At 37.1% G+C, this 142,227-nt stretch overlaps 15 protein-coding genes across 67 annotated transcripts; 6 read left to right on the top strand and 9 right to left on the bottom strand.

The window, feature by feature from the left end:
* The first annotated feature begins 28,669 nt into the window (after positions 1-28,669).
* Positions 28,670-29,778, top strand: LOC4578338 (brachyurin). The gene is made up of 2 exons (XM_061654381.1): positions 28,670-28,824; positions 28,891-29,778. The coding sequence occupies exons 1-2, from the start codon at positions 28,777-28,779 to the stop codon at positions 29,647-29,649; spliced, it is 807 nt and encodes a 268-aa protein (XP_061510365.1). The 5' UTR covers positions 28,670-28,776; the 3' UTR covers positions 29,650-29,778.
* A 2,696-nt stretch (positions 29,779-32,474) lies between these two features.
* Positions 32,475-46,090, bottom strand: LOC1279661 (dnaJ protein homolog 1). 2 transcript variants are annotated; one of them, XM_061654380.1, is made up of 6 exons: positions 45,813-45,987; positions 45,027-45,250; positions 34,368-34,740; positions 34,071-34,293; positions 33,614-33,971; positions 32,475-33,382 (listed from the first exon to the last, which is right to left on the bottom strand). In XM_061654380.1, the coding sequence occupies exons 3-6, from the start codon at positions 34,588-34,590 to the stop codon at positions 33,146-33,148; spliced, it is 1,041 nt and encodes a 346-aa protein (XP_061510364.1). In that variant the 5' UTR covers positions 34,591-34,740; positions 45,027-45,250; positions 45,813-45,987; the 3' UTR covers positions 32,475-33,145. The 2 variants fall into 2 exon arrangements, with proteins under 2 accessions (XP_061510364.1, XP_061510363.1); XM_061654379.1 differs by lacking the exon at positions 45,027-45,250 and having other exon boundaries at positions 45,813-46,090.
* Positions 46,091-53,489: 7,399 nt separating this feature from the next.
* On the top strand, positions 53,490-60,855 carry LOC1279660 (uncharacterized). Of its 10 annotated transcripts, none has more exons than XM_061654375.1 (6): positions 53,490-53,639; positions 56,611-56,990; positions 57,954-58,302; positions 58,375-58,769; positions 58,840-58,961; positions 59,082-60,855. In XM_061654375.1, the coding sequence occupies exons 2-6, from the start codon at positions 56,705-56,707 to the stop codon at positions 59,853-59,855; spliced, it is 1,926 nt and encodes a 641-aa protein (XP_061510359.1). In that variant the 5' UTR covers positions 53,490-53,639; positions 56,611-56,704; the 3' UTR covers positions 59,856-60,855. The 10 variants fall into 10 exon arrangements, with proteins under 10 accessions (XP_061510359.1, XP_061510360.1, XP_061510356.1 ...); XM_061654376.1 differs by lacking the exon at positions 53,490-53,639 and adding an exon at positions 53,869-53,891; XM_061654372.1 differs by lacking the exon at positions 53,490-53,639 and adding an exon at positions 54,218-54,321.
* A 2,032-nt stretch (positions 60,856-62,887) lies between these two features.
* Positions 62,888-64,353, bottom strand: LOC3292145 (PITH domain-containing protein GA19395). Of its 2 annotated transcripts, none has more exons than XM_061654377.1 (4): positions 64,041-64,353; positions 63,742-63,968; positions 63,416-63,634; positions 62,888-63,364 (listed from the first exon to the last, which is right to left on the bottom strand). In XM_061654377.1, the coding sequence occupies exons 1-3, from the start codon at positions 64,233-64,235 to the stop codon at positions 63,424-63,426; spliced, it is 633 nt and encodes a 210-aa protein (XP_061510361.1). In that variant the 5' UTR covers positions 64,236-64,353; the 3' UTR covers positions 62,888-63,364; positions 63,416-63,423. The 2 variants fall into 2 exon arrangements, with proteins under 2 accessions (XP_061510361.1, XP_319425.3); XM_319425.3 differs by having other exon boundaries at positions 62,888-63,350.
* Positions 64,354-66,025: 1,672 nt separating this feature from the next.
* Positions 66,026-85,391, bottom strand: LOC1279658 (GTPase-activating protein skywalker). 24 transcript variants are annotated; one of them, XM_061655034.1, is made up of 12 exons: positions 85,169-85,391; positions 83,993-84,530; positions 80,448-81,494; positions 73,782-73,984; positions 73,472-73,676; positions 71,706-71,830; positions 71,308-71,639; positions 71,072-71,240; positions 70,614-70,649; positions 69,114-69,272; positions 68,822-69,042; positions 66,026-68,762 (listed from the first exon to the last, which is right to left on the bottom strand). In XM_061655034.1, the coding sequence occupies exons 3-12, from the start codon at positions 80,569-80,571 to the stop codon at positions 68,621-68,623; spliced, it is 1,716 nt and encodes a 571-aa protein (XP_061511018.1). In that variant the 5' UTR covers positions 80,572-81,494; positions 83,993-84,530; positions 85,169-85,391; the 3' UTR covers positions 66,026-68,620. The 24 variants fall into 24 exon arrangements, with proteins under 24 accessions (XP_061511018.1, XP_061511012.1, XP_061511008.1 ...); XM_061655028.1 differs by lacking the exon at positions 70,614-70,649 and adding an exon at positions 69,929-70,015; XM_061655024.1 differs by lacking the exon at positions 70,614-70,649 and adding an exon at positions 69,929-70,015 and having other exon boundaries at positions 84,699-85,344.
* Positions 85,392-85,995: 604 nt separating this feature from the next.
* LOC1279657 (microsomal triacylglycerol transfer protein) lies at positions 85,996-89,951 on the bottom strand. Its single transcript, XM_061658861.1, has 5 exons — positions 89,625-89,951; positions 89,088-89,108; positions 88,797-88,966; positions 86,630-88,707; positions 85,996-86,535 (listed from the first exon to the last, which is right to left on the bottom strand). Exons 1-5 carry the CDS (start codon positions 89,677-89,679, stop codon positions 86,223-86,225), a joined length of 2,637 nt encoding a protein of 878 aa, XP_061514845.1. The 5' UTR covers positions 89,680-89,951; the 3' UTR covers positions 85,996-86,222.
* LOC4578430 (uncharacterized) lies at positions 89,877-136,464 on the top strand. 3 transcript variants are annotated; one of them, XM_061658886.1, is made up of 3 exons: positions 89,877-89,889; positions 134,474-134,599; positions 135,275-136,464. In XM_061658886.1, exons 2-3 carry the CDS (start codon positions 134,549-134,551, stop codon positions 135,407-135,409), a joined length of 186 nt encoding a protein of 61 aa, XP_061514870.1. In that variant the 5' UTR covers positions 89,877-89,889; positions 134,474-134,548; the 3' UTR covers positions 135,410-136,464. The 3 variants fall into 3 exon arrangements, with proteins under 3 accessions (XP_061514870.1, XP_061514869.1, XP_001238835.1); XM_061658885.1 differs by lacking the exon at positions 89,877-89,889 and adding an exon at positions 133,687-133,775; XM_001238834.3 differs by lacking the exon at positions 89,877-89,889 and adding an exon at positions 133,934-134,030.
* LOC1279656 (integrin beta-nu) lies at positions 94,073-97,947 on the bottom strand. Of its 2 annotated transcripts, none has more exons than XM_061658862.1 (8): positions 97,854-97,947; positions 97,165-97,259; positions 96,827-97,025; positions 95,798-96,753; positions 95,561-95,733; positions 95,050-95,247; positions 94,569-94,939; positions 94,073-94,489 (listed from the first exon to the last, which is right to left on the bottom strand). In XM_061658862.1, exons 1-8 carry the CDS (start codon positions 97,930-97,932, stop codon positions 94,140-94,142), a joined length of 2,421 nt encoding a protein of 806 aa, XP_061514846.1. In that variant the 5' UTR covers positions 97,933-97,947; the 3' UTR covers positions 94,073-94,139. The 2 variants fall into 2 exon arrangements, with proteins under 2 accessions (XP_061514846.1, XP_319420.2); XM_319420.3 differs by having other exon boundaries at positions 97,388-97,901.
* Positions 100,177-110,931, bottom strand: LOC1279655 (estradiol 17-beta-dehydrogenase 11). Of its 6 annotated transcripts, none has more exons than XM_061658877.1 (9): positions 110,707-110,931; positions 107,612-108,042; positions 105,493-105,646; positions 103,146-103,270; positions 102,500-102,610; positions 102,040-102,165; positions 101,824-101,945; positions 100,976-101,092; positions 100,177-100,910 (listed from the first exon to the last, which is right to left on the bottom strand). In XM_061658877.1, the coding sequence occupies exons 2-9, from the start codon at positions 107,744-107,746 to the stop codon at positions 100,706-100,708; spliced, it is 1,095 nt and encodes a 364-aa protein (XP_061514861.1). In that variant the 5' UTR covers positions 107,747-108,042; positions 110,707-110,931; the 3' UTR covers positions 100,177-100,705. The 6 variants fall into 6 exon arrangements, with proteins under 6 accessions (XP_061514861.1, XP_061514863.1, XP_061514859.1 ...); XM_061658879.1 differs by having other exon boundaries at positions 107,612-108,017; XM_061658875.1 differs by lacking the exon at positions 110,707-110,931 and adding an exon at positions 108,997-109,287.
* LOC1279654 (MAGUK p55 subfamily member 7) lies at positions 114,867-126,511 on the top strand. Of its 11 annotated transcripts, none has more exons than XM_061658868.1 (12): positions 114,899-114,915; positions 117,692-117,870; positions 118,472-118,653; positions 118,734-118,829; positions 119,550-119,681; positions 121,175-121,207; positions 121,715-121,882; positions 121,986-122,168; positions 122,259-122,394; positions 122,623-122,901; positions 122,990-123,333; positions 123,412-126,511. In XM_061658868.1, the coding sequence occupies exons 2-12, from the start codon at positions 117,828-117,830 to the stop codon at positions 123,586-123,588; spliced, it is 1,773 nt and encodes a 590-aa protein (XP_061514852.1). In that variant the 5' UTR covers positions 114,899-114,915; positions 117,692-117,827; the 3' UTR covers positions 123,589-126,511. The 11 variants fall into 11 exon arrangements, with proteins under 11 accessions (XP_061514857.1, XP_061514852.1, XP_061514848.1 ...); XM_061658864.1 differs by lacking the exon at positions 114,899-114,915 and adding an exon at positions 114,929-115,054; XM_061658865.1 differs by lacking the exon at positions 114,899-114,915 and adding an exon at positions 114,939-114,957.
* On the bottom strand, positions 126,078-129,110 carry LOC1279653 (beta-ureidopropionase). The gene is made up of 4 exons (XM_319417.5): positions 128,537-129,110; positions 127,623-127,885; positions 127,126-127,538; positions 126,078-127,060 (listed from the first exon to the last, which is right to left on the bottom strand). Exons 1-4 carry the CDS (start codon positions 128,638-128,640, stop codon positions 126,680-126,682), a joined length of 1,161 nt encoding a protein of 386 aa, XP_319417.2. The 5' UTR covers positions 128,641-129,110; the 3' UTR covers positions 126,078-126,679.
* On the bottom strand, positions 129,539-132,629 carry LOC1279652 (methylcrotonoyl-CoA carboxylase subunit alpha, mitochondrial). The gene is made up of 3 exons (XM_319416.5): positions 132,432-132,629; positions 130,468-132,247; positions 129,539-130,396 (listed from the first exon to the last, which is right to left on the bottom strand). Exons 1-3 carry the CDS (start codon positions 132,461-132,463, stop codon positions 130,112-130,114), a joined length of 2,097 nt encoding a protein of 698 aa, XP_319416.5. The 5' UTR covers positions 132,464-132,629; the 3' UTR covers positions 129,539-130,111.
* Positions 133,240-133,713, bottom strand: LOC4578431 (mitochondrial import receptor subunit TOM7 homolog). Its single transcript, XM_001238151.3, has 2 exons — positions 133,488-133,713; positions 133,240-133,391 (listed from the first exon to the last, which is right to left on the bottom strand). The coding sequence occupies exons 1-2, from the start codon at positions 133,582-133,584 to the stop codon at positions 133,330-133,332; spliced, it is 159 nt and encodes a 52-aa protein (XP_001238152.1). The 5' UTR covers positions 133,585-133,713; the 3' UTR covers positions 133,240-133,329.
* Positions 136,465-136,852: 388 nt separating the features above from the next.
* Positions 136,853-138,190, top strand: LOC3292144 (ER lumen protein-retaining receptor). Its single transcript, XM_061658882.1, has 2 exons — positions 136,853-137,331; positions 137,410-138,190. Exons 1-2 carry the CDS (start codon positions 137,329-137,331, stop codon positions 138,058-138,060), a joined length of 654 nt encoding a protein of 217 aa, XP_061514866.1. The 5' UTR covers positions 136,853-137,328; the 3' UTR covers positions 138,061-138,190.
* A 375-nt stretch (positions 138,191-138,565) lies between these two features.
* On the top strand, positions 138,566-140,240 carry LOC1268540 (ER lumen protein-retaining receptor). The gene is made up of 2 exons (XM_061658883.1): positions 138,566-138,816; positions 138,892-140,240. The coding sequence occupies exon 2, from the start codon at positions 139,044-139,046 to the stop codon at positions 139,680-139,682; it is 639 nt and encodes a 212-aa protein (XP_061514867.1). The 5' UTR covers positions 138,566-138,816; positions 138,892-139,043; the 3' UTR covers positions 139,683-140,240.
* The last annotated feature ends 1,987 nt before the right edge of the window (positions 140,241-142,227 follow it).

The raw sequence follows: 142,227 nt of genomic DNA, 5'->3' as shown, positions 1-142,227 counted from the left end.
AAATCTTATCATAGTTTTAACGATGTTGCTACGGTTATTCCATTAAATCTTCCTTTTTTATCTAAATGTCGTGTATGACCTAATAAGACTATGACAAAACTCACTTAAGACTGAAAGGGCCCATCTACAGAACTCTGTTAAGACTAATTTAAACCATTTCTATACCTTTAAGATGTAAGGCGCAAATAAACTATCAAAATGACAGCATATTGCCATGGATATGTTCTTGAGACGGCAATGAAGCATTAAATATGAAGTCGTAATAATGATTGAGAATTATTTGAGAATTATTTTGTTGTCTTGACATTTTTTCTAATTAAATTGCTCGCGTATGAGCAGAAATCCATGCCAAGAAAATTTCACTGTTGAAATCTATATATATATATATATAAAACTCTCGTGTAACGGTGTTTGTTGCGAGCTAACTCCGAAACGGCTGGATCATTTTCAACGAAACTTTGCACACACCTTCTGGTGGTATGAGAATAGGTTTTAAGACTTAAAAATCGTTCAGATGTTACACTAAACTTAATTTAATAATGATTTTCTAACTCCCATACAAAGAGCAGGATTGTTGTTGTTACAGCACTTTGACAATTGGTGTATGGTGCCTGGCGGTTTACACTCGATGATCGGATCCTGAGGGGATACGGGCACGATATAACTATCCCAAGTAAAAAAGCAATAATGGAATATTTTAGTTTTTTTCGTAATAACTCAGTTTCTCGGGCCAGCTAGTACATTATAATAATTTGATAAACATCAAATCGCTTTTATAAAATGCATCTTTTTAGTTAAAAATACATTATTTTAAAAATACAAATTTGTTTTGAGCACCCCTAATTTGCACCAAAAGCTGTGTCATAATAAACATGACGTGAAAAGTGTTTTAGAAATTGCCAAAATATCAACATAACCGACACATATTGGACACACAAATCAACAATCATATCAATAAAAATGGATTCCATTGGCTTAAGATCAGAAGGACTTTCCTGATCACAAGTTTAGTTGATTTGTAGTGCAATATGTGAGGCTAATATCGTTTTAAACAGCACATAGCTTTAGGCAGCGCTTGTGCAGACTAACAAGTTTTAAGACTCTCCACGTACAGTGTCAGAGATACGCAGGTTCCGCATATTTACAGAATCGCGATTTTCTCAGTTTTATTCCGTGCATCATTTGAATTAGACAAATATCTAAAAATCTTTGCAGGGAATAAAATCACCCACTGCAAGCAAAAGGAAAATAAAATTAAATATTGTTTGGCTGAAAATCTCAAAATACAGTTTACGAAGAAGATAGAAATACTCGGCTTATCCACGTTTTGCGTTTATAGCGTATTTCATGTACAACCTGTATAGTATGTTTCAAGCTTCCTTTATCCAAGACTTTACATGCATTTAATAAGATCAATTGAGCCTGATGCCTTAGTCTCAAATAACAAGTCTTTAAATGTGCTTAAGATACGTTTACAGGATGATTAAAGCCAGCCATCAACACTCCAATTTCAGTTTTAACATATAGTCTTATAAGCGTCTTCAGAACGTTTTAAAGGTTTAACAATTTTAAAGACTGTTTAGCATTTTCAAAAGATATGTTAAAACTATGTGGCTTAGTACCCTCATAACAAAAAATTCTTTAAGAAATATTTAAGTGTAAAAAGTATGGGAAATGTTTCTTGGGATCTCACCCATAAATGGAGCGGGCACCTCGTCGTTTGCGCCAATGCTGTCGCTGTTGTTACTGCTGTACTGCTGCTGTGGTGGATGCCTTGCTCTGCCACTTGCGTCAGCCCCTTCTGCCTTTGCTTTATTCAGGTGTCCTTCGAAGTAGTACTCCCACCTTTCGATCACCTCCCGCTCGTCTGTCAGGAGATTTCCTTCCGCATCCCGGCACATTGCGATTTTAGGAGCAAACCCGTTTCAATCTCTTGTAGAATAAGCGGGTGTCCTTAGAAAGCTGCTCCAGCAGCTGTTCATCTGACTCTTCAAAACGGCACTGTTTGGCCTGGAAGAGCAGGGTTTGCCGTTTCCTTACTCGTCTGTCAGGTTTCATGCCATAGCATGCGGGCGCACGCTGCATTCTTCCCGGATAGAGTTCGTCTGCACTATTCGTCGAACCATTCTCTCTACGTAGCGTAGAAAGTGTTACACTGCTTCTAGACGACCCAAAAAGTCTTCCGCGACAATTTTTGGCGACACTTTCTATTTGTCAAACCGTCCTTGTTTTAGCACGAATATATGGCTTACTTCGATCGTAATGTCGCGAAACGCGAACGTTGCCTTTCTGAAAGCGCGCGTTAATTTTCGCGAAATTAACAAATGAACTCAATGCATTCGCGATGCCAAATTCTAGCAATTTTCAACGACTCTGGTTTATTTTAAAACGACTGATCATTTTAAACCATTTCTTTCGCGATACCAGCTAGTGTTATATGACTGTCCCATCGCCTCTCAAATAAGAAAGAGTTGACTGAACGTCAAAAAAGGTGTGATTCATACATTTCCCTTAAAAGTCCTTACCAAAATGGCCACGCAATACGCCAAAATTAATCAATATATTTCTGAAATTTAAAATTATAGTCAATATTTATAAGTGTAAGCTAAAAGGCAGTATTCATACGTTATGTACGTATTAAAACCAAATTAAAAAAATGTTCTACGAAAAAAACGGCAGGTATTGGATTATTACGATTATTTTAGATATAGACCTGATTTTTTTTTGCATCAGGATAGTCCAAGAGTAGCCTCATCGATGTGTAAAGACAGTATTCCGATAGACGGTAAAGAATTGTCCACGAAAGCTCAAAGTTACCACGTTTATGGTATAATGCATAACAAATCCGAGTACGTATCCGAATTTGTCTGGAATTAATGATGATAATGATGATGATATAGTTTAAGAACATCTCGAAGATGACGGGTACCTTTGAATTCGCGGGTACCCTTTATGTCCCATAACCAAGTGACATATAAAGCCCAGAATACAGTTCCAGTGATATTTTACGTAAATTTGTTGGGATTTTCAACTATATTTCATGGAATATGAATCAGAATATGGCTTATAATACTCCAAAAGAAATGATATTCAGTTCCCAAATATTTAGACTATAAAACATATTGAATTAAAAAATTAAATGCATTTCTTTGTGATTTGCCGTTTTGTTCCAGGTTAAATTAGGTCGACTGAGTATGACAAGGAAATGTGTTTTGATCATTATTTCAATATATTTTATAAACTAAATAGTTGAGGAATTGAATATCATTTCTTTTGGTGTATGATAAGCCATATTCTGATACATATTCAATGAAATATAGCAGAAAACAATAATTTCACGTTCACTTTCACGCAAGGTCTAAAGTGGACTTAAAATGTCAAAATCCTCGCAATGTAATTGCGAATCGTTGTAACTCCAGTGAGTTGTAGGTCAATGGTCTCCAGTAATTTAAATAAAGATGGATTTCTTCAAGCACAACTACAACTAACCAAGAAAACATTTCTTCTGCTACCCACAATAATCTATCTCGAATGAAGGATTTCTAAAGCTATTTTTCATGCAAAGCTGAATTCAATTCGATGAGTTAAGTGCACACTTTCATTGAAAAAACGATGAATGATTGCCCATTCATCAGACGGAATCAATCTTATGCACTTCCTAAGCACAAGTTCTTACCAAATGGTTGCTTTCAGCTATGTTGCTTTTACTTTTTTTCAGTTCAGAGCCAGTAAAGCTATAAATTTTTATGATTTACGTGGCCATCGTCCGTAATTTTTTCAGGCTCTTTCATTATTCTGTCTCGCTTTTTACCTCGGTCATTCTAGAACCGCTAGATATCACACCTGCTGCCATTGCTCATTTTTCATGCCTTCCATCGAAAAAAGGACACGATATTTTTGCTGTTTACGTTTGCTGCGTTAAATCGTGCACTGATATCCGCTCTAGCAACCACTTAAAAATTATTGATTCAATCCACTAAATTTCAAAGAAAACTTTCGTTTCTCATGTAGAATTGTAGAATTTAATGATGATATTCAGTAAGCAATCCCCCACATTAGATTCCATAACAATACACAACATTTCATTACAAATATAATATATGTCCATGCTAAAAACTGTTTTTAAAATGATTTCTCAAATGCTTTGCATAAGATAGCTTTATTAACTCTATATAAAATTTTATAAAAACATATCACATGTTTTATTATTATTATTATTATTATTATTTATTTATTTATTTATTATTTATATCAAAGCCTTCTTGCGTTCCTTTGTAAGTTACCACTTAATTTTATAATATTTTTTAAAGGCTTTACTCTCAATAAAACGTAGGTAAAAATTTTGCCTAGTAATTTTACAATCACTGGTGTCTTTTATATAATTCTATTAATTTTCAATGCTCGATAACAGCACATGCTTTAAAATCATTCTCACTAAAACCATTCTCTTGTTTTTTTTTATCAAAACTGTAACAACTTTAGAATTTATCCCATGTGTGGTATGAATGGCAGTCACTTTTTTACATAACGAGAATGCATACCTTTTAGCATTATCTAGCTTCCCTTTTTTTGAAATTGCCACCCTACATAAACAGTCAGCTGGTACCACTAAGATGCTTCGTTCCCTTTTAACAGAACAGTTCGCTGAAGGAACAGCATTGCACACCGCTAGTCGGATGAGATGATATAAAAACCGATGCAAAGTTTACAACTTCCGCGAAAGAATCATATAAAAAGAACAAGCTGTTTCCCGGAACTTTTCGTGGATAGCTGGTGCACTTTAAAAAGTTGTCATTTTTCTTACCATTTTATGATTATGGAATTTTCTCTTCCGTTCGCTTCTGCGATGTTGCTGAAAGCAAATAAAACGAAACTTTCCAAATTGCAAATAGACACCTGAAAACAAGATTTGTGGTTACAGCAAGTTTTGGCTGGTGTTTAACACTCGATGGAACATAATATCATCAAATAACACCAAAAATAAGATAGAAAAATGGATAATAATATGAAATATATTTAAAGAAATGTAATTTTTTCAAATGCTTTAGCAAATTTTCAAAAATATGATTTTAAATATCAATAAATTAACCTACGCAGCGTCATATGTTGGCAACATCATTTGTATTATTTTTTAGCCAACAAGCTGAAATGTCAATGGAGCAATATTCATCATTCAGGTTATATTCATTTGACAATTACGCGCCGCCTTATTGAATTTCAGCAGGAAAGGTGCATTTTAAAAATGGTTTGTATTTTTTTTTGTTCAAAATAAATTATAATACTTTAATGCATTTCAATATACCGATTCAAACATAATGCTCCAGCATAAAAATTTATTCCTTCATGACCTTTTTGATCGTGCCTGTAACGAATCGACGTTTGTTTACATATTTTTCAGGCTGAAAAATTCTAGGCTGAAAATCTGAGGCAGATTTGGCGCGTGATTTTGTATGTTGACATGATTTTAGCCGCCAAGTATCAAACTCTATATAAAACAGCTGGATAGTATCGTAAAATCCATCAATACTCATTTTAAATGTTTATGAACTGACCTTTATACAAATTTGTTTAGCTTAATTTCAACAAAAATAGACTGCATACGTAAAATTGTCTATTTTATTTATAACATGATGATATTTTTATTTACAACCTTTTTTTTTAATCAACCATCAGTACCATGAATTTACCATCTCTAACCAAGGCTCTTCAAAGATCAAAACAGAAATGAAACTTTTGATTCCATGCGTCTAGTATTGGCATAAGGTATGCTGAACCAGTAAAGCTATTCTAATTCTGCTAACGTTAAAGTTTTCTGTTTCTCACGAACGTCTGGTAAAAACGAAGATGTAGACCGACTAAAGCCATACTTTTTGCAAAAAGGTTCTATGAAAGATAACAAAATCAACCCTGAAAAATCATTCCCTACGAAAAATCACTCTATCGAGGAGAACTCTCTCAAACCATCCACAGCGTTCGGTAACTTAGGATGACGTTTACAACAAACAGGTCGGAAAAGTTACAGATGGCCGAATTGAATATAAATAAAACGAACTTAGTTCGTTAAATAAACTGTGAGAGCTTTCATAAGTTTTAAAATATTTTTGCTGTAACATCTTATGTTAGGATAACCTTACATTCATTTTTCTTTAAATGGGATAAATGTACCAATAGTGGGGTAATTTGTAATATTACATATATGTTTAAATAGATTTAACCGTAGAGTTGGCAACCAGATTTACACACGTAAGTTGGCAACCGGCATACCCGGGTATTCCACACGTTTTGATGCAAAAAATTAACGATTTTCATAGGTAAACAATGCTTTCTATATTTTGATGCTGTAAGAAAGTAATGCCGACTATATATTCTCTTCTATTTCATTTATTCATTAAGTTTTTTTCATTTTATTATAAAAATAACGGTCAAATTGAAATTTGGAATCACTTGAATTTGACTCGAAAATAAGCACAATACGAAAAAAGGAAGAAGAGAAACGTCATTCTCCATACAAAATGTATGGAATACCCGGGTATGCTGGTTGCCAACTTACGTGGTAAAGTTAAAAAAAATTAAAAAAAAAATACTTACAGGCTATTTAAAATTACAACTCATGGACCAAAAAATCATAAATTAAAAATTGGGAGGCTACGGCAAATTTCAGGTCAATAAAAGCAATGAATCAAAAGTTATTGCAGTTCGAAGTTGAAAAAAATACCCGAGTATCCGGTTGCCAACTTAAAGGTTGAAGTGTCAAGAAGGTAAACATGTAAATATTTCAACACATAGTAATTGAAACAAGTTCCTAACCGCAAACATATTTGCCATCACCAAACACTACAAATTTACAAAAAAATGTGACTTCGTAATTATACCTACAATAGTGGTATGGCTCCTACTGCCATCGTACTATGTTCCTATAGTGATAGTCAAATAAGTATGAAAAACTGTATGCAACTCAAATGGAACATAGTTTTGAAGACATAGTTATAAGATATTATTGCCATAATATCAAATTCTTGTTAATTTTAATTTTAATTTTGATACCATCTTAACTATAATTAAAGTACTATGAAATGACGGATTGTTCGGTATGTTAGAACTCGAGATCAATATTCCCGTAAAGTTTTCATGAAAAAAACGCCTCTTTTCGGCTGGCTGTAGAACAAAACTAAGAGATACTTTTTTTACATGTACATCATTTGAAAGGTAATTATTTAAGATTACTTGCACAAATTAATCTAAGACTTTGCGAGTTGCCTTTCGTCAGTTATCCGGAATTTTCACCATGATGGACGAAGACATGCCTGTAGGCATCGTAAGTTTTCTCGACAAAATTGTTAGAGAAAAGCTTTTCCATCATAATGGTCCAGAAAAATTCGTTGGATCATGTGACGGATGTTGCACCAGTTTGCGGACTAGGGTGCTGTGTCGAAATTCTACCGAAATTAGCCTAAAATGAACGCATTGAGTTTTGGCGTTATTGTTTGCCGCTGCGAAGCCATTGGACGTGATTTCTGCTTCCTGATATATGTGTTCATGTTTCCCAAGAACTATTTCACTGTTTGGCTGGTTGTATCGATCTCCTGATGATCCCAGATAACGTAGTAATGTAGCCACTTGTTTCTCTGTTTTAATGTTTTAAATCTTTTGGAACCTCAAAAATGAACCTGGGTTTTCTTTCGATGCTTTGATTGTTGCCTAATAATGCCAAGTTGTTGGCGACCAAAACGCCGAAACGTTCCTATACGACGACAAACTTCTGTACAGACTCCATTAACCGTAGAGTTGGCAACCAGATTTACACACGTAAGTTGGCAACCGGCATACCCGGGTATTCCACACGTTTTGATGCAAAAATTAACGATTTTCATAGGTAAACAATGCTTTCTATATTTTAATGCTGTAAGCAAGTAATGCCGACCATATATTCTCTTCTATTTCATTTATTCATTAAGTTTTTTTCATTTTAATATAAAAATAACGGTCATATTGAAATTTGGAATCGCTTGAATTTGACTCGAAAATAAGCACAATACGAAAAGAGGAAGAAGAGAAACGTCATTCTCCATACAAAAATGTATGGAATACCCGGGTATGCTGGTTGCCAACTTACGTGGTAAAGTTAAAAAAAATTAAAAAAAAAATACTTACAGGCTGTTTAAAATTACAACTTATGCACCAACAAATCATAAATTAAAAGTTGGGAGGCTACGGCAAATTTCAGGTCAATAAAAGCAATGAATCAAAAGTTATGGCAGTTTAAAGTTGAAAAAAATACCCGGGTATCCGGTTGCCAACTTAAAGGTTAAAGACGCTACGGGGTGTCATTCGATGATCGCGCACGCTTCTAAGTTGGTTGGTTCACCTTTTTGGCCATCATGGTTAGAGTTTGACTGATAGAGGTGTCAAGGTGACGCGACTGTTGTCTGTTGTCTCATGGGATACTTCAAAGTGCAATTAACATTTTGTTAGTGCGGGTGAAGATAACCTCATGATAAACTCATGAATTTATCAATTTTGTCAATACAACAGTTATGTAATTTTAACATTGTTTCAACACGACAATAAGACTTTCGGAACGAAGGAAATCGCATACGAAATTTTATATTGACGAGATACACTAAAACCTGGTTATAATAATTTTATTTAAAGTTTTGCATGCGACTTTGCGATGGGATAGCATTTAACTTTCGCGAATGCAATACATGCAATACAAAATCTTAAATATAGTGAAATAGCTTTATACATTTCCACAATATTTTTTTTTTTTTTTATTCGTTCTTCTTTATTTCACACCTGTTCTTTTTCACATCTGTTTCTTTTTAATCTATTTTAAGAATATTTTCGATCGTATTTGAAAGCAAAAACGAACATTTAAAAACCCCTGTTGTTTTAACGAGAACGACCATTCAATACTGTTGCTTTTGTATCATCCCGTCATTTTTTTTTGCGGCGTGGGAAGATGAGTTTATCAAGAAGCGATATTGATTCTTTTTTGCTATTTTTAGACTGATCACATTTTTGGCCTTCTATTGCTGATTCTCAAATTATTAATCATTACAATTAGTTTTTAAAGTAGGTATCGTCAATTTTGAACCATGCTGGGATGATATAATTACAGGAAAACAGCAATAATTCCTAAAAAGTTTATAAAATTTTAAAATTTAAAATTTAATTTAAGCACAATGATAAAAAAACGCATTCTCCTTGCCCTCGATCATTTACTAAATATGGCCCTTTGACTCAAAAGTTTCCCGACCGCTGGTCTACTTGATTGTATGCCGATTTTTCACACAGCTAGATATGCGAACTTTGACCTTTGTTTGGTAATTTATTTAGTATTTTATACTTGGATTTTTTCTTGTTGCGTAACATTGTAGTGAAAACAATACAAGCAGTCAAACATATCCTGAAATTCTTTTTAGAATGTTCAATTTTTTTCGTTAGATTACTATAAACACTATAGGAACAGGTACCTGTAACATATAATGATTAGGTGGGTTTTTGAAGAGAAAACAAATGAGAAAATATAGCCAAAGAATAATGAATTTTAGTAGAATAAATGTAATGTTAAAAAACTTAAAAATTTCCAAGATGTGTGGTCGTTTCTAGCGTTGGTAAAAAATGAGTTTCCTTATAAAAACCAAGCGGTTTTGGGAAATTTTTGACACATTTCACTTTTTTGTCGCTATGTAACGGAATGGAACCATTTATCCATAAAACACTTTGTAAACGTCCAGAAAACATTTACATACATTCATTCTAACATACATAACTTAGTTACTCCTAAAATTTTGCATAGAACACATTTTAGTGCAATACCACCACTATAGATACTAGCACCACTACCAGTATGATTACCCTTGTTCTTCTTCTTTTGTTACAGAATCCCTTGTTACAGAGGGATTGTCTATATGAGAATTAAACCGATGACGGGCATGTTAGTAAGTCGTACAAGTTGCCAACTTTACTACAGTTGATAACTTTACTTTATTTTATATAAAACAATTAGTTTAGTGATAAGGTCAACTAGGCCGTTCGTAGAGAAATAATAGCTTTTCTTATTTAAGAGCGTTTTATTACATTGTTCGTATAAATAGTAACTATTTCATTTATAAACGTTATCAAAAACAACTGGTTGAACTGCTGTTTATATAACTGCGTATAAATTCTACTTTTAAATATACATCTCAAAAATTCATTCAATAGTTGTCTATTCGGGCCCGGTCTCGTGGTACAGTCGTCAGCTCGTACGACTTAACAATATGCCCGTCATATGGGTTCAATCTCCAAATGATTCATCTCCTCCTACACATAACATAGATATCGAAGAAACCCTCCGGTATATTTCGGCACACTTCGTCGACGTTCCTCTGCCGTTTTACTCGGTCGAAGATGTTCTTCTAGCTTACGACGTAGTTTTGGTAGTGTCAGAACCTTCAATGTTATTATATGCTGACGATTTAAAAATGTACTCTGCGATCAGAAATGGTAGTGATTGTTTAAAACTGCAGTACTCTGTCTCCCTGTTGCAATCTTGGTGTTCTGCGAATATGTTTACTATTAACGCCAGTAAATGCATTGTTATATCCTTTTCTCACAGTAAGAACCCTTTTAAAACACAACTACAAACGTATGGACGTCACACTTCCCCGTTCCGAGTTAGTATTAGATTTAGGTGTTCTTTTAGACTCTAATCAACTCTCTTACTCTTCAACTCTACTCTAATCAACCTAGATCAACATTTTTACTCTATTATTACCGAAGCAAACAGGACTTTATGTTTTATACTTAGGTCTAGCCGTATGTTTCACGATCTTTTGTGTCTAAAAGCGTTGTAGTGTTGTTTTGTTCGTTCGATCATTGAATATGCGTCGGTTGCGCGGATTCCGATTCACATTACTAAAATCAACAGGATAGAAAAAAAATCAATCGAATTGCCATTAGTAGACTGCCATGGAGAAGAAATCGATCTGAGTTTCCATTGTACAGGTCGCGCTGTTTATTATTAGGGCTTGATACTTTGGAGAATCGTAGGAAAGTGGCCCAGGGGTTATTAATGTTTAAATTGTTGACTGGACTCATCGATGCTCCTTACTTGTTGTCCTCGCTATTTTTTTAAGTTCCAAGCAGAGTTTTAAGACCCCGACAAATTTTGCGTGATTTTTGGTGCTCTACACAAGTATAGGTGTAGGTCTAGGCTTACAGGGTTTTCAATGATATTATTGACATGTTCAGCGAGTTGTTGATTCGTTCGGGCATATAATTGACACTTTCAGCGAGATATTGAATTGTTCGTAAGCAGGCGTTGACAAGTTCAGCAATTCTGTAGTGTTGTCATTTGTTTTGTTTACACACTGTGCCGCAGGGTTCAATGTTTCATTCTGAAAAGTCCTAAAAGTAGCTAATAATCATTCCCCAAGCTGTTTAATTCATGAATTAGTTAAAACAAACATATTTTTAAACCGTTTGTTTACCTTCTGATGAGAATGATCCAAGCTGCAGTCCAAGGGGTACGAAAGTGACAGCTCTATAGTATCGCCGAACTTGTCAACGCCTGCTTTCGAACAATTCAATATCTCGCTGAAAGTGTCAATTATATGCCCGAACGAATCAACAACTCGCTTAACACGTCAATAATATCATTGAAAACTCTGTAAGTATTGTATGTAGGCTACAGTAGCCAGATGCAATTAATGGAGTTAATTAATAAATGTACCGTGCATTCATATGTAGGACTGACTATCCTGCTATGGTTAAAAAATGAGCCACTGAAAACCAAGCCCTCTATTGTGTGACACAGTTGGAGATTGACTCACTTTGGTAGTTGTGCCATAGAAGAAGAAATAGATCGATGATTCAAAGCAATTAATAGTCGCAAAATTTATAGTTGGTAGGCAAATGAATATCTATTAGTGACCTTGAACTGTATGTGATCGATCTGCACCAAAAGAGGAATATAAACACTATAATCCCTTTTTTAAGCTTTAGAGTAGATTTATCTTCCAGATTCTCGAATATTATTTTATCTTTATTGTTAAATATATCTTTATAATATTCCTATCGAAAATAATTGTTTTTTCAAGCAGAAAACTAGTAGGGTAACTGAACCAGTATTCGGCAAAGTACTTCTTTTCGACAGGGTAACTAAAAACGTGTAATTATGCAAAAACGCGTAAAAATTGTCTCATCACATATTTTTTAATAGAGATATGCTCATTTGTTATTTAGATACGATGTATCACATCATTTCCTTGCATATTTTTCAAAATATCAAACAAAATGTGCAGAGTTCACAATTTTTCGGCGGATTTCCTGTCAGCCAATTTCCTGTCAGGTAGGTTTCATTATTGAGAGAACCAGAACAGTAAACTAAAGAAAGTGTGGTTTTGTGAAAGATTCTATGGTTGTAGAATTTATTCTAGCCCATTTAGATTTTTAAAAACAAGAAAAACAAGTTATTATTTACTTTAAATACTGCCGTAAATAGGTACACTGTGGGCTCCTGCCGAAACTTGAAACAATAACACACTTTTGATTTTGCTGAATAATCATTTAAAACTTGACCAGAACACTACAATGCGTATGTCGACTCATAAAGCGACATTTCTTGTATCAAATATTACCAATTTCAGTATAAATAATCCAATAACTTGAGAGAAAAATAATAATTTGTGAGCCAGTACTCTACAGCCGTCAGACTGCCTCTTTTCTTGAATGCCTACTTTGTTTGTAACTCACCTCAAACATACTGTAAAAACTGCCAGCAAAATGACCAAAATGAGTAACATAAAATTAATAATTTAAGTGTTTTTTAACACCAATTTTAGGACAGTGAGAGTGAGAAACTGCTTTAAACATTGTGTCTGCCTATTTGGATTAATTAAAACATTTTTTGACCTGTATTCGCGTTGTCAAAAATAGGAACACAGACTGCCGAAAATTGGAGCAAAAACAGTGTTTTCATTTTTACGAAAATCACTAAAAAACACATTTCAATCGGCAAATAAAAAATACTTACTTTACTTATCCGGCGCTACAACCGCTTTGCGGTCTTGGCCTGCCTCAGGAGTGTCCGAAACCGCTCACGGTCTCGCGCCTTCGTCTGCCAGTCCGTTATCCCGGGCTTAATGGCGGACGCCTCCACGCCATCTTGCCACCTCAATTTGGGCCTACCACGCCTCCTCTGTCCTTGTGGACGGCCTAAAAAGACTAAATAAAAAATAGCACAACATAATACGACAGTTTATCGTCCATAATAATGTCACTTTCAAGAAAAATAATAAACATTGCAAGTGTACGAGCAGTTTTAGTGAAACTGCTGCACTAACCTGCCCAATACTGGTACATTTACCCTAATTAGACATTTTGCAATTTTGCATTAATATATCTGATCGATCAAAACAATCATGTTAGACAGTGTCCTACTTACTTTTCCGGCGCTACAACCAATTGGCTCTGCCGACCATGTCTTCGTCCAGCATTCCGTTATCCTGACCCTAATGATGGACGCCTCCTCGCTATCATGCCATTTCAAATTGGGCCTACCACGTCTCCTCTGCCCTCGTGAACGGCATAAAAAAGACTGCAGTATCGAAAAATCCAAATTTCATCTACATATAGTTGCTCAAAGCAAAAATTTGGATTTTCTTTTTCTTATTTCTGCAATTTGCTTACCACTATGTTACCAATATGTTTTCTTTAAAAAGCATTGAAACTATTATTGGTTGATTCAAACCGGCAAATTTGGTACTGGACGAATAATTAAGACAAAGCTGTAGTAATCTTTTAGGTATTCCTTTTAATCAAAGCCTTGATCATCATTTGCAATCTTCCCTAACTCTACAGGCGCTTTTTGTTTCCTTCTACAACTGCTTGGGTTCTTCGACATCAATCTTAATCGAACATGTCTTAATCTGGCCTTTAATTACAAATTTCCTTACTACGCTTTATTGTGATGTTGTGCTCTAAGCGCAAACCTAGTTATGTAGAGCTACTGCAGCACTAATGTTGCTGAACGAACTCATTTCACCGTCCAAGTGAGCTCGTTATCGACTATATACCTTCCCTGTTCTCAGTTGGCCCTTCAGAACATCATGAAACCATTACAGCAGCGAACCTTTGATTTTCATACATTACACACGTAAGAGTGGTGCAATTTTTTGGCAGAACACAATAGGGTGCACAACTTTTGTTCTCTTATTATCAGCCCCAAGCTAGAATCAGCTATAAATGTTTGCTAGCATTTCGGATGTAGAGGTATCCCAACACGGAAAAGTTGTAACTTTAAGAGCACCCTCAGTAGGCGTGCTTCCTTCCACTAACGCCAATTCTTTACCTCATGCCGGAGAACAGGGGGATTAGTGCACACTTACACCTTCGTTCCTCCTCGTTGATTCGCACCAGGGCGTACTTGAATGGCCTATTTACAACCTCTCTGAGGTGCCCAAATGGCACACCTTTTCCGACCCCGGCAAAAATGAGAGATTCCGTAAAAGCATAAATTTTCTTATGAACGAGCATGGCAAGCGGGGACCATGAATTGATCAAGGAACGGTTTTATTCTTCGCTAAGGACAACCGAGCTGAACAGCGCTTGCAAAAACCAACCAGCAACTCCAATACGATTTGCTATTTTCGGACAATGATTTACGGTTATGAGCTTAAGGCTTCGCTCTGCCTTCATAAATACTGTTGAACCGTTTTCAGGCGAGCAGTACGTTCTTTGGGGTTTGGTGAAACTGTCTAACATACCTTACTCCTGCAGTGAACGTCATGCAACGCGAAACTGTAACAAAAGCACGGACAAACACCTTGGATCATAAGTAGCACTAGTAATTGTTGCGTTGGACGATGATAGTGTAGTGGTTCCAGTGGGAACCGAAGGGTAGAGCAAACAGAGAAACACCAGGTGCAAACTGGCGGACAGTAGGAACTGTAATAGTAGCGTTATGTACTATCAACATGAATTACTCCTTGATCGTCTCTTCAACATTTTAGCGCGACCATAGTTTTCCGAGCACACGTTACATCCTTCGAAATACATCGCGTGGCTTGAAAAAAGAAGCTGCACACCATGCTAGTTGGATGATTTTTGTTTCCTTGTAAGATTGCGAATGGACAAAACATGAACATGAACATTCTACCACAAAAAGGATTATTGAACTGGTTACTTTTCAAAAAATTTAGTTATTTTGTACTCAAATAAGCTTTAAGTAATTTATCCGTCAGCTTCATAAAAAATAAGAGTATTGTCGTCATAGTAAACAAATCCTTCAAGCGGCTACAACCATGTTTGCTAGCCTATGTGCGGCAACATTTAGTTAGATATAACGTAGTTGCTCGACAAGTTAAGAAGTTGTTCTATGATTGGTTGATCAAAAAGGTCATCTTGGTGTAAAGGAGATTAAATGAAATGTTCCAATTTCAAGCATCCATTCCCTTGCCAAAGCGTAAGCGATGAATGCGCCATTTGGTATCATCGTAAATGGCCCTTTTTATAAAATCCCATCCCTTTACAAATACTAACGTTCAAAAGACTCACAAAAAGGCAGCAAACATAACTAAGACGCTCCACAAAAAGGGGAATGGTCCCATGGAGTCGCCATATAAAACTTGCTCCAACAGACAGTTTCCTGCTACCGCCATTCTTTTGTCCTTCACTTATCTGAAAATGCTTCCATGTTATCTGCCGAAACCAACACATTGAAGGTTATAATGCGCTGAGAAGGAGTGCTTTAACAGGAACGAATCAAGAAAAACATTAAAAACATCTGCTCTTTATTATTTTAAAATTTTCCGCTGAGAAAACGAGATGAAGTGTTCTTAACAACCGTTCGTCTGAAATGGGTACAGCAGAAAGGGATTTGTCTAGCCAGACCTTCTTCCCCCGCGCACTCTACCAGATTCTCTGCAATTTACAAGGAAACAGGATGCTCTTATCAGATAGCACTGGCAAAAGAAGAATATGCTCCGGTGCAGCTAGAAGAGAAATTTTCCAACGATGCAGGCATGTGGTGGAAAAATTCGCCAGAAATTACAATGACCGTCACATGGCTGCTTCCATTCTTGACTACCTACCCAATCGTTTGGGCTATCTAATTTCTCATTTACTCTTGTTCTTGCCCGTTTTCGTATCTATAGGGATTTCTCTTCTTAATGTTGACCAAATATATGTCTTCAATTGCTTCTTCGGATGTAGCCGCTATCTACAGCACTTTATTTGGGGAAGACACAATTATTTATTATAACACAATTTTCCACCAGTGCATATAAAGCCAAACTTCAGTACCATAACTGTACCCTTAGTCTTCACGCTTTTATCGCAACCTTTTTTAAATGCTTCAAGCAAACTAACATGATACTTCCTATGATAAATGAATCTATAAGTCGCAAATAATAGCAAAAGAAAGCTGAAAACCAAAGGAAGTATGATTCCGACGACATGATAATCCTCAAAGATTACGTCAATGAAGCTGTTTTTCTAGTGCTACATCGACGAAGAAGTAGGTAGTACATTCAAACTGCAAGAGTCAAGTGAAGATGATTTAATTAAAATTTTCCACCACGTAAAACCGAGTGGAAAATTTAATAATTTCCTACAATCACGAAACTATTATGACATTAACGCTTAGCAGGATGGCACGGCCAACGTACGTAGCGCAAGTCTCTGAGCGTGGGGTTGGTTGTCTTATGTAGTCAGTTGAACAACTTTTATCACATAAAAACGTTTCATTCTACGTACAATCCCGTGCAACCGTAAGGAAGAATGAAGAGATACCATCACATGTCTTTAATCATAGTACCACAATAAATTAAGAATTGCTGTAGATCTGTTGAAACGCAGAAAAACTTTTCCTTCTGACTGTGAGAGCAAGGCAAATTGTGGTAACAGGAAGGATGGTCGTGTGTTATTTCAGCGCCTCCTCGAACATAATTTTGAGTATAATTATTGCAGACATGTACAGTGCATCTCCGAAATAAGACTTTAACAAAGTAAACTTGTGATTGTGATAAATGTGTAAATAAAATATCAAGATCTATTAAGGAGAACAGGTCGATGCAAAGCCCGTTGCTAGGTTGCCATTTTCAGCTCGCTTTTGACAGTTTCATGAAAAAGTGTTTACAAAAAAACGGCTAAAAGTTAACGTGGAAAAGTGGACGAATTTACTATTAGGAAGATTATATTGGTTAAATTTCTTGCGGTCAATCACTTCTGGAGAATAAAGGAGAAGTAATTGCAGTCTACTCTGTATACAGTTAACCTCATTGCTTGCCATTCAGTGGCCACGAATCACTACCGTTTGCAACGGTCATGCTGGAAGAACGAAAAGTTTAACAGGCATAAAACAGCACTTTAGATGTTCCAACTGGGTAACAGAAGTCCTATTTACATTCATTTTCACAAAGAGAGTAAAATGAAACATCGAATCGGCACACAAAAGTACAATATGCATACCGTCTTCTGCTTATAACCCGACGTCGAATGATAAAAGAGATCCTCGGATTGTATCAGCCATGTAATATTCTAACTGGATTTTAGTTCTTGTAATATTCTAATGGAAATGAGTGCCAAATGTTGAACAAAATTCTTATTCACTCCATAGCAACGTCCATCGCTAAACATAAACAATGTTCAATTTAACTGTCAAAATTTTCCCATGGCTTTCTGTCAATTTACTCTAAACGCTTCGACCTGTTCTCTTTCAAAGACTTTGTAAAATATGCTCAGTTCCTTCAGTATTATGACAAGTTTTGTATTAAACATCATCATACACCGGTTTTGTTTACAAACTCTAGTTACAATCTACTTTTACTACACTACTTCTACTAGCAATGTTTATGTTGTTCAACTGGAAGCATGCCCTAAGTAAGTATGAAACAAGCTAACATTCCCCGCGGTGTGGTTTATGCGGTATACTTTCAGCTCTACAGGCGTAACGAAATCCTTCCATAGCTGCCCTACTCTTCACATACTGCTGCAGGAATGTTCTGCTTCTACCCATACTTACACAAGAGTTCTACATTCAGTATGCTTCCGTTCGAGATAATCTATGTCTTGTATATGCCGACATGTAATGTTCATCGGGTACAGAAAACCACTGCCACACGCACATTTCAGTCATCCTTTACACCAGCGGAGATCTACACAATAGGTTCACTAATTAAAGCTGACTTTGTTTATTGTTAGTCTAATGGTGGGTGTTCGCTTTCCCATAGTGCTATACAGAAAGGGCTCAACATGGTATAACATGCGTTTGAAATGAAATCAGCCACTCTCCGGCTCACACTACCATGGAGTCTATTCCTGCTAGCTGTGGTTTTGACATACAATTGGTGTTAAATCCTTCAACGCCAGCGATGGTTTGCTTGGCGAGATAGAACAAGAACGGTCCACTGGGTGTCAATAAATTGTTCGTGCACGGCATCATATCAAAAATAGGTGCAAGAGAATTAGAAGCAAAAATTGATTAATGGCTTCCAACATCCCATCGAGAGATGGTTGAAATCAAGAGGGCACCGTACTCCCACATGTGCCAACATTGGCAAGTACGCTCGTATTGTTAAGTTCATTTTGTTCTCGTTTTCATGTCGTAAGCCCTACGTAAAATTGATGATGATGTTGAAACTCGCCGAAACCTAACGAACGGTGCACTATGAGTCCATCACAGTTGTCCGTTGTTGATTGGGCTTCGTATTAGCTCTAACACTGGGCTGCACTTGATCCTGCATTGTCTTCATGCTGGGTGGGGATGTACATTGGTGATGTTTTGTAGGGAACGGATAATTCAACATACACGGTCAACACGGGAACGGGAATACCATTTGGCGTTTTTTAGAATAAGGCAAATGTACCCAACAAATGAGGTTGCTCGAAGTATTTTTTGCAGATTAGGTTGCCATTTTTTATCAAAATTCTTTTACCTCAAAGAGAGGTTAGACGACCTCTGATTTCAATTATTTTTATTTTTTAGTACAAATTTCTCCGTTTTTTTTCAAACTATTCTCAATACAAACGCAACCTGTGAAAATATCGATCCCAGGAACAAATGCCTGAATCTACTAACTACCTCCTTTTACATGGCAAATGCGGGGAAAACCACCATAACATGAAAATTAACTTATTAACAAAATCTCATTAAAAGCAACCACAACCAAAAAGTTTCTATTCTCTATTCATATACCGCAAATTCCTTCGACTTCCAACATCCAGACTTGTGCGGGCTGAAACCATTTTTAATTTCATGCTTCACATCAAATCATTTCGTTTGCGTGTACTATGAGGCTCATTTGATTCTCAGACAGTTTGTATGCGACGACGATGTTTCGACCAGATTCATTTGCTTGGCAATCTTTATCGTTGTGGTGTACGAAATTCTTTCCACTGCCACAGCTGCTTGCCAAGTTTTCCGTTATTGTTGTTGACTTTGGCAATGCTCTTTTTCGGCTAATCGACTTTGCACCGTCCCTTCGACAATTGTAACACCAACCAAGCGTGTCTTGCTCCATCGCAGTTGATGTTTTATTTCATTCGATATACTTCACAAATGTTTTGGGCACAAGTGAACAAGAACCATTTAAAGCTGCCTAAATACAACTTCGCTAGCACAAAAACACGATAATGTAATCAGAGCCTCTCGATAATGAAACCACTGCCAAACGACCTAGCAAAAGCAGAAACTTTTTTTTGTCAGCCAATTCCAATATTGTTTCATACTTCCTTCCTTAGAATGATCCTTTTTATGATATTCTATCCACTAATATTATCGATTTATCGATCTATTGTTTGAAAAGTAAAATTTAGCTTCTTATTTACTACACGAACAAGATACAAACCCATTGAATTGAATCGTCAATCGCATTGAATTTTATGAATAGTCACTTTTGATTTGATTATGGTCATCTCTGGTACACACATAGTTTCTTTGGATTGGATAATAAATTAATTATCATTTAATCAAGGCTCAACTGAGGTGTTATCACCCCAGATTGCCGAAAGTGATCGGAACAAAAGTGTAATGTGTGAAGCATCCTACAATGATCGAGCCGAATATTCCCGATTGCCAAGTCCCACTTTTTCGCGGAAACCCGTGTCAAACAATTAATTTTGTAACGTCAAAGCACTAACTGAGACTGCTTAAAAACGTTTGATGTGGTGAAGTTAGCAACAGTGTCTTGAAGTATTTATTGTTTACCTTCTGTTATCTTATTATGACATGATTTAAATGATTTCGTTAGCGTTGTGCATATTTGTGAAACCAATTTCAGAGTGAAACTATTTATACGCATTTTGTTAAGAAGATATACAATTAATCATATTTTAACAAATCACAACTGATACCTCTTGCTATTGTTTTATGGAGCTATTTAAGACGGCAAGTTTAAGTCAATAAAATAAGTAAACATGTTTGAAGCAGCATTGGAGCAGTAAGTATCCTGATTCATTTTTAGGCACATTTAGAGATGAATGTGATTATAATTCAACTCTCGCTGACAATCATCGTGAGAGTGTTTGCAAAGCGAAATAAATGTTAGTTAAAATGAATATTCTATTTCAATTTCGAATAAATAGTTTACATTGCAGTTTTCTTTCTGTCGGTATGCAAAATGCTACAGTTTGATAAAAAATATGTGATTTAGTAATTAAGAAAACTAAATAATTCACTACCGCTCACTGTTTCACAAAACGAACCTGAATGATTGAAGTTGAGACTATAACCTCAAAAAACCGTCACTAGTACAAAAACAGCACGATTAACAACAACGTCCCAAAATCCTTTATGTTTGTGGGATCAGGAACACCCGTTCCAAACAAAACAATCTCCTGTTGCCAGCATTTACGCTACAGCGATGCTGCAAGCCCCTCTTTGTTGTTTACGCATCAACTTGGTAAGGGAGGCTCATCTGCATATTTTACCTATCTCTACCATAACAGTACGGATGAGTAAGGCGTGCTGAATTCAGCAGTCATGCCGAATACTTTAGGGGACGTTGGGTTAGCCAGGACAATATCAAATAGAAGCTGGATAACTGGCTCAAAATAAGTAATGCAAACGGTAAAACCATATGGTAAGGCGAATGGATGAAAAGGAATTTAAATACAACTGCCCATTTAGTTAGCTTCAACTTGCACACAACCGTGCGGGTAAAACGATTGGGAGGAGTTTTCCGCAATCAAAATAATCGTAAAAAACATACGCCCAAATTCTGTGCTGATTAGATCTTTATTGATTCTATGTTTCATGAAACATGAATAAATTATTTTATTAGTCATTTTACCAATTCACAGTCCATCTGGATTTAAAGCATCTTAAGCATATGGATAGCTCATGGGAGACTTAAAGGAAGCTTTTGCGTGTTTCGTATCTTTAACATATCATTCAAGTAACAAACATTACACAATGACATCATGTCCAAAGTTTTTTGGTAGAAAAATTATAGAACTACATCAATATTCAATTTCTCATTTTAAACACATTGTCCATCATACTTGTAAAATACAAATGTTTTACAATCCTGTTTACAATCCTTCAATACTTATATACTTCTTCTTCTTCTTTGACACAACAACTGCTGTCAGTCAAGGCCTGCATGTACCCACAAGTGAAGTGAGCTTGGCTTTTAGTGACTTATTGTTACCATAGCAGGATATTCAGTCCTGCGTATGGGGCACGGTCTATTCGGGGCTTGAACCCATGACGTGCATTTATATACTTACTGTTGAAAAAAAAAAACAACCATTAAACAAAAAACAACAATATTGTTATACAACTGTTGTAGACATTTATTTTACTTTCGTGGGAAAACTTCATTATACATATTTTTAAATCGGTTTGTCATGAAATATCAATTTTTAAATCAAACAATCTCATGACAGTTTTTCATTACGTCATAGTAATACCTCATTTTTACAAAAAAAAATTATAGAAAGAAAAGATGCATAAAACTCATACATATACAAAAACCTTAAATGATATAGCAAAATGTAAACATTAGATAAAAAGCTCCATAGGGAACATACTAAATAACTTCCCTGAAAAGTTTACCTGTTTTGTAGCTGCTATCAAATGTTAATCTGTGTATGAGGCTTATTTTTTACAATGTTATGTAAAAAATCTCCAAAATCTCCGAATTTTTCATCGCTTCTTTCAGATTGTTACCGTGAAAGTCTCTCCCATAGGTAACATCACTAACATGGGCATAGAATTGGCGTCATTAAAAACCGAAGCCTAATTACTGACACCGGTTGTGTGCATGTTTAGGGGGAGAGTATCGTTTAAAAACACAATAAAATTTAAATAAAATTCAAATAAATTTTAATTTTGCATGAGCGTGCCCTGAATGCCTATTTGATTTAAATGTTTCAGGATAATTACACACAAGAAATGTTTTGTTTACTCACACAAATTAGTCACTTCAATAAGAACAGTTAATATTGGGTAGTATCGATTACTAGCACAATTTTTCTTTATATTTTTCTTTATAGTAGGGGACCGCTAACTTGATGTGTTTTGCTGGATTTTTTTAACTAAAATCTTTCTAATTCTCAGTTGAAAAACACATGAATGTTATAACATGAAACATCCGGAATCTTACGAAGAGAAATGCATAGCAAATATGGAGTTTTGTCACAAATTTAACCTCTCAGTTAGCGGACACCTGCTTTACACTTAAACAAAGTATGCCACTGCATTACAGCAAAAAAAAAATGTACTAAATTTGGGATAAGAATTCATGGGTTCATAACCTAGTGTTCCAATTTTGAAAAGGGTTAACAGGTTCGAATTGTATGTACGACAATCGCTTTGATTGTTTGCTAATAGTGTTACGATGTTAAATTAGCTTAAGAGACCATGTTCGCTGCTTGATGGTGGTGTAAAACTCCCATTTAATAATCTTAAAAATAAAATAATAAACTATCGAGAAGGAAAAATAAACAAACTAATGGTTGAAATTAGTTTCAATGTATTTATTGTGTAAATATTGTTGCTAGTGACACATAATTACAAACCTTAAATTTTCACGATCACTTTCGATTGGATGCAACATTGTGAACACAGTTTAGAACAAACAGTATACAGAGCCTACCACAACTATATGGACAGTTGTTTTTCGCGATTTGCGGAAAATCCATTAGAGATAGATTATGGTAAAGTGGGTGGTGGGAGGAAAAAAATATCGGACTAGGATTACATTCCTTAACTATATATGTAACAGCAGCAAATATTTAGATTCTGCTAAAAAATCGTTTGTCAGGTTTTTGTGTCGCTTTTGTTTGATCGGATCAGTTTTGAACCGTTGTTCACAAAATTGATAAGGTTCTCATGGCAGTTTCAAAATAATTTTTGAAAATCTTTTTACATACTCTAGTTTGCATTTTCAAAACAATAATTACAGGCGAAAAAAATTTTTTCAGTGAATTTTTTTTATATCTAAAAAAATATATTTTAATAATTACTCTTATAAAACTTATGAAACCATAAAAGAAGTTATAAAAACATTTTTGAAAATCGTTCAAAAATATATGTCTTTAAAACCTTTCTAGAATATGTTATTTATATTTTTGAACAATTTTTAAATGGGTTAGTTAGCACATAAAACCTGTTTTTCGAAGTTTCTTTATAGTTATGGTACGACCATAAATTTGTTTTTTCATCATAAGTCGTGTAAAAACGTGTTTAAAAACATTGAAAAAATATACAAAGATGTAAAGTAGTATTCTTCACAACTCATACATTCACTGTTTTTATCTATCTCTTATGGATTTTCTGCAAATCACGAAAAACGACTGTCCATATAGTAGTGGTAGGCGCTGTAGAACGAACTATAGAACACAAATATTATATTAGGATTTTTTCTCTGAATTATTTCAATCTTTGTTAGACTTTTTGTAAAATACGAAAGGTAAAAAAGGACGATTAGTTTGACTAACACGTTTTATATTACAATACCATTACCATTCATTTAATCATACACAGCAAATTTTAGATGTCTGCATAATAAATTTTTGCTTAATGAAGCAGCTTTCAGAGCTGTTCCGTAACAGATTGTTTTGCTGAATTTGAGCTTTTGCGTCATGTTTAATTTTTTTTTATTACTGAATGTATTTCAGTAATATTAGTTAGAGTGAAAATCAGGAAAATCAATGAACAATGTGTTGTTTCACATCATTCAGGGAAACCTGAATTTGAATGACATTTTTTGATACTTTTTAATCTATGACAATGGCGCATTTATGTTCAACCACAGCAAAACGAGCTCCAACAAACGATGATGTATGAAGGATGTAATGTGATGACCAGGAGCAGTTTTTCTTTACAATGAGTGGAGAACATGATATGAATCGACGGCATAATGAGAGCTAATACCTATATAAGCATCCTGCGTAAACTTACCGAGTTATCTCTGAAAAAGTACGGGGATTGCAAATAACTTATCACTCGAACAATACAATACAACGCTTAAGAAGAACTAATGCCAGATATGTACAGATAAAACAGAACAAATTATGCTAAAGATGCTGAAACAACTCTGAACGGCCTGAAAAAATGCATATAAATTATTAGATTGGTGTTATATTTGCACACACATAATTCTTTCGTTTATTAAGCAATACGGCCGAAGCCGTTCTTTCTGAATAATAATTCTTTCGTTTGTTTAACTGGGTACTTCATTTTGTCCGAGAGATGTTGACCAATTTTGGAAAAAAAAATGTTCTTAAAGCTTTTCATTTTTGGTATGGTTTAGTACGACACATACATAACCATATAGCGAACAAAGTTTCACAAAATAAAGCAGTACGAATACTTCATTTTTCACATTAAGAATGTAACAAATGCAAAATTGTTGGTAGTGGGCACTTTATTTTGCCGACCACTGTAGAAACAAAACAGTTTACATACCATGTATATAAAACAGGACCGTGTTAAAGTATAGATTTCGTATGGATCAAAAATCATTTGTCTTACTTTATAAACTGCTTTCTTCAATGTGTTTGTTTCATAAAGCAGGGGTTTCCAAACTTTTCAGTTCACGGGCATCGCAAATAACATTCTTGGCCATTTTAACGATACATTTAGCTATAAAGAACTTTAAATCTTGTTTTGATAAGAACATATTAAGTCAAAATATCAAATTTCTACAACTTTATATTATGTTTCGTCGTTGAAATTATTATTTGTTTAGATTAAAATAGTGAAAAAAATAAACTATTCATTTTAACCCAGGCAAAACCTTTACGGGTAGCATTATAGGATCTCAAGGGCCGCATACAACATAAAATATGTACGACCACTGCACAATTAAATTGAAAATCTTTTATCAAGTATTTTCCCTAGATGCATTGTTGCAGTTGATTGAAACATGTATCCCATGTTTCTACTGACATTCGATTACTCTCGTCTTAGTTGTATATAACTTGATTTTATGTGAGTAACAAAAATAATCCAGTATTTGAAATAAACTATAAAGACAAAGATAGAAAAAAATAAAGATGGGAGTGTTCAAGTGAAAGAGAATATTCCCTCTTTTTGAATACAGTTCATGCTCATATATAAACACACATATATTAATATATTTTAATATAACTATATGTTTATCAATATATGAGCATTTACGCATTCTAGAGACAACCTGGTTTCTAAATTACCCTCTATTATCTAGCATAGGCCATCACGAAGTAGCATCAACAGTGTAAGTGTGTCGTCATATTTTAACACCCGTTGTGGCTGAATGCGAACGGTAGTACACCCATCTTTAAGAAAATGCTAACGAAAGGTTGATCCCAAGTTCTCCAAAAATCTGCAGTCATTTGCATTCATCCACGTTTCAGCCATAAGTTTTATCGTTCTGTCGATGTGTCCTTCTTGCCCTTTTTTTCCAAACCTCTTGCGAAGATATTATTACCGTTGTCATCAGTGGTGCCCTTAGTACCTTTTTTACCCAACCAAGCTGAATCTTGCGCTGGGGACCGAGGGTGCAAAGGCATTCCACTTTCCTTCCTGTCTCTCAAATCAGCAGCTGGGAAAAGGCCAAACGTTACTCCACCGCTTAGCGTCTGATCGAATCCATATTTTTCTGATAGCATCCTACGACCACCCTAACCGCCCTAACCTATAGCCATTTTTATTATGCTGTTAGCGGTGGGATAGCAACGTGTTAGCATATTCTTTTGCGCCCAAACTGGAAGAAACAAGATCCTAACAAGATGCAGCACAGACAGCACTTGGTGAATTTTAAGTATCGTGCAAGATGTGGCTCGAAATCAAATTCGAATGTACTTTTACAACGGATGCGATATCGATGATCCCTTTCCGCCAAAGTCGTATTGTACCGATGTGTATGATGAGGGATCTGCTCTGGTTTTCTCTAGATTTCTAAAATGGGCGAATCTGTCGAAACCTGTATCAAATCACTACCTATTCACCAGGGAACGCAGCGGGAAACAACACACTCGGAAATCGTTTGAACATATACATATTTTTAAAGATTTATGCCTTGTTTGGGTGCTTCGTTCGTATCAATGTTACGATCGTGATATCATCAGGTGAAACTTGATTTTATTCTTATTTTTCAATATATTTTTTATCAGCGTGTATAAACTGTTCCTTTGACCATGACAGCTTACACTTCACTGCATTTCTTAAGCGCCATAATCCAATCGCGTAATAATCACTACACATTTTTTCGTGTGGCATCTTCTTACTATTCTTACATTAATTATCACTATGACCGGAATGCACATTAATGCCGTATGGCTTGCTGTATGTCATTCCATGATTGCAATAAGCCATCAAATACTGTCCAAAAGACTCGTTCTTTCTTGCATGCGTTTCGCTATTATTGAGAAGGTGGATGGATTGGAATGGAATGGAATTGTGCGTCCCCTTCAATTTTATTCATCGCAATTTTCTGCCCTTCCTCTATTGCAATAAAAAGAAACCCCACTGCGACGGGACGTCTAAATTGTCATTCAAATTAATGTGTAATGAATATATATCACAAGCCACTTATCAAATCAAAAGTAAGCAAACCGTAGCATGGTCGTGCCATTGAAGATAAGATGCCAGAAACGGACCGGATATAATTGAATAAGCTTAAATACAACGTTCCCTTGCACGATTATAAGGAAGAACAATTTGGTATATTTTTACGTATAGTCAGAGACAGGAAATAATGCTACATAATTTGTAAAATTTGTAACATTCCTTGTGAAGAGTTTATAAACAACATATTAAAAAAAAGACTTTGTTTAGAAAAATACCCAACCCACCGAAGTTGTAATAACATTACGGTTAAACATGTTTGAAATGCTCTATACTACCATCATTGTGCAGCTTCCCCTAGGACTAATGTGAAATCAAGAAAAGCCTCTCAAAAGCAATGCTCAAGCATACGGATGCATCCATCAGACATACACTGGCGGTCGCTCTTTGGTCGCGGATCAACACCGAAATTCAATAAAAATCCCGTCACCAACTCAATGTTCTTCCTCATTCTTTCTTCCACTTTTACAAATTAATGCATAATACATGAGAGCTACGACTTCGACAAGAATTCGTTTGCTCCCTTTCCTATCTTATATAGGGCGCCTGATCCAGCGTTTTCTCCATTTCTCCTTTATTTCTGCAATCTCGAGCCTGCACATACCGCGCAACAGAGCGAATAAGGGCGTTAGATCTTTATATTCCTTCGATATCGTCGATTCTCCCCCACTTCTAGTACTTTGTCCTGAAACTGAGAAGAGATTGCTTCAGCAGAAAAAAAGCATAAGATTGGCATAAATTATACATTTTTCAATGTTCTAGTCCCTGGGTACTTTGAACGTAAGATGACTTGGATGGAGAGCGACGATTCAGCAGCATATCGTAAATGGTTTTGTTTTTCGAGGGTGAAAGGTAGCGACGATGCAAAAATCAATAATTGTCCGACAAAGAATCGCATTTTCTTGAAGTCAATTGAAGATAAAAATCAATGGAAGTAAGTTGATGCTTTAAAAATACACTGTACAATTGTTCGCGAAAAACCGGATGTACGTGACGGTATGAGCTAATTTGTATCATTAATCATTTCATGCAGTCATTTTTTTCTACAAGTATTATGAATTCAGCGGTATTCTACATTTCATTCAGTACCAGGGGATTTTAACTGCTATCAAATAATGCAACTTACTGATTGAGGTTTCGAGTTATCCGTTAAACCTGATGTGTCGAAAGAAATGTATCAGCTTGTGTTGGTCAATGATAATGGTACCCAGTATTCATGCCATAAATTTTATAACAGTCTACATACCCCGCGCCCTTCCACTCCCATCGCCAAAGGTTGTGATTGGGACTACTTATGAACGATGTAATTTAACTTGTCATTCATTATAATCCAGCAATAAACTTGACCGTCGGGTGGAATGGTCCTCAATTTTCTGATTTCCTTAAAAAATGTGATAAGATTTCAAAGTCCTCTTCAGATCAATAAAGCGTGTTCATTCCACACGACACAAAAAAAACAACAACAAAACCAAAAATCTTCATTGCAATATTATTGAAAATATCTGTAGATTTACACTCAGCCTCTGCTTGGTCATCCTGCAAAGGTTGTTTACACTGGTTTAATATCTTATCTAACAAACGAAAACGTCACTACTGATATCAAATCAATATCGCAAAGTTCCCTTTCATCACGTAATACAAACACCCATTGAGTGGTTGACGCACGGTACGTATATATAAGAGAAGAAACAGTAACAGTATAACTCAACTTCCTGGAGGGGTCAGTACTAATAATGAAACTGTTCATCGTCGTCGTTTTGGCGTGCTTGGCCGCGGTCCAGGTAAGACTTCCACCCCAAAACGTTAAGGTATGACCAACTAATTTTGCACACCTCCACTATCGTTAGGCTCGCGAGATCAGCTACCAATCGATCGTTCCATTTCGTGAAGCTACTCGTAGTTCGCGTATCGTGAACGGCTTCCCAGCGTCGCTCGGTCAGTTCCCGTACCAAGTATTTCTAATCGGCGATGGCAGCCTGGCATGCGGTGGATCCCTCATCTCGGCAGAATGGGTCCTAACCGCTGCTCACTGTCAAGTGGGAATCTCCCAGTTCACAGTCCGCGCTGGATCGATCCAAAATAACTCAGGCGGTACCGTGCGTACCTCCAATTTGATCATCATCCATCCAAACTACAACCCCAGCAATCTGAACAACGACATTGGTCTGATCCGCTTGAACGAACCCATGCCACTAGGCGGCAACATTCAGGTCGTTGCTCTTCCCGAAGCAAATCTATCAGAGACATTCCTTAACCGTGAAGCTACCGTTTCCGGATTCGGACGTACCAGTGACGCGAGTGGCGCCATCTCCCCTAACCTCAACTTTGTTCACTTGAACATTATCTCGAACATCCAGTGCATGGGAACGTATGGTTCGGCAACCATCATCGACTCCACTGTCTGTGCGGTTGGTCGCGACGCTCCAAACCAGGGCACATGCAACGGAGACTCTGGTGGCCCATTGACTGTCACCGAAAACGGCCAATCGGTCCAGATTGGTGTGGTGTCCTTCGTTGCTGCCGCTGGGTGTGAAGTTGGTTTTCCTTCCGGTTATGTACGAACCACCCATTTCCGTAACTGGATTCGGGAGCAATCTGGCATTTAAGCTTAGAACGCAAAGAACTCTACTTTTGGCTCACTAGTTATGCACACTTAGTGGTTTCCGCTAAATGTGTCATATGAATACTCCCCATCCCAACTGTCTAATAAAACTGTTTTTTACATCTTCGAACAAGGTTTGTTTAATTTAAAATTTATTGTTATTTTTCTAAGATTTACAATTTGACCGAAAGTTCTCTCGCGCGCTCTTTTTGGCGTTAGTTCGAGTTGTTAGATCAATTTGACGTATCAATTTCGGGACCATTTGCAGAAATTTTATCTTGTGAAATCCAGTCTGCTCCCAAGTGTGCAATTTATTCACAATGACTATTAGAGAATTTTCGATAAAATCTAATAATTTGCAAAGAAAAAAAAAATTAAAGTACTTTTACTTACATTTGCAAACAAAATTTAACTGAAAATAAAACATGGACAATGTTTGCCTTTTTAAGTTTATTGTTGTGAAAGCACACATCTCCTATCTCATTATTCATGGCGAGTTATAACAATCCGGTAAATAAATCAATATCCATCGAATTGACAAGAAATGTGATAGATTGGACCTTTCTTTTGTAACATGAGTATAGTTCTTCATTGCAAATAGTACCATGTCGGTAATTTTAGAGCCTGCAGTTTAATAATTGAAAATTTACACATTTGCATAACTTTGAACAGCACTTTACTCTTTTCTAACTTACCTACGTAGACCAAAAAATATGTCCAGCCAATGCCGATGATGCACCAACGCACAAATACCTGATATTGCAACAAACAAAAGTGCAACAATGGACAATGAAAAGAAAATCTGTCGCATAACTCAGTTAGGTATAGTAGATTTTAGCGCATACGCATACAGCATCCTGGCAAGCAACGACTGATCGCGAAACTTGTTTTTGTTTTTGAAAGAGAACAGGTCGATGCAGAGCCCGTTGCTAGGTAGCCATTTTCGGCTCGCTTTTAACAGCTTCATGAAAAAGTGTTTACAAATAAACGTGTTAACCTACAATTTCTTGCGGCCAATCACTGGAGACATGGAGATCAAAGGACACAATAAACAAAGAACATTAAAAAACGTTTTCATTGTTTGCCATTCCATAACCACTAATCACTACCGTTTGCAACAGTCTTGCTGGAGAAACCAAATGCTTGTCAGTCATGAAATAGCTCATTATATGTTCCAACTGGATCTGAAAAGTCCTTTTAATTTTCTACTAAGCATTGTGCGGATTAGATGTTTTATTTTGTTCTCAAATACGTAGAATACGCATACGGTTCAATGCTTATAACCAGGTGCGAATGATAAATGAGATCTTTGGATTGAATCCTGTCATAAAACATTCTAATTGCTCATATTGCTAATAGAAAAGAAGTGCAAAATGCCGAATAGGTAGCTATCCACGGAACGATTGTTTGATGGCGAATCTCAAAAAAAGATTCGCAAACATGACACGTTTTGCGTTTCCATGACTCGATTCTTCTGTAGATGCGTTGACTTCAATGAACATATCAAACTTTTTTTTATTTATTTTAATATTTTGATAGTAATTCGTGTGATGACGTAAATAAATAGAAAACGTACTTAAAATACCCAAAGTTTGTGAGAAAAATGCACATTTGCGATGAATTTCCGGATGTTTCCGTTTAAGTGTTTTTTTAACTGAGAATCACCACAATTAGCAAACTTCCCGTTAAAAAGCACTCCAGTTAAAACACATCTAGTAAGCGATCACCTACTGTACGTGATTGGGATGATGAGTGGGGGAATAGTTTATTATGATTTGATAGTTATTGTTTACTACTTGATATTTGATACTTGATCTGTATTTTAAAGTTAGCAGGCCCTCTTGAAATTACAAACGGCTTAAATGCAAGGCACATACGCACAACAATGGATTACAACTAAACCATAACAACGACCTAGCAGCTAGGAGCGATCGCGGTGGAACATATGCATTAAGACCAGAGAGTAGCACCGACGGGTCGATCTGAATGTCTAAGAGTCCCTCACTCTTACAGCTTTTTTGCTTGCAATTGCAATTTCATTGCTTCAACGACTCGAGGCCTAGCAGCGCACAGCGTTCCTCATAGTCCCTCCAGTAGCACTCGGCAAACCGCGTAAGTTTGTGCAGAATGGACTGTATGCGTATCAGGAGGCGAACAGCTGAAGGACATAGCTCAATAGAAGCATATGGCAAAACCGACCGCACCAAAGTGAATTGAAACATCTTGAGGCTATGCGTGTTGCACGAGTAGACCAAACGCCTGGAGCTTGGAAAGCAGCGAGGAGTGAAGGACGCTTGCAAAGGCAGCCTTGATGTCGTGGCATAGATGATCCTGTGGTTGAACGCTGAGGCTGGAAATAGACGAACCGAGATCGTCGCGGTACCGCGAAATTCGCGCCTTGTTTATAACAGTTGTAGAACAGGTGGACTGTCAAATCTTCCGCGCCTCCGTTCGCGATTGCTGTTTCACAGAGATACCCAACTTCGGTATTCCTGAGATTTTCGCCGCAGCCCGAACCTATTTTTTTTCTGGTGTATTTGTTTGAAAAAACGTGTAGAAAAATGACTTTTGTATTTTATTTTGCATAAACTATGTGAAATAAATAATTTGATTCGCTAATTGATAAAAAATATTTCTTTTTGGCACATTCAATCGTCACCAGACCTCGGAAGGTTCCATACACGAACCGCGATTATCTCGCCTATCTGTCAGATTTCATAACAAAATTGACAGCTCAAGTCAAACGCGATACCGCGACGATCTCGGATCGTCTATTTCCTGCCGGTATCGTCGGTATCAAAGAGGACTATACAAAGAGGACATTAAACATAGACTGCTAACAAAGAATGAATCATTTATTTATTGTTTTATTCTGATAGCGCGAGTTCATTGTCATAAATTAGTGTGTTTTTTTTCTATATAACTCAGAGCTTACAGCAATTGTTACAGTACTTGTTGCAAACGAAGTTTTCGTCTTCACATTCACGTTTTTCTCAGGTACCCAATGGTATTTTAAAGTATCAACATGATTCTTTAACTATCATTGAGACACTTTCATTCAACACAATTCTAGCCGATGCACAGAAGCTGTACAATCTCCACTATGGTTGTTTGTTGAGTTTGTTGAATTTAACTTTTTGTCTCGAATTTCTGTACAATATTTCAAATTTAGTGAAAAACTCTGTCCCACTTCATAAGCTTGTAACTCACCAAATGAGCAACCACATGCAAAAGCTATTATTTCTCCCATAACAATCATTGCTAGTACTTGTTCGCATTCCAGTCAAATTTTGCTTAGTTTCGTACACATGTACGATTCGAATAGTAGTAGTAGCTTGCATTAGAATGGCACTATATACAAATGTTTCGCATGGTCTGTTGTGTCGATGGTATGATACACATGCTCTAGTACATACATCACATTCTTGATGATGTATTTAGTCTACATGTGTGAGAGAAGGCAAATCAAATGAATCAAACGTGTTGGAACGGTGTTAACACTACGAGTTGGGAAGCATATCGTTAAGCATTTCTTTTTCCGAAGTACTAAGCTTATCGGGGAATTTAATATCGAATGCTACGAGTAGATCCCCCTTCCGCGATGGTTCCTTCGGAAATGGTAGTCCATAACCTTGTATACGCTTAACCGTGTTAGGTTTGATGATTTCTTGTTTTGTACTAATTCGTAGCTTTTCTCCTGTCATAGTGGGCACTTCAAATATTACTCCACAGAGAGCCTGAAATAAAAACAAACAAATGTCACAAAAGAAATTTTAACATATCTTCTAACAATGATTATGGCAACAGCAACTAGAACGTGTCATTTGATATATCTTGATAAGTCTTAATTCAAGTATAAATATTTTAAGCAATTAACTTTTTTTATATTTAACGAAAACAGCTATTTGCCAGAAGAACAGAAAATTACGAGGTAGAGTTGTACTGGTAGAAAATTTCCATATACGTACCTGTTTCAGTGTCAAACGAGCGGTGTACCGCAGATCACTTCCTTCACGCCGGAACCAGACGTGAGGTTTGTCGCGTATGATGAAAACAATGTCAGCAGGTATTTTGCCTTTCGTTTGATCGCCCTCCTTCTGAAAGGTGACCTTTGTACCTGACTTCCACCCAGGCTTAATGGATATGCTCACGCATTTGTCCTCCTTTTTCGAAGTACCGTCCGGTTGAAGGACGCGACGTGAAATTTTCATCTTCTTCACACAGCCATGATAAATCTCTTCTAACGTAACGTACAGATCGTGCTCGATTGGTGGATCCTGTACTTTCTCCTTTTTGAGAGGTGAGTGAACGTTGAAGGAGTGTGACCTGAGGGACAAATTAACATGATTAATTAGCAGTAAGTTTTATATGTAATAATACTCTTGAAACAAACAAACAAAAACAATTTTATCAAACAAATCATACCTAAAGGCACCTCCTAGACCGTGCCGGTTTCCCAAACCACTGAACGGCGTGAAGAAATCGTCATCGTTGAAAATACTGCTATTGAATAAGCTATCGTTGTGCATATCGAAAAATGATCCAAACGGGTTGTTCGATCCAAAAAACTGTGCAAACGTGGCTCTAGGATCTCCATGGAATTCATAAGTAAAGTTTTGCGAAGAGTTTGATGTGCCATTGGAAGCTCCTGTACAAGAACGGATAAATCAACAGTTGTTGTAATGTAAGACTTCACAACATCACAAAGTAAGAATAACTTACGTCCTTTTAATCCATCTTCACCAAATTTATCATACATTTCACGTTTCTTCTTATCGGACAACACTTCGTATGCTTCAGCAACTTCTTTAAACTTTTCCTCTGCCCCAGGTGATTTGTTTTTGTCTGGGTGATATTTTAGCGCTAATTTTCGGTAAGCTTTTTTGATGTCTTCATCCGTCGACCCTCTTGGAATACCGAGAGTTTTGTAATAATCTTTCCCCATGGCACCTATTTTGAACCGACGAGCCTTTACCAAAAATTAGAATAACACTTCAGTTTGTTCACTACAATGTTTAAGTTCCAAAGAATGAAATTAACTTATAAATGTTGTTTGAATATGTGTTAGCACGACGTTGCACAAACAAGAGTGATCCTATAAAAAAAAGAATAAATAAAGGTTAGATTGTAATTACTTCAACACAACCTGCAAATGTCACATAAAGTAAAATGCTACAATTCATCAACGCATTCTCCAAATAAAGCAAAACAATAGAAACTAGCAGAATAAATTTCAGGAATGTCTATGCCATTCCATTTTTTCTATTCCATTAAAATAAATATGTTTACCTTTTTTTAACAAATATTTCAGTATTCGTGTAGATCACAAATACGATTGACAAATTCTAAAAAGATTCCCTTCAAGTTTTCCTTGTTCTACCTCACGATGAGTAACCACATTTGAGCATCCTTATTATTGAAAACAATTGTTTAAAATTTAATAAATATTATTATGCCGAGTCCCATATTTACACTCTAAAATCACTTTCACTGATCACACGAAACTGCGGCAGAAAACAGGTACACGCTTCCACCAACAGCCAAACGCTGTTTAACGATACATTTTCAATTGAAGACAATTTAAAAATACTGCGCATTGCTAGGCCTCAGGAAACAGGTCCAGTGAAATATATACTGGAAATGTAAATGTACTTGATGTATCCTTGATATGAGCAATGCCTGGTTGTATATACATACAGTACCCATCAACCTATAAACAGAATATATTTACCACCTTCTTCGCATTCGATTGAACTACCACAAACTAAGCTCTCAATACATTTGACTCGCGCATCCGAAATACTAAAGTACTAACACCAAAACGCTTCGATGTCAGGTTTTGGCGCAGCGTGTACGTCTGCGCACACCGTAAAAGTTTCGCGTTATTGCAACGTATCTCGCATTCTATCCCATGTAAAACCAATCCACCGTAAAGTGTGTGAAATAACAATATCTCAGACGGTAGCGTCTGAAAGATGAGTTGAATTCTGAATCCATTCTCTGCCGGGCATGGTCAACGGATTGAGTGTCGCAGTCCTCGAAAGTGTTCGTCCAACTCACAGTTATTTCATTCACACCTATCGCTTGGTGGTTCAGGGCTACTTGATCAGAGTCTGATCTGTCCATGACTTTGTGTCGTATTGAAGAGAAAAGCAATTTCAGTCCACTTCCTTGCAAAAATGGTGACAGTCTCAGACAGTGCATCAGGTTCAAGATCAAAACAACGTGCTCATCTCTGAACAATAATTGTACTTGTTTGTATTTATTTTTTCAGAACCCCTTGTTCGAAAGTCTCACCTTAACTTCAACTGCATGTGTCCATTCATATTGAATGTTTTTAACACAATACCATTCACCGAATAACAGAGACGAAACTTGTGATTCATGGTTTTAGCCGTATAGGTTTAGTTGCTTCCAATGTATAATTTAAGTTTGTTTGCCTTTCAGTTACCAATAAATTTTTAATTGCTCCTATTTCGGCTTTCTTACAAGCCATGAATGAATGAATGAATGAATGACTGAATTAAAATATTTGCCATACGTATTATTGGTATTGTTCATTAGTAATTATATAATGTGAATTATATTGTTATTTAAAATTATCGTATCATATTTCTTAATTATACTACATTTTAACTATTCGACACTAAAACATTATTTTTTGTGTGAAAATAATGTTAAATGTTCAATCTAATGAATACAGTTAACAAAAATGGCAATATATTATCTTTTAGACGGAAGAATTCAACCTCCCGCCTAAGAAGCAACGAATAAAGTTTCTTTATAACAAAAGCGACATCTCCATGATAGATGTGTCTCCAAACTACGGCATGTAAGTCGCATGCGAAAGCCAAAGGTTTAAACGATTAGTTGTTAGTTTTGGGTTTGATCACCCTTCCATGTCTAAAAAAGTAAATTATTTATTTAATTAATGAATTTATCTTTACTAGTATAAATCTGTACAGATTTGAATTTTTCCTTCGTATTTTCTTATCAAACGAGATTTAAACATTCACACAGTATGTCCAAGGCGTCCCTCAACGACTTTATTTGCGAAACAATGTGGCCCGCGAAGTGAAAAGTTTTAGACGCCCTAACACTTAGGCCGTTATGCCCAAGAACAAATAAGAAACAATTCAACTTATGCTGTGATAAGCTATAAACACGTTAAACTAATATTATTTATAAATAAGCAAATAAACTTTCGCAACCTACAGAGTAGGAAATTGGTACATGTAATCAGTGGTTTTCAACCTTTTTGTAACTTTTCCCCCATGTAGGATTTAATTCCCCACTCACAAGTTCATGAGCGAGGGAAGAGCGTTGCAACTCATGGTATTAAGCGAAATTTTGATAAATAAATCCCCCCTCCCTCTACAACTCAAAATTCTCCAACATTTCTTTAGGGGAATTTCTTACCAGTGAAATATATAAGTTAATACTTATTACGTTGCTTTATTATTACACGATCTTCGATCATGAATGTATGCCACCTAATATATCCCAGTATCCCCTAATATGTGAATATCTCTCTGCATGCTATTATTAAGCCTTGGAAGTCTGTATAGACCACCATGACTACATATGTCCCTGCCTAAAAAAAGTAGCATAATAATCTATACCTCTGCTGCATTTTAATATTGAAGCCTCCTATTAATGTTAAACTAAAATTCAATGAATTAGTCCACGATCATCGAAAAGTGTTGCGAAAAGTGTAAATTTGATTTTACACCATTCATGGTTCCCATCAAACCATAACAAGAAGTTGTAGTCATAGCCAGGCAAAGGCATCTGTCTTACAACGCTCAATCTCCCACTGTCCATTATTGTTTAGTCGGCAATATGTCATAAGTGATTGCCATATGGCACTGCTGCACCATTGGGTGACGAGTGGCTTTTACCATATCAGTCAATAGATATGAATGATAATCCAACACATTCTTCCATATTAGTACGGTGTCCAAAGCCGGTCAGTTGAGAAGCTGGTCCGTTTTTTTTTTTTCGTTTTTTTTTTGCTGCACTCTGTAACGTTCAGCGAACGTGTCAGCCGTCGAGTTAAATTTTGAGAAACAAGTTTCACGTCTCAGCGATATCAGCTTCCATGAAAGGATCTCCGAGCAATTCGCGAGAAAATTTTGATTACCAGTACAAGCGAGGACAATCCATAAGCAACAATATGCGGCTATACTATGAGACTCGTTAAACCAAGGCATCCAACATATCTTACAAGTTTACAAATGATTCTATTCGTACAAAGTGGCCTTATTATATTGCTAGATAACCTCATTCTCACGAACTTTTTTTATAAGATTGAACTAAATTCTTAAATTTAAATCTGTTTTCTATACTATTTTGATTCGTTCTAAATTGTATGGTACTACATTTCAAACATTCAACCAAAGGAACGCTTTCCTTCTTCATTGGCGTAACGACCTTCGCGATCACGCTGGCTTATTAAAGACTATCGAGACTTATTAATGTACCTCACAGCCGGGTGTCAATCCTTGCTACGAGGGACGGCCGATACAAGGCTTGAACCCACCACAGGCATGTTGTTAACAACAGTACCGAGGGACTGTCTCGAACACTTTTATGGTCTACTTTTATTGATCTGATCAACTTTTATGAGTAAGCTAAGTTATTATTGGGCTTTTTTTTTTCAGATATCTCATTTCACCATCATCTGATCAACATTTAATTCAGCATTCATTCTTAATTAATATAAACACTTTATACTTAAGAAACATTTGAAAGTATAAATAACTTATAAAATAATTATCTCCTTCTCAATTCATAGAAAACCAAAGTTCCAAACCATACTTTCTTTATAACCATTCTTTATAAAATCAAATATATCATATATATTTAATATGGCTTGGTCCATATAGCATTGCTTACAACTTATATATTATAAGAAAAAACATGTAATCTACCGCATAAATCTAACAATTATGCCTAGGCATATTATGCATATTTTTAGCCTATTTTCATACACTACGCGCGTGAGCTGTTATTCAAGAACTACAACATATGTAGAACTACAAACTCTTCATTTAGTATCATTATTTTATCGTCAGGCATGATAATAACTCAAAAGTGCATATCGAACCATTAAAAAGGTAATAATTGAAAATCATCTAATAAAAATGCCTTTAAAAACGCACCATCGCCAACCTAAGGCAAACAAGCTGCCATTTCGTTGATGCTGGAATCAGAGTTAGTCATGATCGTTTCGAGCAAAGCACACAGGCCGTTCCAAAGCCGCCTGGTTGAAATACTAAACTTCTTTCGATTCGCTTTTCCCCAAAAAGGAAACCAATCACACCTCCCCAAAAAGAAGCTTACTCCAAGTATCAAATGTTCCCCACGCTACCTTCATGATCGTCATATGCTAGCCATACAACGACTTGAACACAACGGAACAGAGCACAGCTCTGATCAGATCGGGTGATCGAGGAGCATTACTTCATGTCTCACCATTTCGAAGAGACTCGTTTTTATTCCCTTTCGCCTATGACTCCCAACACGTTTGGTAAAAAAGATGATATTTCAACCACCGTCCAACCGTTGGACTCGATACGATGCTAGTTGCCGCGCATGAACTGATGGCGCACGCATAAGTATGGAACATATCTACATGCAATTATCATGTGTTTGTGCATGTCTGTATGCGAATTGTGCTGTTTGACACAAAATCGATTGTGAAGATGTTGACCATAAATGGTAACGGAATTTTTAGTATTGCATCGTGTCACCCTGGCCTCTTCTGGCTCCTACCAGTGCTGCCATGGTCGTAACGCTTGCACACACCAAAACTCGTTCACCACCCTTACTCTGCGCAGCACTTCAGTCCTGTGATACCCTTGCTAAGTGACAAGCTTCACATCGCAAATACAGCATATCACTATATCCAAACCAGATGCGAATAACCAAACGAGCCATATGAACATGGTTTGATCGCTATCGCTACTCTACTACAAGTGAGAATACATATCAATTAGCAGAAGGGTTTAGGTCGCTGCATACCATCGCACCTTTTTGATGCATCGTCTAAGGACGCACATAAGGCACATGACCCGTTGCACTTTTGCTCTACTAGGCTTACAAAGGTTCCATTAACGATCAATGATATGTTGCAGCAAACAAGCATATCTCTCTGAAACTCGCCACCGCCTCTTCCAATTCATCGGCTGTGCAAACAAATCTGTTCTGTGGACAATTTGTTGCACAGTCTTGTAGCCCCTAGCCTGCACCCCACCAATTTCAAATCAGCACACTTGACCGGTCTTGGCTCACTAATAAAAAGACCGCTACTGATAGCTTACTAGTTAGTGTGGAAAATCAAGTCCGAATACTTCAAGCCTTTCTCGTAAACTGGTTTATCACTAGAGACAGTGAGGGAAATGTGATACAGTTTGATATTCATTTTCCACCTTAGAGAGTTATTATATTTCATACATTTTTCATTACTTTATTTTATCATACATATTATTTTGAAGAGCTAACAAAGAAACAATTATGAAACAAGCATAATTGGATTTGATTTCAAACACCACCACTATTGTGGAGTACTTCATGATATTTTCTAGTCTTTATGATGATTGTAAACATGTACATTATCTAACAACTACATTTCTTACAGATTAAGAAATATTAATTCAATTAAAATTTTATTTAAATGCTGTACAATGTAAGGGTTATGTTATTGTAAAATTTATTATTAATTCATATACAATTATTTATAGTTATGTTTAGAGATTGCAAAAATTATAATCGTAAAATAATTACAAAGTTTGACTAATCTTGCCAAATCTCGACTATACGACTATATGTGTTCTTTTAACACTACGCTACAAGTGGCCCAGTACACTTTGCTTGTACTACTACTACGATTGCTTGTAGTAGATTTTCAAACAAGGGATAAAAAACATGCTCACTTTTACATGCACATGATGGTTAATGTATGGCAATAGCGAACTGTTATTTAGCACCTATTTTATTAAAATTATGGATCGCTTAACATATTTTGTTTTCCATAAAATCTGCTCAATGCTAATTTATTTTAACAGTCGTTATTGTTTCACCGAACACATTAACCGATATCTTTTCGATGCCACATTTTGACAAACATCGGTCAATCGGCTAGAGTTTCGAAAAACACGAGAAATTAGATGATCAGCAATTCCGTTTGAGGCCACTTTATTTTTAATCATTTATCAATTTATGATTTTTTAATGATAATAATTGGTTTATAGTTCTCTTCCAATCCTACATTTACTTTTATTGAAAAATGTTACAGTTTCATTAAATAAACTAAATGTAATCAACCCACCCATAAATTTGACGGATTTCGTAGAGATAGGTATACCACATATGTATCTGAAAATCTATGAAAGTTATGAAAATTATACATATGCTACAAACTCATAGTACGTTATGATAAATTAACAAAAAGTAAAAATCAATATTAAACAATAGGTATTTTTTAGTACTTCACTTCAAAGTTTAAATTCCGCCAAATTGACGGGATCCGTAAACCTAGTGTTAAAATCATCCACCACAGCAAACGGAGCACATTTATCGACTCTTGTATGTTGGTTTCAAAACTATCTTTGTTATCGCCTTCAATAAAAAACAACGATGCATGTAGAACAATAAAAATTAAACAATTTTGTAAAACATTAAACATTTCAATACCTCATTTAGTTTAGTTTAGTGACACCCTTAGTGATAAAGACTAAAACGCTAAATAACAGTTCACTATTTCCCTACATTCACGTGCATTCCCATCTCTGAACGTGCATGTAAAAGTGAGATTGTTTTTTATCACTTGTTTGAAAATCTACTGCAAATAATCGTACAAAGTGTACTGGACCACTTATCCGTTCTCACTACCAAAGGTTAATCCATCCGTGACGTTACGGTACAAAAACCATGGCACGATTGCAATACTGTTCCTTTAAGCTCCGCCAGATTACCAGCGGTCTGTGCTTTATCCCTTTTTTTATTCATGCCTTTTGTCCATTCTTGCACGCTCAAGTGTCTTCCATTATGAGGAGAATCGGTCGTACTTTCAGTAAATTTTACGTACGATATTAGCTCTGTTGCATTGGTACATCGAATGCATTGCTATTTTGTCGTCAAAACTAGCTTCACAACTCAGTCATACTAAATTCCATGTTGAATGAAACAGTAGCTATTCCCTATCCATCGTCCAGTAAGTATCACACAAGAGCTTAAGCATTCATAGATGTATATCAAATGGTTATTGACGGGTAAATGTAACGGGTAGCAAAATCAATAATCCGTGCTATTAGCATTCCTGTTCACACATGACATTTTTATGAATGATTTAATTCATGAGAAACTATTATAATAAATGACTGCAAGCGATAACTAGGACTGGCAATGTAATTTGTATTTTGTAAATTTGTTACTATATCAACCATACCTTACAACAATAACCAAATATAATGGTTCTTTAAATTTCGCTGATATATGATGATCACATTTTACTGATTACCTTCGAACAACCTTACTTTACGTGCGTCCAGCTAGTGGTTACAGGCCTGTTGCGCTGATTTAAAATGTTATTGTTACTTTATTTTTTGCTGTAAATGCAATGTCGGTTTAAAAACTCAATTTTCAAGTCAAGTCGTTAACAATATTCAGCTGATATAAGTGTGTGAACTAGCAGGATAAACAATAAATAAGTAAATATCGAAAAATACTCGTAAACATATCAGAACAGGTAAATAATGTTTTCATAAATATGTTTAAAACGCTCATACGTACAAAATGGTCCTACAAACAACTCTTTACAAAATGCAATAATGTAGCTACTAAAACATTCACTATAAAATGCTGTACAGGCGTCCCCCGAGTTACGACCTCCTCGAGTTACGACGATTCGCAGATACGACGATTTTGATTTTGACAGTTAAAAGTTGTCATTGAGAAGAAATTGATGTATTTTTTGAATTTCTAGGCTGATAACCGTTATACACACATTTACAAAGATTCCACAACTCCCCGGTCTTGAATATCTATATTATGTAAACGGTTTTTTAAGAAAATTAATACATTATAGTACATTACTTTAAATAAAGTACACAATTTCATAGATTATGACTCTTCAATTTCAGTTATAAACTTTATATTCACAGATATTCGACATACGACTATTTCGACTTACGCCTTCCTTTCGGACATATTTTCGGTCCCAAATACAGTCGTATCTCGGGGGACACCTGTACATAATTCAACTCGATTATGAAATCTTTTTTTTATATTTGAATATAACTAGCTGAGACACACACAAAAGTTTAAATTCTAAAGGACATAAATTTTATAACTTAAATATGGATACAATTGTACGAGAGTATGAGTTTTGCTTGTAAAAAAGTATAAGATAAAAGAGGGCTTATACTTTCCAACCTCAGATGTTGAGCTGTGCAACGCATGGATAATTGAGGCTGGGGTGACAAGAAGCAAAGCACATTCGGGTCAAGGTTATCAAGAATGCATATTTTCTCACAATGTCCTACAGACACAATGCCGTCCCTCCGCGCACGAGGAGCGTGTACCAATTGCAACAGCAGACATTACTGAAGAGAATACATACAAATATCTACTTTTTCACAAAAATATGCACCATCTCAAAATTCATAAAAATACCTATATGATTACTAAATTATGTTTTATCATTTATTTATTTATTTATTATTTATTTATTATTTTTAATGTATTTGAATGTTTATGATGAAAACTGTGTGCTTGTATCTGTTTAATTTTAAGAGTATAATTTCAAATAAGCACCTGCATTATTTTTTTAAGTATTTAAAATAGTATAATTACATCCATCATACAATCACAAACATTATCAAGGTAGATTACGTGTGATCCAACAGGCTCTTAACAAATTACATCGAAATTCGCATGCAACGAAAACTGGAAGCATGCGCTAACACACACTGAGAACAACCATTTCACAGTATAGCAATCTTTGATTCTTTCCTCGGCTTACGCATATGTCGTTACTATTACTATGACCGACACAGCCAACCAAGTAATATTGCTAGCGTTACAGATGCTTGTTCCACAAATACCATCACCGGCATTTGTGCCTCTTGTAGATTTGTGTGAGAGAAAATGTACGATTTCCAAAAATAAAACTCGCCCTGAATTGTAAGGTTACCTTTGGTCTGGTCATAATTTTTAAACTTTTTTTTTTTGTTCATATTTTCTCCCATGTTGTTTCTTTCAATTTTCAAAATTTGCTTGGAAACAGCATTTAGCCGTATCTTTAGGAAGCTGTGTGCTTCAGTTCTCCGAGTGGGTGTATGCTCACACCGCGCACACCCGCCAAATGACAAAGAAGGTTGAAATCACCAGCTTGTTTGGCGGTCAGTCCGATGGCTAGAATGCTAAGCAGCCAATAAGCCGCAAAACACACATCCCATGCCAGCCAGCGTGCGTGGTTGGCTTTCCACGCATGCTGAATCGCTTTCAAATTTGCTCCCATGGTCGCAAATCAATAACCATCATCCCAAAATTGGCAGAAAACAAGAAACGCGTGCACTACACCCAGAATCAGACCGACCATTAATCGTGAAGCGTACAGTCACGCTTTTATTACTGGATTCAAACCACCTGGCTATTTAGCTTAAAGAAATAATCTTCGTCGCGAACCTCAACACTACACACATGTTATCAAATTCAACGACTAGACTAAAGATCCATATAAACAACCACGTTCCCTAGAGTTCATGGGATAAAGATGGGAATGATTCTAAAATTAGAGTCATCTCTTCGTTTCACTATACCTAAAAATAAAACTATGCCTAACTTTAGCGTGAATCACATCGATTAGGGTCAACACGCCATGACCTGAGAACGCCCCTGAAAAATTCTGTCAAAATTAATAGTAATCTAACGATAACTGAGCAAAAAACTCTCGATGTACCAGAACTGTCTAGTTTATTTGCAACATATTAGCAGTATTTTTAGATGCCTCTTGATACCATCCTTATATATTAAAATTGTTTTGATAACGTAAGAAAATTTAGATAGGTAGTCCCGAGCACAAATGCTTAATAACTAACCAAAATTTGCATCAAACAAGTCTGCACCATGACATCATCGCTTCAAATTTCACTTTGTTCTGTAAAACCTTTTATTCAAAGTGTACCTACCAACTACTGGCCTATAGCAAACCGATGATTGTTGCTTCACGCCCTATTAACCAACCAATATAAAGTAACCGACAAAATTGAAACACTGGATGGTAATGTAAAACATAGCACATCCTTGGGACGAAAAAACCCTCACTGTGACAAACTTGACTATGGTGAAACGATCTGTCTGGGCGTAGTATGTTACCTTTTTTGAAGCCGAAAGTGACGTAGGCTTTTTGACTCGCGTCACGGAAGAGCGTACCGCTGCTTGCCCCTCAGCAGCAACGTCGAAGCAGGTTTTGGCAAGGCCAAACGATCACGTCACACTGCAAACCAGCCGACCAGATCGATTGTGCCTTGGCGCGTATGCTCTTTCAGTTGCCGAGTCGTGTGGTTGAGTTAGAAGCAAACTGCTTATTCGGATGAGCTCTACAGGGAAAGAGTCCCAGTTAATTATTTTTGTTGCAATAATTTCTATTAGCGAGGCAAAACGTAAAATATCTTTGGCGCCACCGTTTAGAATCACTTAAAACTAGCGGCTAAAACTGACATACACATCGCACACCTGTCCATCGCCTCTAACTGACACTGGACTATTCCCAATAACAACACTTAAAACACCTCTACCCGGCCTCACTGTATCTCACTATCCGTTACACTCGTACAGTAGCTGATTGTTTTTGCGACCAAGGTCCCAAAACTCAGCTATATGTTTACAACAGCGCAAGAGCGAAACCCCGCGCGTTACGCACTCGCGGCCTTTTTCATATTCTCTGGAGATGCTACAATCTTCGTCGTTTCGTACGTGATCACGTTCGCCTGCGTCGCACAAAAACTGCGACGGTCACTGTGTTTGTGAGCGTACGGAGAATGCGATAACTGACTATTTTGTTACACAATTGCAAAATACTGAGTATTATTTGCGTTAGAAAACCACAACACTGTTTTTGAAAAATCGTCTACATGCTAAACATAACCAAAACAAACCCACCGTCAACCGATAACTCTCTCCGTGTTGCGGTAGAAGGCACTCTTGACACTGAGGATGATGATCGCCACTGATGGACGCTGGAGGATGAAGCATTCGTATTGTCGCACACCGCACCCGCACACGAAGAGAGTGAGTGAAACACTAAACGTGAAACACGCACTTTGACTAAGCCAGTTTTTGAGCATCAGACTTCAACCTTTACTCGTACGTAGCCAATGTGGTGAACAGATGAGGGCATCGCATAAAACCGCATCGATCGTAGTCGGAATCGTTCGTTACGAATGTTGTTGGTGTGCTGTACAGTGTTCATTACCGATCCACAGCAACACACATCGTGTTTTGTATGCATATAATCAGTCAGAGAAATGCCTATGCTAAAAGCGTAAATAAACTATTACATTTGATTTTTATGTTCATTTTTTCATTTTGAAGAAACGAGAAGGTTTTGTGTGTATATTTTTTACATACTTGACTTTACAGTTTACATACCAACTTTATTTTTTTTCACTTTTTGTGATAGCAAAATGCGTGTGTAATTGTATTGTTAAAAACATTCGTTAAAATGGTTGCCAGATCCATCTCAAAACGATGTCATTATTTCTCGAGTCTTTTAACACGATAACATAAAATGTCCTACCTAATAAAACCTACCATGAAGATACGTCAATATGTCACAGCATTTCGAGAAACGGTGCTATCATCCTTGTGACAAAATCACAAACCCTGTATTCTTGAAATCGAATCAAATGAACACTCGAATGAATATTTTTAAAGCTATATCATCTCTAGTTAGCTAATCAGCGTGAATGCCGTCATTCAACAACAGCTTGTGTGTGCGTGCATTGGGAGAGTGTTTCGAAAAAGTAGCAAACCAGTCAGAAAAAGAGAGTCAATTACAGTTTCTAATCCGTCAATCCGACCAGTCAATTACAGTTTCTAATCCCAAGGTATTAAATAATGTTAACATTAAACATTAAACATTAAACATTAAACATTAAACATTAAACATTAAACATTAAACATTAAACATTAAACATTAAACATTAAACATTAAACATTAAACATTAAACATTAAACATTAAACATTAAACATTAAACATTAAACATTAAACATTAAACATTAAACATTAAACATTAAACATTAAACATTAAACATTAAACATTAAACATTAAACATTAAACATTAAACATTAAACATTAAACATTAAACATTAAACATTAAACATTAAACATTAAACATTAAACATTAAACATTAAACATTAAACATTAAACATTAAACATTAAACATAAAACATAAAACATTAAACATTAAACATTAAACATTAAACATTAAACATTAAACATTAAACATTAAACATTAAACATTAAACATTAAACATTAAACATTAAACATTAAACATTAAACATTAAACATTAAACATTAAACATTAAACATTAAACATTAAACATTAAACATTAAACATTAAACATTAAACATTAAACATTAAACATTAAACATTAAACATTAAACATTAAACATTAAACATTAAACATTAAACATTAAACATTAAACATTAAACATTAAACATTAAACATTAAACATTAAACATTAAACATTAAACATTAAACATTAAACATTATCTTTTCCTTTAATTATTTTAAAATGATACCCGAGTTTTTACTGCAAGGAAACCCACAAAAAATATTTGTATACACGGCGATACATGTCAATAAATTCCAGACATAAGTGCATTAAATTAATCTTAAATCCCCTGCATTCGTTAAAAAAATATTTTGATCTGCTTGCATCTAGTCAAACATTATTTCTACATAATCTAATGTAATGTAAGGGTATTTCCCGATTTATGCTATACGCCAAATACGCTATTTCGCCATATTCTAGACTTGACTGTTATTTGAGCAATTTTTATTGATTTGACACATCGATTGCCAAATGCAGAAAAAGTTTCCTTTTGGTTAAATTTTAAAAACCATTTTAATTTGATCAAAATTGTAATCTTCAGTTGAAATTAGGTCATAACTAATTTAGCGGCTAAAACCTACCACTTCAAGCAAAATTATACGAAAATTAGCATTAATTTGGATAAAAACCTCGAGATTTGACTCTCGCTAATATTCGAGATACGCTATTATCCGGTCGATTTAAAAGGATTCACAGTTCAATAAACAAAAGTCAACATGCTTAAAACAATTCCTGATATGAAAAACAGTATTCTCAAACTCTTGAAAAAAGCAATGCTTGATTTGAAAAATATAATTGTCCAGCACTTTAAATACGTCAGCCTGCATTTTGAACACTGTCCACATGATTTAAATAATTGTCAACCTCGATTGAATAGGTGTCAAATCCGGTACGGTTTATTTTGATTCATTAAACTTTGCAATAAATCGTATTCAAAAATCATCTCATTAATAAAAAAAAATGTAGCTTATATCATTTTTGTTTTAGTGAAAACCACAAAACTGTTTACATTTATTCTTATTTTATGTCAGCATTTTATCAACCAAAACAACCGGTGCCAAATCTAACTTCATTCGAAGTAGACAATTATTTAAATAAAGTTGCCAGTGTAAAAAATGTGCGTTGACGTACAGTATACGTTCAGTAGTCCGCACTTGATTGAGTGTGCATTATAGAATGACGTTTTGACGTCAATAATTTTTTTTTTAAATCATATTTCACCACTTTTGATCGAACACTGTTCACCTTATGAATTTAGTTGTGAAAAGTGTGGACTATCGAGGTGCGGATTATCAAGCGTACGGATTAAAAAGGTGCGGATTAAAAAGGTGCGGATTACTGTATTTACATGTGGTAGCCAATTAGGTTTTTTAAAACAGGCATTGTTTTAGGCATGTGGAAAATTGTTTTTTGGACACAAACCCTGTAATAGTGTATATCGGGAAATACCTGTACTAAAACTTCAGAGATATTCTTTTTTAGCGACATCTAGCGGATTATTTCAAACTCAATTTCCTCGCCCACGACTTGCTCAACAGAGAGCGCTATACTAATATTAATTCAGTCGACAAAATTGACGGGCTCGTCCCAACCCGTTGAACAATCACAACTTAGGCAGCGGTCTAATTTCGCTTTGACATTGTTTAGCGTAAAAAATTAGCCAATTAACAGCTCAGAGTTTATTTTTTATCATTCACTTGTTGAATAAAGAATTGAAAAAATAATTTTTATTAGACCACTGCCTTACAAGGTTGTAGATGATATTATTGACATTCAGCCGTACCGGCGAACTCGTTCGTTCCTGGGAACGTTCGCCGCGACGCTCATTTTCACTCATTTCATAGCCCTCTAGATCAAAAATTAGAAAACTGTATAGATTTTGTTCTGGCCAACCTAGTGGTACAACCCTGTCCACTCATGAGCGACGAATGTTTCTCGTCTAACGAGTTCGCCGGTACGGCTGATTTTCAGCGAGTTGTTGATTCGTTCGAGCATACAATAGACTCTTTCAGCGAGATATAGAATTGTTAGGAAGTAGGCAATATAATTCTCGAAAACCCTGTAAAAAAATCACTCTTCAAAATGAAAATATCCAAAAATTCGGCAGTGATGTTTGGTTTTCAATCATTTATAAACTTTAAAAACAAGTTTTTACAAAATTTCAGACCTAACATCAAACATCAATGTCAAAAAAACCCTTCCAACGACACATTAATTATCAAAATGTAACCATCATACACTAAAATATGATGGTTTATTTTCGATCGAAAAACAGCTCAAATTTGGGACAAAAAACGAAAGGTTTATACTTTGATGGCCTATATATCAGTAAGTTTAAGATAAAAACGTGAAATATTTTGGTTTCAACTAAGTTTAAGTATCTATTTTAAGGAAATGTTTATGGTGTTAACCTGTGATGAAGTTGGTTTTTCAATTTTTATAAAGGCGTTTGCCCAATGTGCATGGGTACGATTCCAAAAACGTATATATAGGATATTCGCTTCTGTCACCAAACATTTTGCAAAGTTAAGACTATCCCACTACTTTTCTAGAATGTTTGTTCCTGCAAGTTAATTACCATCGTAGAGCTTTACTACAATTACTAAGTTTATCCGCATAATAATATCAGATATTATTGTGCAATATATTATATACTATATTATATACATACGGATTTTTACATAAATAGATAAGATGTAAAAAATGAAAACATGTACATGCGATTTACTACAATCACATTATGACGAAATATAGCAGCGCCATCTATTGGAGTTTAGCTTGGACAATTTGTTAAAAGAAGGTTGCATACTTTTCCTCAACAACAAGCATGTTCAACACTGGCATAAAGCAGTGCTACAAAAAGAATACCTGCTCTGCGGCGACCTTTGCGGAGCGATCGAGTTTGGCAGACAGAGTATTACCTTTAACGAATGAGTAAACGTTTAAATCTTGTTTTAAAAAGAAAATTCAAACTGGGTGTATAAATTTTTTACAGATTTTTATTATTGAAGCTTAGTTTTGTCTTTAAAAATTAAAACATGAATTAATGAATCAAAATAATAAAATATTTGCTTTTCTAAAGTCATCCCGGGCCGTAGTTTGAAGGCTGCTGGGCTAGTTTAGCAGTGACTTGTTTGGTTACCCACAACAGGATAGTCAATCCAAAGTATGGGGGGGGGGGCGATCCCAACGGGCCTTGAACCCACGACGGGCATGTTGTTAAATTGAGCAAGTTTACTTTGTCTAAACTAGCGATTTCAAAAAATAGAGTGAAAGCTGTAAAATTTTGAATATTGACTTTCCAACGCGATGTTTATTTATTTTTGTTTCCTACCGTTATGGTTAGAATTTCACAGAAAGGCCCAAATAAATATGTTAGTTAAAAGTAAAAATGTATTGTTTAGTTTTTTTGTGCTTATAGGATAAAGATTCACACACGGATAGACAAACGACGGAAATTAATTCTATGCTAGTGTCACTTCAATTATTCACACTCAATTATTTACCCAGCACGTGTCAACGTCTCGTCCCAGTCCCTTTTTAGACATACTTGATGCTTTCTAACACAGACTATCCTCTGAATAGAAGAGTTAGATTTGGGAAAATCTTGCATGTTTTAAGAACTTGAACCACCCAGTTCGTTCGTTTGAAAAAAAAACTGAACTGCAATAGCAGCTTTTTCGTAATTTCATTCGTTCTTCATTCATTCATTCTTACGTTCATACATTCACACGTTCATGCGGTCGTTCGTCTGTTCGTTCATTCATTCAACCGACGAGTAGGTTGTAAGTAGCTTGTGTATGACTGGCAATTTCACTAGTTATAGTAAAACGAACAAACTGCAAAATGGTGAACGCAATTCGTACTTAAAGGAACTGATCAAACTGATTCCATCTCCCATCTGCACTCCTCTGCGCATCGTGCCACACCAGTATCTGAACAAAACGGCTTCCGGATGACACGAAAGATTGCCATGTGTGTTTCCAGGTTTCCGATTTTTGATAGCGGTATAATAAGAAGGCGACAGTCTGGAACAGTGGTCGGCAAACTGTACAGCCAAAAGAGCCAAATACTACAATAAAGATTGTAATGTTTCTCGTGAAAACTACATTTATACTTAAAATGTGAAAGTTCTTCTTCTTCTATTTGAAGTAAGACATCCTACGCGGGCATCCGAGCGGCCTTTACAGGCTTTCAAGACTTTATTCAGTACCCTGAAGCCGAATAGTCACAGTCCATGCTACGGAGGGACGGTCCATTCCGGACTTGAACCCATGACGAGCATGTTATTGAGCCGTTCGAGTTGACGACTGTATCACGGGACCACCCCTTGTTAAAGTTCTACGAAATATACAAAGGGACAAAAGCCGCCATCTACGTACCCACGCTGCAGGCGGCTCACGAGACGTACTTTACGAGCATTAATTTTGAAGGATTAGCAGTATAATTTTGCTTTGTTGCTGGCTAAGTGAAAATAGTGTAACAAAAAAAATATAAATTCTCACTAGTTAATTTGTTTTCGTTTATTTTTGATGTACAAAGGTCGAGAAAATGTCATATTTATTTTTCTCATTTATTTCCTCTTTTTGAGCGATCGCCACAGTCCGGCCCGCTGGCCAAATGCGGATCTGGCCCGCAAAAGGATTTGCTTGATTTTTGAAGATAGGAAGAAACTATTCGTATAACAAGTTACTGGACAACTTTTAGCATGAAATTTCATTGCGTCGTACTTGTCCTCCCTCGATTATCGTAATATGGTTTGATGGACTAAACTTTATGTATCGAGAAGTGGACTTTACGGCACATTTTTTGGACAGGTTCATTCAAAATACAATAAAATCTCGATTCATTTTTTTATAATAACTTTACATGCGTTCGTTCCCCAGCAAAATGTTGTGGGTCAATGTATACAGTGACAATGTAAAAATGATACTCTATTGTGAGTCATAAAATTCAAACCAGATTCTATTTATCTGCGAAATCGATGTCTGCATTATCTTTAAGTAGTAAAATTTAATGTATCCTAGTTGAGTTAAAATCTTGGTTCCTTGTTTATAACCGCACGTAAACGCTTTTCAAAGTCATTGCAAGCCGCACGCACAACTTCGAAGCCTTATACTTAGGGGGTTTGTAAGCCCATGTGAGTCCTGTTGGAAGCAAAAACTATCTTATTCCAAAAGTATTTTAGTGCAAGGCTTTAGATGGCTTTTGATAATGAAAAACAATGGCAATTCCTCTTTGGTCCATGTAGCTCCTCAAATCAACTCAGGTGATGTATTTTAATATCGTTTGACTGCTTGTATATCACCAAGATGTTAAATATTGGTATATCAAGACATGCTCCATAAATACGATCATTTTGCTTGTTCCAAACTACCGCCATAGCAATCAATTTTATCCAAAAATAATAATATTGTGACCAGCATGCACTTTAAGCAGCAACTGAGATCTGACTACCATACTATTTTTACAATTAGTTTTAATAATAGAAATTACCAATCTTTAATTTTGCTTGGATGACATTATTACATTCAAACGACAATATCACCATTCGTATTGCTTGATATCATTATCCAATTATTTGATTTGAAATCTTTTATAATGTAATAATTTGAATGCAAAATTAACTGGCCCGCAGCTTTTGATCATTTACACAATTAGGCCCTTTACCTCAATAGTGGCTAACACATGAATCTATACTTATATTCTAATATAATTATGTCCCATGTAAAAAAAGGATGATAACCTTTGTTAATGGTTATTCAATTAAAATTTTTGTTATTAATTTTAATTCAATATTCACCAATGGGTTTTTTTCTTCTTGTACTTGACCGACGACCAACTCAGTAATGCCGGCATGTGAAAGCTTTCTAGACTTATTAGTAATTATCACCTAACCTAAGACGGTCATGTTAAAAAATTGTGTGAGATGACAACTGTATCACAGGAACGACCTACATGTTAAATGATAATTAATTTAAATTAAAATAGTTTAATAACAGGTATTATTAGATTAAGTGCTTGTTTTTAATTCAGGATGTTTATTAAATCATGTTGTTTTACACTGCATTGTTAACATTAACACACAATTGATAGGACTGAACCTTTCGTTGCTATACTTTTATTCTTGAATACAGGTAAAAAAGTGTGCAAACCATCCACAAAAAATGAGTTCTCTCACAGTTTTACGCTCACCATGAAAGCTGCAAAGTTGCACACCTAAGGACTTTGTTTTCAGTTTCCATCCACTAGACAACTTTAGATCATGCGCACGTTTGACAACGCTCAGAATCTCAACCGGGTATCCGTAAAGATGATAGCTATGAGTAGTGCCAACTTGCATAGTTCCCAACGTATCCACGAGGTAATTGATTGCTTAAAGTTACATTGAAACATTGCTAAATCGTTGGTGTATCTAATGCATCTTACATCATTATTCTACGTTAAAAATAGTGCCAGTGTACGGTTTTGCACAGGATTTTGTACGCATTAATAAAGCGTGTACAGTTGTGTGTTATGTGTATCATCGCATGAATGTATTGTGCTAAACTGAAAACCTATGTTCCTAGAGCTGACAGATGTTTAATAACATAATATTAGGTGACCTAGCTGTGATGTAAGCAAGTAAAACAGGCATTCGAACAATAAAATAGGCAACTGTTCACAATATTACCAGTGAAACCATTAATGCTTAGTTTTTTTTATAAGTTTATCAAAACCTACAATTAATTATTTGTCAAAAAATGAACCAAAAAAGTTTTATTTAACGGGAAAGCTTACTTCATCAAATAACTTACGATATGCAGTAACGATGCTGCTATTGCCTCAATTGGGGGACTACCGCATACATTATTCGCCGGTAAGGTGCAAACAAAAGCGTTGGGTGCACAGGGGAACCGGCGGATGAGCAGATACAATGAATGAAACTTCACCCGACAGTTCACTCTGATGCAGCTAGCAGAGCGAAGGGACTCTCTCTCTCTCTCTCTCTCTCTCAACCAGCATTATATCAAAAACTGCGAAGAGAGACACTTCTCTCAACAGTCGTAAGTGTCTCCCGAGGTGCACTCTAATAGCAATCAAAACACAGCGTCTTCACAATTGCATCTAACGCAGATTCAGTGTTACAAGAGAAATAAGTGAAACAAAGTAACAAACTCTCCTCACATTTCAGATAACTTTAATAAACGTTTGATAGTTTAGTTGACAAACTCCAGTTACAAACTAGAACTGTATTCCAAACAACAAATTCGCAGCAAATAATTTCTTATTCTTTGTGCGTTTTTATTCCTGCTGTGCTAAGCTGTTTCTTTTATGCAATATTGTGTGTTACTACAAAGAAAACGAAATCTTCTTCAGAAATTCTCAAATTATCAGCTAAGATCCGGTTTTGATGGATCCGGTTTGTCTCTCGAATCTGTATAGTTAGATCATCGTCACCGTTTCATCTACTTCAGTTTATCAGCCCATTATGATGCTGCTGGTATGACGTTCGCTTATTGTGACTAATATGTTCGAAATGGTCGATCGACCAGTCCGTTCCTAGTATCACTCACAATCATGTGTTGGAAATACAGAACCGATTAAATGTTGCAATTTGCTACATGTGAACGATAATCACGCACGAGACTTTTACATTCACCTGCACTTTTAGTTCCTCCTGTACACAAATTCAAAGCGTTTCATTTCTATTTTACAAAGAAACATTCCAAAACTTCCCACCACAACCACTAAACATCGTATAGTGTGAGCGTTTGTATGATCAATACTAATTAACAATGGGTTAGTACAAACTTATGTACGTTCAATCTCAAATTCAATTTCGAAGCTATCAATGATAAAATCAATCCAATGCAAAAGAAGGTGGATTGAAGTGAAATGGAAAGTGCAGGTTGATTATAGCAGCATGCCCTTTGCTGTTGTAAGCCGTGTAATGCCGACAGTGAATTCTAGGAAGAACTTTTATAAACTTTAGATTGTGCAGTAATGTAGTTAACAAACGCGCTAGTGCAAATGTTTGTGAAAAAATGTAAACTATTTTGACCATTACATCGCATTATTTCTGCCAATGTACCACAGTCACGATGCGGTCGGTGACGACACACTTCGACACATACCACCGAGTGCTAGTCGTCCACGCGAGAATCCACACAACGCGTATAAAATCAAGCGTTCACTTGTAACAACTTTTCAGTCTAATTTCCTACGTGATCGCGAGTAGACACACGTATCTTTCTTCGGAGTGTACAGTTTAGTATAGACAGGATGGTTTAAAGTAGGAGGTACTCATAACTTCAACCCATTGCCCAAAATGCAACTGTTATTAGTGTGAAATTTCGATCCTCACGATATAAATAAGTGATCTTTTTTCATACCCACATTTCTACTTGTCACTACACAAGAAGGACGTGTAGCACGTGTCTGGTGTCAATATGTATGTTTAAGTTAACTTGCATAGGTGCTGTTTCCTTGAGGTTTTATAGTGATGACTGTTCCTAACTGATCTATTTCTGTGAAAATGGACTCAGTGGGCTAGTAATGAAGATAAACGATAAACCAATGCAGTGGAATATATACTTGAAATTCTATGATTATATTCTGTTAGTGCACACAGCATAAGATCAACGGTACGGCGAACTACTTCGTCAATTATTTTCTTTTTGCAAACAGTGTAGAGATAAATAATCCCAGACTACTTTCACAACTTCACCGGCGCTCCAGGGCATATTGGCTAGGCGACAATCATTGCGATGCAGGGACGGTAGGGATCGTACATTCTGCTTAAACCGGGCGTTCATCGTTCGCTATTATTCAATTGACGTTCATAATCAGGCCCCTGTACTGCCACCAGAGCACTGCCCATCGAGGATCACTGATCATCGCACCAGACTCGACAGTGTCTTGTGAAGCACACCGCAATGCCTTTAACATAAGAACGTGGAATGGAATTCACACTACGCACTTCCTCGCGTCTTGAGTGGGGAGCTACAAAAAAAAGTTGCATCACCAACATATCATGATCACCAGTAACACGCTCGGTTATGCTAATAGTTAATGTGGTTGAGGTCGGCCTAAAAGAAAAACTCGTAGCGAAAAAGCGTAACCTGTTTGATCTGATGTTGCTAACGTTTGCCGGTTTACAGTAGCTTCTGTTCTGGCAATTTTTGGTGTCCATATACTATACTGAAACAGTATCAACCCAATCTTAACAGCTAACTATAGCTCTTTTTCATGATACATATTGAAATAACACAGAGGTTGCTGCTGTTTACTCTTCTACCTTTACGTTTCAAACACATGTATTACACGTTACAAGTTTTAATTCTATTTACTAGTGCTGTTGTAGTGTGTTGATTAAATAATACCAGACGGATACGTAAAAAGTGACATTTCAATACAAGTAAAACATCGACCAAGAAACTAAAAAACATGGCCAGCAGTGCTAGACGGAAAGTCAAGGCTAAGTTACAGGTTAGCGTGGTTGTCATTCTTTTCCTTGGAACTTTGCTTGGAGAAAGTGTGAAAGGAAGTGAAGATGAGCAGCCGGTCATCAGTTACATCAATCGTGAGGCAGCGGGAAAGAAAATTTTACCCGATTTTGCATCGGTTCAACTAGGCGACAGTGTTCCCGAGCAGTATCGCGAAGCGGCAAACAGATTCGCACAACTGTGGAAGGAACACGTGACCGGAATCAAAGGATACGATACAGTTAAAGGTGAGCATTTTACGATACAATCAATGATATGCAATGGGAGTTAAATTTGTTTGATTCTTTTTACGTGAAAGCATAAACGCTCAAACTGTTGATCATCGTGGCTAAAAATAAATTCATACTTTTTGTTTTATACCTTCCTGTTGATACGTATCGCGACCAGCTAAACTGAAACACAACAAATTCTTTTACCACTATTCATGATTAATTATTCCCTTCACGAATTCACCCGCGTAAGGGAGGCACCATGATGTACGTGCTATAGAGCTTGGGTCACCTTTAAGACTAGATAACGTGATCGGACCTCAATGTAGGCCAGTAGTTACATTCCCTTGAATAAATGATATAGAATATTTGATTTGGGTTTCAAATTAATTAGCAATAGTAAGTGTGATAGTTAATTTAAATCACGTACAGTAGCTAATTGTTTCATTTGTTTATTCATTTTATTTTTTTCAAACCAAAAAAAAATGCAATCAATTTGTCCCTGCTCCATATAATTATGCGAAGAACATGTGTTCGGAGAAACAATGTTATTTAGTACTTCATTTTTTGAAGCATGAAATCTCGTGATGTAGCTCGAATCAGAGCTACTCCATTACAATTTATAGACCCTTCAAGCAATAATTCATTCATCAAGGAAAGCAAGTCTTAGAAAGGACAACGACTTTTGCATGTGCGGGTCGCACGATGCAAATACTGTTTAGAATGCATTGGATAGCATGTGCATTTATTCATTGAGACAAGCCGTTTATATTATAGATTTTTTTTCACAGTGAAATGTAACGATTCTCTGAGTATTGCTAGCCTTTTAATGACATTGAATTAAATATCTTGTGTGTACACGATAAATATAACAGAATATGTTGACTTAGTTCCGATTTACTTGACGCTACTTAAATACATATTATGCAGTTCACACATTGTAATACTAATTCATTTCATTGTATTTACCTTTTACCGCAGACATACCTTTTACGCTCATAGTACCGGACAAAATTAACGAAAGCCTATTCGACGGCAATGAACCCAAAATACGAGAATTCTTGCTCGAGCACGTAGTTCCCGGGGCGCTGGTGGAGGTGAAAGATCAAAATACTTACCTTAATTTAAACCAGCATCCTGTTCATGTGAATCTGTCCTGCTTTGACATGCTCATGGCGTACGAGATAAACCAAAGCGCTAAAGTACTCACCAAGCGCAATATTACCGAGAATCTTAGTCTGGTGTTTATTGTCGGCAATTTGACAGAGTCGGATGTTCACAGCTCCTCCATAAATAAGTTTAATAAACGAAACATCCAGGAAACAAACCGGTAAGCATGATGTGCTTTACACCTCTAGCATGCACATAAAACCTACCCAATAACGTTTCTTCATTCACACAGCTATAACGAACCGCAACGATTGGAAATGAAAAATTTTACCAAGGAGCTTGCGTCAGGCAAAGAGAATCGAATTGGACAACATTTGATGAACTTCCTAGCCGGCATGAAGTCGGGAACCAAAGTCTTCCAGCACTTTCTCTCTAGCTCCAACCTTAGCCATCTAATGGACGACAGCTCCTATATGGTTTTCATCCCATCCGATACGGCCTTCCAGCGATGGCACCCGATAGACTGGGGCTTTTATCCCTTCAGCGTTCAAGAGTTTACTGAAACTGTCTTGCGAAATCACTTTGTACGTACAAAGCAACCCCTGCGCATGGCGGATCTACGGACAATCCAGGGAGAACAGAGGTTCAAAACTCTTGGCGGAGAGTACATTGTACTTAAGAATAAACGTAAGTAGACATGACTACACACATACATATGCAGCTTATTGTTATAATTTTATCACTCCGTCGTTTTTAGCATCACCAAATGTGAATAATGTTTCCGTAATATCGGACTACACGCTTTCGAATGGCATCGAAATTTTTGTAATATCCGAAGTTCTCTTCGTTTCCGAGGCTGTGGTATCACGATTACATCAGGTATTTAATGATATTGAAATGCGTCTCAACGCATAATGTTGCACGATATGTATCGTCTCTCAAGACATATTACACTGATAAAAAATTCATTCTTCGTAAAAAAAAATATGTTCCTTTCAGATGCACAAAGACAAAGAAACACCACCACTGTTGGCTTTCCCTTGGTTTGGAGCTCAGTTTTTATCACATTCCTTCCTGGCACTGGAACGCGACACACGGTTCACTCAAATCACCCGGTTTCTCAACACTGCCGAAATTGCACAGTTCATTTCTGGCTCAAATTATACCTTCTTCGTCCCAACTGATGAAGCGTTCGAACGCTACAGCTTTGATCTACTTCCGGACAGCGTGCTAGCCTCAGAAAAGGGCATCAAGATGCTGCTGAACCATTTCATTCGCGGCCGGTTATACGATCGCGATCTAAAGGATGGAGAGGTGATTGACACGATTGGAGGAATGCCTGTCAAGATACAACGCACGTTCGAAAACACAGTGCGTGTCAATTCGGCCCGTATTGTAGAGTCAGAAGTATTTGTCTACAATCTGGGAACGATGTTTTACATCGATGACGTGCTCTATCCCGATCTTCTAAAGGATGAAGTTAAAGCGATCACAGATTTAAAAAATGTGGACCGCAATGTGCCAGATGGTATTGGTGCTAGTGATGCATACACAACGGAACAAAACCCTCCAATGACCGATCGATCGACAACCACCACCTTCCGATCGCTCTACGGATTGCTAACGACCAATGCCGATGTGGAGTTGGTACCATTGGAAGTTACTGAATCCAGCAAACGCAACAGTGACGAAGATAGTGCTCAGTTTCAGGACGATGAAATCATTACGCCCAAAGCGCTACCCGTAAGATATTTTTACAACCCCAAGAAGTAACGTGCTTCGACGTGCATTACATATCAATTTGTGCACTCAGAACACGATTGTAATGAGCCTTGAGCGAAACTATATTTATCCTCACGAATTGTAGAATATGCTGTAACTGTAACACTATGTGGCATATCCGCCAAGAATGAGTCGCTGCCTCACAGCCGGACAGTTGGTATAATTCATTTTAGATTCCATTCATTTGCCATACACCAATTGAAAAGTGCATAGGAGCCTTTTAGTGATGTTTATTGTAGAAAACTTTCGACAAAGCAGCATTAATTCGATTGCTGTCTATAAATGCCATTACCAATACGTTTAAAGAGCAATGTAGGTTAAAAGACCAGTAAACAATTTTTATTTTAAATTCAGATAATTGTGTTACTATTCAAAGGAAAAAATTGAAAAGGCCTACCAAAAACCCCCTCATAAATGAGGTATGACAATGAATATGATAATGTGAAGCAAAAAAACAGAACAATAATGTGCTATCTAGGCAAAATTGTGCATCAGCGGAGACAACGTATACCACTCTCTAACAAGTATTGCTACTCTATAACTGGTTACTGCTTTCAAGATTTCTGCTGGTAAACATAGAATAACCAACTGCATCATCTTGGATACGGCAGCATAGACATTCCGAGGACTTCACATTCAGGTAGGTACTAAGTACAGGTATCTCATTAAGCTAAGTGTAAAGACGTTGTTTAATTTTGCATATGATTTGGAAGTAGCTTCGCTTACTGCTATTTTTTTTTTCTTTATTTCTGGGTTTTCCATTTTGTCTCATTTTGTTTCGACATTTCATAAATATATGCGAAATAGCTGGTCTGCGTTACACATTGCAAACATATCAAACAATATGTTACGGAATATCAATTTCAATCAAGGCGTATCTTGCCAATTTTATCTGTCTCAAACAGCTGATTTAACTCGCTCAACCAATTTTTGTTATTTTATACGTGTATAAAACATTGAAAAAAAGTGTTAATAAACTTTTAAAAACATACATCTTATCTTAATCTTATCTTAATCGCTCAGCACTCAGCAAAGAAACTGCTTGAACATTCAGCTCAAATTTATTTATTAGATCTTACCGTATCTGAGTGTCCTAGCACTACAACACTTTTTAACTGAAATATGTTAATGGTAGCAGATTCCTTTGGTTGTTGTTATGCAAATTTCAGAAAGGATGTAATATATATTTAATTATGCGTATTCTTTCGATTGTAGTTGGTTATTGTAGGCATTTACTGTCTACGGCTGTGACATGAATAAATTGGTTACTTCTAGTTATGGGCCATATCAAATTAATTTCGTTTACCACGAAAAACATAATGGATGTAAGTCGAGTGAATTAACAGACTATCCTTTTGCTTCTCAATAATATACTCATCATGTTATATCATGTTATGGTTATAAGCAAGGAACTATCTTCTTCATGCAAATGTCAAGTGATCGCAGCTCTGGATTTGATTCGTAAGTCCACCCCAACTCCGATTTACTGAATCCGAATCCGACTTCGAAATAAATATGATTCCGGCTACTCCAACCGAATATGGTACGATAATGTAACGCACGTACTATTTGACTTTACCTGAAAGTCCTAAACGGAGCAAAGAATTTTATAGCACAAAATACATTTGGTGCATCAATTGCACCACTAATCAATCCTGCCCCCAACCCAAATTTCAGGACCGGTATGAGTTCACGATTGGTTTTATGATCGAAAAAAGCTTAATGATCGGAATCTGCTTAAAGATCTCTGAACCTGTTCGACACAATCAATGTGAATTGTTGGTACGGGACACCAAATGATTAAACAGTATTTCAGCTTAAATTTGACCAACGAACGAGAGTTTTTCGAGCAAAACTGACAAAAAAATCGTTATGAAGGCGATTAGTGAAGCAAAATTCAAATCAAACCCAAAGCTCACAAAAGCATTGAAAAAATTACAAGATTGCGGGAACCGATGAACAAAATGACTTTACATTTTTCAAGATTTAAAGCCAAGAAATCACCGGGAAGAAATGAGTACTGATTAATTTACACAAGACAAGAACGATCTTAACAAATAGACATATCTATTCCTAACTCTAAGAAAATAACGAGGTGAGAGGATCAGGGGACTTTCTACTTCATATTATTGGCGTAGCCAATTGGAGGAGCCGGTCTCGTAGTACAGTCGTCAACTCGTACAACTTAACAACATGCCCGTCATGGGTTCAATCCCCAAATAGACCGCGCCGCCATACGTAGGACTGACTATCCTGCTATGGGGGGGAAGCAATTAGTCACTGAAAGCCAAAGCCCACAAGTGGGTACAGGCAGGCCTTGACCGACATCGGTTGTTTAGCCAAAGAAGAAGAAGAAGAAGATTATTGGCGTAACTGGCAAAGCGCGGTCATGCCGGTCCATAAAGACTTTCGATACTTATTTAGTATCACGCAGCCGGAGTCAGTCAGTCAGTTCTTGCTATGGGGGGACGGTGGTGTATTCTAGATTTGAACCCGCCACGGGCATGTTGTTTAGTCATTCGAGCCTACGATTGTACTACGGGACCGCCTATTGAGAGGACTATTGTGGCAGAAATTATAAATTTTATGAAGTAACTGAGAATGTGGAACACGATCAAAAGCAGAACTGAAGTCGGTGTCAAAAACAGAATATATTATATGAGAAGATACCAAGTTGCTGTGAAATCACAAAACAACAATTGGAATTTAGTGTGTAGGAATGGAGTATGAACTCGTTTATCTTTTCACAGCACTACCGTAGTATTTGAAAATATCTGATGGTTTACATTTGCTCAAAAATGAGTCCTCTCTTGCCAGGTAAGATATACTATCGCATGTTGGCAAATAGAAGATGTTATTCTTGTTTCAAAAATTCAAGCATGCTAATTACTTCATGTTTATGAAAAAAAAACAACTTCAATTTCATTAAAATCATAAATACTATTAAAAACCATAGATTTCTCGATCTCGATCTACCAACCCCCCCAATTGGATCAAATTGTATAGATTTAAAAAGTAAAATATGCTTTTTGCAAAACAAATCAATGTAATTCATAAAATTTATACATGCAATAGGATTACAAGCTATTTACACAATTTAACTGTGTTACTATTATCTTTTTATTTTTTGTTGGCCTGATCAAAAATATACACTTGGACTAGAACTGGGAAAGTGGTCGGCATACTACGGCTCATGAACCACATACGGCTCTTTACTACCTAGAAAGGGCCATCCCCTTTTTATCGTCATATTTTCATGGAATTTGACTCCTGGCGCGGAACTCTACAAGTATTTTAATATTGTTAGGCCCATTTGGTCGCAGATTGCCGATCACTGCACAATGAGATAGAAAATTCTCTTTCTTTATGTTGGTTTTTTTTTTACATCCTTTGTTTTTATTTTGAACGCCTTTGAAAAAGGCCGCGTCTTGATGGTTCGAAACCGAGTTTTTCTTGTTTAATTTATTAGAACAACAATCGTGCAAGCTAAAAATAAACAGCTGAAGTCATATTGCAAATTATTATATTTCCCAATCGTGATTATTGCTTACTTTTTACATCATTGAATTTGGTGGTTCACAGAATCGAACAAATTATTTTTATGATCCGAAACGTTAGGACGTGCTTCGTACGTACAGATTGTCACGCCGTGATGGTGTGCTTCACTAAATTCTCCCTTTAGTCCTATATAATAAACGGTTGTACTTTCGCCTCCATAATTGGTAGGAATATGCAGTGAAAGATGATGCACGTTTGCAAACGTAACAACTCTAGGATGTAAAAGAAGACGACAATCAGTGTGATGTATCAGTCGATAGTTTAAATTTGTCGTGATTTTTAATCACCAATACGCTGTTATTTTTGTGAATAAACTTACTTTGTAGAATATTCGAATACACCGTTCGCATCTTTCTCTAGGGAGAATTCTTGATCCGCCGATGCGGATGTATCGTCGAACGTCATTTTTGGGCGATTTTTAAACAGACGCATTTTTTTTGGGTGCGTTTCATCGTCTGCTCCGATGATGATGATACCTTTCAGCTTCACGTTTCCGGTGAAGGGTATGTTAAACAGCAGTTCCTCGTCAGCATCACTTTTCACGTACTGGAAGTATGTTTTACGACGTATAATTGAAATCTAATTATGGAATCTAATCTAAACTCGTACCGCACTTACCTTATCGTGATTTAAACGCTCATTATATGGTTTAAACACGGTCTTCCCAGATCCTTCCAGCTCTTCGTTCAGACATTCTACATTGTTCATATCAATCTTCTCATACAGACTGTAATGTATACCTATTTCCAATTCATTTTCAATTCCCAATGCTTCATGTTCGCAGCCACCACCGTGTGAGTGTCCATGCGGCATTGTTAGATATTTATATATTATATTTTAATAAATAAATATATATTTTACCACCAATGTTGCAAGCACAATCCGCACCACACCACAACGTAAACAATCACTCGTTAAATACAAGATGACAGTTCAACTTTTGATTCTGTTTGTTGTGCAACAAGTGTGGCCAGATTATTTTGGCAGATTTTGGTAGGAGCACCAACATTTTATCTGTAGTTTTCGGTAGGTTAAAACTCGAAACTTAACTGAGTTAAAAGAAGTGAAAGAAGTGTTAAGCGGCATGGGGGGGGGGGGGGTGCTAATGCAGCAAATGAAAGTTCCATCTCACCAGAATATGCATCCTTTATCTAGGATATGGATTAGATTTGGTTCAGCGGTTACACAAATGAAGGTCTTTCTTAAGTGTCGATCTGAAAATTGGAATTCTAAGCCAAAGAAGGACTAAGATGCACGTTTTTTCTCAGTGGTGGCAAGTTCTTTTTCTCAGGGCTCCACGCGAACGCTTAGGGCCGTAGCAGTGCTCCATTGGATACGACTTTATCGTACGTGCTGTCATTTGATTTTCGTTGGATTATTTAGACTGATTTGATTGTTTGGCTGAGTTTTATAGTTCAATGATTCAAAAAACTGATATTTTTTCCGTCAAACACTAGATACATATAAACATCGGTATTTCTGGTCACTCTGTGTGCAACTGTCACAACAGGTATCTGTTTATACTTAAGGTTGAGTTCAAGTTCAAGTGGATTCGTTCGTTTCTGCGGGTCTGATAAAAAACTAATTTTGACGAGCTACAAAAATAGAATCTTTTAAAAAACAGAATGAAATGCCGTTCATACTCCGTCCGATTTGACTCCGTCCGTACATAAGAGCCGTTGAGAAATGCTAGTGGAATACAAAAGTGGTAGGAGGAACTGCTGAGATATGTTGGAAGGAGGTTAAAAAAACCGATAGTAGACCATAACCACAGCTCAACAAAAAAACACTAAAATTCATGACAAACGTAAAATATTTTCATTGTATAAACAAAATTGAAATGCACAAAAACATGTATATAAAACATTAATATAAAAAAGCTGGAAAACCGTTAGCAGACGATCAGACGCAATCCATATCATAATTCAAAATTTTAAAATTTACTATTTATTTCATCTGTATGAAAATATCTGGAATTTATAGTGATTTTTATAAAAATAAAACAAAAATTCAGAAATTCATAAAACATTAAGGTGCATGCATTGTTCATGGACGTTTTAAAAAGTCTTTGCAAAATAAAATAAAAAATATGATTTAGTATCGTTAAGTCTTCACGCAGCTCTATAGCCGATAATACTACAGTACTTTTCCAGAAAATGTCAATTATCAAGATGTATTTACTTCCCAGTAGTATCCAGTTCCACACAATCCCATTAGTTTAATTTGAAAATCATTTTGCTTATTATTTCGGATATAGGATTACAGGTTGTCCCCGAGATACGCTATTAATTCACACCGAGAAGAAGTTTCAGCTAAGAATTAGCGAGTTTTCATGTAAGTTAACTTTAGTTGTTCAATATTTTATATGATTCTGAAGGAAGAATACAATTTTCAACAAATTTTACTGATTTTTAAAATTCTATCAAAACGAAATTTACTTTGCACTTGGCAAATAATGTATCAAATCAGTAAATTAGTAGTCAAATCAGTAAATTAGTAGGCAAGATTAGAATGCTGCGTATCTGCGAATCCTCCTATAAGAGGTACCGCGCGTATTTCGGGAACTACCTGGACTTGTTATTGAAAATAAAACGCAATTTTAATTATGTTTTACAGCGTACGTAAGTTGTTTTCCTAACTCATTACTGTTTTTGCATTCGTTAAGCTAGCGTTTGGATATAAATAACACTTTCCAATATTCATAACAATACACAAATTATAAAACATTTAAAATAATTACAATCTGAAAATTAGAGTCGAATACGTTTACAAACAAAATCCATAGTAGTATCATCACAATGCTTTTTGTTTTACTACTACTGTTAGCACGTCCAAATAAGTCTTATACATTGATTGCATAGATGCGATAACTGTTCTCTGAATATATAGCTGAAACCAAATAAATTATGCATTCCACACATTATTATAAATCCATTCTCGTCGATATTGAATAACATGTTCTTATCGTCATTTCTAGTATATATATATTTTCATTTTGCTTGCTTAGTAACTTTTGCAAATAGTGGATTTCAAAGTTTTAACTGAACCGATATTTATCGTGTAAAAAATGTTGTTGCAATCTATTGGTTGCAGTAGTTTTTTTTTTTGTAAGCGGTCAGCATCAATATTCTAAGCATGAATGAAACAATGTAACAAATAAGAATATGCATACGCACCCATTTACTTATCTTAGTTTATCTGTTGTATCTCTGCAGACGCTAAACACACAACTATCGAAGCATGAACATTGAATAACAATACATTTTGAATCACATAAAATAGATGAGAAGTTAGGCAAAAACACGCATTTATGTGTACTTATAATGCTAGACATTAAGCTTTCAGCTACGTTTGATTTCATTGACATTTCTATTCTTTTAGCGATGTTTTAGTATATGCATTTTAATGTGTATGAAATCGCAATATTTTTTTCATTGAACGCACTGGTAGATGGCCCGCTATATTGATCTCTCTAACTTACAATATTCCGGTTACTTTGTAGTTTTGGCGTTTATCTGTATATCTCTAATTCATTGTTCTTTTTTTTATTTCTTATGTTTGTTCGTTTGTCATATATTATTTATATTCTTTTATCAGTTTTGATCACACATCTTAAATTAACGCAACGTTTATACAGTTTTAAAGTATAATAAATTAATTCGTCCTACATTCTCTACTACTTTCCTACATTTCTTATTTTGTGAATAATATAAAAACAAGCAGTTAGAAACTATGTTCAGAAGTTTTCGTTCGTGCATGGATTTTGTATCCATGTCGCTACAACAACACAATTCATTATCATTCGATGTATCGATATTATAGTCCCGCAACATTTATTTTATTGAAGGATCAAATATACTCGTCAAAGGAATTAAAAATTTTACATTTCCGAAACGTGCCAAAATTTATAAAAAACATAATGCAAGAAAAAAATATCAACACACAATTGATCAGCAGGACATATGAAGACATAGACCAATATTAGCCAGGCATGTAAATCCTTTCTCTTGGAATGTAATTCCTTCTTTTTACCAAGCAAAACATTCAACTTGGTTCCATGCTCGCTTCATTGAGAGATGAGAGATACTGTCAAATCAGCACACACTATGCGACGAGTACTTAGTTTCCGACAACGAAAAAGGAATAAGCACATCTTAGTTTCACAGAGCTAAACACTACTTATGCCACGTCAATCTGACTCATGTGTTTGAATCACAACAAAAACCATATAAATCGCGTAAAAACTGTAAATATGGATTACAACTGTAATTAGTAACTTACAAGAAGTTATAGTTCAATACAGTTCAGTACAATTATAACCCTTTGAAAACCATGTAACGATTGTTGTATTTTGATGACATTCCAGGAGTATGCGAAACAAACCACAAATAGAGACACATTACAATAGAAAATATACATCCTTGAACAATTTTGTGATGTTGTAATACAAAGATATGTTAAAATGTTTTTTCGTTGTATCATGAAATGCTTTGTTGGTATAACTTTGCTTGCGCTAATGTCATAAATCCATTAAAATAAACATTTTAACCACATTTGAAGAAAATAAACAACATAATCAGTTTCCGTAAATCATCGGAAAATAAAACAAACATAAAAAAAACAATCACCGATAATCCCTGCACAATATAATTAAATCGAATATGCATAACAAATTTTGTAAACTATATTTAGTGCAATACTACCTAAAGCTTAAAATAATTTCCTTCGTGGAATTCTTCTACAGTCCGATTAAACCACAAAGACAATTTAAACAAACATTTATCATGTATAATGCATATATTTGTTCGAAATTGCTTTTGTCCAAATAAGCTTTACGATTGGGCTGAAATACGTGATATATATATAATCACTTGTAGTGATCTTATGCAATCCGCACGATTTGCAAATATTCAGAGTATTTAATGAACATGGCAAAATTATACATACAACAATGCGTTCTTTTCTTGAATGGCTGAGGCTTGATGAATTTGCTGAAATTTTCATTTTTGTCAAAAGTTTACTTCTAGTTTTTGCTCTCATTTCATGAGAGTCAAAGAACACAATGATGAAATCAACGAGATCTACCAGCATATCGAGTTTTGTTTTGGTTTCAGCTTCAACATAGGCTAAACATTAATACGGATGTGTTCAATGTGAATGAAACGCAAGCTTTACCGATACATAATTCAGCAGGTTATTCACGCTCCTACAAAACCGTACACCTCCAAAACACGTATCTCAAAATCGCCAGAAGCACAAAGCGGTGGGTTATTAAATGTTTGGCACCGGTCGGTTTTGCCGAAACGAATATTTTCATCCATCCAGATAGCTTGCCCCTCTCTGTAAAATACATAATAGTTATGATTTACTCAATTTATTCGTCTCCTCAAAACACTTACCCGCCGCCGATAGTAATCATCTTGGAGTCAGCAGCCATAAATAGCTCAGATGCATGGCCCAAGCCCGTATCACCCTCTATTCCGACCCACGGATATTTGGCACGTTCGGGATAAAGTGAAAACAGAAACGTTTCTCCCGTGCCAAAGTAAGCTTGACGCTGTCCACGATCGTCTTTTAAATTGCGTTCAAACCATCGGGACGAACAGTAAGCACCAAACACCTGGATACGAGAGAAGTAGCAATGTGTTTAAAGTTATCAACATTCATTCGCGCCACCATTCAAACACTTACTTCGTTATTACACGTTTTAATCATTAACAGTGTTGGTTCATGTTGTTCTACTCTAACGTAAAACGTTGTCAAAGAGCATCCATGTTCTTCTGTTGTATACAGTAGAATGGGTTGATACATTGTGATTCTTACTGGTAGCCAAGACCAGAGCGTAAACAGCTGTTGAAAATATCATTCACATTAGGTTTCGATTTGGATATGTTTTCATTTAACGCATTATGAATCATTTTAATCGTTAGAGCAGTCCAACATTAAATTATACATCGAACATATCAGGTATACACAAACATGAGACGAATGTAAATACCAAACATGCAGTTCATAGTGGAAACAAATTGTTTGAATCTATAACAAATATCTTTAGATGATGAATTCCTTTCTCCAATTTTTATGCCGCGATTACTGTCATGCCATGACTTTTGTTCTGTTACATCACACTGCAGTGGATCGAGAAAGGATCCCAACGTCTTAAGATGATATAAAAAGTGTGCAATGCTTGTCAATAAAAAAACTAGCGTTAACAACATCTTAGTGAAACAATAAAAGTATCAAAACGCTGTTCACAAAATTATGTTTTTGAATTATGTCCATACTATTCACAGACAGTTACTAAAAAGCTAACAATCTTTGGCCCTTTCATAACATAAATTAGAGCTAAATTTTAATAAAAGCCAAATAAACTTAAAAAGCATGTAAGATGCTCAAATTATAACTATGTTGCAATAATTTCCACATATCTACGATAAGTTAAAAAATAAAATCTACACAAACTGTATCTTATTAGGGCACACTTAGACAATACGTCTTCAACTTACTGTGTCCTGATCACATATTTTACTCTTTATTGCTTGAATTGGAAAAACACCCATGGACAAGACTCGTACGTCAGGAGAATGAGCCCCCTTTTTAAAAAATGCCCCGCATATATGTTATTTTTTAAATCAAATAGATTTAAATGTGTTGTCAATTGATGCCCGTACACAATGGATGTTATGTTAATAACATTTTGTGGGTTAGAATAAGTATCGATGCACGTTCCCAGATTTGTAGAAATTGATGTTTCCATTGTATCCAAAATGCAGCGTGAATAAAAATAAATACACTTTGCTTCAATCATATGATGGAAAAGAGAAGTATGGAATAATGTGCTTTAGATTTTGTTTTCTATAAATGATCCTTTTATATTAATGTTGTAAACATAATAAATTTGTTTGACAATCATTACCGAAACACACGACTCTAATATGTTGTTATAAGTAGAAAGATCTTTAGACAAACAATAATGCCCTGGATTTAGTTCAATGTTGATTAAATAAATGGAAATGATCAGTTAGAATAAGTATCGATATTATGAACAATTTTGCTAGCCGCAATATGTTAAAAATGGGTATTACTTTTTAGGACGACAACGAAACAAGATGAAATATTGCATCCATCCATATATTGTACAACAGTCAGCCAGACATAAACAACAATATTTTTAAAAAATCATTTCCATACCATTGCACGGCAGGTATCTAAACCTTCTCGATATTTCTGTGCTTTTCGATTATTGCCAAGTCAAAGTTGATACGAGACACAAACGTTTAACGCATATTGTCCCATCCCAAAAGTATATCGGCAGGTAAAAAGATTGGAAACAAAGAAAAAGGTATATTTCAATGTTTACAGTGCATAGTACACCTAAATTAGAGGAAAGTGAAATTATTCACGCCGTTACGTTAAAACCGTTACGTTTGTTAGTTATATATAATCATCATTCATGGTTGATAGTTACCAAGGGATTTTTGTTAAATTTGCCAATTCATTACATTCTAATTCAACGGAATAATTCCAAATTTATGATACGTTTAAGTACTAATTTGCATCAAGGGCTTTTCTATCGTCTAGTTATTTTAAAGAGAAACGCATTTTTTTATTACTGTACTTCTTCTTTTTATGCAGCACATTACACTTACCTCCCGAATCGTTAAGGTGTGAGACATCATTTGTACGTTGATCTGGGATTGACTCGTTGGTAAATTATCGCTAGAACGTGATCTTACCATTTGCTTCGGCCCACTTAGTACTGACTTACTCTTTAGTAACATTTCAGTCTTCAAAAAAACTCTAGATATGTACGTAGAACTGAAAACAAACATTTAAACAGTTATTTAGTGCAAACATTTCAAAACATCAAATCGATTCGTCTCACCTAAGAGCTCTAATACTAAAAGCTGTCCGGAGCAGCTTTGCCGGTGAGACTGGTATATTTTTACAGAACTTTGGAAGGGCATTATCGATGTCATTTTTTATCGCATCTGTGTCCCACTCGGAATTACTGCTGGTAACGTGTTTGTGAAAAAGTATCAATATAGCCAACGATACGCGATAGAAAACCTTAATTCCCTCGTGGAAAAAGCAATCCATTACTCGTACAAGATGCGGGAAAGGTAATCCACCTAATATCCACCAGCACCAATCCATGAAGATCGATTCAGGCTTTTGTCCGTTGCACATTGTCGATAGGTAATTAACAGCAGATTTCTGTATTAATTAAAAAAAACATTATGATTTTTTGAGAACTACTGAAACTAAAATAGTAGTGCTAACCGCATGTTTTTTGGCAATTTGCATCACAGTCTTCCACGTGACCTCATAAAGTAACTTTGTTTGAGTAATAAAAACTTTCTCCTTCGGGGCGACAAGGCTGGCCATACAGTGGTAGCATTCTTCCTCTAAAATAAACAATAATACAGAAAAACACATTATTAGGTATCGACATTTTAACGATTGCATTACATTTTAATTTATTTATCGAGACTGCCCACTTTATAAAATAAATGAAAGTGTATCGACTACTGAAGCCATTCGCTATCTTCATGGTTTTGATATAATATTATGATATTATCTTAGCCTAGTATTCGTTTCTCCTATGTCGGTCAAGGCCTGCCTGTACCCACTTGTGGGCTTGGCTTTCAGTGACTGATTGATTCCCCCCCATAGCAGGATAGTCAAGTCCTACGTATGGCGGCGCGGTCTATTTGGGGATTGAACCCATGACGGGCATGTTGTTACGTCGTACGAGTTGACGACTGTACTACGAGACCGACGAGGAGATATGTATATATTACTAAAAATCGACGTTAACATAGCCAACAGTTTTGAACAGAGTGAACCGCTACTCGTACTTTGTAATAAAGTTTAAAAATCACTTTGCTTTATCAATTGTTCGAACAATTCAAACGGTATGATAATAACTCGTACAATATATCCCGATAGTACAATATTGTACGATTAATTGCGTCTTTATCTCAAATGGCGAGAGAGGTAAGCATGAAACACCAACATACATTTTAACATGCAATAAAATAAATCTGAGTTATCGAAAATCAAGGTTTCTTATCGACAAGGAAGCAAGAGTATCAAAATAATCGGACAAATCTATTACATTCAATGAAATAAAATCAACGTGCCTCAAAATATTTGATTTTTATCTCATTCATTTGCAACACCCAAGGTTAAATACATAGAGACATGCTAGTGAAACAGTAAAATTGAATCAAGCTAGTAAACAAACATTGTAATAATATTGTAATAATAGGAAAGTTAACACCCATTAAAATGACAATCCTTTGAACCATATGATATCGGTTACAGTTTCACATTTCGTGCGGAAGGGAGAGGAATCTCCACAAAACCCGTTCATTCCCTTCTGAATATTCATAAGATGTACACTTGTGTCAAACAAAATGATTGGTAGTTATGTACCAATCATTTTGGCATATTGTCATTCGTGCCATGAGATAATTGGATACTCACGACGGCCACATTTACATGTGCTGATCATATTTGCATGTGCTATACGTCATTGGACATCTTTTATAATAAACTTTTTTTTTAAATATACCACGTGAGCTAAATAAGCCAAATTTTAAAATTTGTCTAACTTCTGCACAAAACAAAAACATATAATTAATTCATTTTCTACCGCTAATTATTACCAATGGCTGGTATTATTGAATCCGTTCGTAGCGGGAACGTACGGCGCTCACATGAAATTCTAGAGATGGCAACACATTTCTTGAGCCCTTGTCCTACAACGCCGCGGTGAATAACTGTAGCAACCATCTAGTACGTTAGGAAAATGAGTGTCGGGACGTACGCCGCCGCTACGAACGGATTCAATAATACCAGCCAATATTTCAAACAGTGTATCGGATTCATTATTCTACCAGCTGGATAATAAGTTAACAAGTTAAGATAAATAACAAGTTTTGATCAGCTGGATGTAGCGGATAATTTACATTATTATATCTACTGTACAATAGTCATTACAGCATAATCTCTATAATTCGTTTCTTTTGCCGTGTACTTACCAGACATAAAGTGTAACAAAATGGAAGTAATAGGGTAGAGCGTAGGGCTGTACGTAATGTCTGGACAGGCGTAACCGAGCACACTTACTACTCGATCAGCCACCGCTCGACCTTTCCGTGTCAAATGATAGGGCAGACAATGTGTTGAATCGACGAACGGTGGCAGCATTATAGGTTTCTCGGGCAATTCTGTCGTACCGAAAACCTATCAAACAAAGCATTTGTTTATTAGTTTAAGATAAGGAAATGCACTTCTTCTCTATTGGTTGTCGCATCCAACACAAGTTTACGATGCAATGTTCTTACGTACCTGATTCACCATATCCCAATAGAATCCGTCCAGCATCGTTTTTCCAACGTGATGTTGGGCGCATAAAGCTGGCCATAGTTGTGAACGAATCGGTGAATTGGTGGGCCATGAGTTTTCTCTTAACACTATCTTTGCTTCTCGTTTTTTTCCTTGTTGAATGAGTGATTGCACGTCTTGAAACGATTTCAAGTTTGGCTTTTTTCCTACAATTGAGCAAAAGAGATAATTAGTAGTGATACCTTTAAAAGTGATTTAAAATATGTTTTAATTGGGAAGTATTATTTGCATGGTTGCACACGGTATCAAACATTAGCATTACACTTTCCATCATACACACAGCTTTCTGGTCAGTTGTTTTGCGTACAAAATTACTAGTGATATTTATTAACTATACTAAACAATTCCAATTTGTAACCATCTTGAACATTATTCTGCCATCCATGTTCGATTGAATAAAAACACAATAGATCGTTGTGTTTGTATTTGTTATTCGTGTATTTGACTAATCGGAAAACAATTATTAGAGTCTGAATTTCATATAGCAATTCAACAAAGCTATTTCAACTAAAAGATACGTAAATAATACGTAGATACGTAATACACAACGCAAGGATTCATACTAAATATGCTCGTCTCAGTCATCTAATCTAATATGTATGCACCTCGCTAATTCAACGCCACATTATATAATCACTAACGAACTTGTATCAGCTATACTGGTCAATATAAAAAAAAAAACATTCACACTTTATTTACTTGTTCGTTTGAATTTGATCCTTGAATACGCTACACATGCCTGACTCATCACGTTTATACGAATTTAGTAATGTACACACTATTCACAGTACTGTAATGGCTATTACACAGTATCCTACCTTTCGATGTCAATAGGTGGATGTCGAAACAGGCACATTTTGTAAGCCTTGAAGATTGCAAATATTGCAGCTCTAGGTACAAATCACAATCAGGATCAATATAAACCGATGCTCGTTTGCTAAGATTTTCCAAAGATATGCCTTCCGGCGTTTTTGCAACCATTCTGTGTCCTTTCAACTGCCTATTTTTATTGCAGATTCAGTAATTGGAAAGTCTGTAGAATGCTACATACATATGTGCGTACTAACGAAGCACCGCATACATAATTCAATACATTATTACCATCTGATGGTCACATAACCGATTGAGTTGAGTAGTAACGCAATGTTACCGATGAATTTATTGCGCACGGATTAGCGGTGATGTCTAAGAGCAAAAGCATGACACTTCACATTGGAAAACTAACTCGCACTATTGGGGGACACATACAGCATGACTTTCCCACTTCACGATGGAATTACCACTTCACTAAAAGGTTTGCGCTTCAAACTTCAATCTTTTCAATTGTATATTGTTTTTGGTTTTGGGTGGCAAATTTCAAGTAATGCGGATAACCACAGTGTATTACGGTTTGTTCATTTACAAACTTAAGCTACACAATAAATATAGCACAAGCGGAATAATTTACGCATTGATCAGTTTTGCAATAACAGCACACCACATTTATGCAATTTGCATTTTTGCTTCAATTGTTAACGAATCACCACATCTGTTTTAGCGTTGAAAATCACAATTCTTCCGACGTAATAAACGATCTGCGCGTACTGTCAATCGTTTTCTCACTGTAGCAATTCGATTGCCCGGCACGAATAGACTGTTAGACCGAACCAAAGATCCCGTACGTCGTTTGGAAACGATCGAATCCAAACAGTGTTGGTGTTGACTGTTTCTAATGTTTACATACTGTATATGTCGGTATAGCTGCTTGTGTTCTGATTGATAAGGTCTATTGATGGTCGTGAGCGGTACAACAGTGAACGACGCGCTTCTTTCTGTTCACGCTTTCAAGCTTGTGTTAATAGTAGTGAGATTTGTGCACTCAACAGATTCGAATGTGGCGTTGACATAGTCACACACATTTACAGTCTATTTTATAAGCACCCACCGACTCCGAGCCATCTTTCCGTCCTTTTTTCTACTAAATTTCAAAAAACAAAACGCAACGATCATATGTCATTATGATTTCATGATTAAGGCCAATCACATACTCAACTGATAAAGATGTTCATTTTAAACACCTACATCTGGTGTTTTAGTCATCCATTTTTTCGTGCAGTTCACCCATGTAATAATGGCATTATAATAAGCGAATTGCACTATAATTAGGACTAACTATAGTCCGACTCGGTCACATGAAACATAGCTCGGTCACATAGCTTTAAAATTTTGTATTTTTTATGAGGTTAGCAAATATGTTGACGTATAATCTACAATAAAAAAGGTCTCATTATTTCAGGGGTATTTTTTGCATCATTCTTATGTTAATATTCAAAACCGCTGATTCAAAATTTATCATCTCCAAATCAAAAGACAATTCCAATAAGAACACTTTTATTAGCATTAAGTGGTATACCATCACTACCAAGGTTAAAGTCTAGAGTATAGGCTCATGGATTATCAAAAATCCTGTCAATCAAAATGTGTCAAAACAATTTAAAAAAAAACCGCTATTATTCTTCTCTGCGCTTTCCGAGGTCATGAAAATTCAAATATTCAAAATTTACTAATCTGGGCACACGATTGTAGCCGTACATTTTTCAAAACAGTTGCATAAGTGTAACATACATTTACATACGTGATATTCTTCTATTTACCCACTTTTCTTCGATTGTATTTATTTGGTATAATTTATGTTTCAATTCAAATTATTATTGAATGGCATGATGTTACATCATCATTCACTCACCATTCTATTTTACATTCGAATCGTACAAATGATTCCAACTTGTCCAACTTCTAACTAGTTTAACGTGTAATCGTACACATAAGTAAAGGACTATCTACATTTAATTTTTCGTTCGCAGCACGAACATCATTAGTCACATGTTCTAACATGCTTTTGCAACTACTTAACAAGAAAAACAAAAACGTGACACCTCTCTATCGATCATCATCAAACGTGTGGCGCTTACCATAGCGCGTTCATTGATGACTCAAATGTAATCTGATAAATTTAACAAACAAGCATAACCATGTCCATCTATCATTCCTATGGATACAGAATGCTTAAGCTGACGAGTTGTTATGAACTGAAAGAAATTTGTTTAGTAAGGAATCCATCCATTTTGGCACGATCAATTGTACTTGATTTTTCTTTATTCTACCTTTCAAAATTTTATTAATAACCTAACAAACTTGCAGGGCTAACAAGTTAATGGCGTACTATGAGAGACCATTCAGTTGTACCGTGATTGAACTCAGTATTCGTCTTCAATCGACCGATCAATTTTGCATCAATAGCGGTTGGGCGCTTGAATTACTCATGGTTCAAAATAAAACATTTTAATTAAAACAGTACACGCTCATCAATTTCTTTACGTTCACGATCGGCCAAAACATGCTAACCACTTCTTCGCACCTCACAAACACTACTGTAATTCATTCGTGACTACGCGCGGCTTGAGCCAAATGTGTAAGAACTGTTCTTAGTAGCATCGATGCAAATACAGAAATAAACGAGCGAGATGATCTTTTTCATCACCACTACTACTATTGCGACCACTAACGGCATCAACTACGCTAAAAACAAACTCTAAGTGATAATAAAAAAGAAACAAGGCGACCGAGTGCGGAAGATCGTAGGATATGCAGAACGATCGAACATACGAATCAGTGCTATAAATAACCTGATTCAATCGGTTTTGAACAAAAGCGCCACCTCAAAAATACACAACCGTTCAAGGGAACTAAAACACTATGCATTAGCTTAGCAGAACTGTAATATTACATGAAAATTGTTCTGTTTTCTAACGCTACACTATCATTACATACTTCACGGTACGTTGGGATTCTATTCGCTATGTTTTATTTGCTGCATTGCAGCTTTTTATTCAAACGAAACGACCCATATACCCCACTTTTTATGCTTTTTAGTGTATTTAGAATCAGAACAGACTGAGACTTCGTCTAGCTGTGACACTGTACATTTAGCTGTACGTACACTGTCCCTTTTCAGCTCAAACATGTAAACACACACGGTCCGGATAGTACAACGTCGAAAGATCATCGATCACTAACGAACAGCACTCTCACTTGTACCGGATCGTTGTACCGTCTGTCTGACATTCTTCTACTAACACTAGACAGCCTCTAAAGCTTGGTGCGTATATGCATATGCTGTAAAGCTTACGAATGGCTTCTTGTTCTTTGACTATCTTTGTGTACTGTATCAAACCAAGATGGCAATTAACTTACCTCAAATATGCCGACTCTCATGTACTAAATCAAGCGCTAGCTATACTTATCTTGTGCAAACAGTTTGTTTTGCTACTATCGCAGATTTTTGCTGAGACATCTACACTTACTTCCTTTCTAACTAGCTCCTTTTTTTAAAAAGTATTTACTTTGTGTACCTTATAAAAGCATACAAATACGTTGGGAAGGGGGTGGAGGGAGAGCGGAAGAGGGTGTACATGTCTCTTACACATTGATCTTCTAATTCGAAGTAAGTACTTCTATTCTAATAAGTACACCAATTGTACTATTTACTATACTACTCTTCTTTTGGAGCATATATTTCATGATAACAACCATGCGGCTATTGCGCCTATTCGGATGGAAATCGATCCTGTCCGGCATTGTAGGAGCGTGTAGGTGCGGCTATACCCACCCAGTCACCCTATTGGCTATGCTATATTCATGTATTTTGTTATGCTAAAAAGATTTGCTAAAAATATGAATAAACTTTTACTGACTTTACAGCTATATAATGTAGAAATTACGATGTATAAACTTTGGATAAGGTATCGAGCAAATACCTATTGATTCAGATACAGAACATAGTGCTTTGCAATAATCTTTCAAATCTATATTTACGAATGTATAGTTTCTTCACTAATCAACGCAACGTAATTATACCACATTATGTGCGGAAAATTTGTAACATGCGGAATGTGTTTATATCAATTACTCAATATGTGGTAAAAGTGTCACAGATAAGGTACTAAATATGTATTTACTGCAAAAAATATGTATCAAAACGAAATATCTTTGCCGCAAAAATATTTTCTATCTAAATTATAATACTGTTTTTAAATTGCTCTTCATTTTGTACTCAAAACTAAATTTTTAGATACGCTGTTTTCTCAGTTTAAAAACAGCAGTCAAGCTTTGGCTCAGTTTTGAATGAGAACAGCATTATTCAAAACTTGCAAGATGATTTTCAACAGCTGTCATTATTTGTGACAGCTGGTTCGTTCAAAGCTCCTAGTGCGGCTGTTGAATAATGCCGTTCACTTTAGAAACACTTTTGGTCCGGAAAACATCTCATTGAAAAACAGACTGTAATAATTGTTAGATTCTTGTTAAAAATAAATGCAAAGCAAGTATCAAACAACCGCTGGCGTATGAATGAAAATAGCTTACCGTGTTGCGTAATAAAATTCAATCATAACCATAATACACTGGATTGGCTGAAGCTTTGCGGTCACAGCTTTATATCGGTTCTAATAACTTCGCTCATCATCTTAGATTTGCTCTACACATTCGCAGCGGCGTCTATGCCTCGGGAAGTTGCCTATGAATTGCCCTGTTTCTTGTTTGTGAGTGAGTGTGTGTGAGTGTGTGTTTTTACTACTCTAATTGAGTTATCGTACCCATTTTTACGTATCGCACACCCTTATCACGCACCCAGACCTTTGACTTTCGCCTACTAATACAACGTCTCTTCCATTTATCTGCTCCAATGTCTGGTCGTAATACATGTTTACCGGCTTTCAAGCATCAAATCTACGCTGTGTTTTTTTAACTCTTATGCCTTCAGCAGTATGTGTGGCAACGGAACACCACCATAGGCGCCGTATCGGCAACGTATCGTTACACAAAACAACACTGTGATGAATGCTCAAGCGCAATATAGCTGCGGCTGAGAGTTGCGCTCACCAATACTACATTTCTACGCCCACGAGCATGTGTGTCAGTCACGTGGCTATAATCAGCTGATACCATCAACAACACACCCAATAGATCTTGCTTAAGTATTTAAATGCCCTGTCTCATTCTCACTAGTGTCGCGTATACAAACTGAAAAGCACGACATCTTTCATTTGCTGTGCCGGATTCTATTCTGTTGCAAGATTAGTGAATAAATTCACTAATCTTTAGTGAATTAGTGATTAGTGAATGAGTGAATAAATTCACTAACAAATTCATAAACACCGTGCCATTGTCACCGATGATTTGTTTGCAGTCATCGATCTTTCCGCTTCTCCAGAGCCATCTATTAGAAACATCTTGCAACACACATGCTCTAAACTTTGAAAAGCTTCGGTCAACTCGACACTTGACACCGGATTCTGATTACCGATCACTAATCAAATGAGATCTGTTTTATGGAACATACTATTTTAACTTGTTATAACATTCCTCATATTTTGATTCATCGAATACTGCTTCCATATGAGAACCATAAACAAATAGCTAGTTACGTGATCGGTTACGGTGTATACGACAAACAACTGTTGCTAGAATAATGGACTAACGACACCTCCTGACATCACCGACTGAATTCCATGAGATTCGGGAAGTAAAATACAATTTTCTATTCGCTGATATAACTTTAAGCCTACTTACCGGGCGGTGTATCCGTTAGCACCGAAATGTTGGACGTATCGACATGGGGCGCAAAGGCTTCGTAGATGTCAGACTCTTCCTCGATTCCACTCAGCTGTTCCGCTCCGATAGCATTCACTGGCATGATGGAGTGTTAATCTTAAGTAACTGCTACAATTGTGCTGGCCAGTTTACGTATTTCCGTCGAGTTTTTCTTTGCAACAACAGCCGAACCGAGAAATCACTGATTATGTACGACAAATTGTATGTATTCGCTCAACACATTTAATCACACACAAAGCACTCTTCTAACACACCGGCGCAGATTGGTGAATTTTAAAACGTGTCATTCGAGCAGCAAAACATTCGTTCATCAACAGCATAGACACACTTCATAACAGCTACTGCATTTCCAGTGTCTAAGGTGGATCGCTTACAAGGTCCGTATGCGTAGTAATGGTGTGTGCCTCTTGCTGCCAATCTGCCTATCTGTCGTCTATCTATACCGTATCGGTCCGATGTTGTTCCAGCTCAAATGATAATAAAGCACGGCTCTACGCGCCCACGATAACGTTTGATTTTCTTCTAACGCACCAGCACACCTCTGCTGCCTGACTGACTTTTAAGTTCTCCTCCAAATGGTAACATCAATTTTTAAAAACTTTTACACTGTTCAATAATTGATAAACTGTTTACAGTCACAGATTATTATTTTTCTACTAGATGATGATGATGATTTTTTTATTTCCCGTTTCAGTACAATGTCATCGACATTCCGTTCATGTGGTCACTTGGATGTTTCTATTACTTACGAATTGTTAACAAATGACTAGAATTCACCTTGCCTTTTTAAGCGTCTGCAGGCAACACTTACTTTATTAAGCTTTCTTTACTGTTTCTAATCAATCACTTCACTTTACCACACAACATTTATCGAAGGCCGATTCCGTCACTGTGCCGAATCTCTTCATGGGGACACTAGCACCCCTGGCCGGGCGCGAAATGCATGCATCTCGTTGATAGTTTGTTCGACAGCTTATGTGAGATCTTCAAAGAGCATTATGAAACCTGTCAAGATAAGAGTTTTAAAATTCACGTTGATTAGCATGCAGTTTATTTATTATTTTAAAAATATTTTAAAAATCTTCTGGCTTGCTTGTACGAGTAAAGCTTTTAATCTAATTTCTATTACATCATTACTACGCCAATTCCGTATGAAATCACATGATGACACATAATATCTTACATAACTCTTGTACTGGCCAATGTTGGATATAGTTTACAAATCTAAATATTTGTAAATAGTACAACTATATGAAATAAATGTTACTTATTAATCAGTAGAATTGCGGCCATCATCTACAGTTGCAAGGGAAATCCCAATGTTACTCATACCTGCGTAAAGTCCCTAACAATCCCTGAATGAGTCATTTTGCAATCAAACTACACTGTTACCGTGGCGTACAGAGACGACTGCATGAAATCTGATGGATGCACCTGAAATGGTGCTATCATTATCATGGTTAACATTGCTGTCATTCCTTCGTTACTTCGTTGTCCCTTCAATGATCCTACACGGCGTAGAACGTTTGCCTACATGAATTACCCCCCACTCACAAAGCCACGTCCAGTTGTGGTACCAGTTTCAATCGACAGACACTGGCGCTTCGACGTCCGACGTCCTTCCGCTTGCTTAGGAAAATCCGTCTTTGATTCAGTAATAAAAATTCAATCACAAATCAATATCACACCAATACATGCCAGCTACAAAAGGATCGACTCAGCGAACCACCATTTGACGACATCATATTTTAGCTAATACCATTTGCGACAAAAAATTGTGGCGCTCAACCCGATCAGTATGCGTGTGAATTGAAAAATCCAGGCTAATTACAGTTGTCATTGCTGTTAATACCATTTCGAGGGATGCAACCTTTAAACAACTTATGGTTCAGCCATACAATTCCGCTACGATAGTAAACCGATTGCCAGTAACTAGTCTGCCTTCAACGCACCACTCTACACTTGAATCCGACTTCAAACCAAACAAGTGTTTGCATTCAATCTATGCAATACGCTTGATTCTTGAATGAAATAAAAGAGCGAAAGTTAATAAAAATATCGACAGTTGTTTTAATGCTTCTACAGAGTCAATCCTACAATATATACAATTTTCTTTACATCTTTTCCAAAGCCTGAAGGTTTGGGTCCTTTTAAAGCTAATAGATAAACACTATTGCATATGTTTTTTTTTATAAATTATAGAACACATACGAGCTTCAGTCATTGCGACCATTCATATGATACAGTGAAATGGTAAATTTGATCGTATGTGTTAGCTACAGTTTCAGCCAAAGGCTTTTTTCGCAAACTTGCCCTGCTGCAGGGTATGCAACGAGACAAAAGCAACGGATATAAATAAAACATTAAACGCATTACTGTCGTAAGGAGAAATGAAAGCGACAAAAGAAAAAAAACAACAACAAATGCCGTACTAATACAGCCACAATTGCGTTGACACGCCTTTCTCAAGAGCAGTAGAGAGATTTTTCCTATATTGTTTCAAAACACAACGGAAAACAATCCAATTGCGGTAAACAATTGCATTTAAAGTCGTTAATTAGTTATGTCCGTCTACATTACGCCGCTCGTTTCGTCTGCTAGCCCTCAAATTACTTATATCTATCGCATATAATAAAAGGCTTTTCCACCTCTTCCTAGGCTGGATTGACAATGCAAGCTTATTTAACTTTTTTTTATGTAATTCAATAAGGAAATATTATTTTTGAAATTAGTTAAGGAATTAGTTGCTTACAGGTTAACTCATAAGAAAGGTGAGCTTAGTAGTCCTTAAAACTGGCAGCCCTCCATTTGATTGTACACATAATGATTGGCTACCTAAAACACAACTTTAGCGTAACCGGTCAATGACTCCCCCGAGACATTAGAGCAAGCAATAAAGAAAAGGTAAAAACGTTACCTACTCTTAACATTTTTGCTCTGCTTTGTGAGTACGACACGGCTAATCGATAAAAACACACACCACACAACTGGTCACACGGGGGTTGTTATCCATGCTCTGCCCAATAGCGGCTGCGTGCAGATCCGAGCCACTGACGACATTTGGTGACGCCATCGTAGACAATCGGTGCCTGAACGATACCAAGCCACATGAAGAAACCGGATCATGGGTACGACAACAAACGTTACTCTACTGCCACGGTGTATCGATTTTGCTTGTTCAACGCCGTAAGACCCCATCGCCTGCATAATGCCGAAACAGCAAGTGGCTACACACGAACAGCGGACGCAATTTCGCAAATGTTTATCATCTTAATAGCTAGTTCTGACGCATTATAATGGAATCAATTAAGGAAAAGAAGAGAAAATAAGAACGACACAACATCGTCGCCGTGATTCCTTTTCATACACTCATGAGTGATTGAACCGATATGATTTAAGACGGAATCTTAAACAGCTTAGTCTTAGATTTTTTAAAAATAAATATACTTCATTTCATATGATTTGAAACACTGAACTTGTTGCCCAATTTCCCTATTGCTTACCTTCCACTTTAATTGTTTAACTTCTTTGAATTAACTCTGCTCAAAGGAACACTGTCGAGTACGAGAACAATAGTGAGGAACGGTGTGTTCTATGTTCAGATCCCAACTGTAGACAGCACCCAGGACGAATACTTGTAGAGTGGCTCTACACGAGAGTCCTGTGTGCGCTGAACAACGATTCTTTCGATTTAGCTTTTCCTTTGCGGGAACGAATTCAATCGCTTCCAAGAAGGAAGAGTCGGATGTTTGAAAATGATGAATTGGCGTGCGATGAACAATTTGCTTGCCACAAATTCCCGCAAATCAATAATGAATGAATCACTTTGTCATCAAGCAAGTCAAAACGCTTTTACACAAACGTACGGTGGCAGTTTGGTGGCAGTACACACACTGTGGATGCAGATCTCCTGTGTTTTGATTTCGAACCAAATTTGGTCAGCCGCTTAACTGGTGATTTGCTATTGTGAACACTCAAACAATACTTTCGAACTGTAGATTATTGCTTCATCGAACAGAGGAGATTTTCATGCCTCATTATCTGGAAAGGAAAAGAAGGTTTCAATTTCGCACAGCCCGTTATCACGTAACAAGACACATTCAACTAGAACACAAACAAAACAATTGATGATAAACACGAGTTGCACAATTCCGAGCCGGAAACCAATAGTGGACATTTGCGTTTCACAGCATCTTTTTTTACACATACTGCAGTTGTATAAACGCCCACATAATAGGGCAATAATTCATTGCGTACGATACAAAACGATAACGTTTGCGGTGAAGCCAATTCCTACACTAACCAGGATCAACAACAAACAGCCAGAAGACTAGGAACACTGCACTTCAAAGGGACAGATTCGCATCTCAACCTTTTTTTATTTTCATTCTCGGCAACTGCATTTTGTTTACGAGACCTTTTTTATGACAATGACTCTTCGACGTCAGGCATCAAGTATTTTCACTTTTTCCTTTAAAAAAAAACACACTACATGCAAGCAATTGAAACACTGCGAAAAATAAATCACAACAGGCTCGTCACCTCAACAAGCAATTCTGATTCCTTTCTGGTTGACTGTGGGGGGAGGGGGGTGCAATCCAACAGTGTGGCCTGATTTGCTTAGAACTGTGCAACTGCGGTAGGCGACGTTGTTCTCAACGATGAGTATTTCACTGTACCAATTATTATTCACTTTCTCCACGCGATGGACACAGAAGAATAATCATAAAATTGCCTATTGCGAGTCACAGCGCCAAGTTTTATCAAAGTTTCAGATGAAAACGAAGAAGTTTGTACATAAATCTTGCGCACTCGGACGTTTTCTTTCGTTTCTACTTTGCACACACACAGTTGCAATAAGCTGCTGTCAAACACTTGTGTCAAACTGCTTGTTGACAAAATGCACTGTGGTCTCGCTCTATGCTATTTTGGATTTTTTTCGCATTTGTAAAAGGATTTTACCTTTGGCTCCCACTACTAGCTTACACGATCTAAAATCTTGCTTCAACAAAAAGTAAATACTTCATTTCATCAATATTTCTTTATTTCGTTTATTTCATGTTTTTTAGTACTATTCACGCGAATCAGAAATTTCCTTGGATAAATGTCATTCAAATCAACGTGAAAAGTAGCTGCTTAGGATGCTATATGCAGCTGCTAACCAGCGACCAGGGAATTTATTATTACACACGATTGCTAAAAAACGCTGTTAGATTTTCTGTTAATTTAAAAATATTCCTATTAACATTTCCCATTTTGGCGTCTTTTGTTCGTTACGTTCTAGGGTGTAAAAATACGATACATCTTTTAGAATCATCATTTTATTTCATCTTCTTCTTTCCGTAAGTGGCGTTCGATATTATTTGCATAATTCCTCGGCCGTTGGAATTGCCGTTGAGGAAATATAATGTTTAATGGTAATCCTCTACTGTACAGATATTTCTTTCAGAACACAACCATTTATTACAAATCAGTCAAACCCAAAAGGGAACAAAAGGGAGCCCCATTATCGGTGTTATATTATCACTATATTTGTCATTAGAATTGCACAATTGTTAGTCAATGTCAGATTCAGTAAGTGAAGTGATGTAAAAGAGATTTCATAGGAATGGTCCATTATGATAGTTGCATATTTAACTTTACCCGGCTTGAACAATTTCCTAATTTTCTTAACTTCCTCGTTAATTATTTTTGCAATCTATCCGCGTGTCATGGCTTACTTGAGACTCGGTATCAGCTTTTTGAAATCAAATTACACATATCGTTATTTTTCCTATTCAGTGAATGCGTTAATCCGTTCAGCTTAAATGTTTTCGTAGTTTTGCGTGATGCTTGGTGCTTTGTTCCTATTAAATCTATTGTGCCGACAAATCGATGTTTGAGTGTACTCTTGGGCTGAACTAGTTGCATGCACAAAGCAGGATCACCGGAGAAGTCTAGAGCAGAAGACAAATGCAGCTGTGGGGCCTGCACGGAGCTGAACCGAACATCAACTGATGCAAAAGATGTATCAAAAGATAACCTGCTAGTCATGCTGATTCCAGTACTAAAAGTGTTGAAAAAATTGACATTAATATTAAAATACTGCAAATACCAAAGTTGTAAATTACTAACAAAATAGAATATCTATTCATACTTACTTCTGTTCTACCTTGGATTGCGCGTTTCGACCCCATAAGCTCATAGTCACCTGACCGTTTAGATCAATCGATATTGCTCCGGTAGAACTGAGCGCCAGCGTTACACCATTGTGCGAAGCAAACCGTTCTTCGTTGTCTTGCAACAGTGTGATGGCCTGGTAGGCTGGTGTAGGCTCCGATGCTGTACCGCTCCAAACATGTCCCATCAATTCTCCCTTACCGTTGAAAAATTCCAACGGTCTCATTACCACGCCCTGCACCGACAGCTCCATACCAGCTGTTGTATCTTCCTCTTCGTTATTGTCTGTTATCTGTTCCTCGTCATTGCTACTAACAAACGACGACATTCCTCCTGCGTACAACCCTAGCGTGAACAAGCTCATCTTTTCGTCGCTTACATCCAGGGTCAAATCAACGATGCCACGTTTCAACACACCTCCACTCATCTCTTGCAAGCTGGTAAGCGAGGCATTAAATGACGGAGCGGTCGAAAATTTGCGACTTAATGCCGTGGATAGTCCCTTGGGAGCGAGTATGTTGTAGTTGTTTAGAAGGCCATCTTTTTCGATAATATTCTTCAGCATTGCACCAAATTCTGAGCATTGTGCGGCAGCCATCCGCAGTTTCTGCAGCAAATACTGCTTCACTTCGTACGCTTTGTCCTTTGATTTCAAAAATTGTACTAGATGCGATAGCTCATCTTGATCCGGCTTCAGATCCAATAATATATCCAGCGCCAGAGTTCGTGCACTAGAATCATAACGTTTCGACACCTGGAAGAAAATATCTTCGAATTTGGCCCTGAACTCATCGTTCCATAAATAGACAGAAAACGAGCGCAGAGCTTTCATTGCTGCTACACTGACGGCTTTGGTGGATTCTTGAGCAAGTTTTATCAATCTATCCGCTGTTCTAGGGCATTTGAGGTTTTGCAGTCCGCGTATGAATTTAAGCTTACAATCTTCTCTTGAGCATTCGTCGATCTTTTCTTCCAGAAAATTAACCACCTTCTTCACCACTTCTGTCTCATAAGAGTTTCCTTCGAGTTGAGCATATCGACGAGTTACTGCTGACAGACATTGGATAAGGCTATCGTAAAACTTAACATTCATGTGCTCTTTTAGTGCCATTTCTAACAAATCGGCAACAATTTCCTTTTTTGGACGCGTGCCGATAGCAAGCGCTTGTAAATAACGTTCTGCAAGGAACATATTTTCATCGTCTGAGCTGCTTAACAATTCTGATTTGGCAGCCTGGTGAGAAGCCATCGTCTGTGCTGCTCCCAGTATATCAACTATTTGACCTTTCATATCATTGGATGATTTTGCTTTGATAATACGCACTAAATCTTCTTTTGTCGCTTTTCGTGCTGCCCGCACCATGTCGACCATTGCCGTAGCAGATGCCTCTTTGCCGACATTATCATTCGTTAGAGAATTTTTAAGCTGCTTAAATACACTGATAATGTTATCGCAATTATTATCTTTGCACGATGATTTATACTCCTGTGTCAGAAGCGTTTCCTTCTCCAGGGACAACTTTTTGACGATCCCATCAATGTCTGATCCTTCCTGCGTTGACGTTTTTTGGGTGCTTCCTTGCACGTTCATTTCCATGATTGACTCATAGTACGGTCCAAACCGATCCTGTGCGTTCAGCAAGTATTTCACGTAGTCCTGGCTTTTGATTTTTTGTAGCGCGCCGTCCGTAGACACGGTGAAATCCGTACTGCGCGATGTTTTAAGATTGCTTCGTAAACCATATTCCGATCTTTGCATCCGCTTTGCATCGTAATGACAGTTTTCCTTGGACTTGTGATAACGGGTGGAAGAGTGCGATATGTACTTAGTTTCACACTCCCCAGAAGGATCCACCTCACTGTACGTGCCATCTAGCAGCTGATACTGGAACAGGGCACATATTCCTTTCTTAAAGTTTCTCACCGGTAGTGCGTCTGAAGCTTCAAAATAAACCTCTTTGATTTGCCCTAAATTCCACCACGCGTAAAACGGAGATTCTGCTCCAATCATCGTTCCAACTTTGCCATCTGGAATGCTAACAAGCGAGGGATTTTGCACCTACAATAAAACTCATGTTATAGTACTTGTAATATTTAACCGCTCATTTGATTTTGGACTGTGAGCAAACACATTCTAGACAAAATTACCTGAATTTTCAATAACTTTGATTCAGCATCGCCCCACACCGATCCCACAATAACCGTTGCATGTGTTTGATACCCAAATGGAAGAGTTGCATTTTTACCGTTGCCCACATGAACTACGTTGGAAAAATCAAACGTTTCCTCCGTGCCAACGCGAAAGGCATCTCCGAAGGCTACAAATACAGCAACATTTGATTATCGTTACCACAAAGAATATACAATTAATTGCTGTGCATCGTTTATATCGTCTCCCGGTATATTTTCATGTTACAGAATAATCCACGCCATAATTACCTGGAGCCACGTATCCGAACTCTGAAATGAAAGAGACGTTTAAAGATGAGCTGATAAGTACAGTAATCTGATTTATTTACACAACATTAACCAGCGGTACACGAAAACGCCAGCACTATCAGCTGATCGCAGGACACGTCATTGGTATTCGTCCTACATTTTACTTGTACACTCATATTATTTCGATTTAATAGCTTTCTATGAATTCTTTTGATTCTAACACACTTCTGACGATTCTCCTCGATTCGAGTTTCGATTTCTTGCATGGCTAGATTTTAGAAATAATAGTAGGTTAATATTCATCATGCGCATCGTGCCGAATTACGATGCTAAATCACATAGAGGTGGATGCACCGTTGTTTTATTTTGTGTACTCTGTCTCTGTCTCGATCATGCAATGTCTCTTTCCTTTCTGTTTTCATTCATGCATCAAGTTCAAGGGGAAAGGTTATCTTATCAGTCCGCTTCTCTTACACCTATCACACAATAGTATGGTAGTTGCTTGGCAACGCCGTAGCAACTGCATCTAATGCTTACCGAATAAAGATAACAGGATTGTTAGAAGCAAATACAACTTCATCTTTCTGGTCATTCAACTCTTTCGAAGCGGATTAGAACACAACAATACAGCACGCACGCAATCGCGATCACTCCAAGAATTTATCAGAACCACTTACACTAGCAATGTATTCACTGTGCCACTTACAGCGCTTAAATTTGTGGCCTCACGACCATGTTCCACTCTCTGTTTCGGTGATTTCGTGTGTGAATGATCGACGATTAGTTTAAACCGTTGCTCCCAGCATAAATCGTCTCATCCTACACCAAAACAAGGTTGGCCCATGTACCACTTTTTTTTTTTTGACACATCAATGTTGTTGCATTTTGACAGTTGCTTCACTCATTTGCTGCATACCCAAAAAACAAAATCAAAGTACAGCGGAACGTCGTTTATCAGCGAAAACACGTTTATAAAATACGTTTAACGTATTTATTAATAACATGAGTAAAGGGTTGATGTATGTTTTGTCCATCACAAATTTCAAAGTTGTTAAACTTCATTTCTATAACCACTTACCCGGTTATTTTTAACTCATTATTTTTATAATGACTTTTTATTGAAGATTGTCTTGAAAAAATGCCTAGAAAAACGTGTCTTTAAACTGTGGTAAAAAATCAAAAAATTTCAATTTTTTAATGTACTTTAAACAATTAAATCAACTTTTACCCCTTACTTCTATACCCACCAACACGGGTAGGTAATACATACAATAATAGATTATGGTTTCGGTTTATTCGTTATTTTTGTAGTGATGTATACCAAAGCGCTACAGATTAAGCTTAAACGACTGGAGAATCAAATATCCATAGAAAAAAATGAAAGCTCCATGCTTCAGTGGTTTACTCAATAGATGGCGTAGTATAACTCATCATCATATTGCTCTCCTTTTCTTGCAATACGGTTTTCACCTAGCTTCATCTAATCATGGCCTATATATTCTTTTGACTTTAGAAGTAAAAATCTATATAAATGGTCGTGTGGTCAGAAATGTCCCAAGTGCCACAAATCCACTAAACCACCACAAAACGGGTTCTAAACGACTCAAGCTCTCTACCTAAACGGAATATAGAAAGACTTCGTTTAGCAGACGGCAAACGACTCTTGCATTCTAAAAATAGCAAAAAAGCTGATGGCGCTCTCTGTTGGTGGGATACCCCAACCAGTTGAGCTTCATCGCTTGGAGGAGAGCTTTCTCATTTCCTCTGTACTGTTGTATGATTTCGCATTGAAGTTATGCATCGCTAGAACTAGAACGGCGATACGATTGTTTAAATACTAAACTCCAACGGAAACCACCAGCACTGAAGCAAGTGAGATTTGAGTAATGGTCGTTGGTGTTGATACCCACGTATCTGACCACATGACCATTCATATAGATTTTTGCTCAGAAAGTTAGAAGGCTATATCCCAAATAGCCAGAATTGCTTAAGCAGCTCATTTTGGCACGCTAAAGATCGCTGCTTTAATTCGCCTTTTGCAGTAGATAAACAGCATCAAAGTTCCAGGCGGTCCTTCTAAATAGCGCCTAAGCAGCTTCCTTAAGCTACGGTGCTGGGGATTATTTTTCTTTGTGTTTTATTTTCAAGCAAGCGTCATCGATGAAATAAACAACAGGATTTGTTTTGTTTGTGTACATGTGTATATTTTTAAACCCTTAATATTCATAAATTACACGAAACGTATCACAATTTACTGTACAATCACAATCACTTCCTTCAAAATCCCTTCTTCAAAGAACTAATCTAACTTGTACAGCAGCAATGAGAAGATTGGCGGCGTCTGTCTTTGACACTTTGACAAGACCCACCTTGTACCGATGGCATGCATTAAAAAGCTATGAAGTTCCACCAAGTTCGGTACACGTTCTTAACAAGCCTTAAAGTTCCGTCATGAACCCTACACATAGTGCTAATCAGCCGCAAAGTTCCAAAGAGTACCATGTGCCTGTTAAAAAGCTCCATAGTTCCACAAAGTGCCGCCTATCTCTTAATCAGCCACAAAGTACGACAATGGAACGATTTTTCGTTAAACAGCCCTAAATCAGCTATAAAGTACGAGCTGGCTATTTGGGATAGGTCATGATAAGATGAAACTTGTCGAAACACATTGCAAGAAAAGGATAGCAATATAATGATGGGTTGTAATACGCCATCTATTGATCAAACCAATGAAGCTGTGGAGCTTTCATTTTTTTTTTCTATGGATATTCAATTTCCCAGTCGTTTAAGCTTAATCTATGGCGCTTGGGACATACAATAATAGATTATGGTTTCGGTTTATTCGTCATTTTTGTAGTGATATGTTTACCCAAGCGCTACAGATTAAGCTTAAACGACTGGAGAATCAAATATCCATAGAAAAAAAATGAAAGCTCCACAGCATCATTGGTTTGATCAATAGATGGCGTATTACAACCCATCATTATATTGCTATCCTTTTCTTGCAATGTGTTTCGACAAGTTTCATCTTATCATGACCTATATAGCCTTCTAACTTTCTGAGCAAAAATCTATATGAATGGTCATGTGGTCAGATACGTGGGTATCAACACCAACGACCATTACTCTAAAACTCTGTGGCGATATTTTTCAACCCGGTAGTGTAAACTATTTTTCTATAGGAATCCGCTATACGCGAAAACTCGAGATACGCTATTGCGCTCGGTCCCGTACGATAGCGTATATCGGATAATGACTGTACAGTCTGTTCCCGAGTTACGCGGTTTCTGCGTTCCCGACGAATCCGCGTAACTCGAATATCCGCGTATGTCGAATTTCACGTTTTTTGACTAAAATACTATTGATTACTCGGAGTTTTTTTTATTTAATTTAGTACTTTAATACACTTTATCATTTATTTGATATGATTCGTGCAGAAAATTATAATATTTCTGGTTTTTAAACGGTTTCAATTTGTTAGCATAAATGCAATTTATACCGAACTTGACGCAAATTGTACTGATTTGACATTTAATCTGTCAAATTTAGAAAACCACGTATCTCCGAATCCGCGTATGTCGAGAACCGCGTAACTCGGGAACAGACTGTATGTATTGAACTGTCATTTTTCAACAGCACGGATAAACGGACAACCGGATAAAAGGTACCCGGATAAACGGCGCTTCACTGTATATTCTATAGTAAAGGTCTATACAGGCGGTCCCCGAGATACACGGTTAATGGGGACCGAAAACGGCCGCAAAATACCGCGTATCTCGAATTTCCGCGTAAGTCGAATCTGGTGATTTTTAGCCAAAATATCAATAATTTTCGTGTAATTTTGAAAGTAGGGGGTGGTTTTAGCCACTTTATAAATTATTTGATATGATTCTGACGGAATATAACAGTTTTAAACGTTTTTAAATAGTTTTTAACATTCGATCAAAACGGAAATTATTTGGTAATTTACAATTGATGTGTCAAATCAGTACAATTTGTTCAAAGAACTGTCAAATTTAGAAAACCGCGTATCTCCGAATCCGCGTATAAGAGGTACCGTGTATCTCGGGGACCGCCTGTACAGCGGTCGGCAAACTATTGAGTCAAAGGGCCAAGTTTAGTAAATGATTTTAAATGAAAAGCGTTTCTATGGCTCCATTATATAATACATTACATTACAAAATTTAAAATTGTATAAAATTTGAGCAATAAAATAGTTTGAAAATTATATCAAGCTTTCGAGAAGAATTTAACTTTCAGAGAGCTAAAAACCGTGAATAAATCTCATTTTCAATTAAATGCAAGGCTGAACAAAATATCGTTCTTTATATCGTGATCACAATAAATAAATGTCATAAAAATGTCTGTAGGTAATCAACCTAGTAGAAAATCCTTAACCAGTGGTGGATCTAAATGGTCTATAGTATGCCGTATGTATTAGTAGTGAACAGAGTACTAGCGACAAGGGCCCCCGGAAGGATGGACGTTGGGGCTCCGAGGCTGGCGAATCATACGAAAAGACGTACAGTAATTTGTATACTAATATGTTTTCCCCATCTTTCAAAATCAGATAAATCCTTTTACGAGCCGGATTTGAAGTTGCGGCGGGCCGTTTTTGGCTCGCGGGCCTGACTTTGCAGACCGCTGGTCTATAGAATAGTAAAATACAAATGTGTTGTCTGATTAATGGCTATCAATATCACCGACTTCATTCATTTCTAGCTTATATCAACTTTTCTATTCTATTTATATACTTTTATATAAATCTTAAGCCTTGCTTATATAGCAGGTTGGTTGTTTTGTTTATAGATGCTTTGAGTCTCGCGAGTGCACTTAGACATAAGAGTTTAGTATTTAAATATATTGTACCGAACAATTTCTAGCAACGTATAACTTCAATGCGAAACATTACAACAGTGCAGGGGAGATGTGAAGATGTGCTTTTCAATTTAAATTGTTAAAATATTTAAACCATTACACCAACGTAAACTAAAATCACACTATTGTTAGTTTTATTTTTGTTTTTCTTTGAGGATACAGTTCGTACATCATTTACAAAACACTTGTCTCCATCTCAGCAGGAACTTTAAAGTTAGATATGGGTGATTTATACAATGGACTCTCCATTTGATACTTCGTTTCTTGTTCCCTTTCCTTTTCGAACTTTGCAAACATTTTTCTATCGTCGTACATAATTTTACATCGGTAGCAAAATAGCATCAGCAGTCCACCGATAATGATGGATGCAGCGATAGTGAACCCAGCAGCAATCAAGTTGATCTCTTTGCATTGTAAATTCTGTACCTTTAGCAATGTTTCTCTATTGTTCGCAAGTTCGTACGAAAACCTGTAGTCACATACATTCTTCTCGTCACTGAATCGAAAAGTGCAGTTTAGCGAATCTGAAAATATATGATTTTTTGTTCGTATTAAGTTTAATGGAGTCACGGTAACACGTATTAAGGATATTAGTGAGCTTACCATCAGTGGCATCAACGAGCTGCACTTTATACAGCCCAATTTTTTCACGACACTTGTTATCTAAATTTTGGCATGGTATATTGTTTATCTCATGTACTGCACATCGAATACAATCCTCGTACGACGAGCATAATGCCGGTTGTTCCCCATCCTTCGTTTCGCAGAATGGTCCGAAGAAGGATTCGTCACAAGAACATCGCCCGCAGTTGCATTGCCCGTGTCCAGAGCAAACAGCATCATTGGATGGTGCCTTACAACCAGTTGTGTCTGTAGTACATTCACAATTGTCACCTGACCACGAGTCGAAGCAGCTGCATGTGCCACACGTGCAAATACCGTGATCTGGACCTCCACAAATGCTTCCATCAATGCTACAGGAATTAAAGGTATATAGTATATGTACATAGTTAGTTACTACATTATCATGTCTAGCTGTCATAGCTTCATTCCTTACTCCCAATTATTATTGGTTTGTACGTACGTGGCACATTCATTGCATTCGCAATGCTCTCCCTCAAATCCGGGATTACAATAGCATTGTCCGCATATGCATTCGCCGCGATCGGAACAAATAGGACCAGTACGTAGTTCGTCACCTACACTGGGCGCCACACACTGCTCGAACAATTCGCGTCGATTTTGAGAGTTTTGTAAATTGCATTCGCACGTTTTGCCAATCCTATGAAATGAAAATGATACTGTAACAAGTTTTAAAAACGAAGTTGACTGCAAAACTAATCTCTATGTAAACTATGTACCCTATGTACTGTTCGCTCTGGTCCATTTATTAGACTTTCGCGATTCAAATCACACTATGCCAACCATGGTCCGATTGCTAGTATGAGTAGAAGCTTTAATATACATTACTAGTCCATCGATGTTCATCACAGTGTGGACAGATTTAACAAAAGAATATTTTTTGTTGTAATTAGTCAATGTCCTCTTGGAACTTGTTGTAAATGAATAAATTAAATTAAACTAATAAGTCATACCATCCGACGTAGCATTGGCATTGCCCGCACACGTAATCTCCGTTGAAGTTGCACAGCTCACTCAGCTCCATCGGTTTCTTATTTTTTTCACAGTTACAACTAGTGCGCAAATCTATGTCCAGTTCCACGGCTTCATTACTGATCAGTTTCTCTTCTATTCGAACTGTAACATTCTGTAATTGGTGAATTAAATTAACCGGTTGTGGAATGTTATATACGCTTTAACTGTTTCATTACCGTTATTGACGGATCTTTAGGATATTCCAGCAGATGTATTTCAACGTTAAATTTATACTCTTTTCCGATTTCAATATTGTCACATCTGTTGATCGGTTGCGGTTCACGATACAGTCCTGCACAATCAGTGGTGTAGCGTAGTTGCATGTAGTCTGGTGAATTGTCTATAAACTCCACCCGCTTAACAAACTCTCTATATCCCTCATCTACCAACTGGATAATGTTGGAGGAATCATCCTGCAGTCGGCCAACACTGGTAAACTCAGGCATCAGATCGCTTAAGCGCCGGTAGTATGCTTGCTGCGCCTCGGTGACGGCAAATATCACAGCCGTTTTGCTTCGCAACAGTACGCGCCAAATTTGTTCCAAAGAGGGATAATCGTACTTTAAAGCATCTACAAAGTTTCCGTCACTGTCCAGATGACACTGTTTATCGTTTTCTTCCACGATACCCGCCAGCAGCCCATCGCCAGCCATATGCAGCCATCCGTCTGTGGCTACGATCACAATTTTACGGGTATTTGAACCCCATCCGATCTGTTTCTCGCATACCAGCACCTGCATTAGGGCATCTAGCCCCGCTTCTAGATTGTCCACATTTCCAGTGACATTGCTTTCTTTGACCTGCGCAATAAAGCTATCGATGTCGCGTGTAATTTTCAACCGGTGCTTAAAGCCGTAGGTCGGTTCGCATTGGTCGTTTTCTGAATAGCACGGATTCTGATGTCGATGTGGTTCGGATTGTATGAACGGAAAGGCGGGCTTGTCAGCAAAACTACCAAAACCCAACTGATAGTTGGCGGTTAAGTTAGCTAATGCTAGTGCTAACTGACTACCCATGCTCTCGAGCGTTGCTTTGTCGTCACGCATCGACCAGGTAAGATCCATCAGGTAGTACATATCCAAAGGATAATTTTTCGCCGGTTTGTACTTGAACGAGATGGTTCTGGAGCCCACTGGAGTTAGAAAATATTACATAAAAATTCGCACAGCAAATCCTTTTGATTATATCCGATGACCGCTACTTACACTTTCCTAGACGTAAATTCATTTTTTGTGGCATTATTTGTACAGCTTCCAACTGCTGCGAATCGAAATCCCGATGCGGCTCATTTTTCTCGATTTGAAGGAATGAATAATCATCGTTTGTCTCGATTTTTAACGCGTTGCATTTGGATTCTAACAGCTCATGTTTAGTCATGCATCGGGATTTTCGCATGTCATACAACTGCAACAATAAACAGAACAATCAATCGAAATCATTTGATGCATATAAAATCATTTCTTAATAACGCGGCAATACGTGTTGCACACATTCTACAGAATTTGTTGACCATTAACCATGTAGATAGCGATGAATGACTCACCTCATCTGTGCACCATGCACAGTCTTTATCAGCGTCGAGACATTCGATGCAATTTTTTTGAAAGAAACACTTGGATTGAGTAACAACACGGGACGCTGAAATGGCCACAAAACCACAAATCTTATTATTTTATCAACTGTGATCAAAGCACTGCCAACGAGCTTTGTACATCGTACAAAGCTTCATAGCATCGTTGTTTGTTTCATAACAAAACTAATCTTACACTGCCCAAATGCCAAACTAAGCAGATACGTAGTCACCAATAGAGTTACAGATATCTTGAATGCGGTCATGGCAGCAAGTAACTTTGCAATTGCGATTTAAACTAAACGTGCCCGAACTCTGGTTTGCAAGAACACTGCATACTTCTTAATAAATTATTGATCGAATTTAATATCGGACAGCTAAGCGCTCGCTGCCGCTCAGTTAACCTCTTAGAACGATTGTAAAACTGCACGATATGTAACCACACCGGCGACATGCCTTATTTATCGACACTGAAAGCCCTGATAAGATAACCGGAACCCAAACAAACAGAGCAACGCGAGGGGATCGAGCGCTCTCTTTACTGTCGCAGAGCCGCACACAGCTAGTTGCTTAAAGAGGCAACGTTCTTATGCTTATGTTAGCATTTGCTTGAACGAGCGCTTTCCGCTTAGAAATGGCACAACAGGCGCGGATTCTATTACCAGTGAATTTATTTACTGTGAAGCGATAGAGTGACGCAGAGAGAATGTAGCTGCAGCTGTGGGATGAACAGCAAGACATCTATTTTACCTGTGTATTGGTAACATTGGCCAAACACGTGAGTAACGTGTAGGCGTGGTACAATCTTACAATCTACCCCAGTGTTACAGAAGCATGGTATACAGTAACAGCCAAAAATAATATTGCAATATGGCTAAGACCATATTTCTCAGAAAATTCACGTAACTAAAGTAATACTAAACATCTACTAATATTGTTTCTTTACTGTGGATTTCATATTACATCACAGTATTACTGGCTTTTCTACACTGTTCAAACAACAGTTTTAATAATGTTTATAGATATGATTTATTCATAGCATTTATAGTAATGCTATTCCATCCAAACAATATAAAAAAAGTTAATTTTAATTTGCATAGGCAATGCGGTGATTTTAATTGCGGTTAGCAATGAGATCGGATGACTCATGCTGTAGAAATATGTTTGCTGGAGTCAGCGTTAGCACATTAAAGTATTACCATCTTCTGGTGATCTTTTAGGCAGCGGATGTTGCATGTCGTAGGAGATACAACAATGAGCTATAATTTTTTTTTTTTTGTGCCTCGACATTGAATGCTCCTATTAAGAGTATATGAGAAACAGATATTGTAACTGAAGAAATCGTATAGGAATGTAGATTCATCCTGGTTGTGGATATCTCCCGGGATAATTTGATCGTCGGGAATAGATCGTGGAATGAATATTCACTCCCGCTATTGCCATGTATTTCCTTTCAAAGATGAGAAGACGTTAAAATGGTTTGCTGCTATCAAAAACATGGTAGTTTTTATTTATGTTAACATGCCATTCGATTTCATTTGCACTTCCTAATACCTTATACCAAGGTATCATTTCGTTGCTCAAAGGCAGGGTTGTATTTGCTCAAAACCGATTGCAAATCCGAATGCACTCGATTATGAAACTAAATTTTATAAAAGAATATGCATTAAATGTGCCGGCATATGATTGGCAAGATAACTGCGAAGGTGTGTGAGGCGTACATCTGACTCAAACGCAAAATAGTAAGAATTGAATTGAGACTTAAATTCGACGAAGTTGAAATACCTGCTTACTCGATTACCAGGCCATGCTAGAGACCAACTGGGAAGCAGTGTATTAGTTGACAGCGATAACCTTGAGGTGGTAGAGAAGTCCTGCGATCTTGGGACGGTCGTTACTTCGGACAACGACATCAGCAGCTAAATCCAGAAACGCATTGTGTAGGGGAATCGTGCATACTATGGGCTTCACCAACTGCTGAGATCCAGAAGACTTCGAGACCACACGAAATGTGAGATATATCGCACATTGATTTGGCCGGTGGTTCTCTATAAATACGAGTCTTACACCATACGGGTGGAGGATGAAAACGCTCTGGGCGTGTATGAGTCTATCTTTGGCGGTGTGTTCGAGCATGCAGTTTGGTTTTTGCCATGAACTAGGAAGCATGAACTAAGAGGTACTTGCTGAGGTGTACGGCGAACCGGACATCCTGACGGCGGTGAAGATTCACAGGATACGATGGCTGGGACATGTTATGAGGATGCCGGACTCATGTCTTACCAAGAAGTTGTTGAATATCGACCCACAGTTCGGCACGAGGCGCACGGGAACACAGCGTGTTCGATGGTTGGTTCAGGGGAAGCATCGGGTCGGAGATCGGGTGTCTACATAGACGGAAGGAAGGGCAGGAAGAACGGGAAAGAATCGAATTGTTGAACGGGTCATAACACGGTGACGTGCGCTGGCAACAAGCTTTCTTTGTGAGCAGGTCAACGAAAGAGTGGTAAGGAGAAGATACGTATAACATTCTACTCCATATCTACCCTTCTCAGTTTCTCCATAGAGTCACACACCCTGACTATATTTCTGCACTGCATTTCTGCACTACTCTAGTTTGCATTTCGCAAACTTTTCGCACAATGAACAAGCATCTCTATACAGTAATATGACATTTCCCAACCCGACATAATCATTCCGTTGGTTCTGGTATTATAATTCCCTGATTATGCTTAAGTAATTTATACCATACTTAAGGAATATATGTAAATCACTTATCGAAATACTCTTTTTGCTGTATGGAAGATGACGGCATCCCAATATCAGTAACGTTCATGACTAGGTAAGTGTACGGCAACTGACTCACTAATAAAATATGGTAGTCTGATGATGAACTGTACATTAAAGTTCTCTAATGTATTACCTGTTTATCTGTATACGAAGTTAGCATTCATAATCATAGTATTTATAAAATAAACACAACGGTTACAATAACTTTTTTGTTCTTCCTTTATTGACAGAGCATTATCATCTAATGTGATCATGTTTTAATTCACCCATGTTTATTGCAATAGCTGAACTGAATGTACGAGGCAACCATTCTGTAAACTGTATTACTAAATCGAACAAGACCGGCTAAGCTAGACGCTGCTAAAACAGTTCTAACATTAACAACAGGGCAAGAACGATGCATACCCGTACTTAATTGAAATTCCTTTTGCCCATTTGTAATTATACAAATATTGCATCTTTATCCGGCGTATACTTTTCACCAATTAATCAGTAGTATTACCATATTTGTTTTCCTAATTAAACCAATGTTTTACATCCTTTTTCTCTTCTTCACTACCGACGTTGTCCAGAAGGGCCTGGTATCGTTAACTAATTAATTGAATCAATTCTATAATGGCTAACACATACATACATCTCGCTCTAGATTTGAGCGTTAAAGTACACAGTTTTCTTTTAATCTGGCTACATCTTATCATAACGCATTCGCGTTGTTTTTACATGATTATAGCACACGTTCTCCAGTGCATTGTCGGTGGACCAAAAGAGGCGTCGATTTAGTGGTGTTATTGTTATCACTGGCAAATGAATTGGAAATATCTTTTGTATTATCGCATTCTGAATTATTTAACGGCGTTATAGTATGTTGCGGAGCAGCATCCGGCACCAACCGTCGCAAGAATCCAGAATTACATCCCCAAGGAAACATCCTGTAAAATAAAAAAAAATGCCGATTAGGTTTACATTTCCGCGCATTATTGCATTACTCGCTTACCATTTGATGGCCAACATTAAGCGTAAATAACCAGGTATAATAACATATTTCTCATTTTTCTGGACACCTTCGATGATTTTATCGGCCACATCATTTGAATCTAGTGTAGGGACCCACCTATGGAAATTGAAAACAGACGATGAATGAAAATATGATATTTTGAAGGTCATTGCTATTTTAAGTAGGTTATTTGGTCATCTTTTTTTCTCGTAAGAATATGATTATGTATTATCAATTCGATCCTATTAAAAGAACTTTTATCTTATCTATTTCTTTGGAAAAGTATACATCACATATAAAGTATTGAATTATCGATCAAATCAACTTAGCAAGTGATGAAGAATTTCAAAGTGGCGCTATACTATTAAAAAACTCTTGGAACAGGTTGAAAATAATGAAATTTTAATTTTTTCTCGGATTTCGGATCGGAAGCCTTATTTTTATTGAAATTTAGTTCTCCGGAAAGATGTTGTGCTGGCATTTGGGACAAAAGTAATACTACAACCTGTTATTCTAACATCACATGTTTTAACTAAATTGTATTAAATGCTTGCAATGGTCGTTAAAAGCAATATTTATACTTTTTTTAAAACGTTTAAAGAGTTACAAAATAACGCTTGATTATTAAGCTATTAAGCTAGATTTTTCTTAACTTATAGCTGTTTCGAAACGTTTACATGTGAGAGAATTATTTGAACAAATCGAGAACATATTCTATGAAAACAAATAGAATCCTTATTAAATTATATCTCATATATGAATATGAAAATAAGCATAATTTTTTTTATAATTCTCCACAGAAATACTTTTGCGAAACGATGTCCTTTTAAATATAAAAGAAAACATACCTTGAGTTAACGTCGTCAAACATTCCAGTAGACTGTATGAAGTACGGGCAAATGACTGTCGTAAACACACCCTGCGCTCGGAGATGCTCAAGTTCCAATCGTAACGCTTCATCAAAACCAACCTGTACCATTCAACCGTAAAATAAAATAAAGTAATCCGCATAAGTACCAAATTACAAAATACATAATACTGAGCGTTACTCTGCTCATACTTACCGCTGCAAATTTACTGGAACAGTAATCTACCAACTTTGATATACCAACATGGCCGGCAAGAGAGGCAATCGTTATGATATGTCCATGATCGTTTTTCAGCATTGCTGGTAGGAATGCTTTTGTCGTCTATAGTGGGTGTCGGAAGTGATACACGTAGAATAAAATAGAGAATAAAACAGTTATTTCGATTTCGATTTCATTCTTGCATATTGTGTTCCTGGGTAGTTGTCCAACGAAGATTTTTGATCACGCAGTTAAGAAGCTAAAACCCACACAATGATATACCTTCGCATAGAAATAATCATTAAAATTCAAGTCATTCACTGCACAGTTTGGCATGACTTCTTGAATGCCGGTCTGCATGAATTAGTAGTTGAATTGTAAGGGTTCTTCTTCCAAATATTGCGTTCAAAGTATCGACCAACCAACAAAGCTCAAAACTCATAAACCATTTTCTTACCCAGAAATGTGCCAGTACATTGACGCTAAAGGATCGCTCTATCAAATGATCAGGTGTATCTAAAAGGGCACGTCCAGAAACGACTCCGGCATTGTTAAATAATAAAGTTACCTGAAAAAAGTGTACAATAGTTAATACAGAAACTATAAACTTTATAGACTTGGATACAATCTGCAGAAAGGCATATATACTTCGTAGCTAAATGCAACTAATAATTAATCTTTTTCTTCTTCTATTTGACGTAACGTACTTCGCGGACTTGCCGGTATGTACAGGCTTTCTAGACTTATTTAGAAACTCAGTCCTTGCTACGGGGGGATGGTCCCATTTTACTCATAGGGGAACCCACGACGGGTATGTTGTATGAGCTGACGACTGTACCTCAGGACCGCCCCTAATAGTTAATCTACCAAGTTTAAATCCTTAGAAACTTAATACAACAACAAGTTCTAGGTTGCATTTTTGCATCTAGTGCTTTTTGAATTTCCGTTCAGTTATCGCCAAATGAATCTGTTAATAAAACTGTATATTACTCAGACAAGCAATCACAGCCTCATGACTTAACTGAATCAAGTATGTGCTCTACTTCATATGTAACAAACAATGCCAACAATTTGTTAATCAACTTCAATGCGAACATACTTACATCGCCAATCTCTTCCTGTATAATTTTCGCATATTTATACACCTCTTCCTTGTTCGAGATGTCCACTTTGTAACCTTTGCAGAGGCCTCCTAGAGATTGGATCAGCTTTACGGAGTCATCCAGCCCTGTACCGAGATAGAATGTAGCAATTTAATATAAACAATAGATTTACTTTTAATACAAACAAAAACTTATGTAATGACTCAATGCATTGTCTTTAATTGCTGTGGTATAGACAGGGTTCATTGTTAACTGAACACTTAGAGCATGCCTTTAGTGAATAAATTACCTGTTTCATTGAATACTGCTCTTTCGTGGCCTGTAGATAAAAGCTTTAAGTCAAAGTGCAAACCTCACATTCTCAATGCGTAGCTATAAAGCAAGGTTAAGGATGCAAGGCAAACGAGAAATAAATAATAAGAATGGGGTGTGTTGTGTTCCTATGTGTGTTCTAGCGCAATTTTGCTTATCATAACTTGCAGGTGAGCATATCTAATCGCCGCAGTATGAAACGTGCAATAAGGTAGAAAGAAAAAAACTTTTAATTGGATATCAAACCGGTTTTTGCTAATATTGGAGATGAAGAATAGGTGAAAATGGAAATCGGTATGTATGTCAAACAATATGTCAGACTATATAATTCGGTTTCAATGGGGTATGCTGTATTTTTATTGATCCCGATGATCTTGACCTAGTAATATAATAATATCCCGCTTCTTATGCTGATCAAGCATCTCCGCGTGCATTGGCTCGACGACCTTGGTCTGTTTTTTTTTTAATTTTCTTTCGGTATTTTGCATCTTTGCTTGCGTCTTCTGCACTCAAACCAGTTCCATACGCTTTATCATTTGCTTCGCTCAACGTCCTCGGTCAACAGTTGCCAAAAGACATGATCATCAGTTTTATCGAAGCAGCGTCCACATATATTACCCGCTGGCAAAACAACTGGTGTTAAAACAAAAGTGGGCAACGGAAAAAGTAAGAGTAAACATATAAGGTAGCATGTCTGTCTGTACATCGCCGACCTTGAATATCTTGCAGTCACTTGTGCTTTTACATCGCTGAGACAGCATCATATGTTCTCCGTGTTTTGTCAATGTCAACGTATTAAGCGTAAAGATATTCGTATTTTCTTCTTCAGCTCGTATGAACAGAAAATCTTCTACTTTTAATTTTAGCTTTTTGCTTATTGCTGCTTTTCAGAAATGATCTTGGTACTTTTAGGTGCGCTAAACAAACCCTTAATATGAATTAATAAGTTATAAATGGAAACAAACATTGTAAAGAAATATAAAGTAAAGATTAAAAGCGAATTTATTAACAAGTTTGTTTTAAATTGTTCAAGATATCAAATATTCAGCTAGCAGTTAATTATTAAAATTTATGCAGACGCACCCGTATGTGTTATGTAAAGTTTTATATACCAACAATTGTCTAATTTAAGGAATACAATTACATACACACGGTTTCATCATATTCAAATTGCTTAAACATATTCAACTCAAGACTCTATGACTTTTTAACCTTCAATCAAGAGTAGACGTATGTGCACACATCGTCAAGTGTGTAACTCATTGTGTAGCCGCCTCGTAGGTAATCGAATCAATGGATTATTGAGAGCTTTCAGCCGCTAGTCATCCATTGTACTGCAAAGCAAGTTCGTTTGACCTTCAATAAAATTAGGTGTACCATTAGAAACGCGATGCCAAATTACATCTTTATTTTCCGTAGGGCGTAGGGTATATATCCAATATAGTCTACGGACAAGTACTGCTCACTCCTTCTGTACAAAGGGGCGATGAAAAAATCACATACTCAACTACAGCCATGGTACACCTTTTGCAGCAATGATATTGAGTACTGTTGAACCAGTCATGGTCAAAAGTAACCGGTTTAATACACAGACTCTTCACATCTCTCGTGTCAATGGCCATAAACACTATCGAAGGTTTTTATTTTCGACACATTACACTTGTACGATATGCTGACCAGTCATTGCAAGATTGCTTGATTTTAAACATACTGCATTGTGTCATCTCACTGTGTTAGGAAAATACGTCTGCCAGATGAACTAACAAGCACGATGTTGAAATCTTGATTTTTCCTTTTTTTGTGCCAAACAACCATTTACGAGAATGCCATGTTTTGCACAACAAGTCTTCCATTTTTAATGATTCATTATGAAGCTAAGGCACTTTTTCGCGTTCTTTTAAAAGCAAAAAAACGTCATACATGACATTCCGTCCTTTTGGAATGGCATCATACTCACAGCAACAGACAAGCGTAACTAAGCATAGCTTTTAAATGCACTTCACTGCTTCTTAAATTTATTTTGTCGTATACATACCTTCTTGATTTATGTCCCACAGCACAACTTTGGCGCCAAGCTTAATGAGTCGAAGGGCTAGCAACCTTCCAAGGCCACCTCCGCCGCCGGTTACTAATGCTATCTCTCCATTCAAGTCTTTCTTTGGCACGCCAAATATTTGATAGTAAAATGCCTGAAAAAAGGAACGAAAACCCAAACATATTGTAAGCTTAAAACACGCTACTGGTACATGAAAGAAGAAAGAAAAATCAAAACAAATAAAAACCATTCCCCCGATATTCACGGTCAATTGTTACCGCTAAGAAAAGCACACAATGGCTGAAAGTAAAATGATTGTAAAGATGCATAACTTTATTGGTGAGCAGTGACCATGGTCATGACATTATTTGCTTTCCAATTACTACCTTCCTACAGCACAGGCGGTTGCGTTGTTTGAATTGACATACGTGCTAGCAACAACCTCCAAATCCCCCAGTTTTCATTCAACACAGATTGAAACTGCAAACATTTCTCCCTTTGGCACTGTATTAATTCTACCTGCCTGTTTGCGTTTTTGAGACTGTAAGTGTATTGAACAACAAGCAAAACGCTCGTGCAAGACAAAACAAACTTACGCAATTTTCAAATTTGTTAATTTTGCCCAAGGCTGATCGCATTGGCTAGGGATTTAGCTTTCTGGCGAGATATTCAACAGGAGCTTCAAGCGTCATTTGCGAGCAAATGGCAGACATTAAAGGCAAATGTGAGTCGGTACCCATTCATATATCGGCACCTCGATTTAGTTCCCCCGCCCATGATGGTGGGGTGTGTTGAGGATCGTGTTATTGAGTATGTATACTCGGGTACTTCTCTCAATTTATAGAGGGAAGAAGTCGTTTTAATAATTACTGCCTGAAAATCATCTCGAAAAGTTTTTTCATCATCGCACACACCGCAACGCAATACACACGTTAATTGCTACGAATCTCGCATAATATCATTATCGTGAATGTTGCCTTGCTTCGCCGGTGACTAGCAATCTTCGGAGGATGTGGGAAAAAATACCACCTGTTGTTTGTGAAGTTGATTTAATTCGATTTTACATACTATGTACTTGCATCCACTAATAGCTACGATACGCTGAAGCTCAGAAAAAAACATTTACAATATTTTCAAAACTGTGTTATGCATTCAGCACTAGGAATATATTTTCATTGTATGTATGCTTCAAGATTGTCAATAAATTTCATTGCATTCAATCACAATAGTCCAATATTTTTCTTCAGTAATTAATTTGTTTCTCGTTAGGTAGTTTTGGTAGAGTTTAATAACATCTTCTAACATACTTCTGTTGACGTATTCAACTTAGTCTTTCAAATATGAGAGTCTGGATTGTAATATGCAGGAAACAAGTCACATACAAATGGTCCATATTATGGTAATCAGTTCACCAAAACGGCTAATTCTGCATTTAAAAGTTCAATCGCATGATCGACTCCAATAATTGTTTTGACTGACCCTGACCTTTTTTTTAACAAATATATTATAATATTATATTTCTGTCTGAAGCTATTTGAATTTGTAGAATTAACTGGTATACAAGCCATGCTATATTATGCTACAATGGGTATAACCGCGCACTGCATTTCGATCGGAGCTGCCATGATATCAGTATGTGCATCCAAAGCATAGGCAAGAGCATGTTTGCACAATATCGCCTTTGCTATACCCAATACCTTAGATAGTCTGTAAAATGCAATGGCTCCGGGAGGAAAAAATGTTGGCAGAGCTTTTGCATCGCAGTCGCTCCATCGGGTAGCTAGCTTTGCGCGGTGAAGGGTTACGTAACTGTAGGAAATGCGGCGGTGCAATGCTAGGTACATGAACTAGCTGCACTATGCAGCTTGATTGAGGTAACCGGTCTTCGGGTTGAATGAATCTTTGGGTTCTCGAATGTACGATTGTTACAACAAAAAACCAAACATAAGTCAGGGTTCATAAATTTGTTATTTGTTATTTATTAAGTTTAAATTCTGAATTCAATTCTTCATCATTCCATCCAGTACAGTAATTGAAAATGCTATATTTTGTTCATTGTACTCCAACTCAAATGTTGTTCCGAAACCACTTTAAACAAGAATGAATTCCAACTACTCACCTGTAATATATATCCTAGCGATGTTAGCAGAAACACTATCACATCCATTATTGTTCGTCGAATAGACGGCTTATTCCGAGATGGATTAAGCTCGGTTTGGTCGAACGAGAAAGGTTTTCCTTTGGATGCTAACATTTTGTATTTTACCGTATGCGTGGCAAGTTCTTCAAATGCTTGCTGGTCTGCAAGCCACAATTTTTCACTTTCAACTTCCTCCAGACAAACGGAAGGAACGTTTGTATGCGTTCCTTATAACGCAGCCCAAGAGGGGAAACTCGTTTCACACTACACTGGTACACCAACAATTTCACTCAATCACTTTTACTTCCTTCTGTTTTCTCACGTGTGTAATCTTTTCGGCGAGTACTGCAGGGCCTAAACGACTACTACTTCAACACAGGCATAACTGAAATCACATTCGCATCGGTGAGCTGTAGATGAAGATGAGTGTGAACTATATGTATATATGTAACATAAATGTTTGCACGGTATGTTTGCACCGGTCTTGTAACAGTGCTGCACTATTGTTTTTAAGTTGCTTTTTATCATTCACTTTACCACAGACCATGCAAAAAGTAGTAAACACAGCACCGAATATCAATAAAAGCAAAATCTAAGGATCTGATAGAAAGATTGAATACCTCACTTAAGATATTATATGCTTCACCAGTGTCTTATAGCAGTATTTTTTTCGTCTTCTTTGTACCCCAATTAACAGTATGATTCAATGCCTGACACAACACCTACATTGTATGTTATGCGTTACCGTAGGTGCATAGTTACCAAGTACGCTGAATCTACCGAGACACGCTGCTCAGCTGGTGTGATATAATAATGTAATCTAACAAGCAAACGTGGTTGTACTCAAATGAAGGCACTTTATACGTTTCACTTTCTAGCAGTTACTCTTCTACTCCAATTCAGGCCCAAAATGCATAGACAATTTGAGGTTGCAATAGCTTTCGTGTGGTTGATGTATTGTGTTGTTGTTTCACAGCAATATGTAATGTTACAAAAATGTTAAAATTTACTCGATGCAAAGATTATTGATGTTTACTTACGGTGTCCTAATCGTATGATTCACATATGCTTTATAATTAAAAAAAAACATGATACACAAAAAATAAGTACACCAAATTGTATACTCCATAGAATTTAATACACACGTTTCATTAATTTAAATGTAGCCTGCTGTCAAATAAACGCCAGCGTAATAATTATTTAAACACTCGTCACTTTAGACACCTGCTTCATAACGATCACTCTACACTCTATAGCATGGAACGGCGCATGAAACAAAAAAGTTGTAAGGCGACAAGCAACGAACTTGCGCACTTTTCACGCATCCAGAATAAACCACACAACACAACGCGAACGAAGCTCACCTATCACATTCGCCTTGCCAAAACGCGCGCTCGCTAGGGTCGCGATCAACGGACGATCAAACGTACACCACCACTCTACACCACGGTTGGCAAGCATCTATCGTGCCCCATCTGACTGGCAAGCATCTGGCCCCGAGGACGACGGCGGTAATTGAAGTTTGTAATAACTGTTACCGCTGCCGTGCCTAGCGTACTTGAGGTGCAAGCCTTTCGTGATACTCCTGCCCTGAGCCACAGTCGAGCGAACTGTTCCGTGTCTGGGGCACAACGATACACCAGGCTTGGATTATAGTTGCGTTCATTTCAACTCAAGCAGCCTGTTTCGTTCGCCGCGGCACAAACAGCTCTGCTATCCCACTTTGTGCAACATATCCCTGTCGCTCTTTTGCTGTTGCTATCTGTTTCGATGGTTTTCCATGCAAGTGCTTCTTCATTCGCTTCTTTACTCCCATCTTTATAATGTATGTTGTGCTCAGCTGATGTCGGAGCTGTATCTCTTTTTATGCTGTTTTGCAGGGGTTTTGAGGGGTTCTCATAATTTTGGAACATTTTCTTGGCTCTTTCTTGAGGGAAGTGAACTTTATGTGAACTTTTTGGGAATTGGACTTTACGGCACATTTTTTGAACTATCATTTTCCAATTTCGGAAATTCCTATTGGATTCCAGTCACCAAATGATCACTTCCCGTTAGAAAGAGTCAAGAAAGTGTCTCTAAGTTATGAGAACCCTCGAAAAACCCTGTATTGGAGAGCCATGAGACTGTTAATGAGCATTCGCGATAGTTTACGTACCCAGTCGAGTGCGTACAAGGACGTAGATGCTTTGCATCTTTACTCTTTTCTACTGTGGTAGTATCGTTCTGTTTTGGTTGCTTTCAGTTGTTATATGTCACAATGCAAGTTTGTAAAAATATACCTTCTTTCTGCAAAATGTTATCACATTCATCTAATCATTAAAACTCTGTAGCTGATAATTTTTTTATGTTTTTTAAGATATCGATAAGAACGAGAATGTTAAATTCCCACAACAATCTGTGTCCAAATGTTCTTGTAAAAAAAATATAAATGGTTCTTCTATGTTATCTAATGCAAGTCGTCTCTATCTCTGCACACAATGGTACTAATTTCATTATGCCCGATATACATTTTTTCGCATTGCATAAGACGTTGTAGTGCAATATGCAGTCGTCAGATAAGAATTGACGCATGGCTTCAACGGGTGATTCACGTTTGATTATCAAATTAAGGTGTTTTGATTTCTTGATGTTATTTAATACCTCTCGTCATATACGCGAAAGGGGCGTTTTGCGCTGCGTTTTCTGCCTTTATTTACATACTACGCTGTGGTAGTCATATCGTTTCACACAACATCACAATGCTATGTTCGATTGTATGCTTGTTGAGCAAAACTATGTTAACCTGCTTTGCCGTCCCGGATGCGACCAAGCTAACCTGAGGCAAATATTTAACACGATAAACAATTTGTACACAAAATCACTGTATGCAAAATACGCCAACATTCTGAAGAAGAAAAAAACTTTCAAATATTTGCACACCACTCAGTCCCGAATCGTGGTTTATTTTCTATCGTTTGATGCTAATGTTTGTTGAATTCTTGCCGAAAAATTCTGTGCCCGTCATTGTATGACCATTGTGTGAAGCCGGGGTTTTGCCTTTTATCACGACCGAACTGTAGAACCGCACTACATACCTGCCTCAGCGGGTACCAATGATCCCGTTGGTAAAGGTAGCACAAAAATGCCAAGAAATGAAAACGAAAGCAAACACTTTCTCACAATCTGCGGGCTGAAACGTTCGTCGCAGCCGTTTTGCGACGGTGTGAACGGTGCCGGTTCGGTACCGTTAGCGTGCCATGACCAGCAATAGACGAATATCAAAACACACACAAACTCTCGGTTTGACTGTTCGAATCGTACTGCGCATGCTTGCAGTGTGGTCCGGCAAAAAAGGATGCTCTGTCTGTCAAACACCTTGATGCCATTGGTGTGTTTTACGAAGGTTGCTTGCTGTTATGTGTTGCTTTCTCACATTGCTGGTCAAGTTGTTAGCCCTGATCAAATTTGAAGCGGAAGGTAACCGTTATTTGTTGATAGTGCAGCAAGTTCAATTGTTATGCTCTCAAATAAAAGCGAAAAAGCAATAAAAATCAACCACCCGTATTTAGTCAGTAAATTCTAATGACATTGATCTGCGGTAAAATGCGACATTGAAAGTCCCTGAACCGATGCGTACCGCAAACAACAAGCACACTAAGGTGGTACACCCAACAGACAGTAATAATAATAATAAAAAAAAACAGTAGAAAACTGCAATCACTCGTTCGTGGCTGGGACTACGATGCCTTTCATTACAACCAAAGGTCTGAGTACATAACCTTCTCCGAGGCTTCGGGCTGTGGTCTCACTCGTCATTCAAATTCCACTCTTTACTCAAGTAATCTTTCAAAACACGCCAACCGGGCGCTGATCACATACGGCTTTCTTACCACCACACCGACGGGCACCGACCGCACAGGCACATGCAGAAACGCACCTGCACGAGAATCGCCATTAGGGAAAGGAGGTCAATTTCATTATGACTACGGTGCGATGCCACCAGGTATGTGCGATTGGATGCGTGGTACTGTGTTCGTGAGACGTCTTCAAATGCTCACGCTGGCGACGATACGGCTGTATTCAAACGAGGAGTGGCCGAAACAAGCGACGTGAAGATACATCTAAATTGCTCGACTAATCATTACGAATCATAATTGCAGTAGCCAAATGCGGTAACCTTCTTTCATACCATATGCGGGACTCGCTGAGGTACACGTATTGAAACAAACTTTGTTAATCGAATATATAATCACATCATTGCTGTGTAAATCTGAAGCACAAATATTTCCCTTTGTGAGTTTTATGCTTTAAATACTGGTTTACTCACTTTATGCAAAGTGTAAAAAGCAGGACCAAACAAGAAAAACTTCTCCGAATAAATTTTCAAACGTTAGAAAATTGCTCATCCTTTTTTTGCTTCATAATATATTTAAAATGCAAAATTCTTTCCAAACATACTTTGCAATACAACAATAATCGAGAAATATGTGAGCTCTAGCTCTAGCTCTAGGTTTTTACCTATCATTTTATTTTTAAATTATTGAATAAATATTATGAGAGTACTATAGAAATAAATAGCTTTTACTGATTGTTACTATCTATGCGCATCTTTTGCCATATGTTTCAGTTCAACTCTCTAACCTCGTTTTGTGCCTCGGATAGCTGTGGAAACTCATCCAATATATTGAATTTACTTTTGGATTTGAAAGTCAGCACAGTTATGGTTCTTCCTGATGGTAGCGTAATAATCAAAGACTGGTGTCCGTGTCCATCAATCATGTCGTTCTTCGTGTAATACACATCGCTGGTAAAGATAAACGATTACACAGTTTGATAATAATACCGTTCAACAATTAATTGGGGTAAAATATGTGCTTACCCTGTCTGGAAGGATATATTTTCCGTTGCGTATTGCGAGAGTGTGTCAATGGCTCTATTTGCACTATCCAGATACGCTCCGAACAGTCCAGAGAACCATTGCTCAACGCGGGGCCACACCATCCGGCCGATAGGTGTCAGTATGACCTGTAGAACGGGAACCATAGTGTCGTACCGTACCAAAGATTTTGCATTATCCTCCCGGGGTTCGATCAGCCCTGCCGTTGCTGAACTATCATCGCTAGTGTTTATGCCGGTTAAATAATCCCACAATGGGAGTCCGTTGGCACAAGGCATGCCTAATAGCAGCAACACAGCGCTGGCACCAATAATCATGTTATAATGCTAAAATAAACGCGGTTCGATATTAATATATTATGTTTATAGTTTCGGAGTAAAATCACGTATAAGTACCATCTTAACAATGCTCACTGAAATATCCACTATCTTCTTGATACTTTCGCGATCAGAACACAACTGAAGTTGGCGAAGGTTGTTAAATTTCCTTTTCTGTTAGAAGTGAAAGAGAAAGGTAGGAAATGTTGAAAAGAAGAGTGATCAGTAGGAATGTCATTAAATGAACTGGTTTTACCTGTCTTTTAAAGATTCTGTACCCGTAGTAGATTACAATGTACATTGGCAAAAGTGAAACGGTTAGGTAAAGGGAAAATAATGTATATTTTGGTATATTGTTGAACATTTTCGAGGACAATGTTTCATTTCCCTAATTTAATTGACAAATGTTTATTACTTGTATTAAAACCACAAATGGATGTTTGCCTTAGCATATTCTCATTTTAATTGTAAAGAGGCTTTTGGAAAAAAAAAACAATTAGAATTTAGGTTATTTTGTGAAAAAAAAATATTTAAAATTTGATAACTTTGTTTGCAACTCGTCAATATAATAATATTTCCATTGAGAATTAAATGATCATCATTTTTGATTTTCTGCTTGATTGTTGCCACTTGTGTCTTAGTTACAGAAATCAAAATTATTTCACTGATAAATTATAGTTTGACACGCCTGCTTCGATGCGTAGCCCCGTGCGTAGCTACGTTCATGAATAACCATCGTAACAGTTTCACTTACAAAACAAAAGCACTCGTGAGTGCCTATCTCACAAATCGGTTAATAATGAATTTTCAACATTTTTGGAATCGACTAGTGCAAACTTACAATGTTGTTGTATTTTTTACAAACAATTCTTCTGAGCAGAGGTCAATAATGTACAACCTTGACCTGCCGAACGTTAAAATATACTGCCAAATCGTTCTTATACTTATACGTTTTTTGGTTCAGTTTTCAATATTGACAGCATTATTCAACGCATACGAAAGGTTTTTCAACAGCTGATATATATGTGTGCTGTTTTTAAAACTTCTGGCAAGCGTTGAATAATGCTGTCAACATAGGAAACTGATCCGGAATACTGTGTGAGAAATTAAAAAAGCTACAAAGTAGATCTTCAAAATCCTCCATAATGTGGGGCTGTAAAAGTAAAAATGTAAACACCACTTGGCGACAGAGAATATACGAACGAGCGTTATTCCGGATGCAGAAACACCGTTTGACCAGGAATGCTGATTCAACATCTTAGGCAGTTAAGACTTTGAGCGGAGTCTTTGTACCAAAACGTCGATTATACGGCCCGATGCTTGAAAATGAATCTATATAGCAAATTAAAAATCTTTCGTGCATACACTTTTTGAGTCAGCTGAATTATTCAAAATAAAGTTCAATGTTCCCTTGTTTAAAAAAATGTAATATGCTGAAAAGAATCTTTTTTAATAAATTAACAAATTTGAAGAGTGAAATTGTCTCGGAATTGTAATTAATAAAAAAAAAACAAAAAAGACAAATCTTAATTAAAAAAACAAAATTCCAATATTATGAATTCTTTCTTCTATTAAATTTTAGATAGGTTTCTCTGGACCTTTTCGGAGAGTCAGGAGGATTCTAACGATTACTTTTGAAATATTTAATTTTTTTCTAACACAAACTTAATATTGCTCAATAAGCATTTTATGGAGAATCGTTTTGAATTCAACAATAGTAATAACTTCAATAGACTTTTTTTACTTTTTCAGACCGTTTCAAACAGATATAATAACTGTTGGTGGTAAATTAATATTTGGAATTAAATGAACCTTTATTATTGTATTGCGGAGATGACCATTATCTGTAAAATTAATACATTTCCATTTTTAGACCATTTCAGTAACCTTGTCAAAATTCAAATATTAACTCCTGCAGTCCTGTACCACTGTTCCTTCTTCGTGCCACCCTCGCGCAGGCGCAGATATCGCGGCAACGCGTTGTTTTCATATTATGGATGCGGCGTTCTTGAATACCCCTCCCGTTCACCTTTTTTAGTCCACTAAGCAAATTCGATGCATTCTCACCATCTCTCAACAAAAACGAAAACGTACGACACGAGAGGGTTCTGTCAAATTTCGTTCGCGACGGGGTACATAGTCACTTGTGTGTCGTAGCATATTAGAAGCGTTTCATTAATGTTGGGGTGCGAATGTGTGACGACTGTGACACGGTGGCTTTTTATCTAGGTACCTCAGAAGTCTTATGAAAACGCGTAAAATAAAGTGTACATATAAATATTGAAATTTTCAAAATGTGTTTTTATCGACGTGTGTAAATAAGTTTACTTCAACCACGCGGTTGGCGATGCATTGTGAAGCGTGATAATTTGCAATTAATAGAAACTAAACTAAATAAGACGAAATACAACATCTGCAAATGGACGACATCAGAAATTTAAATTTTACTAAATAAAATATTTAAATTATTTGTGAGCAATGGTGTGATTATTCTGTGAAGCCCCATCGTGACAAGTGACGCATCGTATTACTCTGTTCGATTTTGCATTCATGAAACGGAATTGTTATCAAAAGTACCAGAATGTATTTCACATCTGGCAAAGTCATTGTGCAAGCTAGTTGCTACATGAATATCGATTCGTAAAACGGATGACACCGAATTGATTTTTGTTTCTAGTTCTTTGTGCTGGTCCATTGAGTAGTTGTGCTTTGAGAGACCATTCGATTGTGATGAAGAAAACGAAATTAGCTGTGATCATAATTAAGTGTACGCATCAAATGATAAGAATTGTTTTTTTGTGTGATTTATAGTGAATAATACCATTTCAATGTGGTCTAGTGAGATAAAGTTAATGTGTCAATGATCCAACTTTGAAAATACTTCCATCTGTGCCTGTTACACAAGTGGTAACGGAAACCAACCCCATGATTTTGCAGTACGAATTAATGAAAAAAGATACATGCTCATGTTTAATGGCAGACGGGACGGACGGACGAAAAGTGAAAGAAAATTCATCAATATCGCACTGTCTGACAGTAGAGAAGGTTGAAAAGAAAAACACAGCACACACACACACACACACACACACACACACACACACACACACACACACACACACACACACACACACACACACACACACACAAACAGGGAAACTTCAAATCAAGGGTATATTTTCCAACAGTTTCTGTGTGTTGGTGATTTATTTTCAAACCTAAATGCCGCCATCGACTTATGTGTTTGGGGGTGTCTGCTTTCTACATGTCCTCATTTCACCCATATTACAGGAAATGTTGGGACACGTACACATTTGTGTTCTGCGTTCTGATGCAGAAATATCAATATATTTGCGTAAAGAATTTCCGAGGGTTCGATTTATGCGGTTAAAAGGGCATATGCGTAAAAGAACAAGTTAACGTAGCTTCTAACTCTTCTCGAAATGTATGTTTATGTAGTATGGAGGATGTTTTTTAAATTAATGTATATATTTGCTTCGGAAAGAGAAGTTTTTGTTTTCTTTATTATTTAGTAATAATGGCACACTTATGCAACAGTCAAAATTTCATTAATTTGTTTTAAATTTCTGTTATTGTTACGTTAGTTTTTAACTAAAGCAATTGTCTGCCTCTATAAGGACTGTTTTTTACCATTTTAAAGAAAAATCACAAAATGCTTCTTGTATTGGAACTAATCGCCAAATTATGTGATTATTTTTGCAATATTTTAATTACCGACTATCTTGCAGTACTTATTGGTTCAAAGATCTATATCTTCACGTTTATGTTACGTGATGCTGTATCATTTTTAGCCACCAGATTCTGATAGCTGTTAATGAACAGTTTTTGAACGGGAGCTCCAACATTTTAGCTATTTATAATGCGGAAAGCTCTTCCCAGCAAAACCACAGTGAGTTAATTTCTATGGCTCCTTCTGAAATAATTTCTTTCAGATCCCATTTTTCTTCGACGTATCTAGAATGACCTTATGAATAGTTGCTGTACATAATACCTTGATATGTCTGCTTTTTATATGAAATTTTGATGGCGGTAACTATCGTACACATCTCACCCATTCTTCTATCACGTTTTTGTTATTTTTACAGACAAGCATAAGTACCGCTAAAATCTCTCTTAATTATGGAAGAACTTGTTTGTTTAAAAACTTGATAACAACAATTTATTCAACGCCACACTATTATCAAACCAAGTTAAAAAATATAAAAAAATATTCGAACAATTATTTAAACTGAATATATTCTGATTGATGACGAAGAAAGGCATACACATGAAATAAATCCCTGTATGTTAAATCTCGCCCGGTCCATCGTTTCACTTACAGACCCGAGGTCAGCAAGATGGACAAATTCAGCTGACTCTTTCTTTTGAAACAAACAGTCTAGCAAAACATTTCCTACCTTCGCAGAACGCGCAAACACAGTGATCAGTGGTCAAGACACTGATGAGGTGCTATATTTAGAGTAGCTTCATGTTTATGGTATAAAAATAAAAGCTGTTCTTTCATACGCGATTTCCTTTCGCAATATACTCGCCAACATATTATCAACCTTTGAAATTTAATGATACTTATCCCTAATTTCGAACAATATACCAATGCGTTTGTAATAACTATTTAAACTAATTTTTGTTAACATGTTATTTATTTGTTCTCATGGGTAAAGCTTATGCAAACGAAAATTCAATCAATGGTGAAGCCACATCGTTCGGTGCAGTTATATAGTTATAATAAAAAATGATAAACAACAAGACATTTTGAATGTTTTACAAGTACCGAATTGCTAATGTGATGCTAATTTGTTTAAATTAATCAGCGTAATAAATACATATTACTTTATTTTATTTACACAGATATGTAAAATAAATGAACGTCATGAGCAAAAAGTGTATGAGTTATTAAATAATCAACAGTAAATACAGTGATTAATTTTATTGTGTCGTGTTTTCGTGTACATACTTAACATCTATAGAGTAGGTTCTGTACATAATGACCGCAGTTGTCATGGCGTCGGACGGAAGCTATGATCCAGGTAAGATCGATTGTGATCAATAAGAAAATTAATATAGAAATATAACAATTATTAAAGATTGATTCATTAAACCTGATTACAGTTCAATTGTTTTGTACTCCGATTATTCCTTACAACAGATATTACATAGATTTTTTTATGCAAAGCAATTCGTTTGTACTTTCTTACCTTTGGTCAAATTGTTATACATTTGTATAATTGTAAATTAGGAACTTTAAAAAAAACAACATAAAATAGGCCACTTGCAGTTTATACACGCACGTATGATGCCTTCATGTGTGTGTCATTTGATAAATGACGTCAATGACCAGAGCATTTGATTTGTTCGATGCACATAGCTGCTCGACTGGAATCAACAAGAACAATCTTGTTGAATGTTTTGTCCTTAACATTGTTTCCTTTCGGATCCCTTTGCTGCAAGAAATGAGATGTTTACATACTATTGATTTTTTTTTAAATTAAAACTATACAAAGTACTAGTTCCAAGCATACTACTTCTTCTTGTAATTTACCATACACATAAAAATCAAGTTCTTATAGAAACAAATAATAATAAAAGCTACCATTTTTATACATGGTTTTCATTGTATATACTTTACAGTGATTTCTAAGTTGATTACATCGCTCAAAGAAGCAGAAAGCTTGTCAGATGAGAAGGATCTTGGATTCTTGCAAAATTTGCTGCAGTCGAAGGAACTCAATGCACTTGTTAATGTACATAGCAAGGTGGCCAAAATTAACAAGGACGACAGAATAGCACCGTTGCTCTCTGCGTCCGTGCAGGTTTGTAGGCGAACTGTTGGATTTTATGCAAGAGCTACTGCTATTACCTGAAATATTTATTCTACTATCATCAACCATAGATTCTGATGGAAGTACTGGAGCTGCTGGCTCCGAGATGCCACATTTCTCCACTGTGCAAAGAGGTTTTCCATCTACTTCAAACACCGCATTTGCAGGTAAGTAATTTGCTGCATCAAAAGCTTCTTGTTTTTAATCGTAGCTCTGTACATAAATAAACATGCAAGACATATAATAATAATGCAGAAAACGAGGAACTGTAACATAGCGTTTGAAAGCTGTAACCATGTTTTACCCTTAACTTTTAAACTCTATGACAAAAATACTAATCAGAGGTTGGTAATTTTAATGATTCATCAACAGAGATAAACAGAGGTGATAAACAATTGTAAAGCACATTGAATTACTTGTACATTTCTTTATTTATTTGTTTATTTATTTACTGATAAAATTGAAGAAACACACCCTTTTATCACGCTCAAAATTCGAACAAAGGGACATTTTGTAATTTTTTTTTCCATCATTGCGAATTTCTGACATTCTCAAAACTACCAAAGCTCTCTCCATAATAAATAGCACTTGATAGATTTGTGGAGAAAACCTTCAGCTTCAATTTACTTGATCTAACAGTTGAAAGGTTTGGCTTGCCAATACATTTTGTATAATTGTAAAGCACCTTGCAAAAAAAAACTTACTTTGAAAGCAGTCTAGTTGAAAATATCGTAAAATTGAGGATATTTAGGGATATAACATTCCATTGACATATGACAGGATAACAGGATATGACATTGAGACTACGAAGACTGCAAATTACACTTATCATATGAAAAAAGTTATTGCTTACTAATGTTCTATCTTATTGTAATTTATTTCCAAAGAGTATTCTTTTCGCTCATGATGCGATCGCGCAAAAAGATTTCTATCCACATCTTCCGGACATCCCAGTGGAAGTTGACGAAGACGAAGAAACTATCAAAATCGTACAACTTGTGAAAAGTAATGAGCCTCTGGTAAGTTTTCCAATTACAGTGTACATTGTTTACCTTTTACTACAAATTATGTAGAATGTTGTATTTATCTACACTCAGCAAGAAAATTAGTTGTCAATTTGTAATAATGTTTTATAACAAGTATTCCAAAGTAAATGTTTTGTTGTAATTGAAAGCTGCTTTTTGTTTAGATTGGACATAACATTTACATTTAATACATTATTGGTTATTATACTTATATAGTTATGATGCTAGTTTTTCGTCGGTTTCATACTTAAGTAACTTAGTTGTTTAGCAAAGCCACGTTATACGTTCGTTTCTAATTATCACTGGTTTGGCATAGTACATTTCATATTGTTTGAATTTCCCATTGACATGTCATTTTTATTTTGCAAGTTGTATGGAACAACAAGAAATACCATCATCGTCTGCTCTTATGCTAGGGCACTAAATGAGACAACATTCATGCCATGCAAAATAAGCATTCTTTACCGTACCATCCTTATTCCAAGTCGTTAAATAGTAGCTGTCTTAGCGCATTGACACTTAGTCAAATGATGTTTGCCCTTTTACTTGACACGAGTTTTCTCATGATTATGTACATATGCATGTTGCAACAAAAGACTTAGAATCAGTCCCCTTTTGTGTGTTGAGTGAAGTGTTGTGCACTTTATGAATGTATGCAGTATGCCACACAGCTTGGTACTAGCAACTGCAATCACTTTTTAAAGTAGTTTTGTTTCCGGAGTTTTCAACATACGTTAAATAAATGGAACTCGAGAAACAGTCATAAAAGAGATTTTAATAGACCCCACCAATATTTTACTAAGAGTACATACATTTTACGTGTCCCTGTGCCTAACAGCTACTGAATATATAGCTTTAACCATCAATAGTTCCAACCCCATTATTTATGTTGTTTAAAACAATGTTTTGCCATGTAAAGTGACTGCATGCCGCTATACGTTACGCTTGTTTACATGCATCAAACATGCATGTTGCATGATAGATCCTTAATATATCGAAGCATATTCACTATAATACACAATATAAAAATCCATACATTTATCATACCTCCATCGAGCCTGTACATGGGTGTTCATTTTATGTTTGCATTATACTCAATGATATTTTAAATTAAACTATTCAGTTTGCTTTGTAGCACACTATACTTCATTATTGTTGTGTAATCGGTATGTTTCACTACCCTGCGTTTGCACACTATCAGTAAAAAACAAAACTCGATAATTTATAAACATCGCGATCGATTAAATATCGCGACCTGCGGCTTCCATTCTACGAACAATAGTCGTATACGGCTTCAGGTCGTTGTCCGCATCTTTGTTGCGGTTGTATGATCATTTCTATAGACTTCTTCTTTACGCTGTCTTATACATTTTCAATTCTATTAGAACAGCATTTCACACAGTAGTGATAAATTGCGATAAAATAATGAGAATTACACAAAATTTTTACACACAATATATTCGACACTCATTTTTTACTGCATTCAGTGTGCTGGAGCACAAAGTGCGGAACCAATCGTTGTAAGTATTTGTTGTTAAATTTAAGTGATTTGTTTTCCCAATTATGAACATGCTTTGCCGAAACCTATCAAGTGGGAATCCATCGGCGGGAATGGATTTTTTTTTAACAGGTCATTTTATTATTTATGAATGTTATTGTTTCTTAGCGGTTTCGATACTTTTGTACTCGATGCGTCTTAAGTAGCGAAACTTGGCTGTTTATTACAGATAATTTGCGATGGAGGTAAACGATAAAGTACTATCTCGATTATCACTATATTGTTGCTCAGAAGTCACTTTAATTATGTACGCTAATTGATCAGCTAGTTTACTTACATTGTTTAGCTTTTTACATTCGTTTTCTTATATTCTATAATATTTCTATCATCAACGCGTTCAGCAACCTAGCTGGACATTCATTCAATCCAGTTCAATAAAAGAAATTAAAACGAAAAAAAAATCTTGGTTATGCTGGCCACTTTCGTAACGGTGTAACTAAATACATGCTGTTTCTGCTCTACATTTCAGGGCGCTACTATTAAAACAGACGAGGAAACGGGCAAAATCATTATCGCGAGGATCATGCACGGTGGAGCGGCAGATCGTTCGGGCCTTATTCACGTTGGCGATGAGGTGATCGAAGTGAATAACATTAACGTCGAGGGTAAAACACCAAGCGATGTTCTATCAATTCTGGTAAGTGGAAAGAAAACGTAATTCGGAACATCCAGATGATTAGTCACACTTTAATATATCTTTATACCAACGGTATCTGGGCGTGCTTTAAATGTTTGAACAGCAAAACTCGGAAGGTACGATCACATTCAAGCTTGTGCCATCGGATGGTAAGCTGGACCAACGTGAAAGTAAAGTGCGGGTGAAGGCGTACTTTGACTACGAACCTGAAAACGATCCCTACATCCCTTGCAAAGAAGCTGGCCTAGGATTCCAGCGCGGCGACATCCTGCATATTGTATCTCAGGTGAGTATTGGCACCGAGTATTTAGCAAAAATTTGAAGAAAAATGGGTTAAACCATGATTTGTCTCGGTGACATGCTTTTCATGTGGCAGGATGATTCCTACTGGTGGCAGGCGCGCAAGGAAGGTGAAAAGACAACGCGCGCCGGATTGATACCAAGTCGAGCACTGCAGGAGCGTCGCATCCTGCATGAACGAACTCAAAAGGAACCGAACGGCGATGCAAAAAGTGAGCAAACCGTAGTATAAGCGTTTGAAAAAGAAACCCAAGTGCATGCACGACACTATTCTGTGTATCACACTTGACCATAACCACCCATTATGTACTCAAACATGTCATTTCGCTCTTGTTTACCCCTCATCGTTTTGTTGCCATATCATCCATTTTTGCTCGTTTGTGCCTTCATCGCCCGCATTGCTACAACTAACTGCTCCAACGCCCCTGTGTTGCGCGTAGAAGGTTCATGTGCCTCCATCTGCTCTACTCCACCCGGTTCACCAAATCCAAACCATCCCTGTGGTGGACCAAAGACTAAAAAGATTATGTATGATACAGCTGAGAACGATGATTTTGATCGGGAAATGATCGCCACTTACGAGGAGGTAGCAAAGCTGTACCCACGTCCCGGTGTCTTTCGACCCATCGTCTTAATCGGTGCACCCGGCGTGGGTCGAAACGAGCTGAAGCGTCGACTGGTGGCTCGAGATCCAGAAAAATACAAAAGTCCAGTTCCATGTGAGTGTTATTATGCCAGTTAGCTGCACTTCAAATTTGGCAGTAGCACTAATTTATGATGTAAATATTTTAATTCACTTTCTTGCAGACACCACTCGGCCTATGCGCCCCGGAGAGGTTGCCGGAAGGGAGTATCTGTTCGTGACAAGGGAAAAAATGGAAGCGGATATTGCGGCCAGCAAGTTTATTGAGCATGGCGAGTACAAAGGACACCTGTACGGTACGGCGGCCGATAGTGTGAAAAGCATCGTAAATGCTAGCTGCGTCTGTGTCCTTGGACCGCACTATCAAGCGCTGAAATCGTTACGGACGGCTCAACTAAAGCCGTACATTGTACATATTAGACCACCGGCGTTTGAGGAGTTGAAAAAATCTCGTACGAAAGCTCGGGCACGCTCCACGTTCGATGAAAACAATTCACGAGGTTTTACGGTAAGCAGCTATAATTACAATGCGAAAGAGCGAATGAGAACATGAACGAGTTAGCGCAATGTGGTTATTTTTTTACAGGACGAAGAATTTATGGAAATGATCAAATCGGATGAGCGCATCAATTTTCATTACGGCCACTTCTGTGACGAAGAGATCGTGAACGATGATCTTTCTGAGGCGTTCGAAAAGTTGGTAAATTTTGCCAACAAATGCGAAACCGAGCCCCTCTGGGCACCCGCCAGTTGGGTGCAGTAGGAAAGCGTTGGCTCGCATCGGTATGATTATACTTAAATTGTTGGAAATTGTTCATCTTGGTTCATACCAGTTTTATTTAATTAGGTTTTGTTAAGTTCATTGCTCGCAACATTTTGATTATGTATCCACAGTTCATTGTCCATTTAACAGCATTGATTGATCATTAATTTTGCCTTATCAAGTTTGAAATGATATCCATTTTGTTATCAGCATTGTGATTTTTGTTATAATATTTTTTGTACACATAATAAACGATTGATTGTGAACACTTTGTGCGGTCATTAATTTGCAACCTTTTTTCGTTTACCTTTGATTTCGGCACGTTGAAAGAGCGAACAATTTGAAATTAGGATGTTAAAATGTTATTCTGAGGTGCTTTACTATGGGATAGTTGTACAAACGCCAAACAACAAAGTGTGGGGGAAAGAAACAGCACTATCCTATTATTACTTGACGGGGGTTTATAAATTGGCTTATTAAAAAATAATACTATTTAACAAAAACAAAACAAAAAACAAGACGTAGTGATAAAAAGCCAGGAATTGTGTTGTATTGTGTGTGAGTGTGTGAGTGTATGTTAGAGGATATGAATTGTTTGCCACAAGTTTTGCGGTGCGGCACAGAAGTGTGCTGTTTGTTTCTCTATGTTCGATTTGAATTAGTTTGTTAATGTAAGCTAACATGAAAGTCAGCAGAAGCAGAAGAAGAAGTAGACCCGAGCACAATAGAAATCGCCATATATAAAGGGCGTAAAAGAGCTTATTTCCTCTATTTGATTAAAAAATACGTTTTTGCATGTTGTAGTAATTTAATTCAAGCCAATCACTGCCTACATGTAAAGGCCGAGGCATGCGTCAAGCAGTAGCATAAAGTCCCGAGTGTTTTATAACTGTTGTGTAATCTGTGTAGCCAACCGATTAGTAGATGATCATATAAAAAGCAAACAAAAAGATTAGCTAGATGATGGAATCTTTCAATTAGCCATCGTAATTTTTGGTGTATTATGAATTTTAGTTCGAACAGTGTTGAAAAGGGTTTTGTTTGATTCATTGCACGTACTTCCGAACATAGTGCATGCTTAAATGAATTAAACATACCACAAACGAACCAAACGCGCTACATACACATCATAAAGCTAATCATTTATGTTACTTAATACCTTCAGAAGGTTCTCTCGGTAGGTTCAGCTTTTTTTTACTAAAACATATTTGTACCCCAAAACAACTCTTGTACCTATAAAAATACTAAAACTCAGCCCAATACAAAAATAAAATACCTAATGCAACAAAATTAGCCCCCTCCCAAATGGCCTACATTCGAGCCAACATCTTTGCAGATGCATCTTCTTAACAGATAAAACAGACGATTTAAGCCGCTAAACGTTCTAAAGTTTACAGTTGCCCATATATTTAAAGAAGCATTTAACGAATTTCAATATAAAAGTCCGTATTTTCCGACACGTTTTATAACTAACAGTTGTACAAAATATTGTAATTGATAGAAATTGCAGTTTACCTTCATAGGCTAACCCTTATTATTGCCAGCAAAACAAAAGAAAAGCTTTTCCAACCAATTCAAACTACTGTTGAGCAACTACGGCGGAGCATGGAAGCAAGGAACAAACCATTTTCAAACCAGTAACCAAACCAGTCTTTCCCTAGTGTCGAAGTAATCATTCACATAAGGATATCTATTCACCCAGTATTGTACAATAAAATCACGAAATAAAACAAATCAAATGAACACATACGAACCGTACCACAGGAAGTGTAGATACAAATTGAAAGCCACAATCAAATCACTCGACACATAAAAGCCGGTCTGGAATAATAAGCCCTTGCTATTTAATGAATGAATACTCATTTCTGACCGAAAACTCTTGCCAACGCCCGTAAAATGTCTGTTAAAAAAATGGTGTCCAAGTGCGTAATGCATATTCTAAAATTATATCTATAAAACACCCAAAACCCCCCTCGCTATTTTCTCTGCTTAAAAAGACGACTACATTCATAGCGTTATCATGAACTAGTTGTAAAATCCTCCAAATACTTGTGGTACAAATTAAATAGAGCAAATCCCTTTGGATTTGTTCAGAAAATGTTCCCTAACAGTTCACACATTGGTTTGCGTTCCTGATGGTAAAACGTGAGAGAATTTTGTGCAGCTACAATGTTAATAAAAAAAAACGGGACAATACCACTTGTAGCCCCCCAGAAGAGCCTGAAGGACAGCACATAACACTTAAGGCTTAATAATATGTTGATTCAATCAAACGTGGATACAAACATATGACGATGCGCCAAACGACCATGACTAAAATTCAAAAATTCAAAATGAAATGAACTAGTTGATTTATTCACCTGAGAGAAACTTTAGTTGTTAAAGAGCAGGATGAGAAGCAATTGTAAAAAGATGTTAATTCGTTTAAATCTCCTTAAATGAACCGAAAGCCATTAAAAGTCCAACAGCAACAACCACCTTGACGAACCTTGACCTTTGTGACAAAAGATTTATTTCATCGTTCATGCGATAATATAGATAGTTTTGGATGAGTGGATCGTACAAACAATTTTGGGCTAATCTCACAATTTCCTGCAGCCAAAGACACAATTGGTTCCGGATCCTGTACTTGGAATGAAAAAAAAACCTTACACAATGTCGGTAAACGTTGATACAAAATCGGAAAATTCGTCATTGCAGTATGTATCTACAACACGGCATACACACGCGAAAACACGCAAACAAAAGGGCACGTAATAATGTAAAAGAAGTGATGTGTTGTTTGTTGATTAGTTTTAGATGCCTACAATTGGTGCAAACGATACAACCAAGCCAATCATATAGTGTTAAGGTAAACGGATGCAACAATATCCCACTCAATATAGCCATGTATAGCAAAAATATAAAATTTTGAGATTTAAAACATTTGTTTGTTTGTGTTTAATGTGTTGGTTTCCCGTTGTGCTTCGCAAGATTACGCATGATGAAGTATGAATATAGCGTTCAATTGTTTCTTTTTTTTGTAGAATATTTCTCCAACGGTCGGATGCTCAAACGTACATAATGCCAAAATTGTCCACCTAAATTAAGATTAACTTTCGCGAATTATTTGCGGTTTGTAGTCGGGCTTAACTGCCTTCGCAAGGCTTTCTGCGTAAAGTGGCAAACGCTGCGTCATTTGGAATCCCCAGAAGTCTTTTATCTGGCGGCAGAGGTTCAGATCCATCTCTACTACGAGGAGACCATCCTTGTCCCGCGATAGACCGGGCGTACGAGATCCATCCGGTGCAGCCACATAGGACGATCCATAGAACGGGCCAAAATCTTTGTGCGCCGGCAGTCCATTTCCAGAGGTGAATTCGTTAGGGAACACTTCCGTCCCAACACGATTAATTGCCACCGTAAAGTAACTGTTGGCGATGGCCGCGTTCCGTGCTTCGATACCCCACAGAGGCTCACTGAGCGCTCCGACCTGTAAGCAGAGACCACCATGTAGTATTTCAAACAGATTTTCGCTCAAACGATCGAATATCTTACCGTAGCGGATGGGTTGAACACTATCTCTGCCCCGTTAACGCCGAACATCATCCAATTTTGGGGATGGTGGCGTCCGTAACAAATATTAATCGCTATGCGACCAAACTGTGTATCGAACACCGGATGACCGGTATCGCCCTCAAAGTAGTAGGTCGACTCATTAAAATCACCCACACGTGGAATGTGATTCTTTCGGTGTTTGCCAATGACGGTACCGTTGTTCGAAATTACCACAGCCGTATTCCAGATTGTATCGTGATGATTCGTATCACGTTCCAGGATCGGTGAAATGATGACCATGTTGTACTGTTTCGCCAGCTCCTTCAGCATCTTTGTTGTTGGTCCATTCTCCACATCTTCGGCAAATTCACACCACGGGAACTTTTCGCGTGTACAGAATGCAAACGGCATAGCTACAATAAACACACATACATACACATAAATCGCATTGAACTCACTTGCCTAACAATCCTCCGTGGGATGAAAATAATGCTTACTCCATGCTTCCTGCAGGCATACGATGTTGACCCCGGCAGTTACAGCGACGCGCAAAATGTTGGAAATTTTCTCATGCAGTGCATCACGCTGCACGTGAATCGGTGCCGTGGTCGGTATGTCTACCGTATTCTGGACGGCGGCCACCCGCACTATTCTTGGCCGTCGCAGGTCCTCTTTGCGGGCGCTAAAAACGTAACCTTTCAGCTCGATATCAACATCCTTGGCCAATGAAATGGTTTCTTCGGAAAATTGCAGCTCGTTGCTGAAATGGTAAAGACATCGTTTTGAATAAAATGATCAATTAAACGATACCGTTAATTCGTACAATTTTATGTACGCCATCGGTTGGGTATTTAAATCGCTTTACATTACATTGCACATGTTCGTTATACTGGTGTAAACTTTGCCTAGCAGACAGTGTACCACAATACATCATCCCACCCGTCTGTTATCTTATTCTTATCTTCACCAATTCCCCAATCTATTGCAGTATCATTGTGTTGCTATTATCACAGCTTCACGTTGTGCTGCACAGCATTTAGAAAAGCACAATGTGTCCTAACACGTATCTGTTCATAGAATATTTCGCTTTTACATAGTAACCTTGCGGTATAGTATCGAAACGAAAAAGATCAATAATAATTAAATATATATTTTATACGAATAAAAAGCAACATTTTCAGGTTCACGGTTCAGGTTCACGATTGAGAAATATTCTCAAACCTAAATATCATTCACATACCAACAAAATGTCACAGCGGTAAGAGTGACACAACGTATTAATCTATTTTTAAATGTTACACCCATACCAGAATGAAGAGAAATAAAACGCGTAAATAAATTCAATATTTGCCGTGTACGAATTTCATTACCACTTCACATTTTGACTTTACCACATCAAAGCCATACTTACTCGTCCGTCCTTCCATAAAGCACACGTTTCACCTCTCGTAGCTCTTCCGGAGGAATATGTTTGTTAAGGGTGGCTTCTAGGCTTTTAAAATTTGATTCAGACATATTGCACTCTTGCCAATGCTATAAACTACTGTATTGCAGCGGTGTGTTTTTTCGTTGTTATTTTCTGACAATTTCAAGCACAGAGAATGTGTTAGTAAACGATACTACTTGTTTTTGGGTCAATGATCGATTCAATGAGTCGTTGAATGCAAGCAAATGCTCCAAATGTTCTGTGCACGGTTTCACTCACTATACTCAAGTGGCACGGCCTTACGCAGTCGTTGCGCAGTTCACCCCACTCTACGCACTCGACTCACGCGAATGCATTACGACCAAAGAGCGGAAAGAGAACGTTTGGAAATCAAGAGCACATTTAACACCGCCCGATGGTCCATTGGTTGTGTTCTCCCGGTTTTACTCTCCAGATTACATAATCTGTATGTGTCTAATCTGTATATCACTATGTACCCTGTCCTTCTCGGAGCGATTCACTTTGTTGAACGTCAACTCTCTTGCAGTAGATGTAAACAGTGATAGTCTAACCGTCTGCTGTACGCATATCATTTGGACGCCTTCTAGAATATTTATGACTATTTAATTTTTCATTACCAACACAAAACTTTAAAATATCATAATACTGAAAAAAGCCAAAATCAAAATTGTTCCGATTATTAGGAATTTATTTTTATTTAGAAGTAAGTTGTAAGTTGTCGCTGTATAGCATATTGGTGTCTAATTTACATCCTATTAGATAGTATTTCAAATATCACTTTATTAATTTGTTTAAATGTGGACCTTCACCAGAACTTTTGTAGTAGAGTGAAAAAGTCCACAATAAGAATTGAATGCGTCGAAATAACATACAACTCGTTCTTTTTTCTGAAACAATCAAACGACATAAAATTGGCTCACACTCACAAAATTGTTAACTTCTAAGAAACCATTCAATAATTCCATATTTTGGGACATATTTGATTTTATTGACAATAAATTTTGGAATGTAACATAATTTGATTGCATCTCGCTATACGCAAAATATACTACGGGTATGATTGCTTTATTCATGTCTAATAATTGACCGGCAAAGTAAAGTATTGCTGCTACGCTAAAGGACGTAGTTATTAGAAATTTGATTTGATTTGTAATCGTCTGTACTATTTGATTTATAATCTTTTGAAATTATCTGCTTCAGACGCTTTCCGCTGATAGAACTAGATAAACTGTATAAAGAAATTACTTTTCTATAATAAATTTGTTTTTTGTTTCACCTCGAACCATTCAATCACAATTATCAATGTGTACCTGTGATTTTTGCAATATCTTTGATATATTGTCGAGAATCGTGGACTAACGACCACTTCTCTGGCGTTAAACGCCACCCTAGCAGAATGTTATTGTTGTTGCGTTTGTATCATTTCAATGATATTTTTCTCTAAAATCTACAAAATTGCCTTAATTTCTAATAAATGCACTTTGTGTCAGACTGTTTAGAACAGGTTAAATGCAAGGTCGTTGTGTTCTTAACGTTCCATCACTCGAACGAAATCAATGTGGCGCCTTTACGGACGTTGCTACCTTCAGCGTTAGGTATTGCTTTAACAACTCCATCCTTTGCGGCTTTTAAAACGTGTTCCATTTTCATTGCAATCAGCACTGCTACCGGTGTACCAGCTTTTACAGTGTCTCCCGGCTTAACGAACAGCTTGTCGAGCACTCCGGGCATTGGGGCAGTTACACTGGATGCATCGACTCCACCCATCGATCTTTCAGTAACGAGAAAACGGGGCTGAACAATTTCTCCACCAATCATGCCGTTCTAAAATAACAGAAAAGGAATTATATTAAAAAAATCGATACACGCTGGACGAGCTTAGTTTACACAGTTACCTCATCGAAAAGGGAAATATTTTCTCCCGAAATAACGGCGTTGAAACACGACACGTGTCCCTCGATATTAGTTTCCAACAGGAATCGGTTAGCGTATGGTTTGCGCCGTACCGTTACCTTCATCCATTCGCCATCATCCACACGGACGGAGTAGCTGCCGTCGTTATCTGTTTCGATGGTCACAATGTGTTCCATGGCACCAACTTTTATTTTGATGGAACGTGGTACACGATAGTTTGGTCGGAATCCGTACTCTACATCAAATGGCCCACATGTTTTTGCTCCCAAGCTCGCGCCAGATTGAACCCGTTCGTTGAGTGTATGCGCTAACGCCATCTGAACTACCTTTGTGGCTGGTATCACCTTTTTCGGGAAAAGTGTAGCCGTGTGCTGTTCAATGAATCCCGTGTGTACATCTGCAGCCTGGAAATGCTCATGTCGTGCCAGATCGATCAGAAAGTTTATGTTGGTCTGCAAACCAGCAATTTGATAGTTTGTCAGTTGCTCGATTAATAACTGCAAACTGCTAGCACGATTTTCTCCCCAAACAACTAGCTTTGCTATCATTGGATCGTAATGGATGGACACCTCGTCTCCTTGGCGAACACCGGTTTCTACACGGGTAGTATTTGATGTTTCTGGCGTGGAAAGATAATCCAATGGTCCTGCACCAGGGAGAAAGCCCCCCGCGGGGTCTTCGGCATAGATACGAGCTTCAAAGGCGTGACCCCGCTTGACAATGTCTTCCTGCGTTACCGGAAGACGCTCCCCTGCAGCTACCTTTATCTGCCATTCTACCAAATCAGTCCCGGTAATCATTTCCGTGATGGGATGCTCCACCTGTAGCCGAGTATTCATTTCCATGAAGTGAAATGAAAGATCTTCTTTATCCAGGATGAACTCAACCGTTCCGGCCCCGACGTAATTGACGGCTTTCGCAGCGCGAACCGCGGCCTCTCCGAGCTGTTTGCGCAACTCTTCCGACAGCCCCGGAGCAGGTGCTTCTTCTATGATCTTTTGATGCCTCCGTTGCACCGAACAATCGCGCTCGTAAAGGTAGACTGCGTTGCCGTAATGATCGGCAAACACTTGCACTTCAACGTGCCTTGGAGATCGCACGTAACGTTCTAATAGCATGGCACTATCACCGAAAGCTTTCTCCGACTCCGTACGAGCAGACTGCAGCATGGGCATAAAATCTGCTTCAGTTTCAGCGATACGCATACCTTTGCCTCCTCCACCGCGAACTGCCTTGATCATTAGCGGAAACCCAATCTTCTTCGCCTCTTGCATAAGCTTCTCGTCGGACTGATCCTCTCCGTGATAACCGTTGATGATCGGTACGCCAGCAGCAGACATGATGTGTTTGGAGGTGCTCTTAATACCCATGTCTCGAATGGCACTTGCCGGCGGACCGATGAACGTAACTTGTTCTTGTTGGCACAGTTCCGCAAACTCCACATTTTCCGATAAGAATCCGTATCCGGGGTGAATAGCTTGACAACCGGCCTTCTTGGCAACTGCCAGAATTTTATCGCCACGAAGGTACGACTGTTGCGAAGCGGCCGGGCCAATGTTGTATGCTTCGTTTGCTAGCTTTACGTGGAGTGATTTTTCATCCGCATCGGAAAAAACAGCAACAGTGCGAATGCCAAGACGGTTTGCCGTCCTCATCACACGACACGCAATTTCTCCCCTGTTGGCTATCAACAGTTTGTTGATTTGACGATGCACCACCTTTTGGCTGGCATTGCTGCAAGTTGTTGCGAAACGACGGGACCTTTGAAAGCATAAAAAGAATAGAACGGCTAAGTTAATTTGTCGAAGCTCTCAAAACAATCGACATCTTCGGGAATTTGCACGATTACGTAACAGTAGGGGCCATTTCACTGGATTCAACGGCAGATTTATCAGCCAGAATAGACATCAACCAAACTTAAGAAATTGTCTCTTTATTTACTTACCACGAGGCCATGGTCTGCATTTTGTGCAGCATTTTGGTTTCGTCGTTATTTGCTGATAATTGTTTATTTACAGCACTACAGGGACAGCGCAACAGGTAGATTGGCACGCATGCGGAATGTGACCAAGATTAATAAGACTGCCGGCCGACAGTTTGTTTCGACATGTCTCCGTTTGACAATGAACGTTTTATGACGTTTTTGATATTTTTTTAAAATTTGACTACAGTGATCTACAAAAAACAGCAGCATTGAGGATGAAAAGGCAAAAAAAAAAAACATTTCTTTCCAATATGTTTTGTCAATATTAACTATTGATAATAAAAGGTAAAGTTTGTGATAAATAATTCATAAGGCATAGTTCAGTTATACTTTCAATCAATAATGCATGATGCCTCACGTACTCTCTGCTAGCTTGACGATTATAAAGTAGATAACTTTTCAGCAAAAATCATTATTGATCCATCTACGGAGCAACGGATGCAGCTATCCATTAGACCAGAGGTCTCTTATACGGCCTGCCGTCTTCTTTTAATCAAACTGTGTGATTTTACTATTCTAAGACGAGATTCATCTTTTGTTACAAAAAAGCTGAAAAAATTGCTCACCGCTCGAGTTTTCTTCGCCAGTTTCAACTATAATTTCTTTACCTATCCCATATTACAACCGCTTTGGTGTCTTGGCCTGTCGCAGGAGTGCAAATCTTATAATCATCTAAAAAAAAAAACAATAAACCGCTTTCCTAAACAATTGGTTAAAAATCAATCTTTCCTAAGAAGCCACTACAATAAAATAGCATGTTAGAACCGTGTTGTTTTTACTTCTCCCACAGCAAATAGTGATTTATTCCCATGTTAAATCATACAATCGGGATTATACGATGTTGCTGCTTCAACACTGACTACCATAGTAAATTAGCTAATTGTAACGGAGGCATGCCGGGTTCTGATCCTTTGCGGAATCCTGAAACAAAACAACCACCATTAGCTCATTTCATCAATAGACGCATACGCAGGAACACCCCACAGAACAGATTGTTATGTAAACGTGTATTCTTACCTAAATACAACAGCGTCGGAATGAAACCCCAGTGAAAGGAAGTTTTCACCACCTCAAAGACAACTCCAATTCTTTCCTTAACGCCTGGAGATAGCATTTTGCTGGGAAAGTTACGAAACGTGCTTCTTCTTCGAGCGACTCTGGAACAACAAGCAATTGTGAAAACACGATGCGGTGGTATTTGACAATTACAAGATTGCAAAATAGAAGGCTGGATCACTCGAATCATTTTGACGGCTTGCTTTGTAATTCGTCCAATCAAATTCCAACGCAATCACTTGATGTGCCGTAAGTGCTGCATGTTTAATTTAATATTATTTCATTTAATAAAATTGTAATTTAAACAGTTTTTAATCAAATTAGAATGTAATTTTTGTTGATTGTTCTCTATAGTAACCTTGTGCATAGCTCCCTTTGTGTCAAAAGTGACTTTTGTTTTTTTTTAGGTTTTGCAGATGCTGTCACATCGCAAGCATTGAAGGGCCTCTGTAGAGTGCAATTGTTCTTCTGATTTTATTTCCGACCCCGTGAAGGTTGCTTCAAGTCAGTATCTTTGGAATATATATTTAACTTTACTAAAATTCATTTATTGGCATATATCGTGTTAATAAGTGTAGCATATTGTGTGTAGTTCATATAAATAATGTTTTGCTTGTACAGTACAAAGTGATATTCCCGAAATTTCGGAGACATTCTAGCGATGTCCAATTTTGTTACATAAAAATTGCATGAAAAGTGTTGCTAGTTTTTTTTCATAACAATATTTCTTCCGGTACATTTAAGCAACTCAACGATAACTTAGTTGCCCAAAAGTATCTCCAACTCAAGTAGCGTTCAATATTAATCTGTGCTCGTTGATTCAATTGAAGAGAGAAAACAGCCGCAATGTCCGGTCTTTGTGATTACATATTTGTCTGCACCATTTGGCGAACATAACAGAAGCACGATAAGTTTGATTTACGTTGGTATCACTTTTATGGTTTCAGTTGCACCCGGACGTACAGGGAAGATTCCCGTAAAACAACACACGGCAAGCCAGCAACAGTACGGGAAGACAAAAGATGAAATCGACACAGGTCATGCGATATGCCGTTCGCCTAAACTGTGCACAGGTAAGTTTAATATCGTAAAATGTATCCCATTTCTTTAATGTCGTCTACACTTTGCTTGAGACTAGAGACTGATTCTCCAGCAACTACAGTTGTACCCTGAAATGCGTAGCATGGCTTTCTCTCTAGAATGTAATACCCTGAAACTCATCTTGCGATTGTAATTTATTCAAGATTCAACACATTCATTTGATCACGTGATGTACATGTATAATAATCCAGTTTCAAGGAGAACTTGAAATGTACCACACTAAGGCTTTCAAGAACTTTATGAAAAAAGATCCTTGCCTTGATTGAGTTCCGCTACGTCCCACGACGAAATCCTACGGCGCCAATCATTAAGTTCACTTCTGAGTTTATGTGTATACAGATTTAATCACATTCCGATCAATAACAAATCATAAAACAGCGTTAGTATACGCTTCTTGCAAGATTATTATGCACGACGTCATTAGCACTGTTTCAGTTCGTTCATCAGCTGAACTTCATGAGGATAAAAATAGGCAGGATTTGCAAAAATGTTTTACCTTGACATTCACGTTTTGCTATTAATAACGTTCCTCCTACGCTTCTCTCTTTCTATAATCGCGCATTGGTGCGACACCAGAACAATTGCATACGACAAATAAACGTAGTATTCTTGTTTAAATTTTCCTTCTCTGTTTATTTCGTTTGCAGGTCAACGAAGTGGCGAGCAAGTCTACGGATCGGTATACCACCAGATCAGCCGCTTTGCTCGCGGCACTTGGCATTGGGCTGTCTTCGTTTAGTATGAAACAAATGCTAAGCAAACAAACTAAAAGAAAGCTGTAAAGCTGAAGAAAGATGTAAGCTATTTTGCCATACTGTAAAACTTTCTTCGTTCACTCCGATCCTTCCACGAAAGTGGTAACAAATTTTAAGTAATGCTGCGTACCGCTGCACTACACGATACGATGGATATAATAAGCATGTAGCTGACTCAACGATGACTACAAACTGTTCCGGTGTTTTACTCAACTTCAAATTGCAAAAGCACCTTAAGCTGGCAACAAAAAGATACAACATTCAAAAAGGTCATCCTAAACTATTCGAACTATTTTGGCGCATCCCCAAATGGCAATGGCTCTGTCAATAGGGCACGCGACCAGCACGACTCCAAAATAATATTGAAGAAAATAGGTTCAAGACCGACCGCTTCGTTAACCTAACATTTGCCGGTTAGTTACGTACGGTTGAACATTTGAATAATGTTTTCAACAAAAACCATAGTCATTAAATTGCTTTGCAAGAAACTATACGCTCGTAATGCGTTTGACTCGATGGAGACTTTATAATTTATATACAGTCGTTAGGAGTGCTACTCCATACCGTAACATCACGGAATGCGACATTACGAATGGTTTACTCATGTGAAATGATGCAAGTTGAACCTAGGCATCGTAGTTATAATTATGACTCGCCAGCAAAGGTTTTCCTTCCTTAAAAACGGCAAACAAAAGAATGGCTTAGGTAGATAATTTGATGATGGAACCAGTAAAGACTGCAATGCAAAGAAAGGATTTAAACGCATATACATTTACACATATCCAGTAATACGCGGGAATTGACGATTGCCAGACCAGGAATAATGGAATTCGGTATGATTACTCACAAACAGAATTCAAATGAATTCTTGGTAGCAAAGCTAAACCCCAAAGCTGTTTTGGAGTACAAGTATAAGTATCGTGCATGATGGAGGGTATTCAGTTTAACTGAAATGCGAAGAAAACAGAATCCTAAGATATGTGGCTACATTTCACAGGTTTGATTTTCAAACACATTTAAGATAGGCCGGATTCGGTGTGATAGCTAGAAAGATAAATAAACAAATTGATATCATTGCTTAATCATCTAGTACAAAGCATTCGTACTGAACTTTCGCTGCACGCTAACACAATTTTCTAATTGTATAAGACAAAACATGATGACATTTTCAGTATTTGTTTAGCGACGATTCGTATCGATTCAGTTTCCTGTTGAAAAAACAAAAAACTAATGCACTCAAAGACTCAAAAAAAAAAAAACGTTCAAAGTCTATTACTATTGACAGTAGTTACAATGCCTACTAGTCCATCTGCTTTTCCCTGTTTTGATGCATGCGCAATAAATTTGTTGCACGAGTTTCAAGTAGTTTCTATTCATTATGCATAAGAGGGGATGCCGCTACTTTCACGCTCCCAAGTATACATTTGTATGAAGCAACATATTACTGTTTGCACTTTTCTAACATGATGTGTATTGTGTGCTTTCCCGAAAACTTTTTAAACTTGTTGCCTTGCGCAAGGGTATTCCCCATTCGCTTGCGTGCTGCTTGGTTTTATTCGTTTTTTGTTTTTTTTTTTTTTATATTCCCCACAGTGATACCGGTTTCCGGAGCAAAACCAACACCATCTCACACAAATCTGTCCAATCTGGACGGAGAGCGCTTTGCGTGTTTGTGTTGAAAATGCAACTGCAGAAGTGCGGGTCGCATCTGGGGAGAGCAAAATCGCTAAAATGTGCTCTGCACTTCCACGCCGCTTTTTAATACATCGCATCACTTATGTGGCAGTGTTGTGTTCCGACGATTTTGAGTGTGAGTGAAGTTTTCTCCTCATTGTACTGTTTTTTCTATGTTTCGTTCGGTTCAGCAGAAGTGTTTAATCAGTTTATAGCAAGGGAAACAACAAAAACATTTGAGTATTGGAGACTAATCTACAAAATAAATCAAAATGGTGAGCTATCTCCCGAAGCGGCACATCCTACCATATGCAGGCAGTGGTGCAAGATTTGTGATGCTATCTTTCTCACAGCTTACTGGATACCGGCTGTTGGCGGACTCGTTCCACGCGTTTGCAGTTCTCTATTTGCTGTTCAACATTTGGCGCACCAAATCCTGCTTTGGCGTATCGGGGAAAACACAAATCCTGTACATTACGGTATTTGCGACGCGCTATGCCGACCTGGTCACCTTTCCAGCCACCTACAGTGTCTATAATGTGATGATGAAGACGCTTTTCATCAGCGTAACGCTAATAACCGTGCTGGTCATGCACAGCGTCTATCGCAAAACGTATGACCGCGAAAATGATACCTTCTACAATGAGTTTCTCATATTGCCATGCTTTGTGATCGCTCTGTTTGTCAACTATCGTATGGAAGCGTTCGAAATATTGTGGTCCTTTTCGATCATGCTCGAAGCAGTCGCTATACTGCCGCAAATGGATTTAATCTGCAAAACGTTTCACGTGGAGCCATGGTTCAAGTGTTATCTGTTGCTGCTCGGCTCGTACCGCGCGCTCTACGTATTGCATTGGGTCGATCGGTACGGCCAGTACGGCCTCTACGACCCATTAGCATTTATATCGGGTGGTATTCAAACAGTACTGTTTGTACTGCTTGCGGTGCGAATTGCAACCCTTAAACATCGAGAACGCATTGTTACGGTCAGTACGATTTGTTAGTTTGGATAGGCTTATAACTAGCCCCTTACACAGCCAACGTTACGATGTTCTCAGTTTCACTGTTTGCGTTCTCTGTAACTTGATGAAACTACGCTTTGAAATAACAATAAAGTCTAGAATTGCAAACAAATCCTTACAAACATAATAGGCTATTTGATGTTGAATTCATCATGTCTGTTGTTGTGCATTCACGTGTTCATGCATGTTGCTCAGCGGTTTCTTCTCTAGAATTTTCGGTTTTTTGTTTTTATTCAGGGTAAAAAAACATGGCGAATCTCCTGTGATTCGTAAAGCACGCATTTTATATACTTTGTTATAAAATATTCCACAAAATTTAAGTTAATCATATTTATTACCGACAATTTATTATTATTTATTTAAAAATATTTTATTCTGATTCGTATTGGACAAAAGCGATTTCTGATCCAGTGTGCTGGTAGAATAGCTTATTGAAATACCTTGGTGGAATTGACAGTTGTCATATACGTCAACGCCATTTTAAGAATAAAGAAAAACACAAAGAAGAAGAAGAAGTGTTTACACGTCAGTCGGTCGGTGTCCGGTCGCTTACATATTTCCAGTAAAAAAAAGCCCAAAAGTAGTGAAAAATCCCATTTCCGGACTCCTTCATCTCGATCCTTTCGGATCCGGCTGATTTGCTGCAAGCAGAAACATCGGAGGGCTGCTTTTACCAAACCTGCCGGCAACGCGACTACGTGTGCAGAACGCAACCCCTTGTCTGGCCTGCGTGTATATGTTCGTGTCATCCTATCTCCAGCGGACCACCTCCTTCTGTACTGTTGAACCATTCTGAAGTCTTCTTTTCCATAGAGCCAAAAACAAACCAACCACCAGCGGACTGTTGGAAAGATACGCGGATCGGGCAAACCAGACGAGGAAGACCATTCCTTGCCCATATTACACCAAAGCTGCCCCACGATTGTACCTAGAACCTTGCAAGGGAGTGGAGTAATTTGCAAAAAATGAATATTTTCAGATTGGCCGGCGATTTGTCGCATCTGCTTGCAATAATTTTGCTGTTGATAAAGATATGGAAGACGAGATCATGCGCTGGCATATCGGGCAAATCGCAGATTCTCTTCGCCATCGTCTACATTAGTCGCTATTTGGACCTGGTGACGACGTTCATCAGCGTGTACAATACCTTCATGAAGCTGGTCTTCATCAGTACCTCCGTGGCCACAATTTATCTGATGTATGTCAAGTTTAAAGCAACGTACGACCACAACCACGACTCTTTCCGCATCGAGTTTCTGCTCGTGCCCTGCTTCCTGCTGGCCCTGTTGATTAACAACGCGTTTACCCCACTGGAAATCTTGTGGACCTTCTCCATCTACCTGGAAGCGGTTGCCATACTGCCCCAGCTGTTCCTGGTCAGCAAAACTGGCGAAGCGGAAAGCATCACCAGCCATTACCTGTTCGCCCTGGGATCTTACCGTGCGCTATATCTGCTGAACTGGATCTACCGATACTACGCCGAGGGCCATTACGATCTGATTGCCATCTTCGCCGGCGCTATCCAAACGATCCTGTACTGCGACTTCTTCTATCTTTACATTACAAAGGTTCTTAAGGGCAAGAAACTTCAGCTGCCGGCGTAAGTGCATTTGTTCAGCAGCAGTAGCAACAGTGATGCAATGGATGAGGAATAAACAAGAGCTATTCCTGTGTGCGGATGTACCATTAGCCACGACGTGAAACAATACATTTACAGTTTAACTTTGCACCCAGGCCATCATTGCATTACGGTCAGGATGAATAAAAGAGATAGAAAAAGAGGAACCGTTGCGCCAGTGAATTTAGCTGTGGTGATCAAACGATCACCACTTTTCATACAAATGAACAGACTAAACTATTGGTCCACTTAAGGACAGTTCAAATAACAGCGCGACTTTAACTTTAGTTTTACATCTCTACTAACCATTCTTACGTTTTCCGTTAAGTAGCTATTCTCGCGCTACACACTCTTCCTGCTACTTGTGTAATTGTGTATTTCTAGGCTTAGATGAAGAAATGTTAAGACGCAGAGGAAGAAATATTGCTACAGATTGCATATGATGTGTAGGGAGAGAGAAAAAGAACCCTTATCATACTATTTCGCACAGTTAGCATGCAAGAGATACATTCAATAAATATCGGAAAGCTGAAAACAATTGAAATTGCTACTCGACTTCAAAGCAACACTTATTTTCCCTTCATTTTGTATTCGAATTTGCTGAACTTTGTTAAGACTGTGTTTTATCATGCCTTTGGCTCTGTGAGGTTGAGGCTTGTACGTTAAATTAATCAGTAAACATGATTTTCCCCTCGGTTGTTATATTACATGTATTAAACCATAGAATCAAATTATAGGAATGATATAAGGATTAAGCAACAAGAAGTATTTTCCGTAAGCGTATTCCGAGCTCCATTTGCAGCATTTCAGTGATTGTTTTTTTAGTTGATTTACTCTCTTCCCCCTAATCAGGATCATTTAATAATAAATGTAAAATAACTCGTAACTCGCTTTTTATCCCTGTCTAAACGAACGAACAGAGCTAATGAGAATCAAGATCATTGTGAAAGCAAGAATGATCATTGCACATGTGGTCGCATTTGCACAGATGTTTAAGTCATTGGCTTTCGTCGTGAAAGCTATGCCCAGCCCCATTGTAATACATTATTTTTTCCTCTATTCAAGATTGAGCGATAGTTAGTGGGTGATCTTTGCTCGTTCGCCACATTTATGTACAGATACAACTGCATGAATGTTAGTTGTGTAGTTTTTGAGAATGTGAAACAATCTGTTTTATCTACACAACGAGTTAACAATTCCTTTGGCAGCATCTGTACCAAGTGCTTCAGTGTCATCCATGGTAATCGAAGTTGTCGCCAATTATGATTACAAATGCTTTCAATTGTAATTTATGTTGGAAATCGATTTGAGTGGAAATCGAAAATGCCTCATGTTAATAACTAAAACATGATGAATTTAAATGCTTTAAATAATTGTAGCATTTTTTGTTAATGGGAATCCTATGCGCCTGAAGGTATTTATTATGGTTACTTGTTTGAGTTTTACTAGTTTTGGTAAAAATATGTTGAATATTGGTTACAATAAAAATAGAAAATTCTTAATGAAAACATTCAAAATTAGGACATTAAATTTATTCAAGCAATATGATTATTGATTGCATACCTTTAGGCGCACACCCGTACTGATCAATGGTACTGCTAACCCTGTAAAATACCATCAAACATTTTGCTAGCAAGTTGGTTCGATTCCCTAGCCGCAAAATTGAAGATTTTGGACGTCGTGTGGACGCAGGGTTTACGCCCTAGCCGCAAAATCGGGTTTGCCGCGAATTTCGACCAAGCGAAAATAAAAATTAAGCCATTTGTATGGGGCGAACACACACACGAATTATGGCTGTTGATTATGGGTGAGAAAATTATGGTTATGACTTCTGTTTCACTTTCGCTCACAGACGTTGATGTTCCGTTTTGGATGATTTGCTTTCTCACCAAGTTGTTGGCGCAAATCTGTGGTTGTCCCTCTTTCTCGCACGTGAAGGAGTTTTTTTTTGTCCTTGTTTTTTCCGTGTGTGACATTGGCTGCGAATCCTCTAGATGCGTTAAAGGAAGTTAAGTTAGTTAAAGGGTAAATTGTTAGATGCAATGGCTCTGGCACACCAAATGATGTACCAATTCGTGCACGTTTATGTGCCACACTGCACCTAAAGCGTTTTGTGACTAGCACAACTACAAACACAGTACTATGATGTTTGTAGATTTGGGACATATTTTGGTAAACTTTTTATGCGGTTGAGCAACAATGAAATGCCGCATATTGCATACCCTTTAAACCAAACGGCAACCTGCTGCAATCTTTTAATCGTCACTCTGGTGTTCTCTTCGACCAGCGCCCGACTCATTGAACGCATGCTGTGATGAGACCGGTTCCTACGAGACCGGACGAGATCGATTCTTATCCGGACCATTCCCCAGATAGCAGCGACTATCCGATAGCGTGATTTTAGTAAGGTTAAGAAGTCGTTTCAGCCCTGTCTACAGCATTGTTCGTTACGTCAAAGAAGAAGAAGAAAATTTGTACGGGAGGCAATGCCGCACGCGGCCTCGGCACGTGGGGGATGGCGAAATCACCTG

This window comes from Anopheles gambiae, chromosome 3, assembly GCF_943734735.2.
Source record: "Anopheles gambiae chromosome 3, idAnoGambNW_F1_1, whole genome shotgun sequence".
Classification (NCBI taxonomy): Eukaryota; Metazoa; Arthropoda; class Insecta; order Diptera; family Culicidae; genus Anopheles; species Anopheles gambiae.
This window is presented reverse-complemented; position numbering and strand designations above follow the sequence as displayed.

Bases quoted from the DNA above. Each gene is read 5' to 3' on its own strand.
- LOC1279661 (XM_061654379.1), bottom strand. From the start codon at position 34,590: ATGGGGAAAGATTATTACAAAACTCTCGGTATTCCAAGAGGGTCGACG. The intron at 34,294-34,367 runs GTAAGTTATTCT...GTTCTTGTACAG, and splicing joins TGAAGATGGATTAAAAGGAC to GAGCTTCCAATGGCACATCA. The intron at 33,972-34,070 runs GTATGATTTGTT...TTTGTCCCTCAG, and splicing joins GGTCTAGGAGGTGCCTTTAG to GTCACACTCCTTCAACGTTC.
- LOC1279656 (XM_061658862.1), bottom strand. From the start codon at position 97,932: ATGTCTTGCTGTTCATCCCACAGCTGCAGCTACATTCTCTCTGCGTCA. The intron at 95,734-95,797 runs GTAATGAAACAG...CACCAATTACAG, and splicing joins CTAAAGATCCGTCAATAACG to AATGTTACAGTTCGAATAGA. The intron at 94,940-95,049 runs GTACGTACAAAC...TAATTCCTGTAG, and splicing joins GAATGCAATGAATGTGCCAC to CATTGATGGAAGCATTTGTG.
- LOC1279653 (XM_319417.5), bottom strand. From the start codon at position 128,640: ATGTCTGAATCAAATTTTAAAAGCCTAGAAGCCACCCTTAACAAACAT. The intron at 127,886-128,536 runs GTAAGTATGGCT...TTACCATTTCAG, and splicing joins CTTTATGGAAGGACGGACGA to CAACGAGCTGCAATTTTCCG. The intron at 127,539-127,622 runs GTAAGCATTATT...TGTTTATTGTAG, and splicing joins ATGCCTGCAGGAAGCATGGA to CTATGCCGTTTGCATTCTGT.
- LOC1279652 (XM_319416.5), bottom strand. From the start codon at position 132,463: ATGCTGCACAAAATGCAGACCATGGCCTCGTG. The intron at 132,248-132,431 runs GTAAGTAAATAA...ATGCTTTCAAAG, and splicing joins ATGCAGACCATGGCCTCGTG to GTCCCGTCGTTTCGCAACAA. The intron at 130,397-130,467 runs GTAACTGTGTAA...CTGTTATTTTAG, and splicing joins ATATTTCCCTTTTCGATGAG to AACGGCATGATTGGTGGAGA.
- LOC1279654 (XM_061658868.1), top strand. From the start codon at position 117,828: ATGACCGCAGTTGTCATGGCGTCGGACGGAAGCTATGATCCAG. The intron at 117,871-118,471 runs GTAAGATCGATT...TATACTTTACAG, and splicing joins GGACGGAAGCTATGATCCAG to TGATTTCTAAGTTGATTACA. The intron at 122,902-122,989 runs GTGAGTGTTATT...ACTTTCTTGCAG, and splicing joins ATACAAAAGTCCAGTTCCAT to ACACCACTCGGCCTATGCGC.
- LOC4578338 (XM_061654381.1), top strand. From the start codon at position 28,777: ATGAAACTGTTCATCGTCGTCGTTTTGGCGTGCTTGGCCGCGGTCCAG. The intron at 28,825-28,890 runs GTAAGACTTCCA...CACTATCGTTAG, and splicing joins CGTGCTTGGCCGCGGTCCAG to GCTCGCGAGATCAGCTACCA.
- LOC1268540 (XM_061658883.1), top strand. From the start codon at position 139,044: ATGAATATTTTCAGATTGGCCGGCGATTTGTCGCATCTGCTTGCAATA.
- LOC1279660 (XM_061654375.1), top strand. From the start codon at position 56,705: ATGGCCAGCAGTGCTAGACGGAAAGTCAAGGCTAAGTTACAGGTTAGC. The intron at 56,991-57,953 runs GTGAGCATTTTA...CTTTTACCGCAG, and splicing joins AGGATACGATACAGTTAAAG to ACATACCTTTTACGCTCATA. The intron at 58,962-59,081 runs GTATTTAATGAT...TGTTCCTTTCAG, and splicing joins TGGTATCACGATTACATCAG to ATGCACAAAGACAAAGAAAC.
- LOC4578431 (XM_001238151.3), bottom strand. From the start codon at position 133,584: ATGCTATCTCCAGGCGTTAAGGAAAGAATTGGAGTTGTCTTTGAGGTG. The intron at 133,392-133,487 runs GTAAGAATACAC...GTTTTGTTTCAG, and splicing joins TCCGACGCTGTTGTATTTAG to GATTCCGCAAAGGATCAGAA.
- LOC1279657 (XM_061658861.1), bottom strand. From the start codon at position 89,679: ATGACCAGAAAGATGAAGTTGTATTTGCTTCTAACAATCCTGTTATCT. The intron at 89,109-89,624 runs GTAAGCATTAGA...CTTTCATTTCAG, and splicing joins AATCCTGTTATCTTTATTCG to AGTTCGGATACGTGGCTCCA. The intron at 86,536-86,629 runs GTAAGTATGAAT...CAACACTTTTAG, and splicing joins CAATCCAAGGTAGAACAGAA to TACTGGAATCAGCATGACTA.
- LOC1279658 (XM_061655022.1), bottom strand. From the start codon at position 74,819: ATGGTTGCAAAAACGCCGGAAGGCATATCTTTGGAAAATCTTAGCAAA. The intron at 70,016-71,071 runs GTAAGTGTAATG...TTTTTTAAAAAG, and splicing joins ACACCTTAACGATTCGGGAG to GGGGCTCATTCTCCTGACGT. The intron at 69,043-69,113 runs GTAAGTGTTTGA...TCTCGTATCCAG, and splicing joins TTAAAACGTGTAATAACGAA to GTGTTTGGTGCTTACTGTTC.
- LOC3292145 (XM_061654377.1), bottom strand. From the start codon at position 64,235: ATGCCGCATGGACACTCACACGGTGGTGGCTGCGAACATGAAGCATTG. The intron at 63,969-64,040 runs GTAAGTGCGGTA...ACATACTTCCAG, and splicing joins AGCGTTTAAATCACGATAAG to TACGTGAAAAGTGATGCTGA. The intron at 63,635-63,741 runs GTAAGTTTATTC...TTTACATCCTAG, and splicing joins GTATTCGAATATTCTACAAA to AGTTGTTACGTTTGCAAACG.
- LOC1279655 (XM_061658877.1), bottom strand. From the start codon at position 107,746: ATGTTAGCATCCAAAGGAAAACCTTTCTCGTTCGACCAAACCGAGCTT. The intron at 103,271-105,492 runs GTATGTATACGA...ATCTCGGTACAG, and splicing joins GTGGGACATAAATCAAGAAG to GGCTGGATGACTCCGTAAAG. The intron at 102,166-102,499 runs GTAAGAAAATGG...CACCCACTATAG, and splicing joins ATGTACTGGCACATTTCTGG to ACGACAAAAGCATTCCTACC.
- LOC4578430 (XM_061658885.1), top strand. The intron at 134,600-135,274 runs GTAAGTTTAATA...TTTCGTTTGCAG, and splicing joins TTCGCCTAAACTGTGCACAG to GTCAACGAAGTGGCGAGCAA.